Source organism: Tinamus guttatus, unplaced genomic scaffold (genome assembly GCF_059628265.1).
Source record: "Tinamus guttatus ecotype Peru unplaced genomic scaffold, ASM5962826v1 Tinamus_guttatus_pri_ptg000208l, whole genome shotgun sequence".
NCBI classification, from domain to species: Eukaryota; Metazoa; Chordata; class Aves; order Tinamiformes; family Tinamidae; genus Tinamus; species Tinamus guttatus.
The window spans coordinates 2638195-2781855 of NW_028288742.1; the positions used below are offsets into that span (position 1 = coordinate 2638195).

Genomic DNA, 143661 nt, shown 5'->3' on the forward strand with positions numbered 1-143661 from the left:
AAGATGCAGGTCTCTCTTTTCACAATTTTCTAAGAAGATTCAGGTTTCCTCATGTTCTGTCCCCCGTATGTTAATCTCACAAATTACAAAAATGAGTCTGAAATAGTATATCCTTTCACACACCCCCGCTCCCCCCCACCAAAAAAAATCAACACCCACACAGCCTTGGCCAGGACAGGTATTCTTCTCCAAATCCAAGTGTAAATGCAGCTACACCTAAAGAAAGGTGTTCTCCTCAGCTTGCCTAAGCTGCAGGGCAGTATAAATACAGCAGGCAACCTTTGGCTGATAGGTTTTAATTGTTGTGACAGTGTAATTGTAGTAATAAAGAGTGTTGTAGTTTAGCAAAGTTCTGAGGTAGAGCACAATATTTTCACTGGTGCAGTTTTGCATATTTCAGCATCTATAGGAAGAGGTTTGGCAGCTGTCTGAATATCTACGTCTACAGTTTATAAATGGGTCTCTCCAGGTCAAGGAGTTCAACACCCTTTCTGAGCAATGGAGAACAACAGAATGCCAGGCCCAGACTGAAACATCAGTCTGAATTTTCTCAAAAGCAGCCAGTCATAATTACATGATGTCTATAAATGCTCATTAATAGGGCCCAATAAGTGTTCCGGTGACAACTGAGCATATTTAGTTTAATTAGTCTCCATTATTATTATGGGATTTTACTGATCCAGTCATCCTCCAACTGAAGCAGGTCCCACTTCCTGATACTGACTTGAGCATGCGTGACATTTCACCCAGAGAGCTGTCAAGGCATGGAATGGAGGCATTTCTGTGGGAAATACCACTTAACTGCAGCAGCTGCTGCTGACTTAGTCATACTTCCTTGTTGTCTGTAGATGAGACACTGTAGTTAAAGCTTAGCCCTTCTATTTCTTGACAGTGTGCTCCACGTGAATATACATGCATGTATATAAAAAGTATTGCAGTAATGAAACCCCCACAGCTATATGGATTCTGCTCTTTAGCCATAAATGTCCAATACCCATTCCAGCCAGCAGGGGACACAATTGTTTTTTTTTTTTCCTTGAGATGAAATATAAATCTAAATATAAAATTTAAATTTTGAATTAATCATCTGTATCACTGAAGATGTAGGGTAAGTATCAAATAACTTAGCTGAAAGCTTATAGGGACAGATGGGTATTTTATATACAATCTCTTCAACATTAGTGTTGGTAAGCTAATTAAAAATTTATTCCTAGATGTAAACCTTTTTTTTAAAAAAAAAAATAAATCATTCTAAGCACAAACTTGATTTCCTTAATTTTCCCAGCATAATTTCCTAGCTGAAAGATAAGAATTATAAGTGTACTTTCTATGAAAGTAATTCCGGAGGCATAAAGACATAAAAAATTACAATCGTAACATCTTTACAGGGAAGCATGAATCAAAGCTATTTCCCTCCCTCCCCACAATTTCTCACAGTAAGCATTAAAAGTTATTAGCGAAGACTTCCAAAAATCTTATACCAATAGTGCAGTGTACATTTATTTCTTGCTTTTCTTTAAAATCTGAGTCGTCAGTTTAAGCAGCAGTGTTTCACCTAGGTAAATATTCCTGAGTCAATCTGTAGGCTGCACGTTTGAGACACTTGTATTAAAATCAAGGCTTATCTTACATTCAAGTGTGATTCTGTGACAGAGAAATAAAAGTCTTTGTATAAGGTCACTACCATGTGCTGATTAAAACATGGGAGCAGCAAAGGGTAATGACAACATCACACTTCTCTGCAGTCACTATAAAAATAACATCCCATCAGCAAAGAGATCAGGACAAAAACAATTTTGTAGAAAAACCTTAAGAGCAGCTATCCTGCAAAGAAAACCTTTGACTCATACAAATGTATGAATCATACCAAAACACTGTGCACATGTAAAGTTGTATGTAAATAAGTAGTGCTATTTGGAGTCGTATCAATGGTATATCTATAAAACTACATCAAGTGTTAAAAGTCTCGCTGAACATTGTGAGGAACCGACTGCTGGCTCTGCTAAGACGTTTGCTGCATCTCAGCTACCCTAATTTCACTTGGATTTCCTATGTTTGCTGTTCCTTGTGTTCTATCAACTGGGGACAGCAAGCATCTATTTTTAGCAGTGACAGGTAAAACACACCACACACAAGGACAAAAACGTAATAGCTACTGAACAAGGATACAGCGTGAATAAACACCTCCTGCTGACTTCTTGTCAGGGGTCAGAAAGTTACTCCTTATTCTCTCCATTTTTACACAAGAAAGATACATGAAGTAATGGCCTTTCAGAAATAAGAAACCTCACAATATCACCCTGATAGAGGCAGCCTCCCTGTAAGCCTTTTGGTCTCAAAATTAGCAGTAAAATCTTCTCTTCAAAGTCTGTCTAACGTGCAGTTTTGAGTGAAGTCCCTCCTGCCCTTTTGTTTTCTTTGTGTAGCATTTTGGTGGATTATTAAAATGTGAATATTAAATACTGTTTTCCTGGTTGCAAGTTCTTTCTTGGTGTTTACAAGCATCATCAAAATAACTGAAGTGAGTTTGGCTGCTTTCCACGACATACTAAGGATTATGGCAAATGCACCATTCTATGTGATATATTTACATCTGTATTTCATTTCTATTGGACCTGGCCATAAGCTGCCTGCGGTGTTACACAGCAGTGGGTTAAAATGGAGTCAGGAGCTACCCCCACGTGCACGCGCATGCGCATACACACACACACACACACCATCTCCAGAACTTGCTTTCTGTGCAATCCATTTGCAAAGCACAGAACTTGCAGAAAAGGAATGTGACCTGCTTGTTTCTTCAAACCTATGCAGGAAGCCAGGCATTTTAGCCAGGCTCTGAAGCATTCTACTTTTTAGGCACTCTTCAGTGCAGAAAGTTCATTTTTACTTGTCTTTTACTTACTTTTACTGAGTAACAGTGACAAAAGAATTGGAATGGCAACCTACAGGAATGCACAGCTTGCAACTGGATCATGTGCATTTGAAAACAAGGAATCCTCTTTAAAAAACGGAGGTCAGAATTTCTGAAGCACAGTGAAAGATTAAGGCACTGTACAAATGACTGATGATTATTGCTTTGTTGGTTCGCACAAAACCTGATCTGTAATTAAGAGTGAAATTTTACATGCTTCAGATTTTATTCACCATTTTCTCGACATTGTGACTTAAATAGTGATACATGTGAAGCTGTCAGTTTGCCTTTCCATAAAGTCACAGATTTGTGTCCTGATAACATGTAATTCTCAAGCACTGAAATTGGAGGTCTGGAGCAGTGTGACATATTGCACAGACAACAAACATTTTAATGCCTTAAGCCTCGGGGATTATCCAATTACCTACTCTCTTACACAGCGGATATTAAACCTATGTGTCTTTTCAACAGAGACCTAGGCAGAGTTGTAAATCAGTGTCACAGAGGCCGTGTTTTTCCAAGGCATCATTAAAATATATTTTAAAAATAAAACACAAATGTCCAACCCCCTCACCACTGGTATTCATTTTTAATTAGATACGCAACACCCAATTGTGCTCATACTTCTCTTGGCCAGTTCACTTCAGGAAGCTTTGTCTGCAAACAGAGATCTGTGCCAGCCTTGCTTGTATGTCCTTCTCAACAGACCTCTACAAGCCATCATTTATTTCATTCCACTGTTACTGCAGCACTATAGAGAAAAGGATCAGAAAGTTATGCCGTTAAAACCCAACCTTCGCTTCCTTTCCATCTGTCATGTTCATTAGAACAATCTGCTTTTGTGTGAAACGTTTTGCATTAAGAATAAAACATCTCTGAGCAAAAGCTTTGCAGCTGCAATTACACTGAAGAATTCTAGGAAGCAGAGGTAGAGTTATTTGAAATATTCTGCCAAAGCAGTTTTAGTTTTGCTTTTTAAATAAAATTCCATTTTGAAAATGGTTTTATGGATGCATATGCCAAAAGGTAATGCTGCAGAAATACAAAGCAATCCTTCACAGTTGCCCTTTCTCACAAAAAGGAAGATGGGCTTCCTACTCCTTCTCTTCTACCATCTTGGTAAATAAGTAAATTCTTCCTACATCAGCCATATTAGTGGACTAGATCATCTACAGAGGTCCCTTCTAACCTTAACGATTCTATGATTCGATGATATTAGTTGTTGTTACCCCATTAAATAGATTGAGGTGCTCTCTTTGTAACTACTGAGTCTGCTGCTTCCACAATACAGTCCATTTACTGACACCCTTCTCATTTAACTGTGTTTATCCCACATTTATAAAAAAATGCAGCTAAGGGAATGGATCAGCATTCAACATTCACCCCAAATATAATCTTGTTTTCATAACTGTCTTCCCACTCTCTGCAAACCAGCCACCTCACCAATGACTGTACTAATCCCACCTCACTGCTTTTTAAGTGGCATAGACAACTACCTTGTTGTACATAGACAACTACCTTGAGGATCTCAAAAGTAATGGTCAAGAGAGGTTTGGAGTTCAGCTCGTCCTTGTCTGCCTGTGTCTGTGATTTCCACTGATCAGTTTCTGAGCTTTTTGCCTTGTGGCACTGTAAGGAATTACCAGTGTGCACCCAAGCCACAGAATCCCCACTAAGCAAAGGAGGAATACAACACTTGGTGCTGCCTGAAAAACACCGCAGTGTACAGTCCTTATTCCATTCATTCCTCAAGATTGCTTGTGTGTTATAAGCTAAGTGAGGAAACTCTGTTTAGCAGCTTTATGAACATAAGAAATTCTGAGAAATTAAACGTTCACAGTGAATATGAAAGACATTAAATCCATGACCTTTGTGTGTGCTGAAAAGCAGTTTGAAGTGTTAGAAAATAAATCAGGAGCAATCTAAAGCCTCAAAAAGCCTACAGTGAAAATATCACTTATAAATTGCCAGTCAACTGGTCTTGGAACCAAATCACTGAAACAACCCCTGTTATATATATATAAGATACATTACTTTGGGAAAGGAGTGTAGTACAGTGGGAAAGAAGCACAGAGTGAAGATGCATGAATTATCTGTAATCATAACAAAAATGCAAGAGAATCCTTTTTATACAATTTTAAATTTCAGTGCAAGTTTATGTTCAACATTATCCTACAAAAGTTGTAAACTTGTGACAACAAAATACTGAGTGCATGGTACCAGCGAACCAAGTCTACAGACTTGAGTGTCATGCCCCCATATTCATTTGCATTGGCCAGTATTTTTCACTTTTTTCCATCTCTTGGAATACCAAAACCACTTTAATAATAGCAGGCATTATTCTCAATCCACACCTGTGATCAGGGATTAAACATCCTGCTTACATTCAAACAGGGAGTTAATGATGGAGTTCAGGCTCGCAGTAAATGTACTCATTTCCTTCCAATATGCTGAGTTATGGTATCTTGGTGCAACAAGATTAAGGTATATGATTCAAGAAGATAAAAAGAAAAAACAGAGACCAGGATATACTGTGTTCTTGTTGATTGGCAGATTTGACAAGTCACCATCTATTGAGTTGGAAGAAGTGGAATTGCTTCTGCATTAGCAAGTTTGCCATTTGTGGTCATTTGATAAGGCAACTTATCGAAATCAGAGAGAGCTCTGAACACACACACAAAAAACCCCTCAAATCTGCAACACCAAAAGCACAATAACCAAATCACAAATAACATTCTGAGACATAATGAGACATAAATCTCGGTCTTTCTAATAGTTTTATCATTACAAAAGCTTACCAGCAGCTTAAGCAGAGAGCTGGGATTCTAACCCTGCACTGATGGCCAGCAGCCCTGCTAGGGCAGTGAACTGAAGCTGCAGCAAGTGAATTTTCTTTCTGCAGCAAGAACAAGACAGACAAATGCATGTCACAAAAATACCTCACATTATGCTTAAGAAATACAGTTCTCTGTTTGCAATGTTTTGGTCACTACTATTTTCCAAAGCCGGGCCTTGACCAAAAAGACATTTTTTAACTTACATTCTCCTCCTCCTCCTCCAAAAAAAAAAAAAAAAAAAAGGCTTTCTGATCAGACTGCATCCTGTAGGAGGTAGTATAAAAAACAGAACCAGTAGTACCTGTCAGCACCTCAGCACCACCCAGCAGACAAGAATAGAAAAGTTCCGTGGTAAGAGAGCAAGACAAGTAGGAACAGGTTGCATTCTGGAGGAATATGGCTAAAAAGAGAATTTTAAAAGCATATGGTTTTAAAATAGCATTTTATATATAGGTAATACACAAAGAACAATGAATTGACAAATGTTGCAAATAAGATTTTTTTTAACGGTTTATATAACACTGAGTGCTGACTTTGTTAAACTTAAAAGATAAAGCCTCTGTGTATAATGGTGTTCACATATGGTCAAATTAGAAGAGACTGGCCCAAGTTCAATTAGTTTTCTCATTTCATTTTTTCAAAAGAAAAACAGCTATGGTTTTTTTCTCAACCAGAGACATAACAAAATCTCTAGCTAAACAAAACTCTATGGATGTTTTACTGTGTTGTCATTACCTTGTCTTCTACTAACCCACTCCCTCGATTTATTATTAGGCTAATTTGTAAAGAACTATGTATTTTGGGAATCACTCAGGTGACCGAGCGCTAAAATCAAACTGCACAAATCACTGTATTTAGTCTGGTCTTTTTGTTTGTTTGTTTTCCCTTTCTGCCCCCAAATTATGCAAATCAACATCAATGTAATGAAAAGGCCGGTTCAAGTGGTATATCCAAAAGCAGCCATTTGCTAACATGCTCCTGGAGAAGGTGCAAAATTTGTCCATTCTCGATAGGATTGTAGTCAAGCGCTGGTAAATATCATGGTTGCATCCCGCATAGAAGAGCTCTTGTTTCTTGACGCATTTATCTTCCTGTTTGGGCAGAAATCATCAAGCTAATGGTATCTCCAATTTTTTTTAAGTCATTTCTTATCGTAGTAATCTTCCAGAAGCAAATAAAATCTTCCAAGTGTCAGTACCTTTAGATTTAGAAGTTCATGTTTCTTGCACTTTCCAAGACTTCATCATGGAACCAACTTTCAGTGAACACACTAGAGTTTTGTAAAGCATCGAAGAGACGCATATAGTCTTCCGGGTACAAGCTAACCGTTTCCGCATCTTCTGGAATTTCTAGCTCTCTCAGTAACTTGCAGCCATCAGACAGGCTCCATGAACTGAAATATAAAATAAACAGAGTCATAATGGAGCATTTCTTTCTGTGAAAAAAATAAATCAAGATCAAGAAAGAGTAACTGAAGGCCCACTTCATTCTTTCTCAGCTTCTAGAAGTATACACTTTCTTCCTATGCAGTTACTTTCAACCCATGCTACAAATGGGAGGAAACCCCTGCTAATAAGGTTTGTAAATACTAAATAAACCCTCACCAAGCAAAAACAGTACCAAACCACATGACACACTTCCTTGCAGGGCGACTCTTCCCCCCACGTAAGTCAGTAACAGGCATTACAGCACAAATGGATCTATTTGAATGCCTGGGAAACGAAAGCCAAGGTCATCTTCAAGAAGATGATTCAGTCTAACACGCGATAGTGTGAATTACACCGCCCCCATATTTTCTTCTGGCTATAAACACATTCATCCAGTCTGCCATGTGTGTCATTACAATGAAAACTAGACCTCTGATATATGTGCATACACATTAACCACAGAGGATGTAAATTAGAAGCCTGTAAGGTTAGCTCCACTACCTGGCTGAAGGATTGAGGAGAGATTAGGGAAACCCAGAGCTTTAAGAAATCCATTAAGGCTCTTTACCCTTGTCTTTGTTAAATGAGTTACAGGAGTTTGTTAGCATATTGGATTTTTCCATTTGGGAAATTAACACCCATAAACACCAACTACCCATGTATGAGAAATAATAATCTACATTAATTATTTTCCTCGGGAAGTTAAAGCCAATGCTTCCCAGAGTGCAAACAGCTCCAGTCTATGGGAGCAGAAATCTAGTGACCTATAAAGCAAGTGAATAGTTCCCATGTTGCATCAAAGAGAGCGATTAAAGACATGTGCGTAGCTGTAAATATGTCCAGAGTACAACTTTTGAATTAGATAGCAGCAAGCCATTTGAAGACATCCTTACTCAACCCTTGACAACTTCCAGTCATTTTCACTAGCCTTGCTCTGATGCTTCTTACAAACTCAAACTCTGTTCCAGCTTTTTAATTTCTATACCTAGAAAATCTTGGTGATTTTTTTAGCATGACTTAAAGCTGAGTAGAAACTTCTTGCAAATATATGCACTCACTTCCATTAGAAATATAGCAAATTACTGCATGTTTATACTCTAAATACCTCTCTACATTCCTGACAAATTTCTGAATATAGTCAAGAAATATTTCCAAAGGTATTAAATTTGGATTTGGAAAAAGAAATGAAAACTTACGCTTTACATGTAGATGTTTCTAACTAAAGCTGTATTTCCGCTGCAAGTAAATACTGTTTTGATAACATATTTTAGTATTCTTTTATATTTATCTGAAGCAAAAGTATACAAAATACATTACATCCTTACTTTAATTTATCAATAATTCTAGAACTGGGTTTAGCAAGACACTGTTTCACCATGAAAACAAAGGTTGATGAATTTGTGGGTTTCATGGTTCCTGTAAATAGGTCTTTTCGGGGAGTCAGTCGTATCAAACATAAATGGTCATTTGGCAGAGCCTGAAAGAAAAAAAAAACATCGCAAGTAAGTCATTTTTAAGACAGTACCCTTCTTGAGGTAAGCACTTAATCTGTGACACAAATAACATTTTAAAAGAGAGTTAACAGAAGTCATAACAAGATACTTTCACTGGAAGCAAAGGCTATAAAATTTCATTCTCAAAATAAGATAGTTTTATCTTCTTCTTCAAGCAGGAAAGAAATTAGGAAATAAATAGGGGGAAAAAAACTTTTTTTTGGATTAGAACTTAGTTCAAGTAGACAACATGCATGAATTTTCAAAGAAATTGCATGGCCTACATTATGCTTGTAATATTCAAAATTTCAGGTCAAACAATTTCAATTACCTGCCTTTTGAATATACAAATCAGAATAGAGGAGTGCAACACTTGAAGACAGTACTGCAGTTCAAGGATTTTATCAATTTCAAAAGGGATAGAGTCTTTATTTATCATAAAGACACTTGTGATTTGGCAGCAGTGGATATATCATCCAACAGATCTCACATATTTACTTTTCCTAATGTTGTAAGGGGTGACAACATATCTTGCACCCTCTTTTATAAGTCTCTCTGCAAGGCATTACAGCAACACACTTAAGCGTGTAAGGCAGACCCAGCCACTGAAAGTCATTTACATCATAAAACAGCATTTCAAACAACACTCAATATATTACTGCAGCATTACTTTGCAGGGAGGGTAAGAGAAAAACATGCTTTTATATTGTTAGACTTAAATGAAAATATTCCTTTATTATATAAAACAATATCAGTAGTTCTCTAAAAGAGACAAGTAAAAAATTTTAGATGAAAGAGTTCTTTTCCATTTCTCAGATTTAATCTTTGAGACCCACACTCATCAGCACTTCACAAGCACGTGGGATCTGCACTGGACATACGAACAACTAACTTCATCACAAACAGGTGCTACTAATTGTTCTGTTCAAACAGGTAGATACCTCTTCAACATTCACTTATTCACTGTTATTTTTTCCTTCACAGACAATAAAAAAGATACTAATTTATTGCAGTTTCTACTCAAGAACAATTCTGCACACCACTTCTCAGGCATCTACGCACTGCTTTTGTGTTTTCTTTACACTAGAAAACACACTACTGAAAGAGCCAGAAGATACACTTGTAAACACTGTTATAAAGTTATTTTAACCTGTGTTCAACTAAAACTGGTTTAGTTACACATTTAAGGGAGGAAAGCCCTCATAATGATCTTACCGTGCTCCTGGGTATCGCCAGTCCCCCATTCTTCAAATTAGTTAAAAATGATGCCCAAGGTTCCTATGGGAGGAAGCAAATAAATTATAAAATGTAAATGCTTTGCTAAAATATGAAAATTAATTATGAATCTTGTTAAATCAGAATCTTACTCCCTTTCTAAAATTTACTTTTAAAATGGTCTAAATATATTAATGGAAAAGTAGAAAAAACGTCAAGTAATAAGCACACAAAACCCAGATTGAAAATGCTACTTAATCCCACTCCTCGCAAAGTATCTGAGTAGCGCTGCTGAAATTACATATAATCAAATCAGTTGCATATATTATAATAAATTAGCACGGCTACTTATAGGTTTCCAGTTCAGGATTTGGCCCAAAGCTGGAAACTGAGATGAAACAAGGCAAAGAGCATAAACCCCAGCCTAGTGAACTAAGGTTTCTCAAGTATCCTCCTAGTCTCCAACTATGTAACCCTTTAGAATATCCTGAAAAGACCTGTCTGCTGCCCAAAGGTCACTTCCTTATCCACCAACTTCTAAGAATAAACCATTTGAGCACAGTGGCTTGTGATGAAAACACTAGCATCATAATTAATAATAATTAATAATTATATTAATAGAGTAATTAATAATTTAACTGTCAATTAGCTTCCAATTAGTTTCCAAATGTCAAACAGTGTAAGCAGCTGTCTGTAAACATATTTATAGCATTAACCACGGCAGCTGATACAAAATACTTACCATGTGCAGAAGCTGAATCTCACATCCTATTTGCCAGAGCACAGAAAGCGCTTGGTAGACCCTCTTTTCTCCAGCTTTCGCTGTTAATACCTGACAAGAGGGCAAAGAACTTTTTTTTTGTTATTATTATTTTTCCCTCCTCAAACGCCAATATTGCTCTTTATCTAAGCAAAATCCTTATGAATATAACAAGTGGTAAAAAACTCACAGCAAAGTCTAAAGTTCCAAGTTAAACTTAGGTTAGGCCTTAGTACATCTCTAGGAACAAGATCAGAACACATTGTATCAGTCTACTTCTTTTTTGCTGCAATTCTTTGGATAATTGAACCATGCAGGAATTTCCAGCTTACACTTTCTGGTCCCTTGAAAGGTAGAGCAGTTTCAAGCAGAAGAGAAACAGGCACTGTGTTTTGTATAAGAATAATGCAGGCAGAATCAGTAGCTCCTGAGCACTTCCACATTTATCAGGGAATATTCCCAGCAAGATACAAGCACAGCAAACCAAAACTGTTGGAATAGCATCATTTCAGTACCGTGAGCACTAAACTGCTTGCACAGTCATCATCCTGATCAATATTACAGATCAGACAACACTGAGGGCAAAAAAAAAAAAAAAAAAACCTCATGGTTGCTTTCACACAAGACAAAGAAAAGTAAATCACACCAGAAATATCTAATTTCACACAACAGACAGCAATTTTGTACCATCAACCAATAAAAGGGAACTGACAACACCCATCAGAAGAAGGTTCCAACTGCGTTTACTCCAGCACATTCAACTTATATTTAGACAACTCACAATAAAAACAGAAAACTTAATTTATAAAATAAATAACTACACACACAAACATAAGACTGCCCTCAAAGGAACAGACGGCCTTCCATCTACTCAAAATCTGCATGTCCACCACTTAACTGGATGTCCACCTGTATTTTTCAGAAAACTACACTACTTTTTATTTTAAGCAATGTATTGGACAGACTGCAGGTTGTGTAGGTACACGTGGAACTCTGTAATCAAGGTTTAGTGGCTCTGAAAAAACCTTACAATTTCACAAAAAGAAAAGGCATCCCTGAACTATAGTTACAGTAGTTTAGTTAGGACAGAAAGTTTTGTGACTTTGTGTCCTAGAAGTCTTAGGATAGAAAATAAATTAGTCACAAGCAACCCAGAAAGCTAATCTGCACCTGAGCGTACAGAACTTAAAGGTATAATTCATTCATATTTTGCCTCATTTTTTAAATACCACATAGAAAATCATCTCAAATGAACAAATGCATCTCACTGAGTATGATACTTAGTAATGCTGATCCTTTTCACGAGGACTTTTGAATTCCTTCTTTCAGTGACTACTACCTGCAACTTGTAAACATTTTTTTTTGCAAAAGCACTTTACAAAATTTAAGCACCTCAGAAGCTAGAATGAAAAACAGACTGCTGCTGCTTATCCTTCGCAAGGACAGCCTTCAAATATGAAGGAGTTTTGGTTACGTGACAACAGAATGTTTCTTGGCAGTTGAAAGAAGTAAAATAAAACAAGAAAACAGACAATATTTTCTTTTTTTCTGCCAGAAATATTAAACTGCTTTTGATGTTCTATGAAGCAATTACTGATTACCTGAAAAATCTCTTGCACATACCTTGTATTCCTTTTCACTTATAAAAAAGTTGAGTTCGATTCTTCCGTATCTGTATATGGAACTGCATTCATAAACGGCAAAAATCAGCCTCCACAGCATGTTTCTTTCCTTTTTTTGTGGTAAGATTCCAAAAATTTTCACCGGTACATCTGTTCCAGTAGTGAGTAAAAATATTTTTAAAATATTTGTGGGATTAACTGAACAGCCTAATGAAAATGTGTAAGCTACAAATAATTTGAAAAGGACTGTGAGGTCATTTAATTTGGGAATTAATTAAATTCAAATTTTATTCAAAGCCAAATGCAGTTTGCATTAGACTAAACCTTTAATAAAGGCATGCAAATAGCTGTGACTTCATATTGCCAAAAGGCAATAGCTTTTTAAGCTATTATGTTACCTGAACTTGAAACTGAAATTTAGGAATGGGTGTATAATCTGTACGAACACAGAATACGTATTAAACAAAGCATATATCCAAGCTAGACCCCCAGATTTTGTCAAACTGTGTATGCAGCCTTTAAACATGCTGGCAACATGTGAGGCCACGTATGTATTTACCTGCTCTCCAAGGAACTGCTGCTACCCCCATAGATTCAAAAAGCTTCTCAGAACACACAGTAGGTGGTTTCACTGGTCCAGTGACCAAAGGATCCAGCCTGAAGAAGTCACCATAAATTACTTTGAATTGTCCATCCAAGCTATTCTCTAGGGACTGAAAGAAAATAAGTTTCAAGTGAAAAAATGTGGACACAGTAAGCTCTCTGGAAAAACACCCCTTCCTCCCGCACTAAATGTTCATACAGTATCCAGTCAACAAGACCCAACTCAGAATCAATTCTCGTAGTCCCCACAGCAAGCAGCTTCCTCTATGAAGGAAGGCATTTTGAAATTCTCATGCCATAGAACTACAGCTTTAAAACATTCTTAAAGCAGTAAGATGTCCTGCAAGAACATTTTGTAAAACAGTTGAAAGCTGTATTCAGCTGAGCACTGCACTTGTAATGATTTATAACTGAAATCTTCACATGTGCAAAGGGAATTCTCTTATACGCATTTTAAATCAGATGAGCATCTGCAATCCCAAAGCTCTATTTCAAACCACCATACCACATCCCTTTGATGTAATATCTAAGGTTTTACATATGACCACCTTGGGATCCATAGGACATCAAGAAGAACAGGACAGGGTAACGTTCTTTAAGTATCTTAGTATCCTGGCTCAATTGCAGGGGAATAGATTATAATACTGTATTATAATATATTGTGTATTATTATCTATAATAATATGGTGAGATAATCCAAATAATCAAGGCTATTTTTATAGGTTTCCGAGGGCTACACTCGAACATTTTGCTTAAATATACAGTGCCACAAACATTCTGGTGAAAATTAGCTTTAAGTTTGTAAATTAATTGGTTCAAAGGGAGACTACAAATTCCAATACACACAGAAGACCAAATCAATTGATTATAAAGTAGTAAAACTGTTGCTGCATGTACCAAGTTAAACCAAGCGTTCATTACCAATTTTAAATGTTACTTCAAATGATAGAAGCAACGATCACTGAAAAAGGCTTTAGTTCAACAGCAACACAACTGTACATTAACCTCTCACTTTCCCCTGGATTGATTTTAGAAATGTCCTGTGAAGTCAAACATCCACCTGTAAGTCTGGAAGAAAAGCCAGGTCATTTTCTAGGGCAACAACTCGAACGCCTGAGTTGAGCAAAGTCCGCGTCAGGACTCCAGGACCTGAAAGGAGGGAAGAGAAGTATTTTCTTCAAGAAAATTCCTTCGGGGTCCTTCCCGGCACAGCACTTGGCGCGGAGCGCCGCCCGCGAGGCCGGCGGTCCCGCTCACGCCGCAAGGTCGCGGGGCGGCCCGGGGCAGCGGCGAGGCCGCAGGGCCGGCGCTCGGGGAGGGCAGGGGGCAGCCACGGGGCCGCTTACCGGGCGCACACTCGACCACGAGGGGCTGCGGCTGGGGCGCCGCGTGGACCTGCAGGCAGCTCTGCACAGTGCGCGCCAGCTTGGGGCAGGCCACGAAGCGGCGGAGCGGCGGCGACCTGGCCCGCGACAGCCCCTGCGCCCGCTCCACCAGCCGCGCCGCCTCCGCCGCGTCCGGCACGGGCAGCCCCGGGCCCCCCGTGGCCGCCCGGCCCGGCGGCCGCAGCAGCGGCGGCAGCAGCCGCGGCGCCACCACGAGGGGGAGGAGGCGGCGGCAGCCGCAGCACGCGGCGCCCGCCGCCATCATCGCGCACCACCCCCGCACAGGCAGCCCCCGGGGCGGCGGTCGCCGCGGCAACCGGATCGTCACTTCCGGCGCCGCGCGACCTCTCTGGCGCCTTTCCGCTGTCTCGTCGCAGGGGGGCTCTCTTGCCGCCCTCCTCTCTATGGTGCCGGTCCCACTCCGCCGAGGGCTGCGGCAGCGGCGCGGAGAGGCCACCCCAGGCCCCCCCTACCGAGCGCGCGCGGGACCCGACCGCCGGCGGGAGCCGCAGTCGCCGGGGACGACGTGAGCCGAGGTGAGCCGAGGTGGCGGAGCGCGGACGGGTGCTCCGGTGCGGCCGCCGCCGGGGTGCCGCGGCGCCGGGAAGGTGGCGCCGCCGCCGCCCGGCTTCGCGCAGCGGCTGGGGAGGGAGCTGTCCCGAGCGCGCCGGGGCTCCACGGCCCGCGCTGGGGCGAGCGCGGCGGTTCAACGGCTGCTGCCGCCGGGTAAACGGCCGCGCTGGCGGGGGCGGCGGCGTTGCGGGGGGTGGCCAGGCGGGCGCTCCCCCCGCCTTTTTCTCTTTATTTAGTTTAATTTTATTTCTCTTTCTCCCCCCGGCGCGTAGAAGCCCGTGTCGCGGAGAGACCGCTTCTTCCCTGCAGAAATGCCCCGCCGGTGGCGGGCGGAGCGGCTTCCGCGCGCCGCGCTCGCCTGCGCGGCCGCCGCCGTGCCGGGAGCCGCGCGTCCCGCCTGAGCTCTGTGCCCGAGCCCGGAGCCCGCTGCTCGTCGTTCACTCGGGGACACGGAGCCTCCCCCGACCCCTGCGGTGCTGGCCTGACCTGCCTGATACTTTGGTGCGCTTATTTTCGTGTATTTTTTTTTTAATGTGGCCGTTCAGTAGTGCTGAGGCTGTCTCTTAATAAGCAGCAACTTTCAAGGCATCTTAAAAACGCAGTCAAGTTGGGTGGAACTTGGAATGACCTGAGTTCTCTGCCATTATGGTTTTAACACTGTCAGTGGCAGGTGAGTGACCCAGGAAAGGAGGGAGTCCTCCAAAACATCCCTTCCCGCTCCTTGTGATACTTGCACCGCACGTAAGGGTGATCCTCAAATTAATGGCTCAAATGTAGACTTTCTGTATGATTTTGAATAAGACACTTAATCTCTCATGGCTCTGTCCATATTTGCAAAATGAAAAAAAGAACGCTTGGTCACTTCTAAATTAAAAAGTGTAATTTTAACACACTTATTTTAAATAGAGCCTGGGACGCGAATAAAATTTGTGCATTGTTTTTTACTTACTACTTGTTCTATTTGCATGCAATATGAAGAGGGGGCTGGGGTGAATTTAGCAAAGATTACAAAAGCCTTGCTGTATGAAGGTCTTCCTTATATCTGTGATTTATTTTTAAATATCTTGCTCTTTTATACTGAGCAATGCAATTGTCCTCATCGTGTCTTCAGGGAAATGTGGAGACTGTTCAGCTGGTTCATGGGTTTCAATTCATTTTTAAACTGGACTTTTATATAGCCTTTTATTATCCCTTCTAACATTTGCAGTAAGCTATGGCCTTAGAAAGCTTAGAAAAATAATTACTATTTTATCAGTTTGCATACTGTGTATTTTAAAGTTTATTAAAGCATCCTGGAAACTTTTGTTACCAGGTACAGCACTTTAATGGGCTACTCAGTGTAATTGTGATTATTCAGTGGAGTGTTGGCTGGGCATGGCCCAAAGGCTTGCCCTGGTGTTCTCCACAGACTAGAAATTATGCTTTTTAATTTTTTTAATTCACTTTTGCACTCACTTTAGTGTAACACTTGCCTGTATAGAACTATGGGATTCTTAAGGATAAATTTATAATTCTCCTTATTTCTTCTAGAAGAAGAACCTATCAGATATTTGTGTACTGAATCTTAAGGGCATAAAGAACTACCTCTTTCATATCTGGTTGTTACCCTTGAAGAATTGTTAAAGCTTTAGGAAGATGGTAAGTTTTGTATCTTTTTTATTTAGAAACTAAAGAGCAGGAAGTGGTCTAATACCGTGGTGTGTATACCAAGCACTCTTAAACATTCAAGTTGATTACATGGCATGGATTTTCTAGTTTAATCCAGCTACTGCCACAGGCAAATGTTTGAATTTATAGCTTTACCTTGCGGAGATGTCTTTGTAATTAAGTTCATTGTTGGGTACACTGAAATTATTTTTTCCTTCTAATCAGTAATTTGTTCAAAGCACAAAAAGGTTACCTAATTGTTTGGATTGCCACCTATGTTTGAACCAAAAGTGCTAACTATTTCTTTAGGTCAAGGAGATGAGTAAAAAATAATTTTTCTTCTCCATGGTTCTAAATGTCTTTTGTATTTAGTTTTATTTTATAAGGCCCATATGGAGTTTATTTTTGAAGTTAATATGTAAGCATTAGAGTTTTATGTTATATAATACTAATAATATGTTGTTTATATTATATTGCTAAACACTGCTAAGTGGGGGGGAAATTGCATTAGTACATATATCTTAATCTCATATTTTTGAGCTCTTGTGTCCATACTTCATTTTACATACAAATTTAGTAGCAGTACTGTCATGCACAAAAAAGTATGCTAATAGTAGTGTCAGAATCATTTTTTTTCTTGTATTTAGAGTGAGATTTGTCATTAGATTCTCCTGCTTACTTACAATGCAGATTTAATTTGTTAACTGCTCATTATTTAATAAATTTACCTCTTTATCTTTCTTCACCATCTCCCATTTGACAATTAAATCTAAAATGTACCCATAAAATTTACTTCTTTCTGAGAAGAAAATGAATTCACTTTCTGTGCACTTGAAGTAACAGAAACTTCTCCGTGTTTTGCTGCAATGCAAAATGTCACAATTATCGTTTTAAAATATCCATTTAACTTATATGTTGGTGTATTTAAGTTATAATACTTTGGATGGTAACCTAGGAAAATAATGAAGGAGAGGGAAGAATTTTCTTCAAAAATATAAAGATTGTGCACTCATGGCATGTCAAAATACAATCAAAAAACTTTGGAAATGATCTCTGGGAAGAATTTTTTTCCAAAATGATTCAGAGCAGCCTCATTTATTTGTCTGGTTTGTTGGTTTTCCCTATCCCCACAAATGCATTAAAAAAAATCCCAAGGATTAGAGTGACCTTTAATGCTATGCCCCAATCTGGTTTGAAATGCTATGCCCCAATCTGTCCGATATATCCAAGAGGATCTGAAAGTCTATAAACCTTGAGTTACTGCCCTTTTTTTTTCTTCTTCTTTTTGGTGCAGCCTGTCAAAATGAGAAGTGGCCAGGGGCTTGGGTTTGGGGAGGCTTGGGGTTTTCTTCTCTTATTTGGCCAAACTACTAGTAACAGGGAAAGCAAGAGCTTTAGGTTGCCTGGAAACCTGCCCGCTCCATGTGGCAATATAGAAAACTTCCAGCCTGGCACTGGAAACACTGAAAACAAAAAAGATTAATCTGGAGTTACTGTCTCTTTAAACAGAGCTAGATCAGTTCTGCAGATCACTAGAGAGTGCTCAGGCACCAATTAAGTGAAACTATTAAGATAGTTGCTATTTGGGATTATTTCTAAACACTGTATGTCGTCTTGCATGTTAATGTGAGGTTAAACCACTCATTATTTTTAGATACCATTCTGTTACAACAGAAAAATAAGTAAAGTATTTCACATGGGGTACAGTCAGTTTTTGCAAAAAAAAAGAAATCAAAACATTTCTTAAACGAGCTGGTGACTTGAGTTCTGTCACTACTAATGTTGTTAACATTGTCCACATCTATTTTGCCTTATAATGAACAGTAAGCATCGATATTTTTGATGTTTTCTCTCAGTGGAGAGGCTAAGAAGTTTTTTAGTGTGAAGACTGTTGCGTAAGCTGTGTATTGTAAGGCGTTTTGGCAGGGGTACAACCTTTCTCACTCTGTGCTATATCTGTTCTGTGTATACAGAGCTACTCAGTCTCTGGGACTATCAATCTGCCATCTTTCATCAGCACTATATTTACTGCAAATGTTTCTGTGTGTGTATGCAAAAAATCCTATTCAAATGCTTGTAAACATGGGTAAAAATATTAAAACGAGTGCATCTTCTATTTTACTTCTCTGAGAATTGCTCTTTATTGAATTCTGATAAACACGTCTGCACACTTTGACTCTCAAATTCGCTCAGCCCATATTTCTGTATATATTTTTTTTATCTTGAATCATCAAGTAATCTTGTCTTGCTCATGAGTGTCACACATTTTTTTAATGCATTTAATTAATCCACTTAATATATTATTGAAATGTCTTCGAAAATGCTTTACTGACCTATGAGATAAGGAAAATGCATAGTGTGTATAATATTTGCGCGCACAGATTTTGGTGTGTTACAAAATTTCTTTTTAGGAACATAATTGCTTAGAGGCATGGAGTTCTTACTACTGTTTTTCTTATACTCCATCTTCTCTCCAAACTGCGTTGCTAACATATGACCTAATAATCTGAGCTTTAAAACTGTTATTGTCCACTTATGGGACGGGTTTAATTTTTCCTCTTTTTTTTTGGTTTGGAAAACTAATATTACACTAAGAGGAAAGTTAATTAAAATAACTTTATTAAAAGTATTAATCCTAGTGTGTGTTGTATTTTTGTAATATGGGCCGTTGCTAAGATTTTTAGGCTCACTCGAAGAATATGTCTTGAAATATTAGTGCAATTTGTGGTGTATGCTTTGGTTCTTTCCTAATGGTTAAAACACAGAATTTTGTGCTTTTAACATCCTCATGTTCTGTTACTGTACACCAGCATTTTACTTGTACAGTGTTACCCTTGACGAATGGCAAAATGAATTGGGTAATATCTATTCTGGAACTTAAAAGATTGTTCAGTAATATTTTAGCATTTTCCTTTATCCATATCTTTGTAAAATAAAGTAAGGTTCATAGTGCTGAGCTTACACCTTTGATCTCAAGAGGTTTTTAGGTAGCTGACACAAAAGTTACCATTTATCCAATATGGATTTGTTGGCTGCTTAGTTTCTAATCAGGATTCATATTTCCTCTATTCAAATATTTTATTTTAGCTCTGAATTAAATCAAAATTTGCATTAAAAAATACAAACTATTCAGTAGGTTCTCGTAGTTTAAATGCTTTCAAGACAACCTGGGTTTATTTCTTTTAAGTGAAATTAATTTTATTTTCTTTTTATTACAGAAGTGATGCTAAGTTTTACTAGTCTCTGTGAAATGTTTGGGGATTTTTTTTTTTAATGGAAGGATGCTTTTTTGTAATGGAAACTACATTAAGTTGCCTTAATAGTAATAAGGCCTTCTTGCCTTTCCCAAGAAGAAAGAGAGATAAAACAGTTTAGATCTCTGACTCTTTACAGGTCCAAGTATTATGAACATATATTCACATTCTAATAGGAAAAACTGATAACTACTCTTCAGGAAACCTTTCCAAGACTTATTCAAAAGTGTGTGCCAATTATTAGTGACAGCTCCTATAGCCAGCAGCTATTTACACAATGAGAACTGAAATAAGCTACCCTAATAACTTCCCATTGAAAAGAGGAAAGATAAAACAGCACTCAGGGCTTCATTCACCACTGGGCTAAGTGGTCACACAGTTTTATTAATTTCAGACAAGTTAGTCGAGTGATTAATTTTGAAGGCTTGTCATCTGTGTAATATGGGCCTGTTTGACTTTATACATGATTGCGTTCGCACTCCTGCATTTAAAGGCTAAATAAATAAAGAGACCAAGTTGTCTGACAACTTCATTTAGGAAGTTCAGAGCAAAGAAAGGATTTGATCTTAGTTGTTCATATTCATGGACCATTCTTCTTTTCTAAAATATAAAACCAGCTAGTGAATGATTTTTTGGTAGAGCTGCTGAGTACTCCTATCTTTTCATGACAGCTATTGAAACTCCATAGAAGTAAGCTCTGACCTTAGCTTTGCAGTTCACTTTGCATGCTTGATAATATACAAATCACAGTCATGTAATACTTGTCAACAAAAATCATTTCATAAATTTTATGGACAGTTTTCTATTCGTAGTTGGTTCTGACCTTGATTTTTTAGGAGCTAATTAAATATTTTGATCAGGGTAATATTTTTTTATTTCTTTAGCAGGACTATTTCAATTGCTTGTTCCTCAGGCATAAATTATGAAATTCATCATCACTAAGTGGAAAGTGTTATACCCTGTCATTTCTGCTTTTTCATATGTGCTTGAAGTTGTTAGCAGAGATGCTGAGGTATTTTATATCACACAGCATTTTTTTGCTTTATGGCATTAAACCCTCTCTACTTGAGATATTAGAGTTTATCCACTTTCTTACCTGGTAAAGAGTTGATTAGTTCTCAGAAAATAGATTATATTAATTTGATTTCATTTTTTTATGAGAAGAAAGTGCTCATCCTATGGAAATATTAGAACTCTTAGTTACTGCCTCACTTATAGGTGACTGAAAATTCATTTCAACCCTGCTTGACTGGGGGAGGGTGGGGGGACCACCCTTGTTGATGGTTGTTAAGTGAGTAAGTGCCAAACTCACTGTATTTGTATTTGTTTATTTTTCAGATGGAAGCTATACAGACAATGATTTTTTTGATGGATGAGATACTTGTGTAAATTTGTCTAGTGGCAAGTTTTTAATTCTTATTATACTTCATTATCAGATTTGTGCATGTATTCGGAAGTGTAAAAACAATCAGGGTGTTGTTCAGCTGAAAGTAAAACACGAATGAGGGCACGAGGCAAATTACTTATTCTCATAAGACTTAAATGGCAGTTCATATACCCCAAGGCAGGACCCATTACACACGGGTCATTCTTAACCAATGTTTGTCTTGCATGCTTATAAAGCTTTGCAGTGATAAATGGTCTTTATTCTCTTATGGCAGTGTGTTCCACTGTCTTACTACTATCTGAGAAATGATCCTGAATTTTGCTACAGACTGTAGCAAAAAAATTAGAACTCATTGTTTAATGTGTTTGTTTTGCTCTCATATTGTTCAGTGTACCCAAAAGTGAAGTTTATTCTAGTAAAGTTTGAAACCCAAAGCTTGTATGAGGTGTCTTGTAATATACTTGGGAGACTGGTCAGTGTTTGAGTACCAAAAAAGAACTTGTTGTGCAAACATTTTCTGCAGCTCTGTCTGTTTTCTAATAAAAGACAAACAACTTGGGTTTGTCATTTTAAAGTCGTGGTAAGTGTGGAAGAGTAAATTATGTCTGGCTGTGTATTCCCATTGTTGTGTATTAAAGCTGTGAATAAGTAGTGTGAGGCTTAGAAGTTGAAAATAACATGGGGAACTTTCTCTCTGAACTCGACTGTTCTAGATATTTATAAGTGGAAAGATCATCATGCCTTTAAATGTCAGTGTCACTTGAGAAATATCATTTTACTGCTAGAAAGTGCCAAACCACTAAACTGTTGATGCTCAGATGTTTTTGTAAATTAAGTAAAATTAGACAAATCACTTCTGCTTCTGGGTACTTCCTGGAGGATAGCAGACTGTGCATGACAGAACTTCTAAATCATGTGTCTGATACATGGAAGAAGAAAATATTTAAGGTATTTTTACTCCTAGTCCGTTCTTTCAAGGCAAAACATAGGACAAACTAAACCTAATCAGGAGGATGTTAATGAGATTCTCTCATAGTGAGGCTAACCTGTAAGGGGATTGCACATCAGATTATCTTGTGATAAGATAAACCTCTAAGGAGTCCGTGCTATGAGACAGTGTAACAGCTTGATAATATTTCTTCTGCAGCAGTGTCAGACTGGATAGCAAAATTGTACACACTGATTTTCTTTCCTCCTTTATACTCAGCCTTTTTGCAGCACACAAGCTGCTTGACTTGTATCATCAAGTCTCATGCATATAGCACAAAGCAGAGTATAGCTCTCCTAGCAAGAAGTGGTCGGGCCTCGGGAGATGAAAATGAAATGCCTCCCTGCTTTATCTGCTGTCCCCTCCTTCTGCAGCCAGCCAAGTAGCGGTCAAGTACAGCTTTAGCTATTAGCCCATGTCCCTGATTTTCCTCTTGGCTGTGGTGTGGTGAGGCTACCTAAAGCAGTCTGGCGTTAATGTTGCAACTTGCTTCAGGGATGTTTTGCGTTCCACATCAGTCGAAGAAGCGAACAGTTGTAGAAAAATTACACGTTATACGCTATGAGTAAAAGGGTATTTCTTAATTGAATCTCCTGCTCGTGTCCATCAGCTGCTTTATATGACATTACTTTTCAAAGGAAAGTATTTTTCTCAAAAGAAACTCTCTCTCTCCTGTTTGTTAGTTCTTGTAACAGCATAGTAAATATTGTCGGTTTTACTCCGAGATAGGAAACTAGTAATGATATATTGTGTGTAGCTTTATTGTGCTTGGATTGTGGAATCATAGAACCATAGAATGCTTAAGGTTGGAAGGGACCTCTAGAGATCATCTAGTCCCTGCACACGCAGGGTCACTTAGAGCACGTGGCACAGGACTGCATCCAGGCGGGTTTTGAAGATCTCCAGAGAAGGAGACTCCACAACCTCTCTGGGCAGCCTGTTCCAGTGCTCTGTCACCCTCACTGTCAGGAAATTTTTCCTTAAGTTCCTGTGGAACTTTTGGTGCTTCAGTTTGTGGCCATTACCTCTAGTTCTGTCAGTGGCCACCACTGAAAAGAGGCCAGCACCATCCTCCTCAGTGTCTCCCTTGAGGTACTTATAGACGCTGATCAGATCCCCTCTCAGCCTTCTCTTCTCCAGGCTGAACAGCCCCAGCTCCCTCAGCCTCTCCTCATAGGGCAGATGTTCCAGGCCCCTGATCATCCTTGTGGCCCTGCGCTGGACTCCCTCCAGCAGCTCCACATCCCTCTTGTACTGTGGAGCCCAGAGCTGGACACAATACTCCAGATGTGGCCTCACCAGGGCTGAGTAGAGGGGCAGGATCACCTCCCTCGACCTGCTGGAGATGCTCTTCTCAATGCACCCCAGGATCCCATTGGCCTTTTTGGCCACAAGGGCACACTGCTGCCTCATGGTCAACTTCTTGTCCACCATGACACCCAGGTCTTTCTCCGCAGAGCTGCTCTCCAGAAGGTCAGTCCCCAGCCTGTACTGGTGTCTGGGGTTATTCCTCCCCAGGTGCAGGACCTTGCACTTGGCCTTGTTGAATTGCATGAGGTTTTTCACTGCCCAGTTATCCGGTCTGTCCAGGTCCCTCTGGATGGCAGCGCAGCCCTCTGGGGTATCAGCTACTCCTCCCAGTTTGGTATCATCAGCAAACTTGCTGAGGGAGCACTCTGTGCCTTCATCCAGGTCATTGTGCCATGTAGCTACTCTGCTAGGCTTTCTAGAGCTTCCTCCCCATTGCTATGCATCTTCATTGGTAAGTAAAAATAATTGTTCATTAAATAAGGTCCACATTTTTCCATGTATGCATGGAAGAAAAAAATTTGTAATAATAACGAGGTGCATGTTTTCATTTTTGAGGAGCCATTATATTTTTGCATCCATTTTTATTAATTTATAAAAGATTTTATACCAGGATGAAGCAAACTCTTCTTTCTAAAATTCTTAACTCACTGTGATCTAGGTTCTCGTTTGTATACAACATTTTTTTTGTAAGCACTATGCCTAAAACTAGATCATGGCTGTTACTGGTTAGCTTCTGACAGGACATAATGAATTCTCTGGTACCTTGCCGTACCATTGTTTGGGAGGGAAAAGTCACTGACTCATGTTCAATTTTCTTTTTGCTGTCCTTGGGGTATTTTCCAATAGACCAGAAGACTTAACTGGTTATATCCTACTTGGCATAGATGCATTTTTTAGAAGAAAATCAGACACAGTATATTTTCTTTGTGTTAGAGAATTTCATTTTTTCCTTTTGAATTATTTACATTTCTACAATTCATTATGAATTCAGTCTTCGAAAATACTTCCGACTGCTTCTAACTGCTGATTTTATAATTTTGTTTTATCACAAAATTATTGAAAAGATAGGGTAGGATTAACTCTGAAAACCAGTCTGAAATGCCCATTCAGTTTTGATCTGATGGGAAGGCTGCCTTTTCAAAGAGGAATTGAAAAACTTAAGTTTATATAATTAATGTAGAATAATTAAGTGCTATGAGACTGAGGAAGGTAAAATACGGCATAGGAATTATATGAAGGCAGTCAACAAGAATTAAAAAAAGATTTGCCATGAGCTTCTTGAATGTTCAAACGTTTTGTCTTTCATGAGCAGATAGTGTGATGATCCTGATTTATACTGTGAAATATTTTTGAGATAAGCAAATGAAATAAAATACTATATATTCAGTAAACATTCCCCCCAAAACACCTGGTTTCCAGGATAGAGGAGCCAAGTGTCAATATGAGGGCTTTGTTTTTAGGCCTTCAAACTTCTACTGTGCCAAGTCAGGAAAGCTTCCAGCCCTTACCTTTTTTAAGAGAACAGTCTGAGCAGTTGTTTTTAAGGCAATATTTATGTACTGAGAACTGACAGAAGAAAAGCAGTGCAGTACTATACACACACACACACACACACACACACACACAGAGAAGAGAGAAACTAAAGAAGTCTCTGAGGTTATGTGACATGAGAGCACTGCAGGGCATGGGCTTTTTTAAATTGAAATTGAATTACTAGCGACAGAAGTGAGTACCATGATATTTCTTTAATGCAGATGCTATTTGGCTACAAGCAAATGATACACAGTTTATTATAGAGCAAAATATTCTCCCTTTAATTTTGGACTTGTTATAACCATAGCAATTATAGCACAGCATGTTAATGATCTGTTAAATATAGTTCAAATCACCAGTGTTTTAATTCCTTTATTCTTTATAAATAAACGTTCCTACTTCTACTTTTAGACAGAGCTGTAGTTCATGCACACAGGATGTCAGTGCACTTCCATACCTGCCTTGTGCCTGGGCAAAGTCAAAAGCAGATAGGAAGACTGAAGCTGGGGAAAAAAGTTTAAACTTTTGTTGTTTTTAAGACCATCTCTCTTTGGAGGGATTATAGAAAAGAAAGCCTTATTTCAAGTCCTACTTTTATGCTGAGAAGTATAGAGTTTAAAACCATACACCAGGAAATTTTGATCTGCGTTAGCCAAGTTTGCTTTCCAGTGTCTCAACAGGGGAGTGACTATCATTTTAGCCAGATGTTAAAAGGAAATGACTTAGTATTTTCTATCAAAATATTAACTTCCTGTATAGAAAATGTCACTTGTCAAAAAGCATTTTTTCTTCATTTTGTGCAACCTAATGGAAAACAGCAAGTTCAAATGTATTCAGGTTTCTGTTTTCCCTGTGATTGCTATTTTCAATAATAAGAAGAAGCTGCTGTCTCTTGATAGACACAAGAGACTGGTATTAGGGCTTATTTTTTGTTTTGTTGTTTTTGTTGAATTTCCAGTGTCTGTACTGGTAGCTGGGGTTATTCCTCCCCAGGTGCAGGACTTTGCATTTCCTGTTGAACTTCATGGGATTCCCACTCGCCTGTTTCTTCAGCCTTTAAGGTTTCTCTGAAGGGCAGCACGATACTGTTCTGTGTATGAGCCTTTCCTCCCAGGCTCGTATCGTCTGTGGGCTTGCCGAGGGTACCTTTGGTCCCATCACCTCACTAATGAAGATGTTAAACAATATTGGCCCCAGTGTCGAGGCTGGAAGATGCCACAAGTGACTGGCCTGCAGCTGGACTTCCTGCTGCTGATCAGCCCAGCTCACTGTCCATGTGCTTCCTCAGCTTCTCTGAGGACGTTTTGAGAGACAGTGTGAAAGGCATTACTGAAGTTGAGATAAACAATATCTGCTGCTTGCCCCTCTTCAATGAAGTTAGTAATCTCATCCTCGAAGGCTCTCAGGTTGGTTAAGCCCGATTTTCTGCTTCTTAAATCCATGCTGACTATTCCTAATCACCTTCTTGTCCTTCGTGTGTTTGGAAATGGTTGCCAGATTTACTTGCTACATCACTTTACAGGAATCAAAGTGAGGCTGGCCGGCCTGTAGTTCTCTGCTTTTCCTCCCTGGTCTTCTGGAAGAGGACGGTCATATTTGTTTTCTTCTAGTCCTTGCAGCATAGCAGCTGTAGAAGTTGCATAGGAAAATAATTTTGGGAAAATCTTTTTGGTAATCTTTAATGTAAAAATATTCCTATATATGAAAGGGAAATTATTTATCCTTGAAGGCATTTTTGTTTGTTTGTTTTTCTGCAATCTGAATTCTAACAAGTAAAATGAAACAACATCTTGCATTTTAATGTGCATGTATTCCATCTGTTTCAGTCGTATGTACTACAGTGTGAGACAGAAGAAAACCTGGTTAAGACAAGTTTTCTAAAATGCCTTTTTCTTTGAGGGAAAGGGTAGGATGCTGCCTATGGATGCTTGTCTGAGCTCTTCTATAACACAGAGATGCTTGGCAGTTTTTCACTTTACTATTTAAAGCACATGAGATACGTCTAATATGAGGTACATGGAACAGTATGTCATCAGCATAGTTGCTAAGTTAAACAAGCAGTATTACCATGCTTCTAAAAACTAAAAGTAAACACAATTAATTCAAGTGTAACAGCCCTCTGAAAGAGCCATATAACTGCTGCTAAGTTACTTTTTTTTTCTTCTCCCTCTGTAAACATGCATCTAAGTGCAGTGTTGACTAGTGCTGCATGTTCACAAAAAGGGAAAAATGAACCCTGTTGTGAGTAGGTGGTGGATTAGGTATTTTTATTAGCAACCCATCTGCTTCTGTGTATACTGAAGACTTGTTGAGTGTTTGCTTGAAAATGAAGTGAGAAATTGAGTCAATAAACAGGTTCTACTGGCATCTAATGATTCTAACAGAATTAACCTATATGTATATTTGAAATGATGTAATATGGAAGTCTCTCTACTTTTATTTCTTGCTAGTCTGATTTTTTTTTTCCCCTGAGAATGCTATGACCTTATGCAACAAGAGTATTTTTTGTTTTACCAATTGATTTATGTGGACTGGTACATCTTGTTTATCTTTTTGTTTTCTCAGTAACGTTATGAACATTGTTGTGAAGGTCAAGGATGTATTATTGGTCCTGTAACTGGAATCAATAGTAATTAGATAAAAGTACAAGTTTATAGATAAGTATTTTGTTTGTAGGTGTGCTTTGCTTTAAAATTTGCAGTGAGGAAATGGGTTACTCTCTTAAAGAATATTGCCGTACTTTTATGCTCTATTACTTGGCTATTATGTTTGTTTATTGGCTGGAATTAGGCATGAGGTTACGTATCCATCATAATACATAAATATATTTTGTGGTTTTACATTTTTAGGTCTAAAAACATTTGAAGAAAGATTAAATGCTTCTCCAAGTAACGCTCTAATGGATGACAGAGAATTTCCACCAAATGATCTACAAATAGACTCAAAGGACAGTCTCTCTGCTGACTGTAAGGTAGAAGGTTTGACATCTCATTTGGTATCTTCATCTGATGAAAATGAGAATCAACTTGACCGTGATGGGAATGAGGTTATAACTAGTAGTGACACCGCTATGGGAAGACAGAATGAGGGTGAGCAGGACAGCATCAATAATAATGAAAATACGGACAGCGGAGACTGTGCCCCAACCTGTAAGGAAAGCGAGACTGAGAGGAGATCTGTAAATGTCCATGTGGAGCCCCAGCTGGAGAAAAAACCTGTTACGGAAAAACAGACGGGTGGAAAAAGAAGCCCAAGAAGCAAAAGAGGCTCCAGTAAAAAATCTAAAGGTACTTTCTAAAAAAATTGTCTTGTTTAGTTTGCTTCAAATAATGAAGTTGTAGTTCTAATCTGTGAACTAATAAAAAATAGATATTTTAGTTGCCATGTTAACTGTTTTTAATCTTCATTAAAATAGTGTTTTCGGGACTTTCAGCAATTCTAAAGCAGTTTAAATTTTAGATGTTCTCCATATTTTTCACTATTTAAATTAGATGTATAGTAAATGGAACATGTGAGGAAGCAGAAATAGAGAGAGGTGCACAGTTTTAGTGTGGAAATTCTGCTAAATTCTGAATCATAGGCTGGAAATTCAGGCAATATGTTTTTGATCATTTGGGTGCTTACTGCAGGATAATTTTGGTGTCTTGTTACAGTGTTAAGATTTGAAATGTTGGGGTCAGCACCAAATTTCTTGATCTTGGCCTGCCATAATCTTTTTTTTTTTTTTAAAAAAAAAGCTGAATACCTAGTTTCAGGATTTATATTTGGAGTAATGTGCTCAACAAATATGCATCTGCAAATTTTTAATATTACTTCTTCTTTAGATCTTTCAAATTGGATAAGGAAAAATGTAAATGTTTATTACATGTTTCTATTTGAGATGTTTCTTTCCTGTGTGGATCAGGAGGATCTGTTTGCTTCAACACAGCGTCTCACTGTGTTCAGTTTGTGCCCTAGACCATAAGGCATATGTGTTATAGCACTGCAAATGTATTAATTGAAATGTGTGTCACATCCCTTTGGTGTCTGTCAAGGTTACATAGAGCCATTGAATTGCACCTGTTCAGCAAATCAGTAATACACCTTTCAGCAAGAGATTTCATATTTGAAAGTAGAATAAAATATTTAATTAAAGCAGAGAGTGTTTGGAATAAGTAATTGAGAAGCGGTCATTTTTTGATGAAGGGAGTAACAGAAGACAAGTTGCTAAAATGTAATAGGATTTGTAAACAGAAGTGTCTGAGGTATAGTGTACTAACAAGAAGAAAGGGAGAAATTTGACTGAAAACTGAAAGTCTTTGCCCATATTCTTCCTTCCTTAGCTTGTATTCCTGTTGATAAATGCAATCAAATGATGCAGAAATACCGCAAAAACAGCTGTACTCAATAGATGGCAGTTTTAAGGCAAAAAGTAGGAAGTGAAAATATTTTTAAAAAACGATGAAAAGTCTAGAGACCTAAAAATACCATGTCAGAGAAGAATGACAGTATCTGGCTCAGAGCACAACAAAACTCTACGAAGTTTAAAACTGTTTTGCTGGGATTAAAAACTCAATCCAAATGAACAAGTCCTGCTACATTATTACCTTGGCTATTCCTGAGTTTCTCCATGTAATATGTGAAATCCTTTTACTAAATTCTACTAGCTTCAGTGCAATAGCAGTAATGATACATGAAGTGTCATCTGCTTAACATATGCATTTATAAAGCCGGTACTCAAATTATCCCTCTTTCCTGAAAATAAAATTAACTTTTTACCCCCAAAAGATCAGTCCTGACATAATTGGTAATTTAATGTTGTGAAATCATACTGTGCAATTCACCCATACAGCATGATGGCTGGCCCTTGCTCGTTTTTCCCCAAGTTAAATTTTGCACCGTATACTTCTACTGTAAATTATTCACATAATTGAACATGAACATAAATTAGTTAAACTGCATGAGAAAGAAACAAACAAACAAAAAAAAACAGGCTATGTAATTTTATTTAAGGTTCTGTGCAATGCTAAACAAGATCTGGAGCTTGGTCTGCTAGAGATTAGCTATCTGTATCTCTTTTCCCACCAAGACACTTCTGTCTTAAAAATTACATATTTTGGAAATAATTTAGTCTTTTTTTTTCTTAAAAAAAAACAGTTCTTGAATGAATCAGTCTGAATCAGGTTTCTGCTATTAAAACTATTTTTTTTTTGAATTACACACTTTCTGTACCAGCAAATTGGATGGGAGGATTAGTCTGCTGTTATTAAATATTATTATTAAAATTCAATTAGAAAACAGAGAAGAATATCCATGGCTTTTATTTTAACAGCTTTCTTTTATAGCAATTATTGCTATTAACCTCTGACTCATTCCCAGGTGGATGGCAAGGGCGCCTTGATTTCATACTACCTGAGGCACTGACAAACAATAAAAAATGAAACACTTAGAAACACATTTGTCCTGTTTTTATTCATAAGTTCAGCCTGTCAAAACAGGAACTTCTTGCAAGTGTGGGGCTACTTGGGCATAACTCTTAAGAAAACTTAATTCCCTGTCATAGGAATTATTGACACACCAGCTGAGCATTGAAACATTGTTGAAACCTCTACTATAAATCTGGCGATGTAGAGACTTGACCTGAGGTCTGTGCTGTGCTCTGAGGGAGTGTTGCAACAGTTGGATAATTGTTATCTTTTGCATTTTTTTAAAAAAAATATTTTCATAAAGCCTTTGGTCCCATTCTAGTATGGAACGAGATGGCTTTCTATATAATATTGTGCAAAGTAGGAAGGAAAAATCAGCTTTGGTTCCTCAAATGTGAGGGTGAAAAAGAGCATGAAACACCTGCCTGTTACTGAAAAATGACCTGCTGTTATAATAAAATTGAGGGACTCCAGGAGAACGCAGCACTGTGTGCCCTTTTTTTTTTTTTTTTTTTTTTTTAGAAACAAAGAAGAACAGACAAGTGAAAGAAAAAAATAAAGATGTATGTTAGCTAACACCTTTTTGATGAAATAGCATTACTACGTGTTACTGCCTCAAGAAAAATTCCAGGTTGCAGTACTGCTAAGGAACAGCTGCTCTCTTCAATTTAAAAGAAAACCAGGTAGAAGTAGCTTGAGTGACTGTAAAGAGTTGCTTGAGAATTAATGGAGTAAATAGAGGGCAGAAGTTATTCCAGGAGAGTCACAGTACAGCTGTATGTAGGAATAAATGCAGTTTATAAACTATTCGCTAGCAACAGTATCAAAACAATATTGAAATGCAGTCTTCCACGGTACTTGCTACTGAGCATGTTTCAAACAACATTCCTATTTCGATGTTGCAGATGATCATTGACTGCTTTATATAGTGAAGTTTGAAGTGATGTGTTTTTCTGAGGCAAAAGTTTTGCTAAAAGTTTTGGATTCTCCTTTCCGATTTCATGATCATGTGCTGTACGAAGAGCTGATTTATTGAACATAGTCTTGACTTCATCTCTAAAAACACTTCCCAGTCAATATCCTGCATCCCCTTACGTCCCTTGTTGCTTCAGACCCACAGCAGCTGGGAACAAATACTGGAAAAGCAGGGACATAAATTAATAGTGGAAAAGCAGTGTTAAGCTACACCCATCTTTCATCTGCCAATACGAGCTGCAAAAATAGCCACTGGAGAGATTACTGGTGCTTCTGCTCTGGGTAGTTTATTTAATGAAGAGTTTTTAAGAAGGGAGGGCAGTAGTGGAGTTCTCGACTGACACATGAAGATCTTTCTTGAGCCCTAAATCTTAACCCTGAGCCATCGCTCTAGAGCTGCAGTTGCAAAGAACGCAAAGTTCTGTGCAGTGTGCTTGCTGCACGCTGTGCTGAGTGCCTAAGCTGTAGAAGCAGAGTCAAAATATGCTTACCGTAGGAGCTGGTGATAGGTTATCCCCAAACAGTGCCCCCCGTGTCCTGCTTTTGACTGGTGACAGGTTTTTTAGGAAATGGGCTTCGTTCAGGAAAGAAGACATACTCACTGCAGCTTGAACTTACAAGTTCATTGTGTACTTTTCGGTGTTCTTGATTTTGTATCACCTATGCAGGTTGTTTTGCCACATGCAGTCAAAATCATTTGTAAGGTGATTTAAACAAATGTAAAATTCTAGAAATATATTTGACAGAATTAAAAATAGTGGTGTATATATTACTGGCTTTACTCTTGTTTTCATTTGTTTGTATTTACTCCTTTCTTATTCTTTAGTTGCACCAGTTTAATATACAGGATGGGGATTTTAATTAAATCCTGTGGAATATTGCTCTTCCATAGACAAAGCTCAGAATTTGCCTTCTGAAATGTGGAAATGTGAATTTTTTTTTTTCCCCTCCAAATAAGAGATAAATTTCTCAATTCCTTGCAATGTGGAAGTTGCTTATTTCAGAAACTCTTGAAATGAGAATGTGCTGCTTATTTACATTATAAACAAGATATGTTTTGTGCAGAAAGGTTATATCAACTGTCAATACAGACTGAACTTTTTTTTTTCCTCTTTTTTTTTTAAGTGACTTCTACTAATCAAGTAATGTCAGATTGGGAGAACAGTCTGTTCAGTTTATCCTGCCTGTGTTAATCTTACAAGTCTTAACCATATCCCCATTTGTTCTTCTCCAGACAGAGTCCAGAGCTTAGTGCCATTCGCACAGTTGGAGCTTTCACTGATGAACAGTGGCTCACAGAAGGAAGTAAAGAAGCCAAATAGAAATTGTCCCCATCAATCCCTGGAGAATCCCACCACTAACCTTTGTCTATCCTGAAAAAATGCTCATTAAGCCTCACCTTCCAGTCTTTTAAGAACTTCTCCATCAGTCCTTTGGCAACTTAGTTTCTTTAATAGGTGTGAGAGGAGTGTTTTGAAAGGCATTCTTGGAAATTCACTTTATCCACATGTTTTATCGGCCTCCAGCAGGTTAGCGCAGCCAGCTTTCCTTTCACAGAAGCTGTGCTGGCTTCACCACCATCATCAGTGTTTCGTGTGCTCTGTGATTTTGCCTACTGCAGCTTCCAGTGACTTCCCAGAGATGGAAGGCAGTCTTCCAAGCCTGTAGTCCCCGAGATTTCTTCTAGGGACACTTTTTGTAGATGGGCTGCCCTGGTGATCCATCAGTCCCCAAACGGCCCTTTGTAATAACTTGGCCAGCAGTTTCGCAGGCTAAAATGATCTGTGTTGTGGTCCTGCTTGGTCCCTAGTTCTGTACTATCCGTGACCAAATCCAGAAAGGCATCATTCTGGTGAGTCCTAAGACTGTATTCTGGGAAGGGATCATTTGCTGTTTTCAAATCCTTGTTTTCCTTCATCCTCATGAGATGCTCCTCCAATGGGGGTAGTTGAATTCCTTCCACTGCCTTAATCTCACCTAATGTTTCCTGATGACTATCACATAAGCAGCCATGTGCTAGGTATGCTAGCATACATATATTCCACCTGCCTGTTCCACCTTGGCACTTGGGGTAGAGTGGCAATAGGGATTGATAGGGAATGAACTGTGCAGGTCCCAGGCTTCGGCCTAGCAAGACATTCTAGTAGCTAAACTGAGATTTTGCACTTCCTCCTGTCATTGGTACCAATGTAGGCCACCACCACTGGACTCCAAGTTAAACTATGCAGATGTCTATGAATGTTTCCATTTGCACTGAGCTCAAGAGTGCAAATTGTCCTCCTGGACATCCATCTGTCCCATAGTAGAAGCTCCTACTATTTGCTTTTTTCTGTCCTCCAAGATCTTTTTGCTGTAAGGAAACACTGTGCTGTCATCCTGTGTCATCCTTCCCAGCAGGCCCATTCCTTCGCTGGTATTTTTCCACGTGCTTGGCACAGGAGCCTATTTCTGTTTTTCTCACATATTTGAGGCAGCTACTTGTACAAAAATGTACAAAGGAGCTGATCTTAGTGTGTTTCTATTCAGGTAGGTGAGCTGAGACTGAGACAAATGTGTTACAACTCATCTTGACAGCATCAATATTTTGTCAGGGGTGTTAACAGGGCCATTATTTGATTAAAGTTTTTATTTAAAGCTTTTGTATTGAAAAATTCCTGGAAATTCAAGTTGATGTGTTTTTGAATCCTAACCAAACTCCGTGTTTTTTTTAAAGGAGTTCCTTCAGTGGGAACCACAGCAATCAAGGAAGAAAATATTCTTGTTACAGACACAGACACTGTGTGTGCTGAAGGTGCAAACGAAGCAAATGAAGACTCTTACCAGAAAGAACAAAAGCAAACATTGCCATCCCTTTTCTCTTTGCTCCGTGAAGAGGTTGAGCAGATGAATTCAAAGATACTGCCTCTGTGTCTCCATCAGGTACTTGCTATGTGTCTGCGTTGTTGCACTAACTTGGTTATTATTTGAGGTCTTTTTTCATTAGGAAAAAGAAGCCTTATTTCAACATACAGTAATATCCATATCCAGACAGACAGTTTTGATATATAAAGGGTGGTAAAAGCACATTTCTCCTCTAAGATTCTCTAATACATACTAAAACTAAACATTTTCTTGGAATCATATTCTACAGTAAAAGAAAACGCTTAAAGACAGGTTTTCTATCAGGTATAATATGTTTTGAAACAGAGTTTTCTTGTCCATTAAAGGATTTAGACAGGTTTTTTTTGTTCACATGATGAAATTCTAGAGTGTGGTAGGAAAACTTAGGTAAGAGGCTTAGGTGTATGTGGTAAGACGAGACAACAGTGGCTAGATCGCATTTTAAATCTGCATTTATCTTTACTGTTGCATACTCCTTTCGAGCACAAGGTTAATACCTGGCAACTGAGGTCCCAGATTTCTTGGTGTATACTTTTTTATAGTACAGTCACCATCTCTGTAAGGAAAAGGAAATTGTGTAGGATTTGAAAAGCATTCTCTTTTCACTATTTGGCAAGTATATTTTTCTTTCTGGAGACTGTGCCACAAGATGCACAATGGATTAGACTTCTTGCTCTATTAACAGATAAATCAGTAGTATCAGACTCACACTGGGGCAGAAGAGCTCGTGTTTGCCTATAGTGTCTAGTTTAGGTTATTTGATATGACAAAATTGCGTTATTTTTACCATGAAAAAAATGGATGAGTGTTTACATTTTTTTTTCATTTGAAAATCTGTGTTTGAGTAAAGTTATTTCCTACTGTTTCTTAGCTTATTTGAAATTTAGCATTAAGGTTAACGAGTTGCTTTTGTAACCAGGTGTTATTTGGTGGTCACTCAATAGTCAGTACAAAGGTGTGTGTGGGAAGACAGTGCAGTTCAAACAAGAGTCTCAAGATGGTTTACAAACATTAAGGAATATCATCACCAATATAGAGGTGAAATCCGTCTGCTGCTCTACAGATGAGGAAGCCAAATCACGAAAGGAACAACCTTTCTCGAGGTCATATAGGAACTGTGACAGAACCAGAATCGAAAATAGAATGTGGGTTCCCGGATTCAAAAACCTTAAAAGAGCATCACCTTTTTTTTTTTTTTTAATATTAAGCGTTTTCTAAGGGAATGTTTGGAAGACAATTAACAGAACTTGAAAGGATCACAGAACACATTTTAATCCAGAAAAAAAATACAGGATTTGAAAGATAACATTCATGATTTCATGTGAAATGAATTCTAGTAAGAGCTTTTTTTTTTTTTTTTTTTTTTTCCCTCTCTTTCCCAATGGGTTAACTCGTCATCTTCAGTCTTATCTCAGGTTGCTAATACAACCTGCCAGTAACCTACTTTTATATTGTCTTGCAAATATTCTTCTATCATATTTTAATCTTTTATTTCCTGTGTGGGAGAATGCAATGTAAAAACAAGACCTGTATCAAATATTCTGGAGTACTAACATTCAGCATTGTTAATGAGAAGTCTGCATTAAATATTTAAAGGTTATCAGGGATTATCCTAGCATTATCTTTGAATTAAAATATAACTTTTTTTTCCAGTCTTGCATGAGATCCATGTGATTTGCTTAGCATTTATATGTTTGGATTCTTAAAAGCATTTATATATGAACATAGATACAGAACTTCTTCGACAGCTCCAGAAAAAAAGAAGAGTTTTAGAAGTCACTTTACCAATTCCCTTTTAGGAGATGCTCTACTCAGAATGATCTTGTGATAGGTAATAAGACTGAGGGTCAGGCAACCCCAACTTTTAATCTAGACAGCTCTACAAAATTGCTGTCTCTTTTTGAGCCATCAGCTTGGGAATTTTTGCAAAACTGCCCATTTATTGGTAAGATCTTCAGGTTTGGAATGTCTAAATTGGTATGGCCAGAAGACAGGAAATGTCTCAACCTCAGGGTTCAGGTATCAGCTCTCTGCGGCTACCAGATGCTTTTTGCAAGCGTGGCCCTACTACACCGTGTACAGCGCATAGGAAGATTGCCAATATTCAGTGTTGCCAAGATTGGACAGTTAGTGCTTGTCAAGGTCTATGAGACTGTGAAAAAGTTCTGTAAGACAAAATGTTTTCATTTCTGAGATTTATATTCTTTGTGTTTTATTCCATTTACAAACCAAGCCTCAGGTTCCTGGGAAAGTTTGCCCACCTTTCTGACAAGCACAAAAAAGTTCTTATTGTTGCAAATCTCAAAGATTATTCCTCAAAAGGGAGAATGGGAAGCAAGACATTTCCGTTACCATGTTAGCTTTTCTCTACAGTGTTACACCTTGTAGTTTCCAGTTATCAACTGTGTCTTTTCTGTAATACTCCCTATCATCAGCTCAAGAGTCAAAGTGAAGTTCTGTTTTACTTAGAAACACTCATTTTCTGACTATCTTTGGATGCTTATGTTCTCTGAGCTGGTTACAGGGACTGTGGTACAGTGATGTCTTTGCCCTTCAACTTCTGCCACTATGGCTTCAAGATTGTCATCTCAGGCATGTGACTGGAGTGTAACTAGGAAGTTAAGTTACCACCAAACAAATTGAATGAGTCCCTTAAAAGAAAAAAATATTTTTCTTCTTAATACTTATCTGATAAATTTCAAATATTCAGCATTTGAAATATTACAAGGGGATATGAGCAGGAAAATTACTCCAAACATGTCATAGGCAATATTTTTAGGGTCTTTGATGCAAAATTGTTCCTTTCTCCTTCATCAGATCTCCACTGCCTCCCATTTATTACATGCTCCGGAGAGCTCAGCACTGATCTGACTTCTTCCAAACATGAGGGGAGTAGTGGTCAATAATAGAATACAAGTGGTCAGTGATAGAATACAAGCTCTTTGACCCACCTAATTATCAATGAACATAATACTTCTGTTCTAGCTCTTTCTAAAAGTAGTATCACTCAAAAGAAAATTGCTAAAATATATGTTGCTGTAACAAGATAAAAACTAATGTTTGGCCAAATCTGTGTGAACTGACTTACTGTTTTTATCTTGTTTGATTTTCTTTTGGACATCTTTCCTGCTGTAAGGATACATGCATTTAGTCTGAACATTTGATTTTTATCCAAATTAAATATGAATCTGCAAAATAGATACTTAAATCCTATTATGCTGTTGCCACTATCATAAAAATTAGAGAATCCTATTTTTTTTTTCTTTTTTTCATTTACAGATAGCTGAGACCTATTTTCAAGAGGAAGAATGTATCCTTTTACTGGTAAAAATTGGTGTGGATTGTTAAAATAATCTGGCATGATAAAACAGAGGAAATATGAGCTAAATATGGAGTATGAGTTAAATAGCAAATGAGCTTTTAAAAGGTGTGCTGATATAATCATATACAAACATGGAAGTAGGAAAATATTTTCAAAGAACATGATCCATAGGAAAAAATCTGCTTTAACAATTAGTAACCAGGAATACATCCAATCTAGATAAGGTATGTTTTGTAACGTGTAAAATAGGACACCATTATAATAAGAGCACCATTAAGATTGCTGTGGCTATGAATATGTACCGTTTATGTCTATCTTAGAATAAAAACACCAGTTACTCAGCTAAGGGAGAACGGCAACATGTTCTTTGTCCTTTGCTTATTGGTCAGTTGTCGCCTCAAGATGGTTTGAGAATTGGTCACAGGAAACTAGGAGTAATTGCTTCTGGAACAGCCAGTTCAGTGGCACAGATAGGTTATTTTGATTTGTTCTGAGATGATGCAAACAAATTTGGCCAAAAAGTTACACTAGTTGAACTGCTAATAATTACTTTGATATATTTCAGCATTTCTGGAAGAGAAAGATTATATTAAACTTTGAAGTGTAATTATATTTTTAGAAAAGGTGGAAGCAGGTTTTGCTCTCTTTGCTTTTGAGAGAAACTAATCAGACTGTAAAAAGAAGGAAGCGTGCTAGTCTTTAAGGTAGATGTGGTTCACTAAGGTACATCATAAATTTAAAAATCTATTATTTACAGATTATTTGTCCATTATGTCATTTGTGGCCTTTGTAAAAACAAAGAAATAGGAGTGAATAGGCAATCATGGGCATTAAATAACAATGTAAGAAACTCTGAAAGGTAGGCTTCTAAAAACTGAAATCCATCCAACTAGTCTTACAAAAACAAAGAGAAATAACTGTGTCATTATGATAAAAGCAATATATAAAATAAAGTATCTATCTGTCTTAAAAGACTGTCCTTCTGGTTTGGTCATCCCAAAAAACATCCATCAACAAACATGAAGACTGTAATATAAACCAGAGGAATGGAAAATTTTGTAGTGGAACATGGCTCTCCATGGGGAAATACAGTAAATTGAAATTGTATTCAACAAAGTGGTAGAAGGACAGCTTCGCTTTCATAGAAGCGGCTTTAATTGTAGGGCACTATATTTAAAACTGATCAAAGGAATTATTTTTTGATGCAATATACATCTGATGGGTGGAATTTAACACTACTACATTTTTATATGTATAAAATAATTATGAAGTTTTATGAAGTTTTATGTATAACAGTTGTAAAGGTGTCTTGTGAAATTTTGAAAGGGAAATTTGTTTTTAATATCTCCAACTGGTCAGTAAAAAAACGTATTTTCAAATAGTTGCATTATTGACATATAATTGTCAATGATAGATATAGGCTTGTATTTATATCTTTTGCTTTTCATTTCCAATAGATTTCATTTCAGGAAAAATAAAAGAGAAAGTTCTGTGGTAACACTTTGCTCATTTCTTTTCTGGAAAAAAACACTGTCTTTAGGCTCAAGGTATGTGGGAAGAGGTAACTGCTGAAGACAATAGGTTCTGCACTTTTGGAATTTTGTTCAACTTCTGTAATTTCTTATTTTCTGTGTTCATATCTGCTATTGCTTCTTTTTGCCTGCCCAGAAATCTGGATGCTAACCATATGATTTTTCCTATTTATTTTAGTTCAATTACATAATGATTGTCCATTCAAATATGATGTCAAATGGAAGTAAATCATAATAAGTTTGCATATGTGTGTATTTTTCTTTAACCTTTCGTTCAGATGAGAAGGCAATGAAATTCATCCAGCTTGAACGGCTCTATCATGAGCAGCTGCTTGCAAATCTCTCTTCCATACAGGAGCAGTGGGGTGAGTACAGGCTGCACTAATGGTAGACAGAAGAGTTAACTTGTTCTGTATTTCTACATAATAGAGCATACATTTTGCCAGCTTAAATCTGTTGCAAAGCAAAAGAAGCATTTAGACAGAATTTCTCTGGGCTTGCTTGGAGAAAAGTATTTCTTCTTTGTGTTCCTTTATTTGGGTGTCATGAAAAGGTGCAAATAGTCAATCAGTCTTTATACTCATTAATTGAGATTTTGATTGTTTTACAGTTATTTTGTACTTATATTTTAGAGTTAGTGAATCTGGTGTGAGAAAAATACACTGTAACAAAGTATGGTACTTTTTTCATAGTCTGATACAAGATTACAGAGCATACACAGAAGAGCTGTTGATATTTTTCCATTTCTTATTTTACTGTGAAAGTTTTAGGTTAAGTATTAAATTTAAAGTACTTCAGGTAAAAATGTTCTTTGATTAAATTTAGAAAGAAAATGGAAAGCAGCAGCTCCTAGTCAAGTTACAGTAAGGAATTCGGCTAAAGAGCTGAGCAGTGAAGAGTTGGAAAAGCTTACAAAAGTTTGTTCTTCACATCAACAGTAAGTATAAGAAAATATTATTACTTTACTGGTACTAAGAAGTTAGCTTAGCTGTTCCATACTTACTAGAATAGTTTTTTTAAAAATAGTTGATCCCAAAATAAAAGTTGCATCCCACTGACTTCAATCAACGTAGCTATAAGGCAGTTACTGGTTTTGATGTATAGTAAGAATGTTTCAGTTACCATCACTTTTTACAGTGAATTAATATGGTTTGATGAACTTATAGGGACTATGGCTGAACTAATTCTGTTTTCAGCAAATTGTTATTTTGCCAAAAAATGAGTTAGTTTGAAGATATTTTCAGCCAAAACAAAAATTAAATAGTGTTAAGAACAGATAGACTATAAAACCGATCCTGCTGTTTACATTTATAACCCCTATAGTTTTAACCAATATTTTAAAATACATTTGCCCAGCATCTCAGATCCTAGCATTCCAATCTGTCCTATAAGATTTTGTCCCTGTATCTTCCATATTTTAGGACAATTCCCTAACTGTGGGGTGATTATTTTTGTGGTCAATTTATATAGGCTGGTTAAACATTATGAAGCAGTGATTTTGTAGTTCACTAGTGTGGCAATCTTCTGAAAGCTAAAAAATCAAAGCACTGAGTCAGTGCTTTGTGTGATTCAGCAGCCTCCTGCCCATATATCACAATATGGGAAACTCTGGGCAGCGCCAAGGGTGCTCCTCTGGGCAGTGACAGGTATGGGCTGGTACCTGCCAGGCAGGAGAAGTGACCTGAGCTCAGATCACGGGCGAATGCCCCACACTGGGTATTGGAGTGTAAGGGACAAAGGGAACACAAATACTATCTGCTTCTGAAAAGCAATTGGCCAGGAATAATGAGCAATATAATTGCACTTAAAGGCTGTTGAAAGACTCACCTGTGGCAGGGAGATGCCAATTGGATGAGGAGAAAATTTTCAAATACCTTTGCGTTCCTTAATCAGTCTGCCAGAAATGCTCATGTTCTTCAAAGGGAGTGCAATTGGACTTCAACACATCTTCCCTGGGTGACTGTGCAGAAGCTGAAAAGCGCCCAGGTTTCCTGCCAGGACACACGTGGGATGGGGCCGCGAGAAGTGCCAGCCTGCGCTTCCGCAGGAGGCGGCTCCTGCACCCTTGTGCTTACAGGCTGCTCCCTTGGGAGCCCCGCGTGCCGCAGGGCCTCCTGGCTCCCATTCCAGCGTGCGCGACCCGGCAGGCTCGCAGGTTACCTCTGCTGTGCTTGATGTGCTTGCAGCTAGCAGCACTGAATTGTCACCTTGCTGAGAGGAACTCTGCTTTCTCCTGATTCTTCCATGCAGCCTCCTATTTAAATAGAAAAATTAAGTTCTGTAGCATTATTCTTCTTTCTGTGGAAGCTTGCAATCTGGTCAAAATTAAGGATTGTGCTTGTTTGCCATGACTAATTCTCTGTGTTTATTAGCACTGTTCCAAAACTCTCTAGATTTAGCCCAAAGTCTATATACTTTCATTGCTTAATATTTTTTTCTAAGCTTTGGACTCAATTTACTTTGTAATTAAAGCAGTACTTTTATTGTAAATCAGTAATGAGGGTTATGTGTTCGTAAATGTGAGTGTTTTGCTTTTGCGACTGAAAGCAATGTAACTTTTTATGGTGCTCAAGGTCTCCAGCTACACAGTAGAAACTGTTACTTTAAAGGAAGATTTGGAAGTTTCTCATGTAAAGCTTAAAGTGAAAAATTTACAAGTCAGTGCAAGTTTCAAAAGTTTGTGTTAGAAGGTGTGCAAGTCTTTTCCCTCTTGTATCTCCTTACCTTCTCTTGAGACCTTTTATTCAGCAACTTTATGCAAAATGCTCAGAATTTTCTCTTCATTCCTATATGAAAGACTACAAGACAGACTGTGCATGATAAAACAGATTGTGCATGGATTTTATACGGTTTGCAAAGTCCACACTGATTATTAGTAGTGACGTGAATCCCAGTGGAACCAATGGGAACTACTGAATCTTTCAATGCCCAGAAAATGTGTCCGAATATATATAGTTCATGGGAAGAGAAATAAGTATTTTTTTCCGCCCTAGATCTCTCATATGGTAATCAGCATTTTTAATACCAGTAGTTATGGTGCTGTTTCATGATTTCTGAAGTTGATAGCACTCCTTTTAGCATAAACTTTTACAGGAGTTCAGATCACTTGCGGTGCTGAAGTAACTTCTTTTTAAGTACCTACTTGCTTAGGTAGAGCAATATTTGTGCTAACTGGTCTTCTGATGATATTCACATATAGTACAGATCAGTGCTTGAAACTATGCTAGCATGCTGATCGTGTTTCGTGTTTGAAATGTTCTGTGCTAGTATTAGGTTAGAAAAAAAGGCTAATGTTATTTGAATCATTGTTTTGCTGACACTTTTTATGAAGAATCTTGTTACCGAGTGGCTTATTTTTATTCTTATTTTTTTATTATTGCAGGCCACTTGCAACCAAACATAAGGTAAGAAGCTGTTTATGTGAACTGCTTTTTTGGAGATCGCTTGTAAATGTATTTTTAATATTATTAGATATTCTTTTTTTTTTTTTTTTTTTTAGCATATCATAGTATCATGGAATAGTGCAGAATATTTTTTAAGCTTGGATGTCTCAACTGCAGAATTGCTATCTAAGTCCACCAGTTAGAGGAAATACTGTTTTATTTTACAGCTAGCAGCTGCAGAAAATACATGGGAAAGCAGTCATTTCCTCCAATTAATGGGATCAGAAAGTTTAAAGGAAAGTGAAGCTGCAGCTTTTAAATCAGGTATGTGTGTGTACAAGTATTTGCTTTAAGAATTTTACTGTAAGTATATATTCCTATAATTACTGTGCGGCTATTCCATCTGAAGCTACAGCATTTATGTTGGAGTCCCACAGATTCATCCCTTTTTGCAGATTTTAATTTTCAATTACAACACTTTTAGTTAGTCATTGGTCTTCAGAATTATTAGAATTAAAAATAAAATAATTAAATTATTAAATTAAGAATAATTTTATCCCCCATCATAAAAGTTGCTTTTAAATGAACATGTGGATATAAAATTGTATTTAAGCTAGATATAAGACAATCCCTTGAAAAATGCTTTAAGTTGTGGCCACTGAATATTGTTAAGAGTATTAAGAACATCTGTTTTTTAATTGCAGATGATGTAGTCACATTTTTCTGTAACAGCACAGAAAAAGCTTTTATATTTAAAGAGAAAAACATGCTTACTTTTTTTCTGAAAATTTTTAAGTTTTATGTTATCTTATATTTTCTCCTGTTTTGCTACAGCAGCTGTTTGAGTAATGTTTACTTGAATTGTTGGGTTCTTATGAGAGGTTTGCAAATGAATTGTCAAAGTGCAGACAGAAAGGGAAAGAGAAGTGGTAGACAACTTGCCTCTATGGTTTATTTTTCCTCTCCTTGGGCAAAGATTTTCTTTCGTTAGTCATGTGCCAGTTGCTAAATATTGCTTAAACTGAGCGCCTTCCCATCAAAACTTCCTGACTTTCACACAAGGTAAGGGTTGGCTGGGTGACCTAGGTGACTTCCAAGGGTCTCTCTTGACTTAAATTTTCCTGTAATCATCTGTCAGCCAGAATATTTAGGAGAATCAGGAGCTAACAAAGAAAGGGGTATCACAGTTCCCTCCACATGCACATTCTCCACAACTTCATCCTCTTTTTACCATGACCTGTACGCTGCCTCTGCTCTGCCTTGTTCTCATGAAGCAGCTAGCTAAAACATCAGAAGTAAAACAAACATGCTGTAAGACTCAGAAGGCAGATCAGAAGAACCTTATGTTTATTAGTTTGAGATGGTTGAAAAAGTAACATGAAAAAATCTGTCACAAAACAAAACTTTTAGGAGCGCAGTAATTCTGAGCATTTGGAGCTCTGAGTTAAGGAACTTTTTGTTTTATGTTAAAAAAAAAATAATAAAACATTTTGACATAGTAAAAGTACTTTGACAATAAATCATGATTTACATCAAGGATTTTCCATAGTGTAAATTTTGTTGAATTGCCATCAAAATGATTGGGTTCCTTTGAAATGTCTGAAAATTAATGAAGAAAGCCGTTCTGCTGAGAATTTTTCGTGCAGCGCTAAGTAATTAATTTTTCGATACAAGGATATGTAGCCCAAATCAAAGCCCAAGTCAAGATTATAGGCTTAATGTGGGCAAAAGATGTTTTAAATGAGATTAATGTGTTACTGAGGAACCAAACTCTCGAAGAGTTTAAAACAAGTTTGTATATGGATATGTATACATCACCTGGGGCTATAAGTGTCCAAGTTGTGGCTGTGTGATCCAGGCCAGGCCCAGAAGCAGTGTGACTGTTTTGGGCTGGTTCACTATTTTGCCTGAAGTTATTAACTCTAACACAATCCTAGGCTAATATTTAAATTAACTTATTCAGCATTAACTCTTTTTTTTCTTTTTTTCTTTTTTTTTATAAGAGCCTTTTCATTGTGCCATGTAAAACTACTATGCTTATCTTTTTTTTCTTTTTTTTTATCCCCCGCATTGTGAAAAACGAGACGTAAATATGTAAACACTCCTGTCTTCAAAAAGTGTCTGAGAACATACTGAGAAATTACCTAGTCCTTGTTTTCTTTTGGGTCATATGGGAATCCTTTCTAGAAGGAGAGAGAGATGAGGAATGAGGAATGTGAATGCTCTACTGGCACAATGCCGTAGGTCATTACTCTGCTGGAGTGTCTTGGACTGACAGAATGAACAAGTGGAAGCTACAGGTTTCTGTGATGAACAGAGCAAGTGACAATTCCATGGTTTCTTTTTTTGGAAAACAACATTTCTTAAATTACCTTTACTATTTTTGCTGCAAGAACATTTTTAGTAGACACTTTGTTACATCTGTTACAGTCAGATGAAACTGAAAAGTATTGCTGTCCCAGTGAATACATGTTAATTTAGTAGGACAAAAACATTTTTATTCAGTGTTCAAGTATTTGCAGTTGACCAAAACAGGTATTTTGAAGTAAATGCAAAGAAAATATCGAAAGCTGCTTAAAATTTGACATGGAAAGTAGCAGTACAACTCAATTCCTGCACCTCTAGAGGTACATAACAATACTGGGGTCATTTATTACTTTCTTAGGAATAGATCCTTGACCTCAAGAGTCATCTTTCATAGCAAAGAAATTGATTTAATTTCTCTCTCCATTTAATCTTTGATGTTGCTACTGAAGCTGCCAACAAAGGTGCCTGCTGTAATGTGGATGTATCCTCTGGGGAAAAGGGACAGATGGTAACAGAATCTTGTACCAACAGTCCAGCCTGTATCTGAACCCATGACCTATACATGAAGGGCTCAGTATCCCATTACAAATCCCTTGAGCTATCTAGTCAGCTGTATCTAATTTTCGAAAAATCCCTGTCTCATCCCCATTTCTTCATTCATCGTTTTACGTAAGTTAGGTTTCTGGTACCCGTTCCATCTGTTAATGCTTTTTTTTCCCTGCATTTATAAATTGCTGTCTACCCTCTCTTCCCATTTCTAAGCCTATGTTTTCTATACTAGCTAGCATTTCATTACCTTTTAAAATGGGGTAATTGAGAATTTGATAAAATTGTTAATACAATGAATTAATGCAAAGTTTCTTAAAAGAATGTGGCCCACTTTCATATACCAAGTGAAAAGAATTGCTCAGATTTGAGGTGATGTTTTAACAGGTGAGAAGGGATGAGACTGGCATAAAGATACTTAGTTATTCCTGAGACACACACACTTAATGGGGTAATTGCTAGATCTCTTCATTTATCTATTCATAGGACCTTAAGGCTGTGATCCAGAAATGCAAATGCTTGTTTTCTAGAGGTAGGAATTTGTTGTTTTGAGTTGTTGCTATAATTGCGTTTCTTCATAAGTCCAAGGAGATAGGCTTAACATTGAGTTTCCTGTAATGGCCAACGTCTAATAATTTTACTGACAGCCTAGGCTAACCATCTACTGCTTCATAAGCAGATCACGTCAGTACTATATCAATTCATAAATTGTGTAGAATTGCCCTAATTTCCCTCTGAAGTATTCTGATAGGAGGATTAAGAAAAATGTTTTCCATGGGTATTGGAAATTTGAATATAGAAATAAGCTGAATCTAATTGCATTTTTAATATGTAAACTAACATATGCATTCAAAACCCAACACCTTATTGTGCAATCTATTATGTAAAGTTATAGTAACTTTTTTTTTTTTTTTTTTTTTTTAGCATTAGCCAAAAGAGCTAGTTATCCACTTAAAAAGACCTAATTCTGAATTTATTAAATTGGTGTGATTTCAGTTTCTTTAAAGCAGATGCGAATACCTGTCAGTGACATGGTAACAGTACCACGAAGATTCAGTTTTCTGTAATTACCACCATGAGATGCACTCACATGAAATGTGCTTTATAAGGAATGTACCCAATCAAGAAAACACTAAAATGCATGTTTTGCTTGAAGCAGGGGAGTAACTTTGTTCCTTTTCAGGAGGGCTCCAGAGCATGCGTTTAGCCTGTCAGAACATATGTAAATACCTTGTATACATTGTAAACATAGAGACAGTGCTGAGTCGGGAGGCATCTTTTCAAACTACTTAGGGCTAACCCAACTTTATTGTGACAGGATCATGAAATCCTGCATGCAGAGTTCACTTTAAAACATTAGGTTATAATGTTATCAAATCACTGTATACTCCTCCAGTCTGCCAGTGCTTTCAGTCCTTTTAAAACCCCGGTACGGTTTTCCTGTCGCTTTTAGGTATGGAAACTTTTCGTGGCGTTGGACCAAAGAAAGAAGATAAGCAGCCGCGTGCTGGCTGCCAAGGTAGAAGCGGAGCGGAGAGAGCGGCAGAGGCAGCGGGGCTGCGGGTAGCTGCGGGGAAGGACCACACGGAGGAGCAGCCCTGCAGCGCTGAGTCAACGCGGGAGCCGCACGCCCAGCGCGCGGCGAGAGTGGGCAGGCCTCCTCCGGGCTGCCTGTCGTCTGGGGATGCTGCTAAAGAGAGCAGTTTGCAGCAAAGACAGCTCTCTGAGGATGTGGGAAAAATAGGAGAGGCAGCTGGGGAGCCTGGGGTTAAGCTCTCCGTTGAGCCAATGGTAGATACTTTGCTTTTAACAGATGCTGATTTTATGCCTACTGATTTGCTTTCTGCTGATGAAGATGTACAAGCTGATCGAAATCTGCTCACATCAAAACATGTTGCTGGCTCTTCAGAGACTGCTGGTGGCCAGCTAGGAAATAGTGATGTAAACCAACAAGAGAAACAGCTTGATGATGATGGAAAATCTCCACAGGACAGAACTGCATCAAACATGTGCCCTGGAAGTAATAAAGTGTCTGAGCATGAGAGTGCTTCCCATTCACGAGTATGCAAGGAAATACAGAAAACAGCAGGACAGGGGGAAGAGAAGGTAAATTATGAAGAACAAGAAGATTTCTTTCTCAGATTTTTAAATGGTAACATTATAGACTCTGAAGAACCATTTGCAAACTTAGAAAACCAAGAAGACTTTGACACTGTTCCAGATATTTCACCTGAACGATCATCTTACAGCTCACTGGAGGCTTTGTCATTAGATGACAGCTTTTCCTCTCTTGATGAACTTGCAAGAAGGATAGAGATTGCTGAGGTAAGTACTGTGAATCCTGTAAAACCTGTCATTAATTTCACTTTTTCACTGTTTCATGTTTTAGAGTATTGCCTTCTTTAAAATATGCCTATAAATATGTTAAATATTTCTTCATATAGCACTTTTTTAATATGATAAAAGTCTACTTATTTATTTGTTCTAAACTGATTTGGAAAAAAGTTCCTGTTGATTTCCCTCTTGCCCAGTAGTGCTGTTTCTCTAAAAATCAGATAGATTTTGCATATTAGTATGAAACACTGTTTTTTGAATTTTTTTTTTTCCCCTGAGACTTTTAGGAGAAAAGCTGAAAATTCCTGGTAACTTTTAACTTTATGTGAGAGATCTGCATAGTGCAAATGATTTAGCATACAGTTAATTCTGCTCACAGAATAAAATTTGTCTTGCCATGCCTGTTCCCATGGACAAGAAAAAGAAAAGAGGAACTACATATATAATAAGCTGTGTATATTCATGTATAAGCAAATTTTTCCAAGTTTAGGCAATTTTGTTGTTCAACCAAAAGTAAGAAAGAACTTCTAAGTTTGCATCTACCTTCCTAATGTATGACTCACTAATAGACCACAGCAAAGATGAGAACTTCTAAAGCTAAAATGCTCTTCTAAAAATACAGATTTTCAGTGTTACTTGGGGACTTGTTTAGGGACTCTGTGATGATAGTTTAGCTTTGTTTTCTGATTTTGGTGTACTTGCAGCCATAGGTCTTTTCCCTTAAAGAAAAAAAAATAAGACTGTTGTGAAATGATGTGATTCAAAATGCTGGGTGAGGGGAGGACTTGTAACACTGGTATATACAATGGTATATTTTTAGTGCATCCTATTTTTTAATACATTTAACAATATAGTACCCTTGAAGATAAAGCAAAACTACCCCATCTAAGGATGGGAAGCTAATGCATGGAGTCCGAGAACCCGTGATCACTCAGGGCTTGCAGCCAAGCAGGGAACTAGACGCTGTGGACCCACGCTGATGCTATTACATGTTTGGCAAGATCTCCAGAGTAGGAAAGAATATTTTGTTTTTCCTCCCCACCTGAACAGCTTCCTGGCCCAGTTCCAAGATCAGGCACTGTGATCCGCCCCAAAACATCTTGACTTTTTAGGAGATGTCAGGAAGCATCCTTTGTATCAGGTTTGGGAGCTGGGTACCGGAACCTGTTTTTGCTTCACCTTCTTCTCGATCCGGTAGTAGCTATGCACAAGCTCCTGACAAAACATACGTGTGGAACTCCACATTCTTGTTCACACACATAACCAATCTTGTGCAGTAAATCCATTAGTATTTGTCACTTAGAGGCTGCTTTTGAAAAGCAGTATTTTGCTACCAGTCTGCGTTCAGCCCGTAGGGATATATAACAAAAGAGCAATCTAAATATCTTCCCTCAGGATTAGGTTTCTTTTGAGTCCTTCCATATTTTAAGCTACAGGATAGAACTGCTTCATGTAGAAAAATCCTAAATTAATCCTTTAGCAACTATTTTTAAATTGCAGAGTTTATGCCATCTACACATTTTAGATGATGGGGTACGCAGGCAGCATATTTGTACTGTTAGAAAAGTTACTTTTGTGTTGGCCCCATGATGTATGGTGATGCTTTCCAGGGAATGTAGCTTCATTTCTAGTTTTGGTCTCCTACCTCTAGACCCACACTGCTGTGAAAAGAGGACCCTGGGTCTTTCCATAGCGCTGCTCCTGGCCTGGAGTAATCTTGGCTGGGAATGGTGGGAGGCTTTTCTAGTCTTTCTAAGCAAGAAGCTTGGGTTGTTTGTAGGGAAGAGGGTTTAAACCAAGGAGAGAGGATGGAGGTTTCATCTTGACTCTGATTAAAATTTGTCGTATGCAGCATCTGGTGATGGTAGATGCAGCAGGGTGAGCTGGGGACAGCGCAGGGGCTTGTGGTGTGTCTCATTTATGCTTTTCCCAGGTAACTTTATCGCTATCGTTATCGCCTGTGAGGCCTGTGAGCACCTGGGGCTTCCCTGGGAGACACCCGCAGTGGGGTGTGCGGCGCCTGCCCGGGCAAGTCGCCCCGCGCCGCGTCCTGTCGCTGGTTTTGTGTGGTCAGTGTGCCAACAGGCAGACTGATCTCTCAAACTGGCTATAACGTTTCTTCCTTTCTTGTTTTCCTGAAGCCTTCAAAGGTGCAGTGCTTAGGCTATGACTATTTAATAAAGTTGCTCTGTTTTCATGCAATAGTTCTGAAAGAAATGCCTAGAAAATGCATTAGCAGCCACATAAACACCAGCACAGAATCATTCTGTGCCATGTGACTGTGAAAAACAAAATCAGGCTAATAAATACATGGATCACAAAGACCAACATAAATCAATCTGACTGTGATAAAGCCTGTCTGGAAGCAAGTATTTCCAAAATTGCCACAGATTAGTTAGAATGAAGGAAGAAGCAAAGATTATTTTGAAATAGCTTAAATATAAAAGTGGTGCAGTGTGATAGAAATTCATTAACAATCTGCAGTGAGGTATAATATAATAAAATGAGGAAAGGTAAGTCAGTTTGGAGGCTTTGTTTGACCCTATATTGAGAACAGTTATCATACGTAGTTCCCTATTTTAGATCCTTTATGTCACTTGCTTGCAGTCCATCATTTACAATAATGAATTAAAGGATAAAAAATACCTGAATTCTCACTCTGGCTTTAAATGATTACAAAACTAAAATAGTACTTTGTATGTTCTACAGTCACTTAATACTGGATATTTCTTTACTGGTATAGACTGTGCACAGAAATGCGCAGATGATGCCTTCTCTAAACCCAGTCACTGTCCTTGTGTAGAGACTAAGTGGATACAGCCTAACGAGGAGCTCCAAAGGGCAGGCAGCACTTGGCAGCAGCAGAGTTCACAAGTGTTTATAACCTCTTATTAGATCTCTTTGTTCTTGTCTGGGAAAAGTGATACACCAGCAGACAAACAAATTGTAACCCTAATAAAGGGTCATAGCTAAGGGAGCTTTCTAGTCACTCCATATTTCACCTAGTCATAATGTATGCAGGTGCATTTTGCCATATGAAGAAAAATTGGGAACATAAACTTTGCATTTAAATGACCAAGAAGTGCATTAAAATCTTTTTTTTCCCCAAACAGAAGATTATCGTTTGAAATTTCCTTGAGAAAGCAAAGCTAGTGAGACAGCCTGCCACAGTAGTGGGTAATAACCATGTGGATAGCACTGGGTATCTATCGACTGGCAGCTGATTTGAAAACAGAAGTGAAGCTTCCCTCAGACCTCACCACATCTAGAGGCAATGGCCTGTTGAGATCCCCTCCTTTCTTGTATGACTTTGGGTCCTGTGATTTTGAGTTTGCCAGAATTAGGTTTTTACCCTGAAATGCTTTTACGGTATGCTCTGGGACCATGTCATGGAGATCCAATTCTTGCGTGTTGGCATCTAGCCACAAAAATTGATTAGTCTAATTACAGTATGACCTCTGAATCTGCTAGATTAGCTCCTTTCCAAAGTTGAATTAGTCACATATCAAATGTATGCTTATTACAGTGGCAAAGGGGTTTGGCGCTTCTAGCAGCTGGGCTCATGGTGTGTTCATGGTGTGTTTATGGATTAGTGCTTTAAAAAATCTGGTATTGCTAGAAATAAAACTGTAGGCCTGTGCCAAGTAACTGCCTAGGGGAAAAGAGCCACACAAGAAAATCCGAACAAACCTCTTCGTTGGATAGTTCTCTGCATTCAGACCAAAGTACTTCATGCAATGTACTTTTTTTCCTAGATCTCAGTTCACATTGCTTCTGGTTGCTGGGATTTTATTTATTTGTGTGTGCTGTGAATAACTCCAGTAAACAAAAGCTGAATCTGCTTTCTGTAAGAGTTCAAAATCTAGGGCCATATTTTTAGTGTGTTGTCTGTTGTGTATAGAAAAATTAATACCATATTTTGGTCATATTTGAAGAAAATGTGGATAACGTGAGATTTTTTTGACTATTTTATTATCCAGTGCTCTCTAAAGCAAAGAGAAAAAGCAGGTAATCTCATTGGAAATTTTTTTGTTTCTAATTTTGCAGGCAGCATGTTAAACTTTGATAAAGTGTAAAACTTTCCAGTGTGAAGCAGAATCACTTAATATTACTAGCAGTAAAAAGAGAAAAGCTAAAATATTTAAGAGATTCAATCAGCCAGCAGTCACTGCTGCTTTTCTTTTGGCTGTTGGTTAAAATGCCACCATCCACCTGTGTATCTATATGGCACCATCCACCTGTGTATCTATATGGCAACTATAAAAGCTCCAGTCAGCTGATTTTATGAAGGCCAGCAGAGCTAAGTGAGTAAGCCCAGTTATGGAGATGCTCCAAAAGCATCTTTTGTTAATTATCTAACTTAGAATTTAAGTAAATTCCATGTTTCAGTAGCCTTCTTTCACGTAGTAGCTCTTTAATTTAGACACAGCAGTTGCCTAAATTTTTCCTCCTGAGGTTCAAGCCAGGCAGAGGCTTGGCTTGTTGCCAACTGTTTTAACTGTTCCCTAGTTAAATTCCAGCTTAAATAATTGTATTCTGCCTGTTTAAATTCCCCCTGCCTCCTAGTAGTTGTGGAACCTGTAGTCCGGCGTGGCTGCTAGGACAGTCCATGCCCTGTTAGTTGCCTCGGCTGTTTCATTAGTGGGAGAGGGATCTAATCCGCTCAGTTTGCATATTGCTTTGATAGCTTTCCAAATTAAACATACAGTAGAAATATACATTTACAAGTGCTTTAACTGTCTGAGATTTTGTTTGTAGCAAGACAGACCTCTTCTTAGGAGCAGTAATGACATTTTAATGACTGAATATAAGATACCATGTTAGAAACTTCTCAGCTGCAGTTGAGAGTATGATAGAAGATGTAAATATTGCTTTATTAAGAATTTCATATGTTTATATTTATGCTTTAATAATAAACTCTATCCTGAGTAGGAGGCATAGCTTTGTAGGTGCTTTGCAGAAAAAAAATTGAAATCTGAATTACATGACTAGTGAATTCAAAGGCAGTAGAAATATTCTAGGTTTGAATTGTGTATCATGCACAGGAGATGTTCTTGTCAGAGAAGCCTTAAAAATATTATGTATGGCATCTGCTGCGTCAAGAGAATAACACTGGGCACATTGATTCTTATTACAAAATCCAAAGCCCTTGCTCCTCTGTTTCAAGGAAAACGTAGGGAGAGCTGGGCTGCAGGGACTTGCTCTGTTCAGGTATGCAGACAGGGAGGAGGAAATCACAAAGCAGAGTTACTGTGGGCAGGTGAGTGAAGATCGTTGGGGCCAGATTCCCTTTGCCTGCCTTTCACATAACAGCAATACCAAAACCCACGCGTTTCCAGGTGAAGCAGCCAAAGATAACGCTCTGCTCGAAGCTTGGAGGAGGCAGAGCTCGAAACAGGAGCAGTCGTGCAGAACCTGCCCGAGCCGGCAGCATGAGCTGAAAGCAAACCCTTGCCCAAGGGGCCAGCACGTGGCAGCCCCCGCAGAGCAACACGCACAGGGCAGCCCGGTGCGGGGCCCTTTGGGGGCAGCCAGCCCGCTGGGGCGCAGGAGGCACACTCAGCCTCTGCACAACAGCAGTGGCACGCGGGCAGGCTTCAAATAAACTTTATTTTTTCTTTTTTCTTTTTTTTTTTCCAAAGGACATAATTTGGAGCACCTTTCATCTCCCCCCTTCCAAGCAAATAGGTCAGATTAATCTCATCTCACACAGCCCCTCTTGGTTGTCATAATGAGGAAGCATAAGCATTAGGTATTCATTTTCTGCCTGGCCTGACAAATTTTCATGACAGTTCTGCAAGGCCAATTTAACATTACCAGTAGACGCCTCAGTCCAGTGCACTCCTCTGCTGTGATGAGAAGCTTGCAGACTCTTATTTCTGGTTCATTTGTGCCAAATGATAGTCCTCCCATATATAATGACTTAATTTCTTTACACTCCCTCCACATTTTCACTACTATAAATGTTTTCATTGCGTTGTTTCATTTAATAAACCATTGAAGCTCACGTGTAGATAATCAAAATATCAATGGGAAAGTAAACATCTAAAGGGTTAGAGATCAATTTTATCCTCTTAGTTGCATTTTTGGGAACAATATTTACACTCTGGGTGTATGTCCTCAGTGACTCAATTACTTTCCAGGTGAGAGGTATAAAATACTGCCATAACAGAGACATGCAGATTTAATTGCTGCCTTTACCAGTGAGATCATTGCAACCCCCCGATGCCATAGTTGGTACAGTGCACGTGGGATTGTGCTGTCCGTTTCCCGGAGTTCAAAGCGCCTTCTCTGTGATTACAGCATGCATTGATGCATTATATAAGCTTACATAAGGGTGAAGCCAGTCAAGGGGCACACGTCCTGCAGCCACTCGCACAGCCCAGACCGCGGCAGTACCAACAGGCTCTTTGGCATGGCCGTCTGATTAGATTAGATTACGGGCTGGAGCCTCCCTCTTATGCCTGTGCGTTCCCATACTAGCTTATTTTCTACCCCGGGGAACCAGTCACTGCGCTGAAAAATTAATCTCATAATGCGCATTTGATAGTCTCTGCAGAATTATGCCTTCAGAGAGGCAAATGCCATGTGTCACTGACCCCTTATTGCCCTCCAATAGCAGCAGTTTTGAGTTGAACCCTCCTCACCAGTGCCCCAGCTCCTATGATTTATTAACATCCACTTGCAAATGAGCTGTCGCAATGAACAGAAAGCAGGATCCAAAGAGGCTACCTGTTGAACTTGCAGAGTAATTAAGGACAACTGGTACCATCTTAGCCACCTCCTAGGCAGAAAAATGATAGTGCAGTTGCCCTGTGTGTTAAGAAATACATGTATTCAAGAAACAGCTTCAGAAGTGCTGCCACAACACTTTTTTTTTAAGAAAAATAGAACGGAAACCATTCGTGTGGTGTTTATCATATTTCTTCCTCAATGCCATTGTCAAACAGATCTCAGGCTTGGATTTTTGACGTATGTTGTGCCACTCACTGTCCAACAATTTTGATAATCTTTCCTGATAGATTGCTCCAGCGGAAGGTTTGGTGTCTATACTAAAGAAGAGAGATGACGGGGAAGGAAAAACAATTGCTCAAGTTCAGCAAAGACAAACAAAGAGAAGAGTGCGATTCCAGGAAATGGAAGACACATTAGATCAAGGTATTCTAAAGCTATTAACTCATGGGATACGTTCTTGGGGTGCAAGTGAAGCTGACCTTTTTGCTCACAAGAGCAATGTGGACATTCAGCGCACGTACATACTTTCTTGGCTTTTAACAACTTAATGAAGAAATAGGTACAGGGTGATTGATCAAAGATTATTTTGCACCAGGTTTGGGTAACAAGAATGCATGAGGACATAGTAAGTACATTTCCCTTTTAAAGATGAGTTAGACTGAAGCCATAGGGTATTTTTCCTCTGCAGCTGACTGATTTGCAAGTGATGTCTGAGGGATGTCCCTTCATTAATGCTTAGTGCTTAGATGCAAGAGGTACAGGTTTTGTCCCTGAATCTAATCAGTGCAGGTCAGGAGGGATGCAAAAGAAACAGGTCTGTTATGTTTTATCACAGATAGCCTTCCAGGCCTTTCTGCAGGGCGGTGGGATTACAGAGCCTCAGGATTTAAACTTGCTTTATAGTTGAACAGCCATGTAAATTTGCTAGCAGTTGACTGAAGTATTGTTAAACTTGGCTGAACACCTCATTATCTTTTGGTGGGCTAAATCACCTCACTTAAAATACTGTGTGTTGCTTTGCCATGCTTTTTATTCACATAGCCTATTGCTGTTACTACAGAAGACATCATAATAGTAGCTGCATTAGAAGTCATTCTGTCTTTAGGTAGCAGGGGCAGATAAAAAACTTGTTTTCCACATAAACCAAGGATTTTCTTTTCTCACTTTGAAGAAATTACTGCTTTTCCTCATGTTGTCCTTCAAGAGCAGATCTAATCACATTTGCCGAGATCATCTAAACCAAAGGAAACCATAATGTACATGTCATGATGAAGCAGCAACTTTAAACTTAAGGGTTTTCTTTTTACCCTTTGGAGTGGTAATTCCTGGCTTATGGTTGTTGCTAGTGGCATACATAACCAGCTTTGCTGCTTCTCCTTGTGGGATATACCAGGAGACAGAGTTTGCCTCCATTTTTCCACCTTGAAGTGCTGAAGGTTGTTGGTTCCCCACAATACCCTGAAAAAGAGGGAGTTTGCAAGTGATCTGGGGACAGTGAGGTGAGTCTTGGTAATAGGAGACTTTCCAGACATCCTAAATCAACATAAGCTGTGATTGAGGTGAAGCCATTTCTTTGCTTTCGTAAAATGCCTTTCTTAAGGCATTTTGGTTGTGCTGAAATTAAAGGAAGTGCAGAATTTTGATCTATACTGGAAGTTAGCTTCTTTCATATGCTTGGCAGGATGTTTGGGAGCACATGCAGGAGGGGATCCCACTTCCATCTGAAACTTCAAGGAAATCAAACCTGACCACTGGTTGTGAAAGAAAAATATTCCAATTTCACATAAAACATTTTCTACATTTTGAAAAGCAAAACAGAAGAATTATCTCCATCTCCATTGATAGACTTGTCTATCAACGTCTGTTTTCTCCCTCTTCGACAAGATTTACAGTGGAATCTTAAAAACTAGTGAACTGTAGAATATGGGGACCCATAGGAATATCAGCTTTAATAAGGCTTTGATTTCCATTGTTCCTTTAGCCTACCCTTGAGATTTTGCCTCTATTCTTGCAGTGAAAATGTGGGAGTAAATACAAACTGTTCACTCAAGTGCATTCAGTCACAGTACAACCGAACAAAGAATGTGTCCATTTGTTTTATTTTCAAAGCTTTAATCTCATTTCAGGTATTTCCACGAGAGAAGGCTTTGGTTGTGCCGACATTCTCCTATTTACGTTGTTGTGCTCCAGTATAGTGTAACTCCACAAGCAAGATAAGCCAGGAGAGGTGAACAGGTTGCAGAAGTGAAGCTACATAGTTACTCGAGTTTAGAAGGGTGATCTGTTTCCACCCAGGCAGCGATACATACAGTTCTTGGGATGGATTATTGTCACTTTGACATGTTGAGCATCGGTGTGCGAGTCTACCTCCTGACCAATTTGTGGACCAAACCCATCTCAGATTTCTCACAAGCATTTATATTGTTTTGGACATTGTCCTTTTTCACATGTTCTGCTTTTGCATTTGCAGATGAAGTGGCTGGCGGCTCCTGCATTTTGCTGATCCTGCTCTGCATAGCAACTGTTTTCCTTAGCGTTGGAGGAACTGCCTTGTACTGCACTTTTGGTGACATGGAATCCCCCGTGTGCACAGATTTTGCAGCCAACATGGACTTTTATTATACACAGATATTGCAGCGTATGGAGGAACTTAAACACTGGATAGCCTTCTCGTAGCAGAAATGGGCAGAGACAGCACGCTAAGAGCACACCCACGATTACTGGTAAAAGAAAAAAAAAAAGTGACTTCAAGTTCTCTATAACACTTGCCACCTTCAGCTGATGTATATTTGGTTATGTACTCATACTTTTACTTATTAATCAAGAAAAGTCCTAGTTTAGCAATCAGGTGGCAAAATGTTCACATCTTAAGCTGTAGCAGTGTGGTGTGGGAGAGCAAAAAGTCATTCTCGTCACCATTTTGAGCAGCTTTTCAACATCTCGAGCAAGTGAAGAAGAAAGAAGAAAATTAACTTATCTTCTATCTGCTCTCCCATTGCCACACATTGTGTAAGCAATCTCTGGAAGCTTAGTAAAAGGACATCTTTGATTTACAGCTGTTTGTGCAAAGGTGTTGCCTCCAGCTATCATGCAATAAGTCTGTGTTTTATGAAAGCATTATTTTTCTTCTAAGTCGTACTATTTTTCTCCATTTTAATTCTCCTGGTGAGCCATGTAATAATTTGGGTGGAGTGAGAAGAGTGCAATGACATTCACTGAGCCCTCGTTCTGTGATAAACGGGCTGACCATGTATCTTATGGTGAATATCATGAATGGGATAAATCTGCGGGCAGATTTCACTAGATTTCCTGGAACTTTATTCCCAGCATTGCGTGAACTGTTTCAGAAATAGAAGGTTAAAAAGGAAAATCATCGTCTCACTGAGCACAGAAACAAGAATAAGATATTTAGTAAAGTATTCATATTAATAGAAAAGTGGCTTTTGGTAATTTAAAAGCACCTGGAAGTAGGTGTCAGGCTAACTGGGTTTTCTTTCCAGCCAGGTCACTGACTTGCAGCAATCACTTGGTGCCTCAGTTTCCCCTCTGTAAATGGGGAATAATGATCCTTGCCTTTGTCTGTGAATATTTATTGGGATTAGGACCTATGTCTGATTCTCTTACACTCCAGATGAGTGCACAAGATCACTGGACTATGTGGCTGCGGTTTCTCTCAGTGAGGGAATATTACTGTAAAGTGGGGCTGATCCAACAGTAGAAATTCAGATGCACAAGAGGTTGACAGTCCAGGGCACTCATTGCTGCAGGCAAAGCACATTTGCATCTATTTGCCCCCTCAGTTTTGACATTTGTATTGTAAAATCTGTTCTCTCTTTTTCTATCTGCTATACAGAGAAAAGTAAAAAGAATAATTTTAAATGAGTATTTTTATCACGTGGTGCTCAGCAGCCCTTCCTGCGTTGTGGTATGTGAGAGAAACGCTGACGTGACTGTTAAGGTCAGAATCAGATACACAGGCCTTTGGCCCATGCTGTGGTCAAGATGTGGCAACTCTTCTTGCACAAATAGCAGCCTCTCCTGCTGAAGGTGTTAGTGCGAAACGATTCCTTTACACCTCAGGATACTGCATTAGGAGGGCTCCACTCCACTCAGTGCTGTCCTGCTTACTAACATTGTATGATGCAGTATGTTCAGGTTTAGAATATTATTTTGTAAAATATTATGAAGTGAAATCCTCAAGATATTGCTCAGAATGATCAACGTTAAATGATCATGCTTTCTGGCGTTTGCAAGCGAATCATCCTTCTAGTGAGCTTGGCTGTTCCTAATGCACTGTTATACTTAACGGGTTTTTAAAGTTAAAATCACCTTTTCTAGAATAAATTGCATGTGTGATTTCTCTTTTTGTTTTCACAGCTGAGACTCTTTATACGATAGGGAGCCTCATTTGCAGCTTTGTATTAAAGCTATCAGATTTAAAATGCCCGAATTAATGAAAACTTTTGCTTTCAAAAGGAAGCATAAGAACAATAATTTGGCGTATTTTTTGTTGCTGTCAGAGTATTATAAGGCTGGGCTAATATAAAGGAGAAAGAGGAAGACACTTTTGTATCTCTAAGTGTTACTGACTGGTTCAGTTTATTGCTTTAAGTCTGGGTTTATTTATTTAGTTTTTATTTTAAAGATAGTCTTAATTTTCTCTTTTTTTGCTAATTTACTTAAGAGTAATGACAAAGCATGCATTTGGTTAAAAATGTATTTATAATGACTGTGCAATTAGAATATATTTGGGGTTTCTGCAACTTTGCATTGAGCATTTCAGGATATTAAGTTTACTCCTCAAGCAGCAACTATTGATTTCAGCTTAAAAAACTTCAGTTCTCGTGCACTTCATCACCAAAAAAGATCAAGAGGTATAGATAGAACTATTTATGCAGAAGTATATCAAATATGAAGATCAAAGATCCTGTACTCCTAGGTTCATTTTATTAAAACTATTTTTTTAATTATTTTATTCAAACCTGTAAAGCTATTAAAAGTCAACATAATTTTTCGTAAGCAGTTCAGTTCCAAGTCTGTGGTCCAGCCCTGTGCAGGGCGCATCAGCTCAGTGCTGCGTTCCGAGGGCACGGACCCGCTGGTGTCACGCAGAGGGAGGGAGGGAGGGCGCCGCTCCGCAGTGGGGAACGGTGGCCGGCTGCTCCGTGCGGCCCAGCCGCCCTGCGCTGGCGCTCCCGCCCGGAGCATCCTGCAGCCTTCCCGGCTTGTGCCGCGGCGCCGCCGCCCGGGGTGCGAGGGAGCCGCGAGGGCGCCGACGCACAGGCTTCCCCATCTCAGCGCTTCACTGCTCACTCGCAGCCAAGTACTTGAATCTGGGTGTGATTATTTAGTTTAATCTTAAAGATAGTCTTATTTTTTTCGTCCCTTTATAGAAGGCCGTCGGTACTAACTCTTGCTTCGTGTGACGCTGCCATCAGGACAATAGTTTGCATGGCCTGTCGTGCGTTATCCCGCTTGTGGCTACGAACCTAAGCTCATTTGTCTGCGTCGAAGCCCAGACGTGTGCAGGTCGGTGTGCCAGGGCCTTCCTCTACACTGTGCTCCCTTTGGATTGCTATGACCTGAGTGCTTGCCGTCCCACAGTCAGGTAAATGCAAACCAAAAGAAAGAGTTGATTTTATCAGTGATTCTCTTGTCTATTTTGTTGTAAAATGACGAGCAACAGTTAAAGCTGTTGTAAGAAGCAGTTGGAAGAACAAGGGCTTCCCCACCCCCACTTTTGGCATTTTGCAGCCTTTTGTGTATAACAGCTTTAATTCATTCGGTTTCATTCCCTTCAATTGTTTGTATGGGTTTTCTGCTTGGCAATAGCAGAGAAATACTATGCCATTATAAAACCATTGGTAGTTTGCAGGAAAATTTGGGGAATGGTTCATGACAGCAGCTAAAACTCATTCCGTGAAATATGCCTGCATTTCAAGCTGACGCTGTAGCACTCTATTAGAAACCCCTGCCTTCTTTTATTTATATATATATATATATATATATAAATACACACACAAATGTGTGTATGTATATATAGAGTGGCTCTCCTAGTAGAGCAAAAGCAACAAGTTTCTTGCTGTAGATTCAGTAAAAGCATCCAAAAAAGAGCTTTCTGGTGGCATAACGACACCCCTTCCCAAAGAGCATACACTGCAGCAGGAAAAGCTGCTCTCTACCATGGCATCGCAGGCATGTTTTCGAAACAGTGTCAGTAAGAAGGTGCGTTTTCCACAGCCCTTGAATGCCAGCAGAAGCTTGTAGTCTAGATGCACCCTGTGTTTTTAAATCTTTCCTATTATCTTTGTTTCCATACTTGGAGGAAAACAGGTACCCTGGTTACAAACAGCGGGAAATAACTTAACCAAAAGGGAGGCTCTCGTTTAGGGCTTCCTGGGAATAAAGGACAAGTCCTCTCAATGACCAAAAGGGACGTTATACTCCTAAGAAAACATGGTTGCCTAGTTTGTACCATAATGTAAGAACAAGACCATCTTAAAGGAGTAATAGCTATTTGTAACAAATTTAACTTTAGCTTCCTTTAGCAAAAGGAATAACAATTGTGTTTGAACCATCACCCAAGCTTGTATTTTGAATACTGTAGCAAAAAATAAAAATAAAAACTGTCCCAAAGAAAACATATGAGCCTTTTTGGGTATTGTGATTTCTAAATGTATGCAAAAACTAATAGGATGTTCTGTGAAATTCAAGTAAATGAGCAGTATCTCGACTGAGAATTTTGTGATCAAACTCAAAACAGAGTGGTAAGTAAGAATAATCTGCATGAGGTTGGGTTTTGGTTTTAATGTATAATGTAAGATTCTTGAATTCTTTGGTCCATTTGTCTTGTTTTAAGAGCTAAAGGAAAAGCCACAGAGCTCAGCTACTTTAGATGGGTGTGTATGAAGTACTACATGTTATGTTATTGCATCATTCTGAAAACAAATTGACAGATAAGTTACAGAAATCCTATCAACTGGGTGGATGGCCTGGCTAGTGACCACAGGTCAATCTGTACTCTGAGTTCAATTAAAAAACAAAACAAAACAACTCAACCCAGCCCATCCCAGTGGCTTCCGGTTTGAAGGGAGGAATGCCAGCCCCATGTTTTCCAACATGCCCTCCCTTGGCCTTCACCCAAAAGCCAGTGAATGAGGCCACCCAGAATTTTAGGTTGGCTTAAAACATAGTGAACTCTGAAGAGTCAGTTAGCTGCTTTTGTTATCTTTGAGTTTTGTGTTTTCGAGTTGTTCTTTATAGCCCAAAAGAGTGAAAACTAGAATTTAAAAGAAAATAAGCAGAGACTTTGGTATAACTTCACTGAAACTTGTGAGGTAACGTATCACCAAACTAATCATAGTGTCATATCTGGTGACCTGGAGAGGAGGGCTGAAAGTGGCCTTTCTCGGTAGAATAATTTGTTGTTGTAAATGGTTCTTCTGCAAAAAATAACAGGAAGAGAGGAAGATCCTTCATTTCTGAATCATGATCTGACTCCTGACCAGGGGCATTGGCGATCCTGTGGAAACTAGATGGGCTCCAAGTGCGTAGACACACTGTGCCGACTGGGTCCTGAGTTCACTGAACATACTAGTCACTGCTTTCATCCCTTCGTTCTCTTCAACAAAGCAGCTAAGAAACTGTGGATCTGACGTCAGTGAATTTCAACCAAAGGTCTGATTCTGCACTTGAGCTCATCCTGAGCTTGTTTTTTATTGAAGCACATCCAAACTTCCAAAGACCTGGCTAATATCAGACTATTAATAGCTATATAGTATGTTGATCTGCGCTTTCTTGAAATCAAGCTTGAATTCAGCTTCCTATGACAGCAGATCAGTCAGCTCTCTCTTTTTCATTTTGGCCGAGAAACTGCCTGGCGAAGTGTCCTCTTGTAGTCAAACTGGGCCCCTGATGAGGGGCTCATTTGTCAGGCTCCTAGGGAAGTTTCCAATAACCCTTGTGTCAACTGACCCTTAATGGTCGTGTCCCATTTCATTGCACAGAGCTGAAAATGACTGTAAAAGCCCCACTACTGGGCTATAATAGTCCAATCGCCTCTAAAACTATTACCAAAAGCAGCTTTGTGAGTGGGAGCTATTTTTTTTCAGCCAGTGCCATGTGCTGAGCACTGCAGTGAGAAAACTATTAGTTCTCACAGGTTTGCTGAAATGTGACCTCATTTCATGATTGCTGTTTGTAATCCATTACAGAAGCATCAAGGTGGCATTTTTTAGAGGTCATCTCTTCAGCTTGTCAGCTTTCATTCTGCTCTCCTGAACTGGTATATTTTCATGAGAAACTAATATTTGTATCAGAAGTGACAATGAAGTCATATATGTACAAGAGGTTACACAACAGGAGAAAACTTCTGTATCAACTTTAAACCTAAAAATGTGTATTTTTTGACTTTCCCTTATTTTAGATTCATTCATCAGTTTTTCTCTGTATCTTTTTACTAGAGAGAGTGATGTCAATGCAATCTTCCTCTTCCTCTCCAAGATTTTAAATTGCTGTTTTTTGCCAGAGATAGCACAAATCCCGCCAGTTGTAGGTGATGCTGAGAATCCTTGTGCCTGTACACCTTAACACTTTCAGGTCTTTTTTTTTGTAGCATGTTGGAACACTTCCCTCTCTATTTCAATCAAAATTCCAATCAGAGAGGAACGTTTTGGAGTTTTTTGTCACTTAGAGCAGGAATTCGGACTGAATTTATGCAACTTGTTTGTATACAAACCATACTAAGAAGAAAGAAATCTCTAGGGACATGAGAGTTATAACTTTTCCTGAGCTAGATGAATTCAGTGCACTTTAGAAAAAAAAACTCAGAAAGAAGATGAAGAGCTTTGATATAAGATGATCAAAAGTTTTTATTGGTAAAGGATGAAAAATATTTCTGATAGACGTCTATCAATGATAGGTAATGAATTTATTCTCCAGTATGCTGCACTAAGTCCAAATGCCATTTTTGAGTATTTTTGGTAATAGCTGGTTGCTATTTACATATATTAAAAACAAAGTGTATCAACCACATGAGAACACATAATAAAATGGCAACAGCTATCGTCAGAAAACAAGATTCAAGCTGTCTGCAGTCTCTGTATTTCACTGCCTGCCCCTTGCTATTCATACTCTGTTAAGTACCAGGGAAGTAAGAGGAGGAACTATCCATAGGGAATTGTATTTAAAAAAAATCAAGCCTAGATCTCCCAGCTCTGTTGGGCTTCCTGCTTGTACCTATCACTGTGCCAAAATCAGTAGTGAAGAAACAAGAACATTTGTTTCTTCAGAAGCAGTGGTCACCACCACTGCCTCCGGCAGAAATGAAGTTCTTCTGAGGCACAGCAATATTTTGATTGCTAAGTGGATGTTGTCATCGCTGTTTACAAATGCAAAAGATGAAAACCTTTTCAGATGTTCTTGGCTTCCCTCAAAATGTCTTTAATATCCTTTATTTTCCCTTACAATTTCTGTATTATTGAACATTCTCCCTTAGTTGAAAGAGGTAAATTAAGCAGTGTTAAACTCTTTTTTTTTCAACCTTCTCATCTATCCTCTCTTACATTATTCTATAAATAGGGCTTTGCTTCTCTGAACCAATTCATTGCTGGGTAATAGCCCATGTTTTACTTACAAAAGCAAAACATGACCATTAGCAGTAAGTGCCTCATGTATTATAAAACAGACCCATTAGAAAGAACCTCTCTATATCAGCTTATGCAGTAGGATAATGATATTTGCAGTGAAGTGACTGAATTTTGCAAGTCTTACCCAGCCCACCCACGCTGCCACCTCCATCACTTTGTTCATCTTTGGACTGGCACCTTTCACAGCTCTGACTTCCCAGCACAGAGCAGCCAGGGGGACAGGTACTATTTCATGTGCTCCTTTTAGAGCTGCGACGGCCGGAAGCAGCAGGTCTCTCAAAAGCAAACAGAACAGATACGCTTTCTCTATAAACACCCTTAGGATCACAAAACTCCAAAACAGCCTGTTTTTTTCAATATGCTCCCGCAGCTAGAGATCAAGGAGCTGCTGGGTCCCTGCATATACGTGCTGGCCTGGAGGAGATGCTCTTGCTGTATTATTTCCTCTGGGTGACAGCAGCAGCCGTGCCTGCAAGTACAATGTTCTCCTGGCAGGAGATCGAGCTGGCTTTGAGGCCAGGATTTGAGATGGTGCTGCCTGCAGAGCAGCACAGAAAAGAGTGCACAGTGTCCCCTGGTCCTTTGAAAGGAATTTCAAAGTGTTTTCTCTCCTGGTCATGCCCCAAAATGATTTAAGGATCTAAACCTGCTGGTTTTCCTTAATCAAAAAATACCTAGTAAGGGATTGAGCACTTTAGAATCTCAGAACAAAAGAATGACAGAAACCATAGAAAACTTGCAGAAAAGTTTTGAATGGATGCACTCAGGATCGCAGGAAGATCAAGAAAGGCAGGCTTGAAATAGGAGTTTCCTAAGAAAAAAGTGCTGTCCTAAGCTAAGACAGGCAGGTAGGTTGAAATAATTTTAAAGCCTTCATCTTGCCGTGTTTGGGGTTAATTGGGCAATGACGATCTCTTTGAAGAGGCACCAACATACCGTGGTGTGTAATCCCATATAAAGGAAGGTTCAACAGAAGATTTACTATGTTTTTTGTGTTTCTCTAGAGCTTTTCATGCAGTAGATGGATTCCACAGAATTACCCTCTATCTCCAGTTTTACTGTTGTCAATAACCTTTCTCTTAGAGATCTGCCTCTCAACATTCATTGCGGACATAGCTGAAGACAGCTCTTTATGGTGTTAGCAATTGTGCCATGCTCGCTGCTCGTTTTGCAGCCACAGTACCAAACAGTCTTTTCATCTGCAGGGCGCTGCAAGTGAATAAATGAACTAACATGGAATGAGAGGTGGATAGCTAAGCTGCCGAGAACCAATGTTTAGAACACAGAATCACAGAATCACAAAATGGTTAAGGTTGGAAGGGACCTCTAGAGATCCTCTAGTCCAACCCCCCTGCTCCAGCAGGGTCACCTAGAGCATGCGGCACACAGTGGCGTCCAGGCAGGTTCGAAGATCTCCAGAGAAGGAGACTCCACAACCTCTCTGGGCAGCCTGGTCCAGGGCTCGGTCACCATCACAGTAGAGAAGTTCTTCCTCACATGGAGACACAGCCATATCTTCCCAGTAACACAGACTGTTAAATAGAGTTAATCTTGACCAGGCCTTCAAAGTTTTTTGCTAGATGAGTATGAGCACTTCCAGGCTTCATGCTAGAACCAAATCACAAAGCAAAGTCTATAGATTTGCCTGTGTGGTTGTGCCACAAGGCTGGCGTGATTTGATATAAGGCAGTAAACTACGTTCAGCTTTTTAATGAGATCAGAAACAGTTCATCTGGACTCAGCTGAAAGCAAACCTAGCAGGGAGCGAAACAGTATGGCAGCTAGATGAAACAGACAATAAGGCCTTTATTAAACTCATAGGAAGTGGCACATCTTCCTTACAAACATGTGAGAAGAGCAAAGGGCCTAGTTTAACCGAGGCTGGAGACGAGCGAAGCGTCCACTCCCCAAGAGAGGACCGATGGACGGAGCTCTCGGTGCTGAGGAGGCAGGATGGCAGCAGGAGAGTTCACCTGCTGCACTGCAGGTCTGCAACGAGAACTACTCGTAGAATCATAGAATCATAGAACTATTATGGTTAGAAAAGACCTTTGAGATCATCACGTCCAGTCAGAGTTGAACTGGGAGGGACCCGTCTGCTGACACCTGAAGCTCAGGACTTACCTGGAGAGAGGTGAGGGAGTAAAGAGTCCCAGCAGCTGCATTTGACAGGGATTTTTTTGATAGAGATGCATTTGAAAGTCAAATAAGCCCGTTTGATGTGAGGGCTGGGGAGAAAAGCTTGAGCAATTACAGAGCTGCTGCTGCTGCTGGAACATCTGGGCTGACCTGGAGCCCTTGGTTTGATAAAGTTTGGGGGAAGGGGGAAAAGAGAGAGCCCCCTTGTGGCAGGAGGCCTCCCACAGGCTCTGTCCTTGGCTCATTCACATCTTGGCATGTTCTATTACAGGAATCCAACATTAAACTGATGTTTCTGTAATACCCTCCTACCCATCCACCCCAACCGGACAAAAGCATAGTGGAAAGGGGAAGTGTCTATGTTTGTGTATGATGTTGAGGCTGTACCTGGTGATGGGAACACCACATCAGAGGTACGGAGTGGGAACAAATATACAGTTATTGTTAGTGATATATATAATTAGGGAGCTGTGTCTCCTGAGCCTTCAGTTGCAGACTGGACCCTGCACAGACACAAGGGAACAAGAGTTCACTGGTTTATTCAGCTTAATCTTGAGTGTAAGATGAGAGGAAAAAAAAAAAAAAGCCCGATACAAACCAGCACTTAGGGAAAGCACAAGGTAGCAAAGAGGGAATTGAGTGAATGCTATTTATAGTGTCTAAGAGGCAAGTCTTGCAGTCCCGACTCAGGAACTTGAGCAGAATTGATGCTGGTACAAAAATGATTTCTCATTCTTTTACCTTCTGTTACATCTGCAGTAGTTTTGCCAGAACACAGGCTTTCCAATTGGGATTATGGCATTAGCATCCAGATACTAGCACTGCAAAGGCAATGCATTGGTTTTATGTACGTCACATAAACCGTATTAGTTTGGGGGAAGAGGTTATTTTTGGCTGAAGCTGGGAATTTTTTAAGTTATGTTACATAATGGCTATGTGGATGATCTCTTCCTGCTGGATTTTAACCAAAGAGAATGTAAGGGACACTGAAGGACTAAGTTATGTATGACCCAAAACAAGAGAGAGACTAAGACAGAAAGAATCAGCTGTTTTCCAAGAACTAATGGCTTCAGAGGGGAAACGTGACATTTAAAGAGTCTCCATGGGTCAAAATAGTGCTCACTGGGAGCGTAGTTAAAATGGTGCTGAATTACTTACTATGGTGGAGGAAAAGGATTCGGGTGTATCAGTAACTCCAGCTCCTGCCTGCAGCATCAATGAAAGCAGCTGAGAAGATGCTGGCTTTGTTAAAAGGGAGATATGTTGTATATGTCTACGGGCTGCCGCTTTATAAAGCACTGCTTTTACACTCTGCCCATAGGGTTTCATAGTTTCAGCCAGCTTATCTGCTAAACTGGGGATAAGGCAGTGCAGGAGTAAACAGAGCATAGGTAAGATGAAGGTGGTTAAAAAAACTTGGGCGCTGGAGTAGGTTAAATTACTTCAGGAGATGGAGACACTAGAATTTGAGAGAAGGAATAGCAATATAAATAAATGTTTTATTGTGTGCTGGGACCTGGCTTAAAGTAGTTGGGGGAGGCAGATGATTAAGTGATAATGACACAAAATTGGAACTTGGGAGACGCTGATTTAACTTCCTGCTCTTTCACAAATTTCCTGTGTGACCTTAAGCACATCAGCTAATCCTGAGGTGTTTCAATACCCCACATGTGTAACAGGAATAATTATTCTTATTTACATATTCTGATGTTCCTTACAGTGAGTGGGGCCAGGGTATGCCCCTAAGTGAAGCCTCTTAAGCAACACCAACATCATTCTGCAGAGGTGATAGCTTTTTTCAGGGGGAATGTAGGAAAGAAATGTTTCAAAATAGGAAGATATATTTCAGTATCCCAGACAACTTTTGTGCTATGCTGCCAGATAGGAAAATTGCATCTGGTTTTATTTTTTGTAGGCTTTTTTTTTCCTTTTTTTTTAACATGATAATGACTGGAGGATGAAATTTCATTGTTATTTTAAGCTAGCTGAGAGGAAGACTACGGAATTATAGACTGTTTTTACACCTTAGCATTTCCCTGTGGGAATGAGGGCTAAAAGCATCTGATATCATCTGCAGTATCTGGAGCTGTCAGTGCTTCTCATTTTAATCTACCTGCAACGGGGCAAAATTTTTAAAAGTCCTCATATTACCAGTGTTTATCTGAAAAATAAACAAATTGTGCACAATGTTACCAGGCCATTTTTGAAAGTGTTAGTATTAGAGGCTTTGAGAGATAATCTTAAAATGTGTGTTTCTCACACCATTAATCTTCACAGAGGTTAGCCTTATTCCTAATGTGCCCCTCAGTGCAAGGATAGTATGAGTAGAGATTTGGTAATTAAGATGCACTGAGAAATTGCACATCACAGGGCACACACATAGGAAAAACAGAAATAAACCTGTTAGGTGAATTCTCCTGTCACCTCCAGTTGCTTGTTAGATTCATTGTAAGGCCTTCCTGGACTAAGTTCCCTACCTGAGCCTGCCTGACTGGGCTGCTGCTTTTAAGCTCTTGCCATGATTTCCAAGCGAGGGTAAAAACATGGTAAGAGAACATCTAGAAGGGCATTAATTAAATTAAAACAGGTTGTATAACTGGGATTTTCCTCGTAATGAAATACTCATTGCTGCAAATTTGCTCCAAATGTGATACTGGGAGAGAGAGAAAGAGAAGAGATAGGAGGGCAGTAACTGCATTATTCCTTTCTTCAGGCTGTTTCTTGTTGTCTCTTTACCTCAAATATCTCACTTTACAAAGACAAGTAACAGAGTCCTGCTGCTGCTGCTTATTTTTTTTGTGAGGAGCGTTGTTTTGTCACGTAAATTGCTGACACACTGGCCTTTAAATGTTATGAATGCATGTTATCATCAAAAGATGCTCGCTTACCTTTGAGTTTTCTTCCCTAGCAAGCGTTTGATTTAGATAAACTCCAAATTTCCACTGCAACTACATTTTAAGCCCCAAACCACCCTCAAAACAGCAAATGGTCTGAACATGATGTGTGTATTTGGCCTAAGGTGCACAAGTTTATTGTACATTGTAGTGCAGCCTTCTCTCAAAATATTAGACAGTCTTGTTGGCAGAAATCATCTTCTATGCTTTGTATCCTTTTTAAAATAACACCTCAATATTTGAAATAAGACCTTCAAATGCTGCAGTAAGATTAGTGCTAATCCATCACTTAAGGTGTATAATTTCATAAGCAGAACGTGGTGTGAAGGAAGCATTTGAAGCTGCGCCCACTCACTAAATAAGGCAGGCAGAAAGGATACTGAAGAACAGCTTCACAGTGACCACAGGAATAGCAGTCCTTGGAGGCACCAGCATACTTTAATGTAATTAAAGACAATATCGTAATACGTATGCAACAAAAGCCCAAACCAAACAGTACAAGCACCTGTATTTCTGGGATTTGGCTCATTGACTTATCCCTAACAAGCAAAGCTCTTCGGAGAAGCTGCAACAGGGCTGCTTTACTTTGTAATATGCAGCTCCATGAGGATCAGAACACTTTGAAAATCAGGTCATTTTCTTCCAAAACGCACTCAGCAAAATAGGAAAGAGCCTTTTGACAATGTTGCAACAATATCTCTAGCTAGAACAAAGACAGTTTTTGAAATCTCAGAACTGTTCTTGCACAGAAAGATTGCCATGATTTTACTAATGATGAACTTTCAATTTTTGGAGATATGCATTTTAGTATCTTTAGTATATTTGCGGCTTAAAAGCACATGATGTGTCATGCTATTTGTCAGTGTACAGGTCCTGATAGCAGATTTCTGCATGTGCTTCTCTCCCAGTATCTCTGTAAGGCCAAGCCGTTGAGTATGCAGACCTTGCTCTCCTCCTTCCACCTCCTGTGGACATCGTACTTGCCTACGAGGAATAGCTGTGTAAAGCAGCTGTCACCCCCAAGCTCAGCATTTCTGCAAGACCTGCTGGGCCATAAGGTGCTTAGTTTCCCTTCCAGCATTGCACTGAGGCCCTGTAGAGGAATTTCATTTCCAAAAGGCTTGGCACGCTTATCCCAATTGCCCTCCTTAAACTGGAAGTAATACCTAGCTTACCCTCTGATACTTAGGACTAGTAAAATGCTTCAAGACACTCTTGTTTTAAAAGAGAATGCTAAGAAAAAGCAACACATGGTATTGTTATGGATTAGCACTAAAGTGAATTAACTTGAAGCAAACTGCTATTTTCTCAATGAAAGACATACCAAAAGAATTGCATAAGCGGCTGCTGTAACTTTCCCATTGTTTCAGTATCTTAATATCCTCTATTTTTAATAATAGCATATTTCAGTAATGACATTTCCTAATTCCTTTTCATGACACCATCATCCTGATACTGTTTTTTTTCCCTCCAAAGTAGGTTAGCAAGAGCAGTTTCCATACTGTCTGGGTAATTAAATTTGTTGTTGACCTAGTTTCAGTTCTAAAAGATTAGACTATTCATTATCACTGCATTTTTTTTCCTTTGACCCTTAAATAATTAGATTTTTTTGAAAATGTGTCACAGATTATTAATAAATCTTATACCATTTTGCTTATTTATTTCCTTGTTTCAGGTGAAAACATTTTTGTTTATGGACAGCCTTGATGATGATTCTTTCAATCGTAAGATTTAATCGTAATGGCAAATAATTGCCACCAAGAATGGTAGCACTAAAACTTGGCAGTGAACTAGTTTCTGACCAGTGTGGCACATGATATTAGTGTCACAGATGCCGTAGCTTCATTACGTGAATGTTTCCCTCCAGCAATATTGAGGCAGAAGCATCCGCTGTAATTAGAGATTTGAAACCTATGTTGTGTAATTGGTTTTGCAACACTGAAAGGAATGAGTGTCCCTTTTAAAAGGTGGAAGAAGACAGAAAACCAGGTTCTCGCTAGTGCCCTGCCTGTCCTGCCATGCCCTCCTGATGCCTGATTCTTTCTTGCCCTCAGTTAGTCCTGGGAAGGGCAGTCAGTTCTCTCAAAGGTTCTCAAGCTTCTCAACAGCTTGTGTGACTTGTAGCAACTTTGGGGGAGGAGTTGTGTCCAGCCAACCTTGGACAAGAGATTGCTGCTGCGAGGGCATGGATGACTGTAAGGTTTTTTCGGTTCCACCTACCATGGGAATTTGCCCTGGCTCCATCAGTTCATGACTAACCTCCTGGATAGCCGAGCTGGGATAGGTAAGGAAGAGTAAATTTTCATCTCTTAAAACTTCTGGTGAAGTTCAGGTAATTCCAGCTTTCTTTGTGTACACAGGAGACTCAGAAGCAGGTGGCAGTGTTGCTGTTTGGCCAGAACGTTGGTGGAGGCCAGGACAGGCCCCAAAGTGCACAGGTGCCTCCGGTGGTTTTCTAGGGCAGCAAAATCGGCAGCGCCGCCCCCTTGGCGCTGCTCACCAATTAGCGATTAGTTTTGTAGTAACATGTTCGTTATAAAAGTACTTGCTGCTTTTTTATCCCCTCAAAGAGCAGCTTTAGGAGCTGTTTGTGGCCTTCGTGTTGTCTCTTCCCAGCAGTGAGCAGAGTCCTGTGCCACACTGAGGACAGCTGCAGTGATGTGGGAAACAAGCAGCCGTATTTAATAGTGGCGCTGACTCGGCCTGAGAGGAAGCAAAAAGGACCCAGTGGGAACTAAACTGAGACCACAGCAGCTTTGGGGTCTGAATGAAAGAAGCTCCTCACGGGCTGTATTTGCAGGGATCATTTAGGAATATGCTCGTTGTAATCCAGAACCTTATCTGCTGCTGAGTGATTACATGGTATTTTAGTTGGGCATTTCAGATATTCTCTGCAGTCACTTGCTTCTAGGCAGCTGACGATGGGAGCTGAAGGCCTATGGGTTTGTGCTGTGTTTCCCACCCTTGATGCTTTAGCATAGGCCCTACAGGGTACTCCTGCGAAAGCAAACTCCCAGTCTCAGAGGATGTAATAAAACATTATCATATGTGCTTGTGCTTAGTTTTAAGTAGACACCACAAAACTAAATGAGCATCCAGTTTTTTATTCAACTATTTAAAAGCAAATGCTGAGCTGTGTACAGCATGTTCTTTCCAAAACGCCACTTCAAAATTAGAGCTTTTTACTCACTCTGCCCTTCCTTGGGTTTGTTCTCCCTCTCCCTAGTTACGTCCAAATACAGGACAACAGCTCTGCAGACCAGAGGGAAAGCCCTAATGAGCTAAATGAGCCTGAGCGGACAGGTCCTCAGAGCAGGGCCAGCAGCGCAGGGGACGGTGCATCACGGAGCCCGGCCGCCTCACAGCGGCGGTGCCCTCTGCTGGCTCCAGCGCAGCGGGTGCCCTTCCTTGGCGCGTGGCGACGTCCCACCAGAAGTTACCTACCAGAAATTAGCTGTACAAGCAAGCAGAAATGTCTGCCCACAACCAGAGCCTGCCAGACCCATGGCTAGCGCCGAAACAAAGTGCCTGAAGCAATAATGCTCAGACAGGCACAGCTCAGCTCCGCGGACTGGGGCGATGTTCAATGAACCCTCTGCGCCCACTGCTTTGGGTGAAAACCATCGGCGCACGGATCACCTCATTAGTGCCTGAGGGAGTGTTTCAGGCTGCTTGGAATATTATCTGAACCAGGCATGCAGGTTTAGCATCTCTTTAACTGGTAATTATGATGTGTAGGGAGCGCCTATGGTCCATTTTCAGAGATGACTTACATGCTTAAATCCTAATGGGTTATCTTTAAGATAAAATATCCTACTTTCAGCTTAAGCTTTATCTACTGCATCTTACTATCCCTATAAAGAAGATGGGCCACTTTTCGTGAAAAGACAAATTCCTGTGTATTGTATACAAAAAAATAAAGTGGGAGAAGGCGAATCAGAACTCTCAATATTTTCCAAGGGCCTGAAGCCCCATGATCACTAGAAATAAGCTTTCTTCTGGTGGGGCAGGTACTACAGGTATGTAATGGCATATATGTAATGTAAATGTGTAAATGTAATAACACTCTAGCTGATCCATTAAGGGGTCTTTGGTGTTGCTACGTGAGCGCTTACTTTGTTTTAGTGATAACTGTCATTTTTTAACAAGGCCCTAGCATGCTGCTATTAACTTTGTTTTACTTCTCCTTCAAGTCCTCGTAACTCCAGACCAAATGATTTCAGGCTCCTATGCTTCCTCTGATACAGAGTCTCACCGTGTTGCTCCAGCTTGCTCGCATGCTCTGTTTCATTCCACACGCTGTACATTTCTTGTACATGTTATGTTTTGCAGCACATTCAGCTTTAGCTATTTCAGCTAAAAAATGAACGTAGACCCAACTTTTGCACATTGCAGGCAGCGTGTAGAACTGGAGATTGAACACAGATTTCAATGGCACTATGGGTCTCCGTGGAAGCCTGAATTACTGCTGGCTTTCTTTTTCCTTAAGGCAAGACAGAGCAGCTATGTTGAAAAGTGCTTTTAAACTCTTAGTGATCAATTGATCTCAATGATCAATTATCCAGCAAGTGAGAAGATGGTGCAAAGGCTCCTGCCAGCCCAGCCTTTGAGTGCCTCCGCTCGCTCTGAGGTCTTTATAAAAAGCAAAGAAACAACCTTCCTCTTTGTGAGCCTGCGATGAAGCCCGTGCGGTGAGCAGGGACATGCTGCTCGCTCGGTAATGTTGAATGAAAGCTGCAGCCCTTCCTTCTCTTCCTCGTCTGGGTCATTTAACTTCCCCTTGGCTCTTACTCCTCTAGCTCATGGGATAACAGCTGCCCACCTCGGCACCTGCTATCGCGCCTGCTGCTAAACATGTGCCCGGATCCGATAACGCCAGGCAGGGCGGGATCACCTGTCTGCTGTAGCTGGAGGTGGACAGGACAGTAGAAGATTGCTAGTGGCAAGGTAACTGGGAGACAGGGATTTATCTGGCAGAGGAATCCTGAAAAAAAAAAAAAAAAAAAGGATGGCTATACGAACAGAAGTTAATTTGTGGTTGCAACTAAATGATGCAACAAAATTTAGTCTTATGAACATAGCAGAACAGACAAGCCAAGGAACAGCTTGATGTGCCTGCTCTGTCTATGATGGATGTTCTTGCAAACATGATGACCAAAGGCCCCCTCTTCTGCCCTCTACCAAACCCTGATCTGGAAATGCTATGGTAGAGAATATTGAATTTGTGCTATCTACAGTAGGAAATCATACAAGCTTGCTGCTTTTGTTTTGCAAGATCTTTAGAAATAGTCCAATAGTCCACTTGGCGGCAACACTGTTAAAACTCTATTCCTCTCTACTGTAGTTTTTACCTTTCTGTCAATTTGTAAAAAGAGGAAAAACTGATGTAAGCTGTTCCGAGATGGGTGCAAAGATCCTTTGTTGCCTATTCGTTTTACACGTGTGTGTTTTTTGAAGTAAGTTATTCAAACTATAGCTATATGGTAGCCAGCAGACATGTCTACGTGTAGGAAACCAACACAATTCACTAGGGGGAGCTCAGAGGTAGTTTCTGAGCCTAGACGATCAAGGAGGTGTTACACCTCAGACTGTTACTTGCCTTTTGTTTTGTTAGTAAATCTCTCTCACTGATTTACTTACAGTTTCTGCATAGCTGCATAGTAACATCTTTAAGAAGATTACGAAGAGCTTACACAGAGTTCAGATAACTTGTAAATCAAGACTGAGGCAGACCAGGGTGGTCTCAAACTTTAATTTCTTCGGGTTTCAGCATTGGTGGGTATTAATTACCAGGATGCTTTTTCCAGGCCATAAGGACCAGTCCAAAAGGATGTGCTTCCACCCCTGCCTGCTCTGTCCTCCAAGCGCGCTCCTTCCCTGTCAGCAGACCATCAGATCTGGGTATGGACCAGCCTGCTGCACATCCTGCTCTACAAACAAGTGTAGGCCCTCTGCTTTCTTGTCCATATAACTCCTTGGTGGGATTCCAACTCCTTGCTTTTCCCACAAGCCCTCAGCTTAATACTCTTGCTTACCCAAAGCATATTTGGTTTCCCCAGCACCCTATGTTTTATCTTATTCTCTGCCCTTATCTTTTCCTGCTGCCCCATCCTGAGCTGGCAGTGCAAGTTCAGGCATTACCCCAGCTCCTGCTGTTTGCATTTTGAGAGGAGCGCTTCAGTGTATGGGTCACTACAACCCAGTTCTCTGGAGTGGCTGCAACTGCTGTTGTGAAAGTGTTTACCTAGTGCTTGGGAAGTGATTCAGGCACAAGGACCTTTACAAATGGGCTTCCCTAGCAGTCAGGCAGTTATCAGCTGTCAGGCGGCCACCACGCGGTACCTGCTCACGTGGAGGTATCTCCTCTTAGTCAGGCAAGAGTCAGCACATGGCAGATTTGGAGTCTGCTAATGCAGCCATGTAAGCTGTTCTTTTTTCTTTCTTTCTTTCTTTTTTTTTTCTTTTAAGAAACTCTTGTAAAAATGTTTTCCCACACCTTGGGAACTTTGCTGGAGAAGAATAAAATACTAGCATGAGTGAGAAAAATCATCCAAAGCACCCAGGGCAGCCTCAAGCTATGCACTCTCGGAGGGCATCAGAGTCTTATCCATTCTGTACATGCATGTTATTAACATTTTCAACCTATTATTTTGTGTGAGTCGAGCAAGCTTTAGTGAAAAATAAGATGGTATCACTAGAGTAAAACCTTAAATAACTGATTTTCCATTCATATTTGACACCTTTGAGCTATTCTACCTGTGCCAGAGAATTGGGCCTGCCCTGGGTAGTGAGGCTTTGTCCTGGGATACAACTGATGTGGAGCCCTGCACCAGCCTGGGGTTGTCAGAGGTGTGTCAAGAACACGGCAAAAATGTGATACGCTGTGGATTTTCTCTGCCTGGTAGGACCATTTGGCTCTTCAGTATTCCTTGTAGTTCAGTTGCCAGTCCTGCATGCTGCTGAGCAGGCCAGCTCCAGAAACTGAGGGGACTTTCCTGGCTCTGCATTGCCTTCACTGTTTTTATTGCCATCCTCACGGTAAATGTTACGTGTGTTGACTGCTCAGTCGCGTGGCAAGGCACTGGTAAGGTCTGAAAGCCAGCGTACCATTTCTGCAGAAACGGACAAGCGGATGCAGCTGATCAGCCTTGTGGCAGTTCTCTGGAAACCTCCTCACGGGGATACACTTGCACACTGCCAATTTTGGGAAACTTTTCAGCGGTTCTCTAGCACAGGACAAGCAGGCTGAGCGTATCAGTATGAAGCCAGTGTTTGTCCCCTCTTCAGAATGAGCAGGAGGGAGCTGAGCTCCACCACAGCACCCACTTCTCCTCCCCTCTGGAGTTCCTCCCCCTTCTGCTCTGGCACTTCCTGAGGATGGAAGAGAGGTTGGCTTCAAGGGAAGTTATGATGGGACGAAGGGGCTAGGCCTGCTGTGGGGTTGGCAAGAGTAACTACATGCTCTGCTTGAGGAACATGAGAGAGAAGGTTGTGCTGGAGCAGCTGTAGTTTCTGGGGTGAAGATCGGGGTTTTGTTGAGGTCTGACCTTCTTAACCCTCAACATAGAGAAGGCGGGTACAGCAGATATACGGCATTACACAGAACTGCTCAAGGTAATACTGGGAAAGAGCAAGGTCTTTGTAGGCCAAAAGACAGAATATGTTATCAGCCTTAAAAAAAGCCACAGGACTCTTAGGACCAAAAGCACCTATATAGTTCAGCTGTGATTTACAAATGTAGCACAAATGAGTGGTCTTGGTTTTGCCAATGTGAAAAACTGGGCAGTCTTGGAGTCTTTCTGTGCATGTGAACAGACTTTATACAGTCTGAAAGAAGAAACGTACTTGTACTTTGCCCTGCGTGAACAGTGACAGAGCATTTAAAGGCAGTGTACAGAGGTACCTGGGTAAGGGCCAGGCCTCGGCTGGTCGCCAAGCAGCTCAGCAATAAAACTGCTAAGAGAATAACAGAGAATAACAATGAGTGACTGTGAGCAGTTTAGCTAATAAGAGTACATAGATACTTTTCCTTTATAATGACCTTGCTTAAATAAGATATGGGGAATACTGACTTTGAGAACCAATAGAAGCTGCGACTGTAATCCAGCGGTAACTGAAGAGCAGTGGGGAAGGCAGCCAGGCAGTTCACCGTAATAGCGAAGACCGCAGATAGCAAAGATCAGGTGAGCTCCCTGCTCCACACCTTGTTCCTGCTGCCATGCGTGGTTTCCTCGCGGTGACTGTTCTGGTGCTGCCCTACTTACTGCTCACGTGCCAGACGTCCTAGCCAGTGCTCGGGCACCCCGGCATCCTTCTCCTGCCAAAGCCTCCCTGGCTGCGAGCAACGAGGGGGCTCGTCGCTCAGGGACGCAGCTTTCCTGCTGTTGGAAACGCCTCACTCTGCAACCCCAGGGATTCACATCTTCAGATATTTGCAACACGTTTTCCAGCCACTGTAGCTATTTTTAGCTTGTGCTTTGTAAATATGTTAATGCCCTCTTTGTGCTTTCGGTTTTTCCTGGGAGGTATCTCCCCATCCCACTCTTGGAACCTGCTGCAGTTTATCGTTACAGTTAGATTTCTAAATTGGAATGTGATGTTTAAATGAGGCTTTCAAATGCTGAAAGATTTTTATTTCCTTCTGTAGTTTCGGCCTGGTCCATATCTCCCACATTAGCCATTCACTGAGCAATACATTCATCCCTCTGCTTCCTTTAGCATTACTGTATTTCAGGTTTTAACTTACCACTGAATGTCTGAAACTCAGATTACTTTTCAGGTATAGATTAGTTTGCATTTTTCCAGACCCTTAATTTCACTTTGTAATTTCTTAGTTGCCTTTAAATGTCTTCTTTGCATCCATGGGAGAAATTGTAAGCACTTATCTTACGGTGGACTTTCAAATTTCAAATTGCATTAATTATTACCACCATAATGATAGGAGTTACAGACAGGGCACAGCTCTGCAGTACCTAGCAAGGGCATTATGCTTTGTAATCTCTTGGTCTGCTGCGGGACCACTTTTACTAGAGAGCTTTCAAATGCAAGGTTGATTATTGCTCAAGGAGGTCAGACAAATGTGCTCTTCCTCTACACCTTCTTGGTTGGCCTCTGCCAAAGAAAGCAGGAGTGTAGCTGGAAAACTGTAGTATCCTCAGTCTTTTCATACCTGTAAGTATTGGAAATTCACTCTCATACGTGGCAGCTGCAGCATGGATTGAATGAAGAGTTTGACTGCCCACTGGCAATCAAAAGCTGCCATCTCTGCTGTATTTCTATAGGTAAATAGTGCATTTATTTCCCCAACACTCTGTTTTGAATTGTGTATGGATGGGAATGTGCACGCAGCTTATTAAAAAATGCACGTGGGAGGAGTTGCAGTTGTCATGGGCTATCATCTGCTCTTTTACAATCTCCAGATTTAGAAACAAACACAACAGGGAGAGGGGAGGATAACTTTTAAAATTTACTGTTCTTAAAAACAATTTCATTTGGCTGAAAATGAAACCAGATATGACAATTCCTATGTATATGTATGTTTTCAGATAAGATAATCTATAGTTTTTTTTTTCAAAAGGGTTAGATAATATCTCAATTTTAAAAAGATGTCCAATATTTTTGCACCATTTGATTTTCATTCATATTACTAAATTTCATTATTTGAATCCATTCTTCTTTGTGTTCTCGGTGGTTATATTTTATTCCATAAAACTTGTTTTTCTGCAAATAAAATATTACTCAACTTTTGCATGTGGCAAACAACTCTCTTTTGAACTGAATTCAGGAAGCATACTTTTTGTTTTAAGCTCCTCTCTTTTCGTCTTGGTCTAGGCAGTCTAGTGTATTGTAAATTTTCAGATTCTCTATGGCAAGGCTTTCTGGCGCCTGTTCCATTTTCATAATAAAATAATATTTTGCATAAATTAAGCGTAAGATATCCAATGACACTAGGAGCTGTGGGCTTTGCTCCAGAACTGTTATTTTCACAGACTTACAGTGCTGGGTGACTAGCCGATACCTGGATACTTTTTCATTCCTCATATATTCACCACCAGAATTTTCCACGCTCTGCAGTGAATTATCCGTGCATTATTAATCAACCTCATATCCCAACACTTTTGCCTACTCATGATCTACTTTTATGAGTTCTGTAGTAACTTTTGTAATGATGCAAGTAGTGATCCTATTTCATGCTTTGGGGGGTTTTGGGCATTATAGGGTTAAAAGAAAAAAATCCTCTTTATATAGCATTGTGTAATTAACATTGCAATGCATTCTTTCTGCCACCTTATTATTATTTTAATTAAAAAGTACTTAGGGAATGGCATCTCATTTTCCACTCTAGTAAACAAAATTCCCCTACAGTTATAAGCGGATATAAGAAACTTTGCCTCAAAGATCAGTGTCCCAGAAATATATGAAGATTGACAGGAAGGACACCAAGAGAACACCAGCTGTAGCAATCAAGGGACACACAAATGCTTTTATAAACGCCTGCGCGGATTCCTCCGATCCTGCCAGAGGCTCCAGGAAGGTGCCAGGCACGGAACAGGAGCAGCTAGCAGAGGGAGGGGAGCTCTGTTTTGCTTAGGAAATAGAAAGGAGAAAGCTCATGTGTGTGTATGTGCACATGTGCCTCTTGGCGAGAAATTCTAGCACTCAAAGCTATTTTGGACAGAGGCAGTTTGGCTAAAAGAGGCTTTACATAAAGTACTGAAATCTTTAAGTATCACACAGTGCTATTGCATACAGTGTGTTACTTGAACTGCAGCATTTTGTAGATACGCATTTTTAAAAGCCAGCATCTTCAAACCTGAAAAATAAGACTTTGAGAGAAAGAACAACGTGTTTTCTGGTGAGCACCTAATGCTGATTAAGGTGGGAACTCCCTTGCAGAGCTGAAGTTGGCAGCAGATCCTGACACTTCTTGTCTTCATATTGGACAAGGAAAGACTGTAAATCATCCTACTGCTTTCCCACAGAATAATTTGTTGCAATCTTGCATTGGCAAAGCTAATTAAGGAGAGAGGTTAACCTTTGCCTTTAGTAAAAACTGCTGGAAGCTTCCCATTTAAAATCAGAGCTTTGGCATTCCCTTGATGTTTGCTATTTTGAAATGTACCTATCTAATTCTAAAAGTTTCACAGGCAGGAATGCAAACTGGCCAAGAGACTTTGCTTATGTTCTTTTTTTAATCCAGTGAAGTGGAATGAAACTGGAGATGTCTGCAACCAGGAGGACTCTTCTATTTACCAGCCACAGGTCTCAAGACTGTAAGTCAGAGCTGCCTTAATGATGGCAGCTCATTACCAAAAAAAAAAAAAAAAAAAAGTGCCCCTGTGGTTTTTTTGATATGCCCTGCTCGTTTTTGAGGTGTCACTCGGCAGCTCTACAAGTCTCATTGCTTGTTTGTGGACTCTGAAATTCGCATGGCTCATTTTGCTCCATCAGGTGTTTTTTAAAGAACTAGAGCTGGCAGTGAGACAGTAGATGGTCTTGAGGGTTTGTGTTGGGCCTTTCTAAACAAGACAGGTCTGCCCAATGATGTGGCCCAATTTGCTTTCACAGTCGCTGCGAGGAGAGAAGATTCTCCGCACCACATACAAGCTGGTGCTTGCCAAGTCATTGCCTAATACAATGCGGGCCTTAGCAAACATACGGCACGAGAAAGTTTGTGTAATCCTGATTCCTACTAAAAGCCTGAGACGGAGTCCTCGGTTTATAAACTGCTAAATTGCCTTGTCACTGGGAGTGACGGGGACTAGATGCGGAAAAGGAGTGATGTGGAAGAGGAAAAGAAGGCAAGAGGCAAACGTTGAGATCAAAGAGGGGAAGGAAACACACTGAAGATCCCAGTCTACCCTGCAAGCTACAGCAGAAGCCCTTTGCAATTTGCAGGCTCCTTACAGTTTTCTGTAACCGTAAATTGTAAAGAACCATTTTAAAAAGTTATCTTGAAGCCTGAGGATATGAGATACAATTCACGCTTCCTTCAAATTGGAGAAAAAAAGATATAAATTACTTATTATTGAAGTTTTTTAAAAACACTATAAGATTTTACAAGGGAGACGGGAGAGTAGAAGATCAAAGACAATTACCTCAAAGAAAATCAAATTTACTGTGAGAAGTAGTAGCAAAAGAGAAAGGGAAGCCCAAGAAAAAAACAATTAAGAGGAGTTAGACAGTATTATGAGCACAACTGGAAATGATCTCAATGTGTAGGAAGGGCATGATGGTAGCAGGAGACCAACTTGACTAATGAGATGTTCAGAGATCTCAGACTCAAGAAGCTGGTTTTGTAGTGTTGCTCTGAGAGCAATACAGTGATCTGGATTAAACCACAAACCAAAAACCTTTCTTTGTCCTTCCCCCCACCGAGTCTGTGTTTTGTCCTCAGACTGAGTTGTTTCACAGCTGATGGTAGAGCCCTACAAGCCACTGGATGAGCACTACTCACGCAGTGGTGAGCTGATGTTAGGAGCTGAGCATCACTTAGGCAAATCTTGTTGTCTCGGGGAACAATATGTTTAAATTGTATTCAATAAGTACATTTGGGGAACCTTTGCATTACTCTTCAGCACAAGCCCAAGATGGGAAAAGACAGGCAAGGCAACAGTGATTTGGAAAAGCCTCTGAGTTAGAACAGATCATAAAGACATGCATGAAATATGCATCAACAGTGTGACATGTGCAAGAAAGGCAAATGTTTGGTGCACATATAAAACTAGGGACAAACCCTGAGGCACATCACATGGCATCTGCAAACTCTTTAGCACTAGTAATGTGAATATGGGGCCTAGCAGTGGGCAACAGGTATCAAGAACAATGTAAACAAGCTGAATAAAGTCCAGAAAACAACTGAAGGATGTATCTGTGAACTGACCTGTGAGGAAGGAGTGATCAAATCACCTGATGGTGATCTGAAGGTGATCACCTTTTAGTGATCAAATAAATTTAGATCACCAAAAGAATGGATGATCTAAAATCGTGAAAGACAGAGGAAATACATGGAAGTTGCATCATCATTTTATATACTCTTCAAGGATTCAATCTTATATTTACATCTACCAGGAACAGGAGAGGTAGCATGAAGCTGGAACTACAGGCTGTGGAGATCTTGGTTTGTGTTCCCAGCAGTGAGGATATCAAAGTGCTTGGGTTGTATCATGAGCCGTTTTTAAACAGATCAGACAAGCAGCTGCCAGGATTGGGTTTGATATGGCAGATCCTTCGTGGAGAAGGGGCTGGATGAGCAGGGCTCTCCAGGTCCCTTCCACAGCAACCCTGTCAGAGGATCTGGCAGTTGCAAATGTCCCTTAATATGGATTTCTTGGGGTCTTGTTCTCCACACACACATGAACACACGCACACTTCCAAAGGGAGCTTCAATTTGGAGATTCCTTTTCTGCTTTTCATGTTGAGCAAAAATAAAATACTCATTTGTGGAGGTGACCTTTAATTTTTCTTTTAGCTAGTTGAAGTTTTCTTTTCGATTAGCAGCAGTCCTTAGTTCAGCTCTACCCGCTGAAGCACACCCGTTAATAATTCACCTAATAATTCATCGTGGAGCCGCGTTCGCCACGTGCAGCTACATCTTTCGTGATACCAGCGACAACGACCTCTCTCTGTGAACACGGTATTTAAACAGGTAGCCTCCACACGCCCCCTCCGCGACCAACTCCTGCTCGGCGTTGCCCCCTCCAAGGTCCCTCCGAAACGCCCTACGCCGCCGCCGCGCCCGAGGGTGGCCGGCTGCGGGAATGGGAGGAAAGGTGACTTCACCCACTCGACGGGAGAGTCACGCGACGCCCAACGGCCGCGCCAACGGCCGCGCGGGGCCCAACGGCCGCCCCGGGGGCGGGGCCGCGCGGGGGCGGGGCGGCGCCGCGGTGCCGGCGCTGCCTGGTGCCGACGCGCAGTGCGGCGGCGGCTCCTGCAGTCATGGCGGCCCGCGGAGGTGCCGGCGGGGCCGAGCGGCCCTACGAGCTCGTGGTGTTCGGCGCCTCGGGCTTCACGGGCCAGTTCGTGGTGGAGGAGGTGGCGCGGGCGGCGGCGGGCGGCGCCCTGCGCTGGGCCGTGGCCGGGCGCAGCCGCGACAAGCTGCAGGCGGTGCTGGAGCGCGCGGCCCAGCGGCTCGGTAGGGGCTGCGGGGGGCGGCGGGCCCGGCGCGGGGGAGCGGGAGCGGGGGTGCGAGGCCGCGGCCCGTGACGGCGCTGTGCGGTGCGCAGGGAAGGCGGCGCCGGGCGCCGAGGTGGGAGTGCTGCTCTGCGATGTGGGCGACGAGGGCTCGCTGGCCGCCATGGCGAAGCAGACGCGGCTGGTGCTCAACTGCGTGGGCCCGGTGAGTGGCGGCGACGGGAAAGCCCCGCAGCCCGGGGACGCAGCGAGGCATCCGCGCGGGGCCTGTTATTAACCAATACGTTTATTTATGTACTTACTGATAAGCCTAGCCACAAATGCATGCTAGAATTGCGCGAAGCTTTCTTGTGGCATCCTCTGGTTTTGTGGTTCCAATTCGAAAAACAAGGTTTTTGGCCTAAGTGATTTGAAGTCAGGTTGAGAATAGAGCTGAATGCCACCCCCTGCCCATAGATTGGGTGCTTTAAGTTCCTTTAAAACTTTTGGTGGCAAAATTTGCTGTTCATTCAGAGAGGGGCGAAGTACAAGAGTTGTAGCCACGTCATGTCCCCTTTTCTGTCACCTGCCCTGAAATGAGAGTAGTTAAGCTGGGGCTGTGGAGCTGATACTAATGCAAAACCCATGGATCAAGATAAGGTGTAGCAAATTGTCCTGGGTGATCTTCTGGGGAAAGTGTGGCTGACTGCTTAATGTATTAAACTCGGTTGCTAGTGATGAAGAACCTTATGCTGTTCCTCCTCTCCTGCTCCCCCCAAAAGAGAAATATTGTTATATTTGCCCCATTTAGAAGGTTGTAGATCTTAGATGTTTGCTGTTATCGTTGGTCTGCTGGATAAAAACAAATCAGATGGATTGCGTGTGGGTTTTTTTTTTTTTTTTATGTGTGTGGTTTTTTTCCCCTCTGCAGTATAGATTTTTTGGCGAACCTGTGGTAAAAGCTTGTGTTGAAAATGGTGCAAGCTGCATTGACATCAGTGGAGAACCTCAGGTATGTGACAGCAGAAAAATCCTACCTTATGCTAAGGATCTAGTAAAGGAGTATTTGTTCAGTATGTTTCATAGTTTTGCTCATGTTTTTGAACATGAAGACAAATTATCTTCTGATTTGCAATTTTGTTACATTAATTTTAATATGTATTATTTGCAATATGTATTATTTGTATAGTTTATTACATTTAGACAAGAGTTACGCAGAAACCCTCTAGAAATCAAGAGCTTAGCAACTATACTGTCAGTTTTGGTTGAGATTTCACATAGGAGTTTGTATAGGTCACAATTTTTGGCACCGTTTGCATTTCCATACCATAAAGTAGGAGTAATGTGTTTCTGCCTTAAGGATCTTTGTTTGAAGCACTCAGAGTACTGTGATAAAGTGAAATGCTGATGGTTAATATTGAGTATTGCCAAATATGAGGTTTTGCTTAAAGTATTTGCTGTGTTTATGTTTTAGTTTCTGGAAGGAATGTACCTGAAGTACAACGAAAAGGCTGCAGAGAAGGGAGTCTATATCATTGGAAGTTGTGGCTTTGACTCTATACCAGCAGATATGGGAGTACTCTTCACCAGAGACAATTTGAAAGGTGACTTATTTAAGTGTGTCCTTAGGCTGAAAAAGAACCATAGATTAGTTTTCATCTGGTTTTCTAAAGCAATAAAGCCTGGAACTCCTTCTGTCTCTTTCTCTGCCTCCCTTTACCAGCTAAGCAGGTGCAGGCAGACCTGACTCGTGAAAATTTAAAAGCGTTGCTCTTGGATTTGAGGAAAGTGATGATTAGGATAATCAAAGCAACGCCACTCGCTGAAGGGACAGAGCAAGAACGCGTTGGGCTCTGGCACGCTGCCTCCTGTGTGGGGAGAGTTTTGTAAGGAAGAGGTGACAGAGATAGGAAGGCTACAGGAAAGGGAGCGCAATTTAGTGCGTAATTGCGTTTCATAAGTTGTCTTCTTGTGCAGCCAGCACTAAGAAGGTGGTGCAGAAGCATAAGTAGATGGATAGTGCTGTATAATGCCTTTTTTTTCTGAACAGTGGGTGAAAGAGGAGGAATATATTTAAAAATAGATGTGATATGACTGAATTCTGTGCAAATAGTACTTGATCCTTATTCCACATGTTGTTTAGATACTTTATTCAGTAGCAGCGTATGCAGAGTCTAGATCCCACTGCTCCTACTCTTTTCCTTTCCATTGGAAGGACTAGTAAGAGTATCCAAGCATATGACTTTGCATAGATGTACTATTAAAATTGCTGTAGGATTGTAGGATTGCTTTACATTGTAGCGTATCAATTTTCAGTTTATTTAAAAATTATAAGAAAAGGAGAGGAGGGAGAAGGAGTGGCAAGGAAATAATTATATGATTGTTTGTGGGTTTTATAATTTGATGTGTGATACATTTTTTGAGTAAAGATGCCTTCTTTCTTGACTTTCTAGTATTTTGACTTTCTGTTATCACTTTTCTGTCCGGTTTGTTCTTACATTTAACTTTGCTCTTACAGGAACAGTTCTTTAATCTCAGAAGGAACCAAGCAAAGCAAAACCAAGCAGAATTTGGAGGAGTTTTGTTAATTATCTCATTAACTAGATTAAAAAAATACAACATTTAATGAGTAAAGATAATGATCCCTATTTAAAAGGGACTTTGCTTATGAAATTCGATAATTAAAATAGTTGTGGAGCTTTATTTTAGTTTATTTTACTTGAAGATAAAGATTTGATTCTGCCTCTTCCACTAGTGATGTCAGTGCTCTGACAGATGAGTCTTTCAGAGTGCATGATCTGGCAGGCTGTATGTCAGCAACTATAATATTTTCTCTTCTATTAAAGGTACCTTAACAGCTGTGGAAAGTTTTTTGACAGTGAAATCTGGACCTGAGGTTGGTTGCTTTACGCTGTCTTAGAAACTCAGGAATATTTGTGATAACACATGCATAGCCCCTTTGAAGAACTGTTGTTATGTTAATTCAGATCAAGCAACAAACTGGCAGCTCTTTGATAAGTCTGAGGGTTTATATATATATATATATATATATATATATATATATATATATATTTATATATATATATATATAAATATCCCAAGCAACTACCTGTTTGTAAGGCTCTTCACTATATATTGCCAAGATATGTGTGAAGGATCCATGTACACCTAAGCTGTAGCATAGGCAGGAAGTATTGTCCATAATCCCAGTGTCTGGCTGTTCTTTTTCTTTGCTGAATTGTTTTTCTTTGTATACAGTTGGTAGTGCATAAAACTGTTGTATAAGAAATTATCATAGGAGTAGTAATTCCTTGGGCCAGGTCATTATGAAAACAGCATCTCAAGCCTTTAGATACTGAATTACTTCTGAATTACTTACTATTTCATGCTGTATCACCAGGGAGCTTGTATACATGATGGGACCTGGAAGTCAGCTATTTATGGCGTTTCAGATCAAGAGAATCTGAAGAAGCTTCGAAAACAGATAGGATATACCCCAGTTCCAGTCATTGGTGCAAAACTTAAAAGAAGGTATAAGAATCTTAAGACATCAAATATATCTGCTTTTCTAACAGTTCAGGATTTATATATATATATATAAAATACATACATTATATATACATATATATGTATATATAGTGAGACATATTACTAATGCTAAAAAGATGCATTTAACACTTCAACAAAACATGCACACATATTTAGTTTTGTAATAGAATTCAAGATATGTTTGTGTTTACTGATTTGTTTATATTTTACTGAAAATAACACGTATTACTATTTACTGTCTCTGAAAGCTGCTTGTTTTAAAAGCCTTCTAGAGAGATGGCAGTTTTGAGTTTGAATTGACTAGCGGAATGGGAAAAAACCCACGTGAGGAAAATGTTGCTTTGATTATCAGATTAATCCTGGATGTAGCATCTGGACTTGGAGTTGAGTCAGGAATAAATTGGAATCACTGTTGCTCAGTGAGAATAGATAATGTCTTTAAAATGCTTGAGTTAAAGCCAGAATTGATAGTGTCATTATGAACAGCTTGTTCTGTTGCATGAACATTTAAACGTTGTTGGTTTTTTATTTATTTATATATATTCTGTTTGCAGAGGCCTTGTGTTTTACAGTCAGGAATTCAAAGAGTACTCCATTCCATTCATGGGATCTGATGTTTCTGTTGTGAAGCGTTCTCAGCGCTATTTGCACACACAGCTGCAGGAAACACCAGTAAGTTGTTGTTGTTGTTAGTATATTGTATCTTCATTATCATTTTCAGTGCATCCTTCCTTTATGTAGTAATAATTCCTTGTGCAGGATCTGTTTAGCAGTGTTACGTAGTTAGACAAAACATAATGAGGTGCATCTGCTTCTGTTACAAAGGAGTCTTTTTCTGTTGATCGCCCTTGTAAGTTGCTTTCCCTGATGTGGTCCAAGTTCTTTTGGATGCTCTAGTTTGTTTGATTGTGCCTGATTTGCTGCTACTTGGTGAGTTTGCTTTCTGCTGGTGGTTCCATGATGGTTCCTAAGTCTCCTCTTCTTGCACAGTTCTCATACAGTTCAATCTCTGGGTAGGCAGAGATGGAGGAGATGTAGGAGATGGAAGCCTAGGTCTAGAAATGTGTGAAAAGCTTCATGATTTTAGGGAATGAGAGTGTGGCACGGAGCCACAAAATTTGAAGGCTTAGAGCATGCTTCTGCCATAACCTGTGTCTGGGGTGGCCTTCAAAGTCAGTCATGACATTTATCATCTCTGGACTAACTGGCTTTAGCAGATCATAGAATCATAGAATGCTTAGGGTTGGAAGGGACCTCTAGAGGTCATCTAGTCCAACCCCCCTGCACACGCAGGGTCACCTAGAGCACGTGGCACAGGACTGCGTCCAAGCGGGTTTTGAAGATCTCCAGAGAAGGAGACTCCACAACCTCTCTGGGCAGCCTGTTCCAGTGCTCTGTCACCCTCACTGTCAAGAAATTTTTCCTTAAGTTCCTGTGGAACTTTTGGTGCTTCAGTTTGTGGCCATTACCTCTAGCTCTGCCGGTGGCCATCACTGAAAAGAGGCCAGCACCATCCTCTGCACTCCCTCCCTTGAGGTACTTATATACACTGATTAGATCCCCTCTCAGCCTTCTCTTCTCCAGGCTGAACAGGCCCAGCTCCCTCAGCCTCTCCTCATAAGGAGATGTTCCAGGCCCCTGATCATCCTCGTAGCCCTGCGCTGGACTCTCTCCAGCAGCTCCATGTCCCCTTAGTTCTGGGCAGCCCAGAACTGGACACAATACTCCAGATGTGGCCCCACCAGGGCTGAGCAGAGGGGCAGGATCACCTCCCTTGATCTGCTGGAGACGCTCTTCTTAATGCACCCCAGGATCCCATTGGCCTTCTTGGCCACGAGGGCACACTGCTGCCTCATGGTCAACTTATCATCCACCATGACACCCAGGTCTTTCTCCGCAGAGCTGCTCTCCAGAAGGTCGGTCCCCAGCCTGTACTGGTGTCTGGGGTTATTCCTCCCCAGGTGCAGGACCTTGCACTTGGCCTTGTTGAATTGCATGAGGTTTTTCACCGCCCAAAATACATGACATGCAGTCACACACCAGTGAGCTGTGTCAAATAAGGCACCTGTATCACGCTGTGTGACTATATGCTTTCTCCTGAACACAATTCAAAATGCAATTCGTGTATGACCCATGACGTATACTGTGAGGAGGTTATTTTAATGCTTGATGTGCCTTCTGCACAGAATCAGAATTCTATGCAGATAAGCATAGCAGAATTTTTGCACTCAAGCTTCTTGAAGAATATATTCAGGACTGAGTAGACCAAATGTGCTGAGTTGTCAGGTGTCTGCAGGGACCATTTGTACATTAAGCTTTCTTTAGCTCTGTGTTTTTTACCATGGACAGCTTAAATTATCATTTCGCCGATAAGCAGCTGAACGGGCATGTCACTTCTGCTGGCGATAGTCACAATAGGAAACAAAATTTGAAGCCTTTCTTTTCCTGTCCTAATGTTCAAAAACAGTGTGATTTCTGTATTCGGTCTGCTCAGAAGAACCTCTGAGGTACACATCAACCATTTTTATACCACTGAACCCTGGAAAGCTGCAAATAATTTCTGCAGTTCCTGTATATGCAGTAGCTTAAATGAGCTAATGAAAATAATTACGTCGGACATGTAGGTGGTTGCTCTGTGCCACAGGTAACTGCATGACTGAAGTAAAAGTGAATTACGTTTTGCACTATTATAAAGGGATATGCAATAAAAAAAATCATGCATGTATTCTACATTGTGTACACTTAAAAAAAATCTTAGTGAAGGAAAACATTTAATTCTGTAGCTGTACAGAGGCTTTTTGTGATGTCTGTGGAGCTTTTAAAGGCTTCGTAAGTGCAGTGTTTGTAACAAACAGAATGTCAGGCCAGTAGAGCAAAGTCAATAGTGTGGCTGTGCACTTGTATCTGGATTCTTTGATGCCTGGGTCTCTGGCATGTAGAGTACCAGCAACATGAAGAGAAGAAGGTCACTGCTAGTGGAAAACAGGTTTGCTTTTTTTTTTCTGAGAGCAAACCAACACTAGGGGCGTCTAGCACAGCTGTGCAGAATCACTGGCACCAATAAGATATAGATGGCAAACAGTGCTCTAAAAATGTGTTTGAGGGTATTAGTAAGAAACATTTACCATACTTTGTTCTGTAATTGTATTCTCTTTACTCTGAATTATAAAGGTGAAACATTATACAGAGTTGTTTGGAATTAAGCCAAGTGCTTAAGATCTTCCTCAAATAGCTGTGTATTGCATGAAAAAAATGCATCCTAGTTTTGGAATTGATTTATTTTTAGAAGTGAATCAGCATAACAATTTTTAATGTGATCTGTAACTGAAAATATGGTTTTGCCATAGGTGCAGTACGCTGCTTATGTAAATGTAGGTGGTCTGGGCTCTGTTGTGAAGCTGATTTTTGCTGGCCTTTTATTTCTTCTTCTTGTGAAATTCAGTTTTGGAAGAAAACTTCTGGTAAAAGTAAGTGATAAAACACAAAAGACTTTATTGGTTTGAGAGAGATTTCTTTTTCCTGCAGTTTATCATTAATCTTTTTCTTTCCTATTATATAGTACCCGGAATTTTTCTCTGCTGGCCGTTTCACAAAGAAAGGACCAACACAGAAACAGGTAACTGTCTGTCATAGATCATAACTAATGAAGAAATTTGTTTAAGTTATGCTAATGGTGGAATAGTGACCTGGAGTCCACTACACAGTCCCCCCTCCCACCCCAGAAAAGTTTCTAAATACACATTGTGTATGCCACTTCACATAGCTTTGTATATTTAAATAATTATGTCATTAAACATCAAAGTATATGAAACTTATATAACAAAAATGGATCATATAGCTGGGCCTTTCTTATTTACTTGGATGGCTCAGAGTGCTCAGAGGTGATGGCAAAAGGAGACTGAGGTACAAAAAAACAACACTGAAACTACTGAGAAAATAAATGGACTTTGGAACAACAACAGTTACAGCAATATGAAAGTGAATAGTATATCCAAATAATTGAAATGAGATTGTACCTTTCTGACAGTAACTCAGACTTGTTCATCTCACTTTTAGACATGTTTTAGTACTCAGTACATAGCTAAGAAGTGAGTTTTGGTGACTGCACTTCTTGTCTTGTCCACTACAGATGGATGAAACTTCCTTTACAATGACCTTTTTTGGTGAGGGCTACAGTGAAGGGCAAGATCCCCAGAAGGGCAAACCAAATGTAAAGATCTGTACCCAAGTGAAAGGGCCAGGTAAGCATGTTAGCAGCAGCAGCTGCATCACATTCCCTCTTCTGATAGAGCTTTATGTATAGAATTTTATATTGCTACCAGGGCCATTCCTTTCTCTCTGCACTTGCAACATAGACAAAGTCAACAGCCTCTAGAGGGTATTGCCTTAGATATGAGCACGGACTTGTTTTAAAGTAGTTAACCAGTGTGTGTTCTTGTCATTCTCTTCCCTTCCGCCTCTCCTCACAAAAGTAATTTATTTTCTCAAAATTGAGCAGCAAAGGGAGAGTGTCTTAAGTGTAGTTTTCAGTTGTTAAAACCTGGGCTTCTTACCTGCTTTTTAATGTATTTTATTATTATTAGCTGGTTGTTTATTAGCTATATTTGATTTCACTTGCGTTCATGTCATTCTTTTGAGAGGAAAGGTCACCTGAAGTTTTGGAGACAAAGCAAGAATGGGTGTTCAGAAAGGAGTTTTTGAAGTGTAGCTACTCTAAATATCTGAAGTGTAGCTGAATGCAGCAGTCCTGCCTCAAGAGCTCAAGTACAGAATGGGCAAAACTCCTGTTGTAAAGGAGAGGCTTCTGACACTGTGAGGTGATCGTGGTCATAGGTCTGTATTTGAAATGGGCAGTTGTCCAGATCGGGTCTTAAGGACTTGCACAGCTAATGGAGATGTGTACCAGCTAGAAACTCTTTCCCAGATGGGATTGGCTGTGTGATTACCAAAGAGATTCTTCAGCATGCAACATATAAGAGCAAGATTAGAATTATGAATTCTGCCTTTCAACACCATGTACAAATCTCTTCTTTTGTCAGAGGCGGGCTATATTGCTACACCAATTGCAATGGTTCAAGCAGGTGTGGCTCTGCTGGAAGAAGCAGCTTGTCTGCCTGCACAGTAAGTATTTTCCTCCTCAGAACAGCAAGATCTAACTTTTTCGTGCACACATTTCTTTTCGAAAATATAGCTCTTAACTGTGGGGATTGTTACATTACGTGGAAGCACTAAACACAATTCTTGCTAAGCAAAAGGTGATACTTTTTACCACAACTTGTTTTAAAACTGTTTATTCCTTTATTGGCCTTTCAAAAGGATGAAGATGTTTTTTAGTTCCACCTTTGCAGCAGCTGTTGCATTAGTATGTCTTCTCAGACAGTGGCAAGATTTCTGTCAAGTTTGCTGGAGGCAAAAATGAACCTATGACTATAACCATATGCTTTTTCTTGGGGGGCTGGGTGGGGAAGAAGGGGATCTTTCTTTTCTAGGCAGGAAAAAAAGATCTTTTTTTTTCCTTTTTTTTTTTTTTGTCATTTAAAAAAAAAAAAAAAGTAAAACACACACACACACACACAAAAACCATCCATCTCTCTGTCTTTTGACTTTCATTAACAGAGGTGGTGTATACTCTCCAGGAGCTGCCTTCTCTAAAACAAAACTGATCGATCGCCTCAACAAACGTGGTTTGGAGTTTTCAGTTATTACCAAGCCTGAAGTCTGAAGTCAAACGCTAAACTGCATAAATTAACATCTGGGTCTAATTCCAAGAAAGCTTATTTGGATGTTAATGCTTAATCATAAAATAATGAGTTTAACTGTGGTGTTTTCTACGGCAGAAACGGAAGGAAAAAAGGGTTAAAATTAATAATAGTAGTTACTATAGTGAATAAATCCTTTATGGGTACTGAGTTTTAATTCATGAACATACTAAGAAGTCAGTGATTGATCAAGTATTAGTTCTGCCGTTTTGTTTAATCTCTTTCAGCTTAAGTTGCAGAAGAGCACCATAAGTTTAAATTACTACCACTACAGAATCTACTTGATACTTAACCCACAGCCTTCTTCCTCCTCCTCTTCCCCCCACAAATACTTAAAGCAGGAAGCCCTGGATAACAAGTGCCTTAGCAGTTACTCTTCATGCCTGCTCGGGATAGGCACTGTTACTTACTGTGGTGATCTTAATTTTAAAGCTTTGGCATCCACAGAAACTAAAACTAAGCTTTTGTTTCACTAAGAGATTAAGATTTCCTGGGTTATTTTAAAGATCAGCTAACTATACTACTGTGTAATGGTTTGTTGACTTTCAGCCTTGCTAGCTTTCCTAAAATGAGCTGTACTCAAAAAGGAGAGAAAAGAGAGAAGGTAGGGCTTGTCAGTATGACCTTGTTGCTGTAATGTAGATCAGCAGAAGACCCAGTGCAGTTTCATCTTGTCAAGGGAACAAATCATTCTAGTAGCATACACTCAGTGTAAGGTAATCACAGTTGCAGTATAGCTATTTCCAGCAGCAGACTTGTCAAAGTAGTAACTGTAGGAAGTGAACCTGTTTGGTGTTCTGAGCTGTGCTGAAACAAGCTCCGCATTTGTTTGTAAATATTAAATTACTCTTGTAAGTCTATACCTGGCCCTTTGTAATGTGGTTGAGCAATAACTTGCCTAGCAAAAGTGTGGTGGTTTTTTTTTTTTCTCCCATGTATAATACATATACATATCATCACACACACACATTGCATTATGCAAGACAGTTCTGATAACTTGCCCTTGCAACTTGCTAACATCAGCATTGTTACAGAGTAGGCAGTTCAGAAATACTACAAATTCATTTTTAATCTTAGCCCAAATGAGGTGTAAGTAGTGATTTGTAGAGGACTGATGAATGGTAAACAAACATGCTGAGGGAGTGGGTAAACCATTTGATTTAGCTATGATGTACATACTGTGTTCATTCCAGAATTTAATGACAAAACTTACTTGTACTCAGTGGCTCCTCGAGCTTTGCTATATGCTGTGTATTCCCGCTTCTTCTTAACTATAACAGCAACATCACTTTTAAGCTTGCAGATGGTAGACTCAAAATGTTTCCCAAAATCATTTATCAGCTGTGACTGTCTGTCCGTAAAGAGACGTAGTTCCTGCAGATCATCTTCCTGCTAAAACATAATAAAGGAAATGAGTTGGGACCAAGATACCATTTTTGTGTTTTACACCAAAGACTACTTGCTTGTCTTGCAGGTTAGCCAAGGTGATAATTGAGTAAAAGGCAAGGCAACTGCCAGAACAAGCCATAAGCTCGTGAACTAAAATTAGGATCGTAGTAGCATGTCCTCTTGCTGAGGAGGCTCAGCAGCACGTCGCAGCCAGCATGATGTGCTTGGAAATGGGATTGATTTGGAGGGCCAATTTGCCCTCACCCAATCTCTTGCACCACTTCTTCTCCTGAAGGAACATCTGTAGGAATTAGCAAGATAAAAGATGGAGGAGGCTGAAGAGCCACAGGTTGGCAACAGTGTGTTGGCTCCATAACTGACTGCAAAGGCCCTGGGGCAGCTTATTTTTGCTTTATGCTCAGCACAGCCCTTGTGCCTGACAGCAGCCATTGCCCTTGAAGTGATCACCAGCCTCTCTGCACCTGCTTATCCGGAAAATGAGTTCCACAGTCTACATCAGCACACCATTAATACTGTAGGCTCTGATTAGACCAGAGTAAGCAAAATCTCTAAAGGTGATCCAACTTACCTGGAAACAGGAAAAGTAATACAGGGATTTGATTCCTCAATGCAATCAGGCTTGAAAGCGTGGTTGCACTAAAATTCAGCTGTCTGTCCATGACTCTCATCATAGCTACCCCTAGAGAAACAAAGCCCCTAAGGCCTCATTTATGGTTGTAGGTCTCAACTGGATATTTTAAATGATGGCTGAGGTTTGGAATGTCCTTGTATCTATATGGCATGCCAAGCAAATTGAGGTTTACATCTTTGCTATCCAGTTTTGCCATAAGATGTATTTTATTTCATTTCTTGTTACCCACAGAAAAGCTTACAATAATGGAAACTAATTTAACCAAACAGGTATTAAAGGAAGCAAAACTAGCACAGAGGACCTCAATATCTGCTTATGTATGGGAAGAAAACTGCCCATTTCAGTGTTGCTGGCAAGAAATGGAGGGTTTGGGCTGCTGAGCAGTAACTAGAATAGTTTTGAAAAAGATCATACCATGCAAGCCTAGAAATGTCAGGAAGTCCCCTACTTGGAAGCTTCAGAAAAATAAATGCTCCCTTTTCAAGCATTCAAACAGACTTTACTGACTGTGGAGCTAGTCACAGTCTGAAAGTTGTTTTGTGTCATGCTGCTGAAGAAGCCAAATTTGGGGTTTGTTTTGTGTTTTCTTTTTTTCCTTCCTAAAGCTTCATCTTCTACTTACAGAAGATTTGTCAGAGCATGAAATATCAAATACAAAAAAAAAAAAGACCCATTCTGTAAAGCAAACATATGAAAGTGGAGGCAAGTCAGCTTCCTAGAAGCACTAAATAGCTACTCAGCTAAATACCCTGCCTTACATGAGGACTGGTAAAGGATTCCTTTCCCATAGGTAGCCACTCTGTAAAGAAGCTTGCATTTTTGAACAGAGAATGCTCAGTATCTTTCATGTTATAGCTAGTATAGCAGACTATATAGTCTGTAGGTCTTGACAGTGCCTCTAGTGCTGCACAAAATGCTTGGAAAGAAGGAGTCTCACGCCAGGGCTGAAACTGTAGCAAGAAACAAGACCAATGATTGATACCTCCATTTTTCAGATTGCTAAGGCTAGCACAAAACTCCTCAGAATTGTGTGTTTAAAGCAATGTGGAAGTTCACTTACCGGTGGTGTGAAGTGCTTCAGTTCATGGAATTGCTGTCTTACTACGTTCATGTTTTGATAGAAGATCTTAAGGGCTTTAGCAAATTCTGCATCCCAGCTGGTCCGAGGACTGCACCTCCCTTCAGACTCTCTAAACGACAGTGCCTGTTCAACCACTTTAATTGCCTTGGTAGGTGACTCCGATTCTGTCTCTAAAATGCAAGAGATCATTATTAATAACATAAAGTTTAAACTGATAGGACAGAATAGAGGCGAGCTGTCTTCACAGCTTGTATCCTGAGCCAGTCAGTACTGGTAAATGAAACATAACTATAGCAAAACATGGAAATAGTGAGACACATAGTGGCAGGCACTGACTTTCACAGTGGCTTGTGTCCCACTTGAGCTTGTCCTTCAGAAGCAAATTTTCTTCTCTTAAAGCTCTGTTGATTTCTCTCAGGTGCTCAGTCTCTTCTTCCATGCACAGCACCTTCCGGTACAATTCAGACATGGGGCTGGTTGGGTCCTGTTTCAAAAAATTCCAGTTCAGATTATTGTCCATAAATCCTTACTGTTTCCTGTGTATCAAGAACATGTTTCTCATCCATCAAGCTATACAGCTGATAGTGGATTCCACATTGTTGGAATTTTGAAAACACTTTTCTAAGGCTTCAGAAGGATTCTTTCCTGCCTGCCTGCCTGCCTCCCATTTCATTAGTCTTTTAACACACAACCATGAGTTTCTTATTGACTTAGCTACCAGTGTTTGCTGGCCTGGTGCCCCAATACTACCTTAGTAAAAGTGGCCAAAAAAAAAAAAAAAAAAAAAAAAACAATTAACTCTCTGTGTATGTATGTGTGTGAATGGGCTTGCACAGAACAGTTAAAGTTACTATTTAATTGCTTTAATCTCACTCATAAACCTTTACTTTCTGTGTAATTAATTAAGGTAGCAAGGTGAAGAACTGGTTACAAAGCACGTGCCTCTTACGTGTTTCAAGTCATGGCTGCCTCATGTGGCAGCGCGGGGAGGCCCACTCGTCCTGACAGCGCTGCATGAGGGAGCACGTGGGCCTGTGCTTAACCGGACACTTTCCTGCTACCTTGGCTCACAACATCCTCCCAGGTGTCTTTTCAGAATACCACACTGATAATGTAGGAAATGCACTTACCAGGCCAGCGTCATCTGCAGTCAAAACCTTGGGATTGTCGACCATGATGGCGCCCTCAGGTGTGAGCGGCAGCCCGTCGAGGGAGCAGCCCAGCTCCGTGCAGCCTTCTGCAGTTGGGCAAAGACACGGAGCCGTGAGGAACCGCCAGCGTGCGTTAAGGGCACCAAGAGCCGAGCGGAGGGGACGGCCGGAATCGTCCCCTCCTCTCGGCTCTTGGTGCCCTTAACACACGCTGCATTCAGCATCTAAAATGGAAGTGAACACCTCCTCCCCAAACTGCTCTCCTACCACTGAAATACCCTTTTCCTTGAAGCTTCCAGCAAAGGTGGTAGCTGTATAATGAATCTCATTGCGGATGCCTGCTATATTATTTCCCTAAAATATTCACAGCAATTAAGTGTAACAGGATTTAACGAGTTACCTTGGAGAGTGTTATAGGGGCTTTTAGATCTGCCAACACCGGTCTTCTAGCCCCCTGTGTCTAAGGTCTATCCTGAAAAGGAGCTACTACTCTACTCATCAGTGCAACTTTTTCAATGCTCCTGACATGTTCTGAGCCAGCCTGACTGCCAAGCATCTGCTGATTTTTTTCCTACTCAACTACTGCACATAAAGCTGACTATCACAAACACGTTTTTTTTGTTTGGTTCGTTAGTTTTTTTTTTTTAGCAAATTGCATTGTGACCAGAACCACAGACAAACCACATTCTTTCCCATATATTACACCCACACCAACAGCTGGAAAAAATAAAAGCATTTTTTTGAGTCGCCTGAACAGCTCCCAGCAGCTGCAAGAAGTCCTGAGGTATTTACACATCTACCCTAGGCCACTGGCATCAGCTTCCATGACAAGGGCTCAGCAGCCTCACTCGCACTGCCAGCGTGAACCCTGGCAACTTGCTGCGCAGCGCAGGCCCCACGGGAGCAGCTCCGGAGCCACGGGGCCGCCAGCGCACACGGCAACCCAGGCAGCCCGCGCGCTTCACGGTCGCTTCTCACGCAAGCAGGAGGAGGAGGAGCGGGAAAGAGGGTGGCCAGGGCTGAGCTGGTGCCCCCCAGCAGCGCTGCCCCACGGCTCCTCACGGATGGGGCCGAGCGCTGCTCTCTGAGCAGGATGCTGTGGGGTTGGGGTGGAAAAAGGTGCCCCCCAGGCCCTTTCTTCACCATGTCTGCCCAAATGCAAAACCCAAACGTTTTCCACAGAGCCTGCTTTTAGCATCAGGTATGTGCAGCTCTGTGAGGTTTAGGACAACAAACATCTTCATTTAAAAATTACACATGGCAGCCCCAAGTGAACTTTTCATAGAATGAATTATTTTTGTACTGAAGAGCAACTAGGCTGTTCATAGTTAACATAGAGACAGCGAGTTTTGTATCTAGAACAATGCAGCAGCATGATTTGATTCTATCTATCTACAGCCCATCACTGACGAGGACCATGAAATACAAAATGAAGATCATGGGAAGGAATACCTTGAAGCCCCCACAAATCAATAATTAAAGCATTTTTCTGTAAATAATTCAGAAACTCATAGGATGCATTTAGTGCTGAGAAGTGGACTGTTTCTTCTATCTTTGGATTCACGTTTTTCCAGACAGGCTTGGTATATAAGCACCGTGGAAGATCATAAACTCTATACCTAAAGGGATAAAACATAAGCATAAAAATAATTAATTTTAAAATAATTAATTTTAAAAAAATAATTTAAACACAATCCACTTTCTGAAAGTGCTATTTAAACAGACACCAAAGATGAGGAAATACAACCACTTAAAGAAGTCAGCTCTTCTTTCCTGCTCAATAAAATGCCTTCTGCACTCCAACATTACATACGTTAGTTGAGAAGATTACTGTGCTTTATTCATTTTCCATGTTTTTCCAAACATTTCCGTTTTCCAGACCAACAGCAGTCTGGCATGCTGTCAAAAATTCACTTCCACAAATAGCTTTTAAAATATACAATTATAAATTGCAGTAATACCTGTGGGAGGGCACTGCATATCTCCTTTAGTGTCAAAGATTCAAAGTTAAATGCGTGCTATAGCTTAAAGACACAAGCAACATAACCACTGCTTTATGCAGTTTTTGGCTTCCACTGCAGCAGTGCTAAAACTGCTCCCAGTTTCACCAGAGGCAAAACTGGGCAAGTTCTGGGGAGAGCAGGAACTGCGGCAGCACACACCCTATCTGAATGCCTCTTCCCACAGCTTCTCGCAGCCATTTGACTCCACGGCACTCTGCAATGTGAACCTGGAAATCTACCCTTCTTCCCAGCAGCTCCAGGGGATCGATGACCATGTCGTCTTCCCCAAGGAGCCTGCGGATGCAGAAAAAAGAAAGAGCACAACGTGTCTGATCCGGGTCCACAGCCAAAAACAAAGCAGGGCAACAACAAAAATGAGGAGCATGCAGAGGCCAGACAGTAGAGCTTATTTTACTTTACATGCACATTGGCAAACAAAACATCTGTTTTATAAAGCTGGTTCACCTTTAAAAAAAAAAACAAAAAAAACAAAACAACATTTTCCTGCAGAATTCCAGTAGAGCAAAATTAGGACAGAAGTCTGGTAACCTTCACTATCAGGTGTTATTGCAGTGACAGCAGCAGTCCTTGAGAGAGAAAAACAAGATGCAGGGGGATGACAAAAAGATGTTCATAGAAAAGGCCAAAAATAAAGAAAAATGGAGTCAAAAAAACAGAAATCCTCCAAAATGGAAGACTAAACTGAATCTATTTTATTATATAATCATTTTCTGCCTCAAACTAATGAGCTTCTATGCTGCCTGTGACTAAAACAAACTTACTGTAAAGATGTCTAGTCATGAAAAAAGAGGCCAAGCAACAGGAGCAGAACTGCTGGTACACTCGACACCATTCCAGAAACCTCAGGAAGGCAACTACCCACCTTGGCCCTTTGCTCCTGTACAAGGTGCCAGCTCCATCAGGAGGTAGGGAAAGGCAAAGGCAGTTGGCCAGAGCTGTTCATTCAGCCAGGCTGACAGCTTGAAAAACACACATACAGTTCCTGGGGCTCTGCACAGCACTGCCGCATAGGTAGAAATCACAACTGGCTGCTCATGGGTCTCACCTAGGGATGCTGCAACTGATCCCTGCTCCCAGTTACACCAGCAAGACCTCTAAATATCTCCCCTTTTCACATTTTGCTCAGCATTTCCAGCCATTGTGGCCGATCAGGTGTTTCAACAGTGAACTCCCCGAATTCCTTTAAAAAAAGAGTAACCAACATCTCTGCAGTGCAGAGGCGATGCCCGGTTACCTCCCGTCCCCGGAGCACGGAGCCAGGCTGACGAGCACGAGCGCCTCCTCCAGGCCCTCGTTGCTGAGGAGCGCGGCGCGCTCCCGCAGCGGCACGCGGTACGCCAGCGACTGCAGCCACACGTGAGCGGAGCCCACGTGAACCACCTCCACCGGGTCCCAGAAGGGATCCCTGTCCTGGTTCACGTGCGTGTCCTCGCCTTCCCGAAAACGCTGGTAAAGCTCTTCCATTAGGAACTTCCGATTGATGAACTTGGCCCTTGACCATACCCACACCTGCGGGAGCAGAGAAGTGATTAAATGGTCTAGGTTGTGCCATGTAACAGCCACTGCTAATATATAACCTCCTCTTTGCCAAATTAAGACTATTACATTTCTAGTTTTTATTGTAGGGATATGACGCATCACCGATCACCCTCCTCTTTGCAACGGCCGTTAACACGCAGGAGGATTTGGTCACCTCTCTTCTTCTGTTTTGAAGAAACAAGCCCCAGTTCTTTCAGCCTCTCATACTGACTGAAGTAACTTGCAGCTCTCAGAACTTCCTATTTAGAACATACAATAAATTGCTCTTCTGACCAAGCTATCTCAAAGTTTATTACAAACACCAAAGCACAGAGAAAAAGAATGAGAAGATTTATTTTACAGACCAGTGTTTGGAGCATTCAGTTACAATAAAGTATGAGACTTAAGTCTGTGCTCCAATGAAACATTATTTATCTGTCAGAGTGGAGATTTTAAGGATTTATTAAAACACAACTAACTACCTTTCATGTTCGTTTTCTCCCAGTCCAGTATTGCTTGTTAATAAATTTCTTCTACATTCAAAAAAAGAAAATCGCTTTCCCAGATCTCTTCTTGTGTACTGCTTCAATATAATTCATTGTTATAATCAATAGCAGAGAAAATAGCATTGAAAAATCTAAATAAATCATTCGGTTTACTTCTTAAAACTCCCTCTTTCACTTCTGGTTTCCCTATTTTTAAACAGCACAAAACAGAAGCTTTTCTATTATCAAAGCATTAACCATACCAGGACTTGAACAACAGAAAGAGAAACTTTTGTTAAAAGTTGCTTTGCATGTTGCAGCTCTGATGGTTTGAACAGACATCATTTGTGGCAAATAGACTAGACCAAAATGAGGATAATATTCCTGTGAACTGCCAATTTACAGTTACAATGTATAGCACATCTGAACCAGAACTACTTGATACCCGTGAAAATGTAAAGTTTCTTTATCTAACAGTGGTTCTCCCAAAGGTATGAAATAAATTGGTAACAAATCAGTAGTTGCAAAAAACTTTCTCTTTGAAAGGGAGAAAGCAAGTTCTCTCCTTCATCATTTAAACGGTGAAACTTTGCAGCTAAGCAGCCTGTGATAGCTGCAATTGAACGAGGTTTCAATGACAGAGTTTTTTTAGCACTGATGAAACTGATCTAGTGCTATAGGTTCCAAGGAACCATCAATAAAATTTCAGCCAAAAAGGGAACTTTGGTGTTGAGGTTCTCTGACTGTCCTTCCCTGCACTTAGACACCTTCTAAGGAGTATTTGGTATCAACTCCCCCTGCATTCGTTAGTTCACCATGAGCCAACTGAGGTTCTGCCTTCTTACCTGACCAGTAGTTACATGTGTCACTCTCACTATTATTTCCTTCTTCAGGTCATACCCTCTGGAATCTGACAAGGCTAGATTTTTCACCTTCAGTTCAAACATGAGGTCCTATTAAGTCAAAAAGATTTTCAAGAACATTAACTGACAAGACATATTTTGCTGCATAAATCGGGAAATTTTAATTTAAAAGGGATACTTTCAGTTGTATGTGATATTGTTTACAGAAGAAATTTGCATAGTAATCTTTCTGCAACATCTAGAATTTGACATTCCCAGTATTTCAAATTTTGGAAAAGCACCTAGAATGAGGCTTCTTTAACTTCTCTAACTGCCACTGTATTGATGTGACACTCTGAGCGTTTGTGACCTCCGGTTATTATTTAGTATACAAAGAGATCAGAAGAATAGTGCCAAAGTCTAGAATACAGTACGATGTCTCCAATGTTCTTTCAGAAAGCTACTCTTCTTGTATTAATTGTGTTCATACAATAATACAACACTGTTCTGCCCAGTGTAGACCACTGGGCATTTTCTTTTTGCAATGAAATCAGCAGACTGGTTCTTTACGTGTCATCCACGCTCCTCATCAAATGTTTTCTGTACAGATGTGTACCCCCTCCTAGCTGCTGGGATTCAGATGGAAGAAAATCGCTTCGCCCTTTAATTAGCAGGCACAAACCAGCAGAGAAGGCAACAGAATTTCTAGATCTATGAATTGTTCTGTATGAAGAAACACCAGTATGGCTGGCATCTCTGGGGCTTTCCTGCTATGCTACTCAATGATGGAAATGGGGCTGTCTTGACTTTTGGGGTGAGCGTGGCATTAAAAAAAAATCAGGGAATGTTTCACAGGACCGAAACTCACTAGCCAAGTTTAACCTGCAGAAGTTGGGGCAGAAACATTTTGTACCTTCTTCAGCTCTTCGCTCATCTGATTTACTTCAGCTACCAGTGGCATGAGCTTGATGTAGTCATGGAATACAGCGAGGACGCTGGGATCTGCTCTGCTGTCCTTGCTGCTGGCAGCACCTGTGGGAAAGGGTGCATTGAGGGTGAACTATATTATATACATATATATATGTGTATACTTTTTTATGGAAATTAGAGAATGTGTACCGGGATATCATGTTAGCTAGTTCCATGACAGTGCTCAGGTGCACAATCGTTGCATCCCTCATTGCAGCAGCGATGCCAGCGCTACTGAGTTTTAGGCATCTAAGATAAGCACTTAGGGGCCCATTGCATGCTGCATGCCCTCATCCATCCCAGGAGCTGCAGTGAGGATGCAAAGCCTCTAATCACAGGTGCCCAAATGCACCTCATTCAAATGTCTGAAGTCAAGGGTGCGATTACACTAATAGCTCCCCAGTGGTGCATAATTACAACACGTTTCTACAGAAATGGAGCAATTTGAAACATGAAACACAAGAGCCAAAACCTCTTGGCAGATGGGTACATGATTAAAAAAGCATCACACGCAGGCCCAAACTCTCCAAAAATGATAACCTGAATCATAATCTGAATGCAGAAGATGTGCAGCAAAAATTCTCAAGGCCTTCAGACTAGGTTATACTCACTAAACATTTCATTCTCTGGACTGAACAACTTAAAATGGCTGGTACAAAAGTGAACTACAAAACCCGAATTTTAAGAAGGGCACTTCCACAAAGTGTAATGAAAAAATATAAGCAGACTGAAAAATGGGAGGAAAAAGAGGAGCAAATTTTAGAGGAGCAAAGGGAATATTTTGGCTGACAGCAAAAAAAATATGCATTGTGTACCACGATTAGTTCATATGATCACATTAACAAAACCCATATAGACAGCTGCTGGAAGGACTGTGAGATGAGGGCAAAGCATATTTGAGCATACCTGGTGATTCTGCCCAGCAGGGACTTCTCTGGGAAACTATTCAGGCAATAAAACGCGCTGTGGCTCACTGTACCGGCCAGCTGTACTGCTCAGCATGCAATCTCATGTGACCATATCATTGGGAGTGTTTATGTATTATTAAAAGCAATCTGATGTTACTTCTCAAATGGCTCATAACCGCTGCTCCCTTTTTTTTTTTTTGAATAAAACAAGCAATTCTGATATTAAAGGAACACCAAGTGAAATCTTGTAAGAATTTTGTCTGTTTGAAATAAAACCTCAAATGATCTTTCAAAATCTTGGTTGTCAATCAGCTCATTCTGAGGCATAATGCAAACACGCATTTTACTCTTTGTGAACATAATGCTAGAAATAACCATATATAGGTACCAGTTTTGAGAAAAAAGACAGCTTTCATGAAGGAACATGTAAATACATTAAATAACTTCCTCGCACTGAAACCCATTATCTCTTTCTACAGCAGGTATTAGGCTGGCAAAATGCAATTTGCCATGATTCAGGGCTGCTTTGTCGTAAGGCGTTGCACGGAGAGCAGCCCACGCAAGAACAATATGCTAAGCCCAAAGGGAACACACAGCTCGCGAGGTCGCCTGCAAGTGCTCCATGGTGTGATGAACATCAGCCACCACCACAGACTGTTACCAGACAGGCAAACACAAACGCTCACCCAGTTTGTCTACGCTAAAGCCTCCCGCTGCTGCCAACTCGGACTGAAAGAAATCATAGTCGTATCTGCTCAGGTCCTCATCTGTTCGTTCTGCAGGAGGCCCAACATACAGGAAAGCACTGTTGGCTCCCAAAATAACACGATCCTGAAGGGTTAAACAAGAGTTAAAATTAATAACGGTGACATGTTAAGTGTCAGAGAACAGTGAAGTACTGGCAAACTCTTCTAGAGTGGGTAAAATTGCAAAGAGAAGTGGTTATGGAGCGAGCTGGAGAGACAAGAGGAGCTGTGTGCTCCCATGGGCAAGGAGGGAGGCAACCTGGGATAACAAAAATCCACCAGAGAGCAGCTACAGCTGAAAATTAAAACCACTGCTGCCATTAATGAGGCGACCAAAGCTAAGATTTGCACCACTTCCTAAGATGAAAAATCTGTTAAATACCAGGACTTAAAGGCAGATGTCCTGACCCAGAGCAGCAATCCATCTATCCCAATATCCCCCATGACACTGATCCTGAGGGACAGATTCCCACGAAGGAGTACCTGTACCAGGCCAACTACAGAGTTGCTTTGTTTCTAGAAAGCTTTTCTGGCATCCAGAGATCTGTATTTACTGAACAGGAAGCACTAACTTTATCCTCAACTGCCCTTAATAGATTTCTCCTCCATAAAAGAATTGACACCAGCTCCCTTTACGAAGCAAAGCAGTAACGTACAGTCTCTACAACGTCCCCTGGCAAGAGGGGCTGACAAGCTTTCCCTTCTGTTTGAGATAAATATGGACCCTGGTAAGGTTCATTTGATGTCCTTAAATTCTGGTCTGCCACATTCACAGTAACACAGACTCATAAACATTATTTGGGGCTGACCAAATGAAAACAGAACCAATTATTTAGCACTCTTATGGAGGAGGCCCAGAGTTTATCCGCATCTCTATTACAAATCATTCTGAGGTTGAGCAATATCTTGAAAGTTGGCTCTGTGTTTCTAACCAAGACAGGTTCCATTTTAACCAAGACGGCCCCCTTGGGATGGGACCCTGGCCCTGCCCCTACCTCACACTCCCTGGAAAAGGGCCATTTTGCTGCCCCCGGGGGGCTTCCTCTGCCCAGGCCCTGCCTGATGCTGCCAGGGCTTCAAAACATCATCCCCGCTCTGGGAGGACATCCTTATTTGATGCACGTTTACCTGTGTTTTCCCTGAGACCTTGCGTTCAGCACAACAGCTGCCCTTTTCAAGGCTGTCTGCACAGCCCCCTCTACCGAACTATGCAGTTTCTTGAAAGTTGCAGGATTTTTATATGAAAGTCACCTTCCCTGCATGTGAGATTCTGCTTCAGGACATGGTGAGCAGGAATCATTCCGATTTTTATCCTCAGTTTTTTTGTGTGTTCTGATTTTTCTTTCTGGCTTTGGTTTTATGCTCCAAGTGCCCACTTGCCAAACACCCACCAAGTGCTGTAGCTTTGTCCTCCCTGTGATGGGCACGCCGTTCACAGTAGCTTTGCACTTATGGCCTGGCGTCAGGGTAACCTCTCCACCAGCATTTGTAAAGGTAGCATGTTTGTCCAAAATGCTGAAAGATAGAAATTTTATTGTGATTTACATTTATTAATTTTTATAATTGGAAAATCGTCATGGAAAATCGTCATGGAAAATTATATCAGAATTTGGAAAATAAAAAATTTAGATTGCCATTTGACATTTGAAATTCATCAATTATGCCTTTTAGTTTGTCCCCTACCAGCCATCATAAAAAGTGCAAAATAACCATAACCCATGATTATACAGTGTAGTAAAATTCCTTGAACTAAAAAAAACATACAAATCAGAGAATCAAAAATATAGGTGTCCAAGTTTCCTTAATTTAATGTACTTACCCTAAACCTCTTAGGATTATTGCATTTGAAGTAGATTGACCAACATCACAAAAACCTAGAAAAGAATGAAGATTCCAGTGTAGATCACATGTGCTTTAAACAATAGGTAGGTGGTTCAAGGTATTGCTTTCACTTTCACCTTTTCTCCTTTGCAGCAATTTGAAGACCTTTGCTCAGCACTGACCTTTCATATTAGTGTTACAATTAAAAAATACGACAATATTCTAAATTATTGTATCTTTAGAGATGAGGCGCTGCATCCTGCTGTATGCAAATGGTTTGTTTTATGCAACCACTGGGCCTGCACACGCACAGTTACAGAGGCATGCGAGAGACCCTGGAAATCATGCAATCCATCATTGTCAAACAGATGGCAGGAAAAAAATCCAGTGTAAATCTCTCATTTACAACAAAGTATCAGATCTACAAATATCTGAACCCATTTCTATTAACGGTCAGCTTTCAAAATAAAGGTCGTGTTGTCAAACCATTCGTTGTCTGGGGAAGAAGTGACTGTGACATCTAGTAGACCTGGATATTTCTTATCTCTCTGTTTCCTATTGTCTCTTAAGATATTTTGCTTAACATCTTATACTTCTCAAAGTATAATTCTGCAGTCTGCTCTGTTTTCAAACAAAAGGAACACATGTTTACAAGGAGGAAAAGTAGGTAAGAACTTAAGGAAAAAAGAAGATAATCACTCAAATGTCTGAGTAATGTAGTAATACAGCATCCCTGTTATGGCAATGTTAACACACGTAAAGTAGTATTCATGTGTTGTAATCAGGATTTTAAAAACTTAAAAAAAAAAAGAAATACCATCCTGAATGAAGTGCTTGAGAACCCATGAAAGCTGGGGGTCTTCATTGATGTTCAAGAGATAAGGGAATGTTTCCATCATTCGTCTCTCCTAAGCAAGAATTCAGAAATAAGTTATTTTACCAGGATACATTTGAAACCTGAAGCAACAGCTAATAATATACATAGAGGTCTGTTTTTATTTATTTATTTATTATAGGGAAAATAACATAAAGCAGCTTGTAAAAGAATATCTTCCAAAAAATCAAAATGCCAAACATTGAACAAGACATTGGAATTTGATTCATGTATGTAGTCTCCAGTTCCTGAAACACATTCTAGTTTATTAGAATGCATAGAAATTCTCACCATGAAGTTAAAAAAAAAAAAAAAAAAAAGTGAAAAAAGGCATGGTTTGAGGTTACAGTCACATTTACAGCACACACAACTTGGATGGTGTTAGCCCTCTCTTTCACCTTTAGTGAGAAAATGCAAGTGTTCAATTTTGCATGTGAAGCTCATTAAGTCATGCAAACTTTGTGGGCTTAGTTGAGTTTTACTCTATGCAACAAAATATTAAACCAAAACAAAATAATTATTCCGGAATTATCCCAAGACCTGCTTTCTGCAAAATGACCTGCATACACAGTCACAGTTAATTATTTGTGAAAAAGCAAAAAGCAGCAACTTTGTCAGAACTGGGATGCCAGAGAGCGAGGTGCAGTGCGAACACTCCCTCATTCAGGTGCTTTCACAGCACAGCCGAGCGCGTAGGAACAACAGCGCATGGGGCAGGAGTGACTGCAGGGAACAGGAAGCTCTTCCTTGAACAGCTTTATTTTGGCAAGCCACCTATGCACAGGTGAATGCTTTTGAATATGCAAGTCTGCTATTTGTATAAGACAAATATGACAGATGCAAACTCGGCATCTCCTTGGCTGTTGATCATTTGGCATTTACCCATGTGTGACGCAGTAGAAGTGACTCTTGAAGAGCTACAGGAAGGAGGGCAGCACAGGGCCTTTCGGTAAACGTGTGCGCTGGACTACTACTATTATTATGAACGTGTGCACTCCGTGGATTATTAATCAAGCCACCATGAGATGCCCTCTCTTCCACAGCAGCCCAACCTTCACCTCACGGCATTTACATATATCAGCCTTCTGCTGAAATACTTCAGAGTGGCTAATTAATTCATATTAACACTGATTTCAGAAACACCTTTAAAATTAAAAGCAGTATTATTTTACAAAATGGTGCCAGTTTTGGGGTATTTATCTCATGACTGATTTAAAAGAGAACATGTTTGGTTCTCATCTTGGTTCAGAAATGACACAAGACTGAGAAAAACCTAAGAAACTGTAATGTACTTCGATGGTAAAAGCAGAGATGAGATTCTCTTACAGAAAGTCATGAGATATTTGAAATTACACTGCAGACCCCTAAGGCAATTCCACACAGAGCTGTAACCATTGCTGATTTACTCAGCTGAAAAGCCCCTGGGCAGTCTCGCGGGGCAGCGCTGGCAGGGTAGCGTGTCCGCCGTGGAACTGGGAGGCAGCAGGACGGGCCACGTTACCGGGCCCTGGGGAAGGGCCACGTTACGGGGCCAAGGGCACCGCAGCCGCGAGCCCGCGGGGCGCCTCACCTGCGCGAGGGCCGCGCGCTGCTGCTCCCACTCGCCCCGCGCCGCCGCCAGCCGCGCCTCCCACGTCTCCTGCGCGCTCCGGAGCCGCCGCTCGTTTTCAGCCAGCAAACACCGCAGCTCTTCTGAACACAGAGAGGCCTTTAACCAAGGTATGCGCAGGCAGAATGGCAAACCCTCCGCAAGAGGCAAGAGCTGCCAGCAAGGGGGCCCACGTGCTGGCAGACACCCTGGCCTCTTGAGTTAGGCAACCTCACCGCTGAATAGATGACATATTTGTTGCTCTCGTCACCAGCCAGAACTAAAAACGAGAGCTGCCATCTGCTCATCTTCCCCTAACCGGAAACACTGTAAAATACCCTGTCCCCAGAGCGTGCTCAGGAACCAACTCAGGTGGATTCTCTTGAAAGGAGTTTGCAATCTGCTAACTACAAATTGCAAATGCTCCCATCTCCTCTTTCAGCTCTGATGCTTGTCCACTCCTGTCTTTCTGTAATACTCCTCACTTTTAAATATGAAATATTATTCACTTTTTTTCTGCCTGCAGGGATTTTTTGGGGACTTTCAATTTGAGGAAACCAGCCACACTTCATGATAGCAGGTCTCACCTTGGGCATTTGGATGTGCCCACCCCCATGCTGTGCCTGGGGATAGGGACACATACTCAAAGGCAAAGTTAGCTTTTTCTTTTTTTAAAAAAAAAAAGTTAAAAAAAAACTGTTTTGATAATGTCTGAAAAACTTTTCAAAAATCCCATATCACAGACTATCAAGTGCTACTGCAGTATCTACAGGCAGAAACATGGCAACACTACGAGGCTCACTAAATCAGCTGTGTGTGAGCCAGCTGGCAGGGAACCCATCAGTAAGGGAAGAGTATCTGCTGCTCTGTGACAAGGTTCCCGATTTTCCTGGTACATGCCTCATAGCAGGAGCAGATGCAGCCCTAATGCAGATGAGGGTGGTGTGGCTCAGTCGCCAATGGGTCTTGCACATTTATCAGACTGAGCAGGGTTAACATAGGTCTCTGCTGCTCTACACCCACATGAACCCGTGATTTTGAAACACCTGGAACTGGCACACTGGCGTTAGTATTTTGTAAGACTCCTTGATTACCTCTGATAATAGGTGCTGTAGTAATGAAAAATGTAAGTGGAAATTTTATGTGCAAATGCATATTGCCAAATGGAATAGGGATAACGAGTAGGCTTACTTCAAAGATTTTCCAAAATATTCTCAAAAATATTCCATTTTACAGAAAAAAATCACTTGTGGACACACATTAGCTGCATTTCTTCTATACTTTCAAAGGCCTCCTGATAATGCTTTGGGGAACTTAAGATCTGTTTGTTAGCTATATTTATGTGGAAATACATACGTGTTTCATCAGCTACTAATGTGCCTGTGCTCCCGAGCCCAGCCAGTCTGCACAATAGCTTGTTATTTTCAGCCTTCAGTTCTCGTATAAGCTTCTCAGTGGGACTTGAATTTACCACTGCTTTGTTCCTGATCTTTTTTGCCCTTTTAAACATGAAAATATACAAAACAAACAAAAAAGACTCTTTTACACAGACAACACCAGCACAGGACAAGTTTTCTTGTTGAATGTGATTTTTTTTCTTCTTCAAATCTTATTTCTGTTCAGAAAGATTTCATGGAGCTCTGAAACTTTGAAAAAAAAAAAAAAAAAAAAAGGCCCCCAAAACGCCTGCCTTTCTTGTATAGCTTGTATATCCTCAAAGCTAACATGAAGCACAGCCTGGTTTGCTTTTGCCACTGCCATCCCAAGAAAATCCTTCAATTCTCCAGCTAACCCTGATTCAAAAGCAACACAGCCACCTCTCTTGCACTTCTACTGTGGGGACGGTGTGGGATTGATACTTAAAAATGAACCTCCCTCGTCCAAGGACATGCATACCCCAAATATGCTGAGAAATCACTGCAGAGACAACTCAAGATGCCTCTGCATGGGGCTGGCTTCGGTTTGTAGAGCTTATTAATCCAAGTTACACTAGTATGTACAAACAGTTCAGCTGTTTCCAGAACCAAACTGGTGCTGGAAACATTAACTCTTCACTGCTGCCTTTCTGCTCCTGTTAACCTCAGCCTGCCACAATCACAGCTTCACCAAGCAGCAATCCACGTCTGGCTAAGGGACATTTAAAATTTAATTGTAAAAATATATGCCATTGATAAACAGGAATAAAGAATAAGCTCTTACTGTGCTGTTTTTGCATATTTACACACTCTTTTCTTCATTCTGAGCTGTTAATCACTTGGACTTGATGATACCTTTTGTTATTTTGCCCAGCATCTGATTGCAAGTAGCACAAACAGCACAGGGAAAAAATGACAAAAGTATACCTCTCAGCATATCTTAAGGTTGACAAAGTCTCTTCATAACAGATGTCTGCTGGACTTACAGCTGCAATCTGTAAACGTATAAAAAGTGTTAACTGACATCAGTCTTTTATAAAGAGTTTTATAAAACATGGACTAGCATGGAAAGACATACTGCTAAATCTTTAAACATAAAAGGATAATGCTAGTGTTCTAGACAACCTAGCTGAATATAAACTCACTCTTTTTAACACTTTTGCAAGAAGTGAAAAAGAAAGATAAAAAGATGCAGATGGTTTGTGCAGAAATTACTATCAAAAAAGGCTAGAACCCTAGTAAATGGCTTATCTTAGCAAACAACTCAAAAAAACCCTCTCAAAAACACTTTGATGGTGCTGGTAGCACTGCAGCTGCAGAATGTGGTCTTAAACTAGTTCAAAGCAGCACTGATGAATTAAGAGAGTTTGCATTTGAAGAAACTCAGGTAAGCTGTTTTAAGACTGTTAACATTTAATGTCAGCATTGATGCATAGGCATATTTTCATGTTTTCCCACTTTTAATTTAATCTTAACTTTTAAATTACACTTATTTTTACTGATGTTAGATCCGTGCAATTCTATTTCAACACCTACATTGGGTAATAATTCTAAGAATCTATTATTTACCATGATAGTCTTGCTGTTTCCGCCCAGAGCAGATTGCAGGAGTTTAGTCAGAACTGAGTCTCTGTATGGGATATGCAATACTTTCTTCCCAGTAGCTACCTCAGCCAGAGCACTACAGGGGAAAAAAGGTATTAGTGAAAGGAGGTAAACAATGTAAGTATAATTATCGGGAGCAAGTTTAGAAAGAGAAGAGGAAAAAAAAAAGTCATATGTTCACTATGCACTAGCCAATTAAATGCTTCAATGTATACATTATGAAAACAAAAACATCTCCTGTCAAGGAGATTTACTGTCAAGACCTCAAAACAATTTACTGCCAGTATTTAAAAAACTGAAAAGTCTGTTTGGAATGGCTTGGGTCCAGAATTTCAGAAAAGTCTAGATTTGTCAGGTATACTGAACAACAACCCTGTAAAGCCGCCTAGCCTATGAAGACTTTGAAAAAAGAACAAGCAGTCCAAACAATCATAAGGTAAGAAGCTATAGAAAGAAAAACCAATATTTTATGTTTCCATAGGTACCTCCCAGGCATATAGTGAAGCTTTATTTATTAAGTAATTTTATTAACCACAGAACAAAGAAGATCTGAATGCAGGGAATATTGTTGTTTTTGTTTTTTTTGTTTGTTTTTAATTCACAGAAACATTGGTTTTTACTTGAAAGATTTTTAAAAATACCTGATGACATTTCCTAACGTGGTTAAACTTAGATTTACACGGGTGCCTTCCTTCAATCTGTCTTTTTCGGGTCCTGCAGATTTTTGCCTTTCACTTCCTGCCAAGTCCACCAGGTTTATAACTGATTGTTTCGTGATTGCTTCATCCAGAAAAATCTGCAGAATGTGATATCAACATAAGGAAAGATTATCAAATCGACAGTTCTGGTATTAATTAAGACATAGAAAGTGATAATTTTTGAGAATGAGCGTAATGACGCTTATTTCGCCTAAAGCCAAGCTGCTCTTGGGCAGCACATGAATCATTTTGGCTGGCAGGGTGAGGAACCGGCACGTTGCCACTTGTGCTGGCTCTGCCAGAGGCAGAACTGAATGGTGCTGGTTCTGATCCCTCCCGCCCTTGGTAAAATGGTCCCACCGTGAATATTGTGTCCGTGTAAACTTTAACAAATTCCAATTAGAGTACTGAAACAATTGCACCGAATAGTAGAAACGGTGCCTTCCTACTACACCTGTTTGAATTGGACTGTGATGACCATGTGAGATCGGCTGCTGGTAGCGTTCATGGTGGTTGTAGCTGTTGTTCTCATCTTGTTCCCTTGTTCCATTAATCTCTCAATTTGTGCATAATTAGCACAAGGCACCAGCTTCAAACCGTCAACATAAAACCCTTGTTGCTGGTCTTCTCTGATCTTGAGCCCACCAGGCTTCCTTGTTTTAGCGAGTAGGTCTATTACCTACAGAGAGAGATATATAGTCAAAATCTTTTACTAAGTAAAATACACTTGGGTAGAAAAAAGTGAAATAGACTATGGCACAGCACATACTGGTTGTTCTGGCTTTATTCTCTTTAGACATTCTTATTCCCACACAATTCCATTTCTCCAGGTGTATTTAACCTACCTTAAAAGTCCACATCTATAAACTTAAGGCATTTGCAAAATTCAGCATGAAAGTGTTATTTCCTGCTGCTTCTATTATTTCCATAAAAGCACATGCACTTCAGCTTTTAATCTATTTACACCTTTCCAATAGCAATCATCTATAAATAATAGAAAGGTCCTGACTTCTGTCCTGCATTTTTCAGCAAATTTGACTGAAATTGGCCACATGGCTCAAAAGTAACAAGCAGGAAAGTATGGAGAAAGCAGCTCATTAACAAGCAGCAAAAATGTATAAACCTTTGGAGAAAAAGAAAAACAAACAAACAAACAAACAAAAAACAGTCCTACAAGGCCTTTACCATCTTTGAACACCTGTGCCCAACTTAGGAGAGACAAATCAGCCATTCTCAATTAGCAGTTATGTCCTGTGTCTACCAACACAAGAAACAAACAAACCAACAAAACAAAACAAGAAGCACAAGAAAAAGTAATGAAAACTCATAACAAGCCAAGAAGTATGATAGAGAATGGGACGAGCACTGCCCAGGATGAAAGAGCTGACAGGCTGAGCCTATGAAGATACGTTGGCAATATGAAGGAGGCAAAGAAGGAAGGAGTCCTCCCATCCCACCTACTGCCAGGTTTCCTCTTGCGTAGGTCCCTCTTGACCCTCTCCTAGCCCATATGCATTATTTATCTGACGTACAGGTGAACAGGAGCCCTCTGTATGATGATTCATGCAAAACCAAAACTCTTTCAGGAGCCTAGTTCTGGCCTGAGGTCTTCCAAATTTAACTGCCCACTTTAGAAACTCGAAAATGACACGATTTATAAACTCAAACAGACTTCTGGCATCAGACTATCATTTAGATGAATCAGTAAAAAAATGCTGACGATCCAGATATCTTCAGCTCAGACCTGTTTCAGATTGCCTTCCCAGAAGAGTCTAAAATGAGAATGTAGAGACAGTTTTATCACATTACTGCAGAGGATCCACAAGTAGCAAACTGTACCGTGAGACAGCTGCTTTACTTGCGGGGAGGTTGGTATTTTGAAAATGGAAGAGAGAGAGAAAGGATGGAAACACTATAAGGGCTGCAGCTGCACGTGGCTTCCGGACCTAGGAGGGGAAATACCCTTGGGATGCAGGCCCACATATGCACACATGGGACACGTTCTTGCATAAGAAGAAATTAACATGTGAGAAAGCATTAAGACTTGGTAATGCTGAAATAAAGTAAGACCATTACCTGTTCATTATAAATTTCCAGCATACTGAAAGTGATCTGTAAAGGCAAAAAAAACTCTCTAAGATAAATGTATTTGAAAAAAAAATATATTTTGATGGAGTGTCAATCTGTTCTAAAATATAATGGAGGTCACACAGATCAAAACACCCTTTTATCCTAAGTCACAAAACAGTTTGAATTCAAGCGATTACTTACTAGACTTAAAACATTTCGGCAAAACCCTATTTCCTTTCCCAGTAACCTACTCTACTCCCAGTAACCTTCTTTAACCTGCTCTGTACAAAATCCCTATCGTTGCCTATGTAATCTCATCACAAAGTGCCTTTCAGAAAATCATTTTATTTGCATCAAAATAGATATTAAGAATTAATAGGCATCTAAAGAGCATTGTAGAAAACTTAGGAAGTGCAAATATTAATTGCTGACAGCACCATTAATTAGCAGAATGGCCTGGTCAGTGCTTATTTCTAGGTGATTTTAATACAGAAAAAGTCAGTGTTTCCAATACCAATTTTTGAATAAACAGCTGCATGTGTATACTACCTATATAAGCGTGCGTGGATTTGAGACCATCGGGGTCATTAAGGCTATGATACAACAGACCTTGTCAGTTAAAAAGGAATAATAAGAGGGAAATCAATAAATGAAATGCCCAGAGGCACAACGTTGACACCTTGGTGGACTACAGCTAGCCAATAACAACAATAAAAACCCTTCAGCCACTACATGAGGGGCCATTAGTAAACTGCAGGCAGGGCTTAACCCACACTTTGATCACGAGAAGCAATGTGACAAATATGAGTGTTAGGTATATTTGAGGGGAACCTGCTCAAAACTTACTAAGGAAGGTTTAAGGAAAAGGTTAAAGATGGGAAAAGGCAGAAGACTGGGAAGGAATGAGGCGGAAAAGAAAGAGGAGGAAGGATAAAAGGGATCAGCTGCATGTGAGGGGCCACAAGCCACCAGACCTCTCTGTGTGGCCCCCTGAATGAGGCTCCGGGAGTGAATTCAGCACGAGCAGCTCAAACCAGACAACACGCGAGAGCGGCCACGTATCTGGGGAGCCGGTGACTAGAATGAGGGTGCGATGGCAGCACCTGCGGTGGGAAACACAGGTCACTGGGCCCACGGGTCTAGGGCACCTCCAAGCAGAGGGAACAGCACATTTATACGTTCCCCTGTCCCAAGCCCTGCTGTGCGTTTGTGTAATTCACCAGCAAACTTGAAGGTGGACGAGCCAGCAAGCAGGAGGAAAAGCTGTTGCTAGAAAGACTTGAGGTGAGGGAGCCCTGTGACTTCCCTGAGGTAGCTGGGAGCCCATGCTGATACTTGAGAGATCCACACGTGTGGGGCAGTACGTCTGTTTGTAGTGAGCAGTAAGCTGGACATGCTGGCAAGGAGGAGACCGCCACAGGTGGGATAGGGAGGCCTAGAGTCAGGGCACTGAGAGAGGAGAGACTTAGAGACCGCACTGCTATTCAAGGGCTCTGCAAATGTGGGTACATGTGCAAAGCGGCAGGGCACAGCACCAGTGTTTGCACCGATGAACTGCAAATCCAGGGAGCTGGAGAGGAGGAAGAGGCCCAGGCTATCCCTGCTTACATTCCTGGGATTGCTGGCATTGCTTCCTGTGGGCGCCATGCAAGGCAGCGCCCTGGTGGTGGGAGCTGTATAGACACACATCGTACCGCTCTGTCCAAGCAACAAAAACTGTATTACCTTTAACTAATATTATAATACTAATTTAACCTCTTTTTTTTTTTTAATCACAGAGGCAGATGGTGGACAACTGCATGACGTTAAAGAAAAACAGGAGCACGTTCACAAACGTCGCCCTTATGCCATTTCTGCTGGCACGAAGCTGGGGATATGTTGAACCAGTTAGGGGAGACTGCTCCTCTTTAGCAGAACCAGCACAGGAAGAAAAGGAAAGCTGTATTCAGTAATCAGGTTGATATCCTTGCAGACAGAAGGCACTTCTGCACATTCTGAGTGAAGCTCGGCACTTGCAGCGATTCTCAGATCCCTGAAGTGCTTCTGCTAGTTGTACCTAAGTTACCTGGACTAGAAGGACAGAATGAAGCTGATGAAAAAGGAGCATCCAGCAGCTACAAAAGCTCATGCTGCAAAACTAAAACCATTATTCCTATTTGCATTCCTATTGCATATATGAGGTATGGCAATCTAAACCCTTGTATAAAGGTGTAAAGAAAAAGTTTACCAAAGAGTTGGAAAGATTTTTTCATAAATACTCTGTGGAAGAGTGAGGTTAGCAAGCCTAACTGAGATTACAGATCAACTCAGTTACTGCAGGCAGCTCTACAAAGACTGATTTTTATTTATTTGTTGTAAAAATAAATCAGTAAGAAAAAAGTTTTAGTACTTATGTGAAGGATCAATTTCATCTGTGACATGGAAATTCTTACTTGAATCTGTAAATCTAGCTGTATTGCTTCATCTTTTTATGAAACACTGTTTTCTTTGTAGAATGCACTATAGTTTGTGCAGTCATTGCTTTGTAAGGTCAAAATTTCTGGTTTTGCTAATTTGAGAATTTAAAATTATCGAAGTCCTTAAAATTTCTATTTGAAAGTACAGTCTGGAGAGACCTTGGTTAGCCTAATGCTAATCCCACCTGGTACTGCTTGTTCTTTTCCCGATTCTGGATTGCTTTGAAGAGTTCTTCGCACACAACTGGCACGATGCCTCTGTTGGCGCCATATCCGATCATGGAATAGCTCTTCCCGGAGCCGGTCTGGCCATAAGCTAGGAGAGTGGCATTGTAGCCTTGCCAGGCACTCTCCAGCACTCCTTCGCCAAGATCACGAAAGACCTCTCTCTGAAAGTAATCACACACATAGGGATAGGCACGTCACCTTCTAATAAATGGACATGCACATACGTACACAAGCACCCTGCTCTCTAGTGGCAGTGTCTCCAGTAAGTATAAATGAAGAATAAAGATTTAAAAACACTTGTGAGATTTTTGAGAGTTCCAGAGCAAAAGAAGAAACGTAAAGAAACTAAGAAATGCTTCAAACCAGTAAACAGACTCATGCAATCACTTGAATTTCACTTAGGGGAATGTTAATAACTAAAGATAAACTGAGCAGTTTATGATTTTGTATTAACTAAAACTGCTTTTAATTAGCTTTTGAATGAAGCCTCACCTGGCCTGCATAGCTGTTGGATCCTGCTGAAACGAGCACACCATTCTTGTCCTTTAGAAAGCCACTATGAGACCAGTACGCCAGATCAAAAGTAAAGGTTTTCATGTGCCCGGGGTTCCTAGGATCATATATGCTCGTGCTGTTGGAGTTCATAGAAATCACACACTTACTTCCTGCATCCTTCTCCCTCTGTATTAAAATTACAGTTTTAGTATCAAAACACAACAATCAATCAGTTGTTAAGTCTGTTTTTCAACAAAATCCAATGGGAATAGACCACAAATTGAGTGTGAAACAAGCCCGCTACGGAACTGCGTGGGGTAAATATAGTGTCAAGTAGCGAGTGATGAGAGATCAGGAACCGGACCTTGCATTTGTTCCTCTGCCTCACAAAAACGGTATTGGCCACCCAAATAGCAGAGTACATAGGAAAATGCATTTTATTGCAAGAACAGCTTTAATGCAAAATGAACCACAGTACATTTCTCTCCAAAAATAGCAAATAGACTTATTATCTTGATACTTTGGTGAAAAAAAAGCATTCGGTTCAGTCAGTGAAAGTTTTGCACAGAAGACATAAGGTACAGACAAAATGAGAAACACATACTACCTTGTTACTTGAAATTCCACCACTTCACGGTATTTTCAGACTGGCCTAGACTAATAGGCTACAAATATTGCTCAGCAACTCTTGACTGAGTACAGATTTGCTTCTGGCAAAACATGTATTGCTCTTACTAACTTGACACCTTGAGTTGTCTTTTATGTGAGGACATTTGATAGCAGATTAAACCATGTAGTTATCTCCGGCCTTATCCACACACAGGGCATGTAGGAAGTAAAATAAACCAGACAAAAATCAATGTTAATCGATTAAAACCCAAGTGGCTATTAAAAGTAAAATGGATTTGGACTTTGTGATTCTTGGCTTTTAAGCATTTGAAGGAAAAAATACAAATGTTTGCGTCGGTTATCTCAGATAACTCAGGAAACACTTTTACTGAAACATTTCTTGTCTTGACAAACTGGCTTTAAACTACAGCGCTTAGTAACGTTCATTCATTCTCCCTTCATGATTATCTGCGCCTGTTTCCTGGAACTAATTTCTGCCATTATACACACTAGTTACTCCCCTTTCTGAAAGGTGAGGCTGTTCTATCCCAAGGCTGCTGATGTGCCACTGGCATTTCCACTGAGTTTTGGCTCCAAGCGCACAGATGTGTCATTTAGTTTCACCGTTTATCAGTCATTGACATTCAATCTAAACATATGCATCGAAGTTTTATAGAGAAACCGCAGGTCTGTTTTAAAATAAACAAATAGATGTGTCAAGCAACTCAATTTCTTATAGAAAAAAAACAATTTCTCTAATTAAGTGATGAGCTGCACTAGGTATTCTTCGGAAATTTTGATCTTGGCTCTCAAAAAAAAGGTCTTCTGCACTGTGTCTAAAAAGCAAGATTTACTTCTCTATGTCCCTCTCATACTTTCACCATAATGATACATGACCCTGCTTTCTTCTCAGCCCCCAGGTCCTCCCTAGCACCACATCAGTAGCATCTTCTTCTCTGAGGCACCTACAAACATCTACAATGTTGTATGAGGACTCCTAACATGTTCAGCCACTCACCCCTCCTGAGCCTTTTTAAAAATCTTTTAGGAATGCAGTCTCCTTCCTGGTTCATCCTCATTTTTAAAAAGCACTGTCTATAGGCTGGAATTTTATCAACCTAAAATGGTATTTTCCACCCTTTCCTTTGCATACCTGAAGCAAATTATAGAGAGTAAAATAAGTAAAACCAATTTTCTCTACTTCATTATAAAACCATCCCTGAGCTGCCATCTTCACTGCTGGCTAGCACTCATGTTTTCCTATTTTGAAGGCTTTACCACAAAGTTTACCAAATCCGGTTCTTGCTCCCATTTCCTTCTATGTCCTTCAACTTTTTGAAATCTCTTTCCATATTACACAATTATATTCCCATTCTTTTCACCTAGGGAAACTTGGTCAGTATCTAAGAACAGCTCATTGAAAATAAGTAGCCAAGGAAAACTTTTTAATGCATAACTGGATTAAAACTCACTTAAAATAAACAGTTACTGGACCATTACAATCTTCTAGGAAATTATTAAATGTCCAATACCATATTTTTGTATTAGTATTGCTTTCATTTTTTTCCTCCAGAAGCACTGCCAAGGATAATTTAGCTGAGCTGGCTACAAAATAAAGAGGCTGAATTACTTCAAATGATCACCAAGTTTGCTAATATTATGTTTTCATTTGTTCCAAGTGATTTTCATACCAAAAAAAAAAAAAAAAACTGTAGCATAAAATATGCATTAAAACCCTGTTAAGCAATCTTCATTAGAATTCAATCCATCTATTCTAAATTAATAAATACTTTAGAGTGCACTACACAGAACAAATACTGAGGTTTGACTTTTTTTTCCAGTGCTAAAAGTTTGCTCTTTTAACTCATATTTAAAGCTATTCATGGCATCTTTGCACAATCTGCATTTACAAATCAGGCTGGAAATCCCTCTCTCCTTTCTCTTGGAACATATTTCTGTTTTCTTAAGATTCAAATACAAAATACTCAGAGTAAACAATTACTAACCTGACTGAAAGGTCTCACCCGAACTGCCACTTTCACACTGTCAACACTTGGCATTTTCTTTTTCTAAAATTTTCATTCAGTCATGAATAGTCCCAAGGAGAAAAATAACAAAGTGCATGAAACTACTTCTCTACTTCCCTCTACTCGCCATTTTGAGCTGGAAAAGTCATGGCCATTGGAAAAAAAAAATCATTTGCAAGCTTAGTCCATTATTAACACATTCATTCATTATGTGCAAGGTATTAGTTACCCCATAAATTATTTCTTAAAGTAACTGTATCAGCTTTTACTAATTGAAAAGTTTAATGTCAGGTTCCGCCATTCTGTAGTCTTCAAAGTTGCATCCATATATAAATTAACATACATAAAATACTCCATTAAGTGTAAAAGACTGCACATCAAAATAGTACTTCCATGTTTGCTTTTAAAAGAATAGCCTCTTTCATTTATTTTTACAAATTGAAACTTTATAGGGATATTTACTCCATAACCCAAGATTAATAATGAGATAATTATTAAAAAATATGGTTTGTAACTAAGATCTCTGTACATTTTTTGTACCTTTTTGCAGACTGAGTTAGCTTTATCATCAGGTTTTCGGCACTGAGATATGCAGCCATCAAATATTGCAAAATATGTTTACAGACAAGAATTCATTATTTCAATTAGAGAAACATCTGTATTAATCTAAATATATGAAAATAGTTTGAAACTTGAGCCAAAATTATGTGGGCAATATCCCTTTAAATATGATATGCTATTGTAAGCATCCAACCCTCTATATAGCTAGGATTTTGCTGATAAATTAAAAAAGTGAAACATCTGAGGTGTGATCTAGTTTTATAAACTCAAGAGCAGCTTTCCCAAAGTTTAAGACAAATACAAAAAAATATTGCACAGCTTAAAATACAATTGTTTACATTCTGACTTCAATACAGTACAACTTAACCATGAATATAAGGAATTACCAGTTTGTATTGTGAGCCCAATTATTTGTGCCAGAAAGTCAAACATCATCTATAAAATTTAAATACTAACAAGTTTAAATGTTTACTTATTACAGTATTTCTAAGCAAACTTTTAAAAAGCTTTTGGCCTCACTCGAGGGTCAGCAACTCTTGCAAACCAACATTAAAATTTGAATGATACAGGTAATTCAACCCATTATTCCCTCAAAAAGCTATCAGACAGTAAGCATATTGTGAAGTATACATTTTTATTTAACATTCCTAAAATAAGCTGTATTTACATATTATATAAATGTATGAAGTCTTAATATAAAATAGAAAACTGCATTGACTGAGGAAATCACACTCCATATGGAGTTACTTATTGAAGACCATTTGTTTATGAAATTTTACAATAATTTATATAAATTATCTCTTCCAAATTAGATGATTTTTTTCTTTTTTTTTAAACTAATCCACACAATTTTGATGACTTTACAAACAGTGGTGTACATTACAAACTTAAAAAAAAACAGTTATAGCATCTTCCGGCGCACAACTGGCTTTGGAAAATTAGACAGTCTTTTTTTGTTCTTTCGTAGAGTCTTTTCTGCTGCATCTGTGGTTTCTTTCTGTTTGCTTTGTGTTCCATCCACTGGAGTTCCAAAAGGAGAAATGAAATTAATCTCCACTGGTGGAGGTGACCAAGAGCCTTCTTTTCCTGTTGTTCTGTAAGAAAGCAGAAAGTATCAAGTTGCTTTCATTACCCAAAATATGTATTTATCAGCAAAAATAAGTGGTATTAAAAAAAGCAATGCCCTAGAATGTTATTTATGGGCCTTCTTGTGTATTGAATCAAAGCAGAAAAGCAACACAAATAAGCCTACATTTGTTTTCATAAGTTATCATCTCATTTATTCTTAGTGCTTATTCTCAACAATTTGCAGTTTACAAATTCAGTACCCCAAGCTTTTAAGCAGCAAGCATCTTCACTAAGTAGTTTTCTAAAACAAACCAAAAATCATGCCCAGGAACAAGAACTTTTCTTTATTCAATCCTTACCGGGCTCCTTCCATAAATGAGAAGCTAAAGATTGTAAGAGTGGGGTTTCATAAGATGGAATAAATCAATCTAAGAGGACACCAGCATTGAAAAGGTGAGTAACCTTTCCTGTTCCCTCCCTCCTCTTATGTTTCTGTTAGAAAGCTAACTCTTCAGGTGCAAAAAGTTTCTAGCAGATGGACAGATTAGACTGGCTTGTAAGAAGTGATGCCAGAACCATCCATGGCCAGATGGGGAAGAGGAAGTTAGGCTGCTACCAGCTGAACCATGGCCACAGCAAAGAGATGCAAATAAGTGTTAAAGAATTTCGTACTTGCTTGTTTTCTTCAGTTTCGCTTTTGCAGTTCTGCCTCTCTTCAACTTTTGCTTTCCCACAGGCTCTATGGATTTGGTATCCTCTTCCTCGTTAGCTGGAAGCTCCTACGTTAAGGAACAAAAATGTCTCTCACATCCACAAATTCTCACACTTCCACAGAACACAAATAAATATTTCTTTTATGAAGAAATCATGATAAAGTTCTTATTTCCAAAAGCATTACAATTCCTCTCTGCAAAAATAAATGTTTCATCTCAAATTATAACATTATTTCCAAAATATCAAACTCTGAAATCAAAAAATAATGCACTGTACAAGTTTAAAGAAAGTCACTGGGTCCTTTGCTAAAGGCAACATTTATTGATTCTTAGCTTACATATATAACTGGCTTTAGTAGCTAGTTTTCATGAAGGAACATACTTGTTTAACTGATTAAATTCATACTTCTATTTTTAGAAAAACTTTCAAGGAAAACTGTGAAGTATTAAAAACCATGACTTGAAAAAGATTCAGAACAGAAGTCAGGAATTTGAGAAAACTGGAGTTTTTACTTACTGGTTCTTTCACAATTCGTGAAATACTAGATACATGTTTTCTTCTTGACCTCAAAAGAGGAGGTGAAAAGACAAATTGAGAAGACAAGTCTGGGTCTAAATCCTTTAGCTGTACGGGATCATCTGCTTCTTCATCTAAAAATGACAATGTGTAGTTAATGTGCATGCACATTATAAAGAACAATGAAGCTACGTTACAGTTAATATTCAACTTCCTACATTTCCTAAAATAAAGGGTCAGATCAGGTTCCTAAACACTCAACATAAAGGCATGTACAGTTCCCTAGGAACAGCCTCTTGGAATCCATCATTTTATAACAAATTGTGATATAAGAATAAAGGAGTGCAGTGAACCTACCTGTATGTACTTAATAAAGGTATTTATAAGGTCAAGAGGCATCAACTGCGTTTACATCTTTTGAAATTTTTAATGACATTATCCAATATAAAAAGTCCTATGTGTATTAACTTTACAAGCCAAACATAAGCCAGCAAAAGATGCAGCTCATTTTAAGATAAAATCAGAACAAAATCTGGTAGCATGTCTCCTTTAATTTTCTACTAGGGCAAAAAGGAGGGCAATCCTATATTAAGCAATCTCTCTCTAATATTTTGGAATTTGATGACTACTAAGGTCATGATAAAATTCAGATTAAATTTCACTTTACACAAAACTTTTCATCCTCTTTGCTTTTTTTCCTACCATAACAAGCCTACCAGTCAAGAAGACTTTAGAAAAAAAAAAGGAATTTCATTTCAGATTTTCATTTTTGCAGTTACATTCTTTACAGTACAAAATGCATATTCATGTCTTGTTTAGTTGACAAGACTACAACACCTCCTATTCTACGTAAGAAAATACTGCACCTACCTTTTAATTTCTTTGACACCTTTGTAACAGGAGGAGAGAAAAAGAAGGACTCGCTTTCCTCTACAGAGGGTTTCTGATGTGTGTCAGTTTTGCGGGATCTGGTTCTTGTAATACGAGTGCTACGATCTGTTAAAGTTCTTGATGTTTCATCATGTCCTGATTTACTTATATCTGCAAGCAGCAAGGGACTGCCAGCAGGTCCCTGGGAGAAGGTTTCTTCCACCGTGCTCTCCTCCACTATCAACGGCAGGCGACTCTTTCTACCCCGACGCCCTGTCTTTACTGCAGTCTTGGGTGTAGTTGGTTCCTCACCTGACCGTGCAGGGGTTCCCTCAAGACTATCTGCTTTTTCTGACCTAGCAAGGGTAGCTCTTGTTGATCTTCGGGGAGTATGAACGATCTGTACTTTCTCATCTGAATGTGTGTCTTCCTGAGTAGAGGCAGATTCTGCATCTGCTGAGAGATTGTGAGCTCCTCTCCGAGCACTTCTTCGGGGAGTGACGGGAAGTTTCAGCTCTGTTTGAGGAAGTGATGATTTAGACAGATCAAGCTCAGAATTTTCTGAGACTTCCAATGAACTCTTTCTTCTTCTGCCTCTTTTCCTTGGCACAGGTAAGAGGAGTTGCTCACTAGGCTGCATCTCTTGATCGGTGACAGTATTTTCAGTAAGTTGTAAACTAATGCTTTTTGGTTTTCTTCCACTTCTACTAGGACTGACTGCCATTTTTGCCTTATGATCAGTGCCAATCTGGACCGCTTCTTGATCTACTGCAGCTTTTCTTCCTCTAGTCCTTTTAGGAGTAGAAGCAAGAAAGCTATTTTCAGCAAGAGAAATTTCCTCATTGGTCTCTTCCAAAAGCTCAGATACAGCTTCCTTTCCTCTCCTTAATCCTCTTCTTGGAGTAACAGATATGGACTGTGTGCTAATGGACAGTGCTTGCCCATCAGAACAGCTGCTTTCTGCTTTCTCTGCATTATTCTGTTTAGGCTTCCTACCTCTTCTAGGAGTAACATGGACCACAGGTGTTTGCTCATCTTGAACCTTTTCTTCTGTTTGAACATTAGGAGCCTCAGAAGTTTCTTTAGTTCGCCTAGTACTTCTCCGAGGGGACAGTCCCAACAGAACTGGCTCATCTGCTCTTAGCAGGTGCTGATCGTCTGTTGATGGAATCATCATTCTTCTACTCAGTTGCCCCCTTGCACGGGTTCTCGGAGTGACCACATACTCTACTTGGTGCATGTTGGACTCATCTTCTGCTTTTGACTTCTGGAATCTAGTCATCTTTTTACCTATGCTTTCATGAATAGACTGTTCTACAACTTCAGATGTAAACTCTTTGCTTCTTGTGTCTTTGATTACATCCAATAAATTCTCGGCAATAGCTACCTTGATGGGTTCGGGCACATACGGAAGCGACTCTGCAATATTTTGAGATTCCTGATCACTAGTTACAGTCGACACTGAGTTCGTAACATGTTCGTGGTTTTCGGTATTTCCCAAACTGTTCATTGGTTTTTCCTCTGCTGTTGTACTGGCTGGTTTAGAAATGTCTGCTACTATAGGGTCTCCCTTCTCCTCTTCACCTTCTTCTCCTTCCAATACTAGTGTAAAATTACTCTGAGCTATAAACATTTCTCCATCTCCCTCAGCTGCATCACATTCATCATCTTTATTATCAGGCAAATCACAAGCAAACTGTTGTTCTATAGCAGCATAGTTATACTGAAGCTTAAGACTGCCTGCCGAATGTGGTTCGCTGCATGGAGATATTTCAGATGTTTCTTCTGAAATTTGTGCCTTAACTCCACTGTCTTCAATAACCTGAAATTAAAAAGTGTCAGTTAATTTATCATTAATCACAACAAATGTCATACTCAGATAAATGGAACTGAAGACAGTGAAACACTGCTTTTCCTTTTAGATCACCAATGAATATAAAATTAAAAATTCACAATGTAATCCCTCCTATAGATACAACTCCTGCATTTAAGGAGCTGAGAACAGAATATTCAGTGCATGCAATGCTCTGTTTGTGATAATATTTTATAGTTTCCTGTATTGGGTGATTATTCTTCACTCCTAAATCCATATGAAATTTTCCAAGTTATTTTGCTCAAATTATTTTGAAAAAAAAGTACTATCTCTTACTTATTTCAAGACTAAGCTCTTGACTCAAATAGGTCAAGACAATTCAGTCAAAGCATTAAAATCTTTGCTCAAACCTTTAAGATTCAGTGCTAGTCAACTACAGAAGAAAGGAGCCATCTAACAGTAGTCTCCACAGGATGTGCTTATATTTTGGCTCCTGTATATCTTGTTAAAAGTTGCTACAGCATCGTATTGTAGAAACATATCACACTTCAAAACTTAATAAGTACTCTATCTAAACTTCCCTTTCATGCTTACACATCTACAAACCATTAGGTAGTTTGCCCTAAATTCTAAGGGGGAAGACATGCCAAAGAGACAATTACATATATGTCAATAAGATACAGTTGTAACAAAAACCTTTATGACCCATGAATGACTTCAGAAGATTGGAGCCTGTTTCATGCACTGCTCCCTTTCTAACTATCAAAAATTTACTCTCATGACTTGTGCATTCCCAAGACTATAATGACCTCTATGGTGTTCTCCCAAATTTTAAAGCCGAGAATAGCTAAAGGAGTGACTGCCTGTTTGTTCTTTAATTTGAATTATGTTAATGAGAAGCATTTTCAGTTATTTAAAATAAATAAATATCAATCTATTCATGTTAAGCTTGTAGTTTCAGTTTGTAGTTTCACTCTCCCTAGCTATTACTAATTCCTGTAAGTATAATTCTACAAGGAATTTTGACAGTCTACTCTGCATTGCACCCAAGGGCATCCACACTGAATCGGAGTAGCTCATCAGCGCCAGGTCTATAAATAGAGGCTAAGCCAATAAGAAAAATCTAGAATGTAGCCTTTCCACAACTCTGCAGAATTCCACTTTTCAGTCCTAGTGAATCACTTTTTAAAACACATATGCAACATAAGTCAGCATGTTAAAACATGAGTTATTACAAGACGACTGTTTGCAAGAATAGTTGGAGTATCTTGAGAATGAGTTCATTACTGGAAATTCTTATTTATGCAAAAAAGGAATAAATAAAAAAGGACACAAGCACCTAAGTCATTAAAATGAGTTAAGCTTCCCACAGCAAATGGTGTTCCGTATCCAAACACTGCACTTCTCAACCTTTCTTTCTTGGTGTCTTTAGCATAAAAAAAAATGCTCAAATAAGAAATACATGTTTAAGTTTTACTAAGCCAAATGAATGCACAGTTATTTAAACCAAAGGTGTTTTTTGTACTATTTCAGTTCTCAAAGACCTAGGTTTTAACAAGTTCTCTTCTGTGTGGTACATACAAGAGACACACAGAAGACAAATGTGTCCACTGTTGTGTAGTTAACTAAATAAAGAAATTCAGATGTTTTGGTATGACTGCTAACTCTGTTAAGTGCTATAGAAAATGGAAGAAAAATTTACTTACATTGATTTCCTCGGTTTTAAGAAGGTTATTAGAAGCAGGTATTTCTTCTTGTGGGAAGGAAACATTCTCTTCAACTTCTGCTTGTAGGTTACATTCTTCAGATAAATCCACATTCTTTCCTTCAAGGTGTTTTTCTGAATGAGTACTGACCACATCCTCACTGTCAAGGATACTTATCACAGCTGAAAAAGATTTATGTCATTTTAATATCAACTTTGTATTGTTTACACCAGTTAAGTAACAAATACTTTGTAGGTATGCTCCTTAAAATTACAGGACTGTGGCTATATCTGAGTATCGCTCAAGGATAAACAGGTTGTCACAGCCTGAGCTCACAACCTTCTAAGAACTTCTCAGCATGCCAGATAAAGGTCAGAAATGCATATTATGAGAAAGGAGAAAACCAAGCTACCTAGTCTATTCTAAAATATTTAAAGATTTATTTCTGTGGATCGGTGTTAAATATTTCAGTTTCTTTTCTAGCAAACAACTCGGGCCTACTGTATTACTGAAATTGTGAAATATGCTGCGCACTACTGTTGCTGTAGACAAATAAAGACAGTACAGTTCTCAATCCTACCAACATATATTAGGCTTTCTCCCAAAACTAGAAGTTAAACATCTCTCTGGTACACGTCCCACAACAGCAACAACAACAACGGAAATGAAAAATCAGTGTGAAGTTCATAGACAAGAAGACCTACCTACCACAAAAGGTAGCTGAAAAGGCACACCGATGATTAGCTTTTTTTCAGACCCTAAACACTGAAGATGCATCATCATTTAAAGTGATACATTCAAGCAGCAGTCCTATAGCACACACGTTGGGAGTGGTATACAAGGTAAGAAAAACACTGACCTCTCCCCTTTTAACAACTTTAAAACTTTTTCTCTGTACCTTGAATCACGAAGAGGAACATTCACTAACAAGACTTTCTTAAGGAACATATTTGCCCTAAAATTTGCTGAAAGTTAGCAGCCATACATTAGTTCTACTCAATATGATACACACTTGTTCAGCAATATGGCAAACTATCCATTTAATCTTAGGAGTTCTGCTACCTTAAAGTCAGGCAACACCTCCGACATATGGTACATACATTCACTGTCTTCCTCCAGGGATTCAGCGACCTGTGGATTTGCTGCAATTGGTATGCCTTTTTCTTCGATAGAGGAGGATGCTCTGGACTCCTGGTGGTTCGTTTCACTTTATAAATGGAAAAATTCAATTTAAAGCATCATAACAAACTCCATATAGGTTGACAAAAATATTCTCTCACTGTTGAATCTTAAGTCTCTAAGCAATTGATAAAGAAAAACTGGAATTTCCAACATAACTACACTCAACTTGGGGCTCATTTTATTCAATGATTTAAGTACCTCACATTCTCCCCAGCTTTGTAACACTGGTTTCTTAATTACAGAGCTGTATTATATACTTTTTGTTCTGTAGAAAGAATGCAAATACCATAAGGGAAATTTAGAACAAAGAACGAAAGTTCCTATCAGTACAAATTACCATTGACAATTAAGGGTTATTTCATTACTCATATTTCCTCTTCATCACTATGCATTTGTAGATTTTAAATTATCTGGTGAGAAAATAGATAAATGACCCTTCTACAAATAAATGCTTAAGTGTCCTCACAAAAGAATAGGAGTTAAATGTACAGAATACTGCCAGAAAGAATTCATATCCCCATATAAAACCTTTTGGGTCGCAGGAATCTCAATTACAAATTTAGCTACATCATTTTCAGACAGAAGTGGGTCCGAAATTCACTGTTTGGCTTAGTAAGACTCAATCTGTAACAAATTTACATGGCCTAGTGAGTGAAGTCTTCATCGCTGTACTTTGAGGTCTGCAGCTATTTGAGAAAAATATGACAGATATGACAGCTGGTCTACTCAAAATACATTTATGCAAAATGAATTATGTTTACAGACAGGATGAAAGAGGAAAACCATTAATGTAATATAAAGGAAACAACCAATGCCAGGTGAAAAAACATACTTCTTAAACACAAGAAAGCCAACAGTTACATACTCGTGCAAAGTCAAAAACAGGAGTATTTTATAAACTTACCTTTCACTTGCTGTCCAACAGGTAGTAGCCTCAGCAGCTTTAGGCATTAATTTACCATCCTCTGGAAGGGCAGGAGATTTGGTATCTGATTCTTCCAAAAATACTAGAAAAACAGGACAGGTGAGTGACTTCCCTGTTTAGTTATGATCAATTTATGACTTTTAATGAACCTCTTTGCCATTTCATCTAGATACTGATGTAAATAGCACACTGATGTGATGTAATGAAATAATGGTGCTAAGACTTCAAATGCACAAGAAGTCTGAATCCAGCAAAACAAGAACAGTCTGCAACATATTTCTAGGCAAGAAAACAAGACCACCACTGTTATTTTGTTTACAACCTAAAATTCAGTATGTTACTGACCAAATATATAAAACTTAGGAGTATATGCTTCTGGTCTTGAAATTCGGTAGTAAGTATTCTTATTTCTCCAGCTGAGGTGCTCATAGGACTATGAGCTAGACAGCTCAACTGGCCCAAATAGTAATTCAGCTCTAACTCCAAGCAAAACAGATTTGGGAAGAGGCTGCATAAAATGCGAAACCAGCAGAATAACAGAACACAGCTGGAGCCAGCAGATGACATACAAATTCATTTTCCAAAAGGCAATTATTTAACTGAGCAGTAAGAAGTGCAAATGCCCACAAGAAACACTAATCAAAATCATCACACATTCATAAAGACCAAGATACCTGAAAAAGGATTCAAAATAAAATGTTGTTTTCAATCAAAAGTGCCTAACGCACTTATGAACACTCATCAGTGTTCATAACTGTGGCACTCAAAGGCACCTTTAGAAGACATCTGAAAAAATAATTTTAAAGCTTAGGTTATCACATGATGAAACACACCAGCTTGTTTCCTTAGGTCTGATGAATCAGATTGCTCCAGCTGGAAAGGTTTGTCTTCAGCCACTTCATTATCTTCTTCCTTCTCTGATTCTTGAAAATCGTCATCTTCTTCAGTGGAGGAATTAGCTGGTTTAGAAGCTATAAAGATGACATCATCTTCAAAATCACCAGGTGATTTTGCATCGTGATACTCCAAGGTAGTTTGGTCTGACCTGACAGAAAGGCTACTATTTTCTTTGCTGACTTCCATCTTTTGCAAACCATTTCCAGCTATACTTTCTGAAGACTCTTCCACTTCAGCATGATCATCCTCAGGATTGCTGAGAGTGAACAGACTTGTTTTATCTCTGCCTTTAGACCAAGCATCCTCCACCACATGATGATGCTCAGATGAAGCTCTGGATTGCTTTTTATCTTCTGCTACCTTTATTAAAAAAAAACAAAAACTGAAAATCAATAACGTGTGCCAATTTTACTAAGGCAAGAAAAAAGCAAATGAAAACATGCTATAATATGTAGGGTGGTTTTTTTGTTTGTTTGTTTGTTTTTTAAAGAAGTTTCATCTTAAGCAAGCTACCTGACTTTTCATAATGGCACTAACTTTTTTTTCAGCTGAGCATAACAGTTAATTACAGTTTTGAATGCTTAGCGAATTTCCACAACCTGGGAGAAATAAACTGAACTTAGTCTCATTAGTGATTATTTACAGCCTCGCCTTCAGGCACTTTCACTACTATGTTTCCAAAAAGAGGGAACTTTGCATAAAAGTGTATAAAAGCACTTCCCAAATCTTTTGTTTCCTCTTGCTTCCTCTTTTAACTTGTGTGCACTATTAAAATATTTCAACTTGCTCTATGCTGTAGCATGAAAGAAATAAATTAAATCTGAAGAGACCCCACGGTAAGTAAGGAATTTATATAGCAGAAGGAACCGACCATTATAAGTCAGTAGTTCTTAGTCGGTCTTTTAAAAGGTTATAAAAGACAGAATATAAAGACAATTTGTTGGGACGTATAGGAAAAGCTCATATATGCAGATATTAGTATGTGCCCTCATTATTTCTGCAGCCCCATTCTTCTCAAAAAGAAGGGAAGAAGAAAGAAAAGGAAAATGTGAGAGGAGAAGTCAACTTTCAGGGGGAAAAATCCCTTGTGCAAGGCAGGAATCAGAACTGGGAGGTTTAAGGTTGGGGAACAAACAATACAACTTAACAGTAGGCGTCTAGTTTTACAATAAAGTAGCCACAGCCTCACAAGCAGGGAGACTGAAAATAAACGAAGATCATGACTTCTGTTGCTTTCAAACACACGCAACTCACAAGGCTAAGAAAAATGTTATTTGAAAGAAACTGGCTCAATCTACATTCTTACCTTTCCTAGCAGACTACCATGTGATGAGATATGGCATGAAACTGAACTAGCTATTGAGAACAGTCAAAGCTCCTAAAAACACTTGAACAACAGTACTGTCAAGGTCACCCATATTTATTACATACAGGCTCCTATAACACCACATGTTTGCAGATCTACCATAACCATTTCTGACCAAAGTCAAAGTAGCTAATTTTCCAATTTGCCATTCCAATCCTCAAAACAGGGAGTTTTAACACAGATTTTTTTTCAGTTTTTAGTAACATTTAAACCAAACAGTGCAAAAAGCCTTCTGCTGTAAACATCACTTGGTTGCACCCCAGCTTACCCCAGGAGTCCATTTTGTATTTGAGCTCTCTTCCATGAATGTAATTCTAAGTTCCTTTGCTCGTAGAGGAGGAGTAACTGATCGACCTGGAGATGCAGATGGGGTTGCTAGAGGTGTGGTACGAAGGCTGGATCTCAGAATGGACTGAGGAGTAAACCCAGGAAAAGCAGAAGTAGATGTCGCCAAAATTTTAGCTCTCTAAGGAGGGAAAAAAAAAAAAAAAAAAAAAAAAAAAAAGAACACAACTGATTTAGAAGCAATTAAACCTTTAAAACTGAAGACTTCACTTGTCAAAAGTCTTAGTTTCAACTGCAAATTGGATTCATATTATCAAAGAGGACAAAACTTAGACTCTACACTGCGCTCTTTTTCAAACAATGCCAAAATCCTAATGATATAACCTGTTCATTCTGCTTTATTTGCTAACATTTTTAATGCAAACATAAACAAGTTATTTTAAAAACTCATTTCCTCAAGAAAACAGTATCATGTCATGTAATCTCCCATCCCAGTAATTTCTGCATTGCTTTTCTAAAAGGTATACATGCACACATCAATTAAAAACACTGCTGCATGAACGGCAATCAAAAAAGCAACAGTGAGAGTTTAATTTTCCATAAATCAAGTGGCATCTTTATTGTACTAAATTAAGTGATATTTTGTGCTGTAAAAATACCAACCTATCTTCATCCAAAAGTGTCCAGATCCTCTTATTTCAGCTCAAAAAAATGTTTTATATATATGAAAGGCATTAAAAGACAGATAATGAAGATAGCTTATTAACACAGGCATTATTTCACTAAAGAAAAAACAAAAAAAACAACAGGAAAAACACACATACATTCTTGACTCTAGGCATCTGAGTCAAACTGTATTTGAGCTATTAAATACCTAATGATTAATTTACAAATTACTTCTTTAAATGTCTGAGTATGCCGAAAAGCCCTATTTTAACATACTTTATTCCATTTCTATTAACAAGTCTATGCCAGGAAGCTACTGAACAATATGTGTACTGCAATTAAATTAGAAGTTCAATTTAAATGTTCCTCTTCAAGACCATTTTCAATATACTACTTCCAAAAGAATTATACACAAACAAACCACAGCATATTGAAAATGTGTAATAATCTGAAACCTGTATAACAATAAACACTGTGTTTTTGATTTAGTCAGAAAATTTATTTTTTTGTTTAAATACAAACCTTAACCACAAGAGGAGTCTCTAGGAGATTTAACTCTGATGCTCTTGAAACTCGCTTTTGCGAGCTGCAGCCACGTGACTGCAGTGGGCTGGACGTCATGTATGAAGTAGAAGCTCTGCACGGTGACTGCCAGTTGTTATCCTGTGCTGGAGAATATGAAGGAACAGGACGAACCACCAACTCCAGCAATCTATCAAAATACATGATTTAAAAATCAACAACAATTTAAAAAACAAACAAAAAAACAACAACAAAAAATCAAAAAAAAAAAGCTGGGTTCAAAACAGCTAATACATAGCAAAAATACTGAATGAAGAAAATATAGGTGAAGACAGATTAATATGACCTCACTGCAGGGGTGATGCATGAACAGGAGGCATTTTCTTCTGTTTTATAATTTCTTTACATTTCCTATGTGATTTTCTAAATCAGGGCCTATGAGGCAAGAGTAATACAATGTTAAGTTAGAGAAAAGATGCTATTCCTGTGTTAGAAGGTTTATTTTTCCCCTGTACATTACAATACTAGAACCTGCTTCAACTTCTCCCCTTAGTTGTACTCCCAGTTTTCTCCGTTACCAAATACAAAACTAAATGAAAGCAAAACATTTAAAGCATGAAAAGCATAAGCATAAGAAGATTTTTATTTAGGAACATACTTTACATGTAGTATTCTTCAGTTTAGTACTAGTTGAATAATTCTTCAGTAATATGAAAGTTAGTACTGTTAATTAGCAACTCAGTTAAGACAAAACTGCTATAAAACTGAAAATACTTAAAAAATAGAATAAGTACTACATAATTGTTTTTATTTTCACACCTATTTAAGATACTTGATCTGTAGACCTACTATACCTGGAACATTTTTGTGAAAATTTTGTAACTGGTGTCCCAACAAATGCATCAGGCAACTCTGCATCAGGGAGAGGGGGTGCTACGACTGATGGTTCTGTAATTCTAGGGCTAGAATTAGAAAGAAAATACAACATTTTTTTTTTCTCCTGCAGTCTAAAATTCAAGATTATTTCATGATAACTGATTCATAATTCTGACCTATAGAAAGCATCTGACAGTTAACCTTTTTTTCTGCAGCTTACAATTCTGCCTATTTATAAGTAAAAAGGCTGAAACAAAGCAGAAACTAGGCAGGAAAAAAAGAGATTAATATCTGAACACACAATCAAGCCTATTAAAATCTCTATACCAGCAGACTGATGGCAGTCATGCTTTTAGTATCTCTGTATTTTCATTTAGCTATTTTAAATTCTTTAAAGACATTTACCTTAATGTAAAAATAACTCTATATTTACACTGCTTTAGTGTAAATATATAATAAACGAATGTTGAGATCGTTTTAGTGGAAGCTCTCTTTGAAGATCATTTTGTTTTTACATTTTACAGACACACAGACAAAAAACCAAAGCAAACAAGCTTTTTTCAAGTCCAACTTTTTTGTCAAACACTAACACAACTCAAATGTTTTGCTTTTTATTTTGCCCTGTGTTGAGACAGAGCTAAAAAGACAAACCTTTGTTAAAGCCTTCTTACCTATCATATTGCGAGAAATTGTTTTTCTGCTCATTCCCTACCCATACTTCTCCAATTTTTGACAGGACATCACTGATGAAAGTTGCCCTCGTATGCACATTTCCTGCACTAGCTTGTTTTGCCACTGTTGATAATGGCTTTGGTCGTGAAACTATAAAATAAAGAGGTGGAAAAATATCAGACTTTGTAATCAAAGTGAAGGTTAGTTTTCCGTTATACTCTTTCCCTAAAACTTACCTTCTCTTAAGATTGATGAGGGCAAATGGTAAGGCTTGGCCCTCTCTATAGCCAGCTTCCTTTGAACTCTAGGAAGTATCTTGCCATACTGCTCTAATATAGAATTTCTGGTAACTGATCTCTCTCTCAAGCGAGGATCACGATCATTCTGATAAATGGAAAGAGTGAAGCAAAAGGTCAACTAAAAAAAATCCATTGAACAGAACACTTTGTGCTATTCTAATTTGTGAATAATTTGATTTCCTCTAAATACAAAACAGACCAACTGCACATAAGAACAGCAAATTCTACCTTGCAGTAAACACTAATTTTGCCTAATATTATTTAGCAGAGGATAGACTAGCATGATAACAAAAATTACAGCCTTATAACAATTCTAACACTCTGCAGAAACTTATTCTGATATACTTGTTATCACCTGCAATTCCCATCTCTAAATAGCTTATGGAAAAAAAGAAATGTTTCCATTGTTTTACTGAAATACCAGAGCTTTAGGTAACTTTAGAATACAAGGCAGCAGCAAATTACTTTGGATTAAATGACTATCAAAATAGTTAAGAATAAACTACCTATACTGATAAATACATCATCCACCTGAATAAAAGTCTTTAAATACAAAGCAATATTCAGGATCACCTTATAAAGTTTTACTCCTTGAAAAAATATGGTTCCAGAAAACAGCAAATGCATCACAGACTTCTAACAGAATTCATGTAACACACCATATATTTGGGGATACAAAAATAGGATAAGACTGGGATGTTTTTGGCATTCAAGTGCTAAAATGAAAGACGTGGAACTGCGGATCTCATGCTATACTTGAGTTAAAAAAGAACACCACCACACAAGTTTTACCTGTGGACTGGCATCCAGACTGCGCTCAGCTAGAGAAGTTGAGCAAGACAAGCCCCTACTTAAAACATACTCTTCATTCCAAACAAAAGGAGTGACAAATCAATTTGGTCATAGGCTCACACTGGTTACCTCACACTGACTTGCTCATATCGTCATACCTCAAACACATTATAATGAATTAGTACTCTTTCATTCATGCAGAATTCACTCACAATTTTCTGAAATTGGAGCTCTTCAAGGGTTAAAAATCTCTTGATGCTGCATATACACCCTATTTAAGCTTAACCAGGTTTTTGTATTTTTGACTTATTTGAACCACTTAAAACCAGATATTGTTTTTTTCTGGGACACGAGCTGCTCTAGATTGGGTGTAGTTTGACAAAACTGACACATCCGTAATGCAGGATTTATAACAATTAGAATTTATAGCTAAAAATAGAAAGGATATATCTATTTAAATATGCTGTTTTAAGTAGAATGAGAAATGGTCTGAAACAGTTCATAAATTCACAGAGCAGCTTGGATAAATGAAAGTCTTTGTTCAACTTTCAGATTCAGCTGTAACTAACCATGTACAAATTTATCTGTAACATTTCAAATAATAGTAAAAGAACCCTGATGAATACAAGAAGCTGAAAGGATCTTTTTCATTGATTACTATCAATTAATAGTTAGTAACATCTAACAGAAGCTTGCAGTTGTGACAGAAATGCTAGGCTTACCATAAGATTAACCTTTATCGACTGATTCAACTGCAGCGCTGGGATGTAGTTGGCACGCTGCAGATGGTGGACTAAAAGAAATTCATGATTCTGAACACCAGCATTAGTCTGTAAAAATTTCTCCAAACACTCCTGTAAAAATAAATAAATAAAAAAAATCACATTTCAAAAAATTCTTACAGTTCTGCCTCTTTTCAAAGACACAATTCAGACTTTTCTTGCTCACACATACTTGCTCAGTGCTTGTGAAGGGTAGCTTTAATAAATCTTCCATTAGTCCCATCTCCTGACAAATTTCATAGACGTGTTTTAACAGCTCTTCTATGTTTAGCTTAGTAGTATGCTGTCGCAACAGATTCCAAGCCTCCACCATGCACCTGCAAGTAATTTTTTGAGATGCAGAGGAATATTAACAGATCCGAGAAGATGATCAAATGTACTGCATAAAAAGTGTGCAGGGTATTGAGGTGATCGTGATTTACTTTCTAATATTTGTTCTCCACTTTTCACCATATTCAGATGCTAACCCAGATACTATATATATATATATATGTATATATATATATATATATATACACACACGATCTCGTTACCTGTTGGATAACAGCACAGTGAGGAAAAGCTGCACTTCACTGCTACTTGACATCGATGGCTTCATTATCTGTATGTATCTGAGGGCTCGCCTGTGCTCTCCCTGGCACATGAGAGACTGAACAATTCTCATATGTTGCCATGACACAGTTTTGATTGTGGCGGGATGGAAGAGAAGGGCCAGCGAATTCTGTAGAAGTTAGAAATTAAGTTTATTATGATATACAGGCACACTCCTGCAACAACAACAACAACAGAGCTTCCCAAGGAAGGGTGATTATGAATGTTAGCGAAGCTTATATAACTAGTACCAACAGAAAGTAAATATAAATTTGAAATATTTGTATAAAACCAGACTCATATAAATCAAAATAAGTGTCTCAATAAATTCATACATTCCTAGGTTAAGTAAATCTGCCTCCAAACATCATTTTTATAAATATATTAAGTTTTTCTCCCAGACAAACCAATTATATTATCATAATAGGCAAAGAACAACATTAAGCACTAGAAAGAACATGAATTAAACTAAAAAATCACCTTTGCAGTTTTTCCCCTCACATCTTGCTATGTTCATTGCTTCATTAAAATATACTTTATAGAAAATTATTTTTGAGAAAATGCTCAGCTGTGACCTGAACAGATGACTTCGAAAATTCAAATTATAAACCACTCAGAAAGTTGGTTTCCTCTTCATTTTAATCAATTTCATGTTAAACCAATTAAAAGGAAATTTGAAATTGTAATTCACTGCTGCTGCCTAAGTGCTACTGAAGATGTTATAACTACAAAAAAAAATTCTGATTTTGTTAGCAGTTAGTATTAGTTAAGCACCAATTTTTAGAATTTTTCTAGATTATAGCTTTGTACCATAATGTACATATAACAAAACAGTGACATACTTACCTCAAAATCATTATGGTCTAGAAGCCAAAAACCTTGAATAAGCTTAACAAGACCCCAAGGGATAGCAAAGGCAGTTGGGAAGGAGTCAATTGAAGTTTCTGTTTTATTTGGAAAGGAATGCATTATATCTAGCAGCAAATAAATTGTCTGATATCAAATATCTGGTTAAGGCTAATACATTATGACTAAAGTTTTTCACATTACATTTATGGAAGATGGCAATTAAAATAATATGAAAGTGTTAGGAAGCAGAAAATAGGAACATAAAAATTTTAGCCTATTATAATCCAGAGATAGACAGTTCTTAATCACTAAAATGCATTCTAAAAAAAAAAAATCGGAACGATTACTTTTAGATTTATGCAAGATGTTTGTAAAACCTTACTTTTACAAATAACTCAATTATAAGCTCAGGGCTTGGACATGCTAGGCACTTGAAAGCTCACATCTTAATTATTACAGTAATTAAATTCCATGTTTTGATTTTTTTCCATTTAAAGAGACTGTAAAACAATGTGAATTATGCTACTTCTAGACTACAAGTTAACTGATTTTTTTTTTTTTAGTGTACATTTTCTCATTCTGACATTCATTTTTAGGGACATTCCAGTATGACAACTGTGAGGTACAGCAGTTTTTCAAGCGCTCACTCTCTCGACTCATCTCCCTGCTTGGTTAAATAACAATATTAGAACAGAAGCAATCATCTTGCGTAAATACCCAGCAATTCAAAAAACTGTTTTCTGCCTCATGACATTTCTATATGTTTATTATTCTGTGTGTTTGCACTTTTAGCAGAACAAAAGCAAGTGCAAGATTCCAGCAAAGTCGTGTCCTGATAAACCACTGCTAGAATTCTTTCTCCTCTGAAGCAGCACATTTTAGTTCATCATCCTAAAATGCAGCCCATTTGCTACTGATATGGGTGCTTAAGAATAAATTTAATTTTGATAAAGTTTTATCTTTAATCTTAAAAAGCCTTTTCTTAGCATCAAAAAAAGCTTTGCAACAAGAATGAAAATCATGAAAAACCCTCTGTATGAAGAAATAAGGCAATAGTTCCATTTACTGATTAATTCTAAACTGAATGTATTCATCTGCCTTGTATTTGAAGCACAGATTAAAAAAGCACATTATTAAAACTTAAACATCTGTTCATATACTGAAGGTGCCTATTCTGAAAGTGTAGTAAGGGTAACAGGAAAGGATACAATCGCATGTTTGTAGCTTTCTTCAATATTTTCTAATAAATAAAGATCCAGCAGTGCCTATAACAAAAAAGAGAATAAGCTTTAGAAGTAGCCATCTTTAATAAATCACTATTTCTCTTAAAGAAAACAAAAACAAACAAAAAAACATACAACCAACAACAAAACCCTGAAACACTTGCATGTAAACTAGCAGGTGGGTATTTCCCAGTTCCTCCTTCGTCTCTCTGCCACAGCTTCTCAACTTGATCTCCTAACTGGGAAACCATTCCATCAATCATCAAGCAGTCAGAATTCCATTTCCCTCTGAAACAAAAGTAGCAAGGATGGAGGAAAATATTAACTTCAACCTCTGACTGTAACAGATTCCCTCCAGTAAAAACAACAACAAAAAAGGCCTAATGAGTCGAAGATGATCTTTTCAGTAATAACAAGTTACAAAGGTTAATCAATGAATTAAGGATGCTACAAACACAACAATGCTATTTTCTCACCTTATTTCCCGTTAAGCGGTTAAATAGCACAAACACACAAGGCACTGCTACTAAGCACAGACGTAAATAAATATCCTAACACAGTAAACTCTGTATCCATCAGAAGATGTTCACAGCTGAATTAAAGAATACTGCTGGTAAGTACGCCAAGCACAGCAAATAACTGCTCATGTAAAACCATTTGCTGCTGCTGCTGGGTTTGCAGGGAAGCTCTCTAGAGTCGTCGGACAAACCTTACCTTGATAAACGCTCAAGTTTCTGCCGGTGACCAGTGTAGTAGCTTTGGATCAGAGGATAATTGTAGAAGGGTCTAGACAACTGCATATCATCATCTGCATGCAAGAAAGCAAGTTAAAACAGTAATTAGATTTTAACTTTTAAGAGACAGAAAGTTATGCCTTTTTTTTTTTCCACTTGTACAAACAAAGCTCCAGCCTCCTATTATTATCTTTGCTAAAATAGAAGCAAGTCTTGATACTCAATTTGAAGTTTACTGTTACTCTGGCAAAGAAAATTGCTTCAAAGGCTTTTTTTTTTTTTGGATATGTGAAGTGAGCATTTGTAAGGCCTTTACTAAGGCTGATATGGAAATATATAATGCATCTGAATAAAGTACTTCCAACGTGTAAACAGCATTTTTATTGTAAGAACAAGCATCCAGTATATGCTGTTTTATGTTTAATTTCTTAAAAACAAAACAAAAAAAAAAGTATTTCAAGTTATGGATGCAAGCAACTCTTTAAAGTCAAAGTCTTAAAAACTACTACTAAAGATGATTCAGGAAGGAAACAGCTTGCATCACCCTGTATTATGCATTAGCAAACAAACAAACAAAGCAAGTCATTAAAACCTAATTTCACCAACTGAAGTTCAGCACACACTATCGCTCAAATAGTACTACTCGTTGCTGAGGACACTTTTACAAAAACAGGGCTAAGAACATGTCCCCAGGAATCACTTGCTGGGTAGTCTCCCTGCTACAGAGCACAGTTTAAGCTTACCTAAACCCTCTGGAAGGAGATTAGACCGGCAGAACCAGATGACCACTTGGGCATACAAAGAGATGAGGCTTGTCACAACTTGCTTGTTCTTCAGATCTGTAAAACCTGAAAACACATGCAATTTTTTAAGGCATATGTCCTTCATCACACGTAGAAAACAAAATAACATCGTAAAACCCATCTGATTTTCACTACCACCAATTAAAAAAAGCGCAAACTATTAATGGTACTAATGAATAAGACTTCTTAAATGTAACAAAGATTCTTAAATAGCAAGGAATCACTTTTTAAAAATAGGCCAAGAACAACTAATAATATAAAAAAAAACTACATAAACTCAAATAACTTATTTTACAAGTTACTTTTTTATGCTTTGTTTATAAGTTCTAAGAGTCTGTATACAATATTTGCGTACTACTATAAACTCAGGACAATTTTTGGTATTACCTTATGCGGTTGTTTTAATTTCGATTCAGCTATTTATATGACTTCTTGCCGAATCTAACTCCCCATGCAAGCACCTGCATGAATTCCATGGCAAATAATTTCCCTGAACTCAGTGCGTACTAATAGGCAGCTGAAACTTTTCTTCACTCAGACTTAAGCCCTTCTAACTAAAAATATCCTCCAAGCAGCATTTTTGCTGCTTTGCTTTCATCATAACATGAACTCATGTTTCCATGATTACAACCCAAACAATTTCAAATCAGAAATCTAATTTAATAATAGGATATACCAAATATTTAGTAATTTTATTACAAACCTTTTTCAGTAAGTTCTTGCGCTTCTGTTAAAAAGCAGTTCAAGACTGTGCTAAGGTTGCTCAGGAGCAACTGGCAGTGCTGAAGAGACTGGATAGTTTGTGGGTCAATGAAGTTGCAAGTGCCATCAAACAGCGGGACACCTTTCCAGAGATAAAGGTTCTGTCATTAGCATACATGACAAGTTCAAAGTTCATTTAAAAAACTGTGTGCAATATAATATACCTTCATATTACTGAATGTGCTTGATTCAGAAAGTAGTACGCTTCTAAAATGACTACATTTTAATACTCACATATTTGGTCAAATTCATCTTTTGTATAGATTACTTTATTCCACGTCCACTCAAGAACAAAGCGCAAATTAGCAGCAGAACTTGGTTGCTCTAAATAATAGAAAAATAATAGAAATAATAAGAAAATAGAAATAGTAGAAAAAAATTTCAAGACCCAGAATATATTTTTAAGTATTTCCTTCTAAGTATTACCTTCAGATGTCCAATGTTTAATGCATCCAGTCAGAAGTTCTAAGGAACTTGTCTGGACAGCAGCTGACAATATTGCTTCTAGCTGTTCCTCCTAAACATAGCAAACAAAATAAGAAGTTAACATACTTTCAGGATCGGCAGCAAGTATCTGTTCCTGTGTGTAGACATATTCAGAAAGTCAATTAGTACACATCTAACGTCACACCACTTTTCTTAATCCTAGACACAGATTGAACAGTACTGCTGCTATTAAGAACACATGAATTTCCTCTGGCATTTCCAACTACTGACGGCTAATTCCAGTCTTTTTCTGCATGCCTCTTTATCATAGTCTTTATTTACTGATCTCCAATTAACTACTTTCAGTAATAGCCTTGATGCATGCTGTGGCATACAGTATCTCCCCCAGGACTGCATGAAGAGAACAGAACAAATGCAAGCCTGCAATGGTCACACCAGAAACAGTGAAGCAAAGGATAATCACTACGACAGTGAATTATTTCCAGCTCCAAAACATTAAGTTCTAATCTTCTGAAGTGACAGGAAAGTGAAGTTGTAAATTAAATCTTAATAGTTTGACATTTTAGAGTGTTCAAATACTGCATTATAATAGAATTTGCTACTTAATCATTTCTGCATTTTAAGACATTGAGAAGTTACTTATACTGTGATTAGCCTTAAGTCAGTAAGCACCGAAGTAACATTTCTACACCATACATCTACAGGACAAAACAGGAATGACACAATTATGTGACCATAGCTATTGAGAAATTAAAGAGTGAAGTAGAGTACATTGACATTTGGCTTCTTCAGTTACTGCTATTTACTAGCATTCTCATTTTATGTCCCTCCTCACATTTCCTGACAATTCAGGTTTAAAAATTGTCTTCCAGTCCTCCCAAAAATCCTTTAAAGGAGAAATCAAAAAGAACAAATATAGCACGTTTCAAACACAGAGCAAAAACCCTGAAAGCTTGAAGTACATCAGAATTTTCTACCAAACACACATCTATTGCGTTTTTAGTACATTTACCTTCGGTGCCATCACGGTGACTACTAAATTTCCCATCTTTGTTTGAAGCTGAAAGTCATTCTATAAAAGAAGCCCTGCTGTCCTATATACTTTTTACCTTAAACTGCACACAAATTTTACCACAGAGCAAGTATAGAGAAATTATATTTTTGTACTCATAATTTGGGGAGTTAACTGCTATGCAGAGCCATGAAATACTAAGCAGCAGTTTATTTGTATTCAATTTGATTCTTTGTCTCCTCCCCTCCCCCCCCAAAATAACAAACAAACAAAACACATTCAAAACTATGTTTCCATCCTGGTAAAATCCTTCCAGTCAAAGCAACCTCCATAAATTAGAATACACAGATGATTTTCCATCTTTTTCTCAGCACTGTTTCAGAAGAGGAAACACACCACATAATACTTAATGGTGGCAAAGAAAACTCCAAACCAAGCTTTTCAACCATGATAATTCTGATTTTTTTTGTTACTAACATTCCACAACAAACAAAAGCCCACTCAGATCAGTAGCAAGACTCTGGACAGCACAATTTGCACTTTGGCAAAGGTTATTCAGGCATTCCTTCAATTCTCAAGTTATTTCCAAACTGGAGATGACTACCCAAA

At 39.4% G+C, this 143661-nt stretch overlaps 5 protein-coding genes across 5 annotated transcripts in view; 2 read left to right on the forward strand and 3 right to left on the reverse strand.

The window, feature by feature from the left end:
• Positions 1 to 6615: 6615 nt before the first annotated feature.
• TFB2M (transcription factor B2, mitochondrial) lies at positions 6616 to 14518 on the reverse strand. Its single transcript, XM_088524149.1, has 8 exons — positions 14215 to 14518; positions 13929 to 14017; positions 12825 to 12978; positions 12267 to 12415; positions 10626 to 10715; positions 9884 to 9946; positions 8501 to 8652; positions 6616 to 7141 (listed from the first exon to the last, which is right to left on the reverse strand). The coding sequence occupies exons 1-8, from the start codon at positions 14516 to 14518 to the stop codon at positions 6955 to 6957; spliced, it is 1188 nt and encodes a 395-aa protein (XP_088380275.1). The 3' UTR covers positions 6616 to 6954.
• Positions 14519 to 27795: 13277 nt separating this feature from the next.
• On the forward strand, positions 27796 to 59379 carry CNST (consortin, connexin sorting protein). Its single transcript, XM_010225904.2, has 10 exons — positions 27796 to 28233; positions 34040 to 34245; positions 37486 to 37516; positions 39339 to 39425; positions 39886 to 39997; positions 42443 to 42464; positions 42671 to 42767; positions 46750 to 47621; positions 54653 to 54788; positions 56836 to 59379. Exons 1-10 carry the CDS (start codon positions 27846 to 27848, stop codon positions 57039 to 57041), a joined length of 2157 nt encoding a protein of 718 aa, XP_010224206.2. The 5' UTR covers positions 27796 to 27845; the 3' UTR covers positions 57042 to 59379.
• Positions 59380 to 82973: 23594 nt separating this feature from the next.
• Positions 82974 to 93328, forward strand: SCCPDH (saccharopine dehydrogenase (putative)). Its single transcript, XM_088524162.1, has 12 exons — positions 82974 to 83182; positions 83274 to 83386; positions 84092 to 84172; positions 84635 to 84764; positions 86007 to 86056; positions 86561 to 86691; positions 87264 to 87381; positions 90057 to 90176; positions 90269 to 90325; positions 90839 to 90950; positions 91749 to 91830; positions 92326 to 93328. Exons 1-12 carry the CDS (start codon positions 82987 to 82989, stop codon positions 92429 to 92431), a joined length of 1296 nt encoding a protein of 431 aa, XP_088380288.1. The 5' UTR covers positions 82974 to 82986; the 3' UTR covers positions 92432 to 93328.
• A 3329-nt stretch (positions 93329 to 96657) lies between these two features.
• LOC104579862 (kinesin-like protein KIF28) lies at positions 96658 to 120225 on the reverse strand. The gene is made up of 20 exons (XM_088524292.1): positions 120099 to 120225; positions 117481 to 117669; positions 116946 to 117149; positions 114311 to 114346; positions 112689 to 112913; positions 112178 to 112332; positions 111501 to 111612; positions 110859 to 110926; positions 109873 to 110015; positions 108499 to 108620; positions 106872 to 106962; positions 106053 to 106107; positions 105625 to 105748; positions 104174 to 104318; positions 102524 to 102642; positions 101614 to 101721; positions 100000 to 100274; positions 98904 to 99038; positions 98194 to 98360; positions 96658 to 96827 (listed from the first exon to the last, which is right to left on the reverse strand). Exons 1-20 carry the CDS (start codon positions 120150 to 120152, stop codon positions 96658 to 96660), a joined length of 2697 nt encoding a protein of 898 aa, XP_088380418.1. The 5' UTR covers positions 120153 to 120225.
• A 157-nt stretch (positions 120226 to 120382) lies between these two features.
• Positions 120383 to 143661, reverse strand: part of AHCTF1 (AT-hook containing transcription factor 1) — a 46630-nt gene continuing 23351 nt past the window's right edge. Inside the window, exons 13-36 of the mRNA XM_088524167.1 lie at positions 142020 to 142110; positions 141828 to 141917; positions 141535 to 141675; positions 140772 to 140876; positions 140009 to 140102; positions 139459 to 139582; positions 139280 to 139336; positions 138069 to 138215; positions 137165 to 137352; positions 136804 to 136948; positions 136572 to 136703; positions 134995 to 135142; positions 134758 to 134908; positions 134065 to 134172; positions 133211 to 133400; positions 132006 to 132203; positions 130308 to 130731; positions 129454 to 129556; positions 128468 to 128574; positions 127368 to 127549; positions 123849 to 125670; positions 122979 to 123112; positions 122421 to 122527; positions 120383 to 121774 (exon numbers count right to left, since the gene is read on the reverse strand). Coding sequence (XP_088380293.1) covers positions 121582 to 121774; positions 122421 to 122527; positions 122979 to 123112; positions 123849 to 125670; positions 127368 to 127549; positions 128468 to 128574; positions 129454 to 129556; positions 130308 to 130731; positions 132006 to 132203; positions 133211 to 133400; positions 134065 to 134172; positions 134758 to 134908; positions 134995 to 135142; positions 136572 to 136703; positions 136804 to 136948; positions 137165 to 137352; positions 138069 to 138215; positions 139280 to 139336; positions 139459 to 139582; positions 140009 to 140102; positions 140772 to 140876; positions 141535 to 141675; positions 141828 to 141917; positions 142020 to 142110 — 5181 coding nt within the window. The 3' untranslated portion in view covers positions 120383 to 121581. The remainder of the gene's footprint in view (positions 121775 to 122420; positions 122528 to 122978; positions 123113 to 123848; positions 125671 to 127367; positions 127550 to 128467; positions 128575 to 129453; positions 129557 to 130307; positions 130732 to 132005; positions 132204 to 133210; positions 133401 to 134064; positions 134173 to 134757; positions 134909 to 134994; positions 135143 to 136571; positions 136704 to 136803; positions 136949 to 137164; positions 137353 to 138068; positions 138216 to 139279; positions 139337 to 139458; positions 139583 to 140008; positions 140103 to 140771; positions 140877 to 141534; positions 141676 to 141827; positions 141918 to 142019; positions 142111 to 143661) is intronic.

Coding starts and splice junctions, on each gene's coding strand:
- TFB2M (XM_088524149.1), bottom strand. CDS start 14,518: ATGATGGCGGCGGGCGCCGCGTGCTGCGGCTGCCGCCGCCTCCTCCCC. Junction 14,018..14,214: donor CGTGGTCGAGTGTGCGCCCG/GTAAGCGGCCCC, acceptor CCCTCCTTTCAG/GTCCTGGAGTCCTGACGCGG. Junction 7,142..8,500: donor AGAATTATTGATAAATTAAA/GTAAGGATGTAA, acceptor TTTATATTTCAG/TTCATGGAGCCTGTCTGATG.
- CNST (XM_010225904.2), top strand. CDS start 27,846: ATGGATGACAGAGAATTTCCACCAAATGATCTACAAATAGACTCAAAG. Junction 37,517..39,338: donor CTATTTTCAAGAGGAAGAAT/GTATCCTTTTAC, acceptor CCTTTCGTTCAG/ATGAGAAGGCAATGAAATTC. Junction 47,622..54,652: donor GAAGGATAGAGATTGCTGAG/GTAAGTACTGTG, acceptor CTTTCCTGATAG/ATTGCTCCAGCGGAAGGTTT.
- SCCPDH (XM_088524162.1), top strand. CDS start 82,987: ATGGCGGCCCGCGGAGGTGCCGGCGGGGCCGAGCGGCCCTACGAGCTC. Junction 86,692..87,263: donor GGTGCAAAACTTAAAAGAAG/GTATAAGAATCT, acceptor TTCTGTTTGCAG/AGGCCTTGTGTTTTACAGTC. Junction 91,831..92,325: donor GCAGCTTGTCTGCCTGCACA/GTAAGTATTTTC, acceptor TTTCATTAACAG/AGGTGGTGTATACTCTCCAG.
- LOC104579862 (XM_088524292.1), bottom strand. CDS start 120,152: ATGCCAAGTGTTGACAGTGTGAAAGTGGCAGTTCGGGTGAGACCTTTC. Junction 106,108..106,871: donor CAAGCACTTCATTCAGGATG/GTATTTCTTTTT, acceptor ATTCTTTTCTAG/GTTTTTGTGATGTTGGTCAA. Junction 100,275..101,613: donor CACATGTAACTACTGGTCAG/GTAAGAAGGCAG, acceptor CTGCTCCCGCAG/GTGTGGGTATGGTCAAGGGC.